At 40.8% G+C, this 144179-nt stretch overlaps 7 protein-coding genes and 4 long non-coding RNA genes across 14 annotated transcripts in view; 4 read left to right on the top strand and 7 right to left on the bottom strand.

The window, feature by feature from the left end:
- The window catches only part of LOC134212145 (protein numb), a 248052-nt gene extending 244922 nt beyond the window's left edge, over positions 1–3130 (bottom strand). Inside the window, exon 1 of the mRNA XM_062689742.1 lies at positions 2211–3130. The gene's annotated coding sequence lies outside the window, so the exon portion shown is untranslated. The remainder of the gene's footprint in view (positions 1–2210) is intronic.
- Positions 3131–35821: 32691 nt separating this feature from the next.
- LOC134216249 (cytoplasmic dynein 2 light intermediate chain 1) lies at positions 35822–37220 on the bottom strand. Its single transcript, XM_062695190.1, has 2 exons — positions 36953–37220; positions 35822–36886 (listed from the first exon to the last, which is right to left on the bottom strand). Exons 1-2 carry the CDS (start codon positions 37109–37111, stop codon positions 36002–36004), a joined length of 1044 nt encoding a protein of 347 aa, XP_062551174.1. The 5' UTR covers positions 37112–37220; the 3' UTR covers positions 35822–36001.
- Positions 37221–39308: 2088 nt separating this feature from the next.
- Positions 39309–42684, bottom strand: LOC134216248 (uncharacterized). Of its 3 annotated transcripts, none has more exons than XM_062695188.1 (3): positions 42285–42684; positions 41566–42064; positions 39309–41454 (listed from the first exon to the last, which is right to left on the bottom strand). In XM_062695188.1, the coding sequence occupies exon 3, from the start codon at positions 41451–41453 to the stop codon at positions 40080–40082; it is 1374 nt and encodes a 457-aa protein (XP_062551172.1). In that variant the 5' UTR covers position 41454; positions 41566–42064; positions 42285–42684; the 3' UTR covers positions 39309–40079. The 3 variants fall into 3 exon arrangements, with proteins under 3 accessions (XP_062551172.1, XP_062551173.1, XP_062551171.1); XM_062695189.1 differs by having other exon boundaries at positions 42356–42684; XM_062695187.1 differs by having other exon boundaries at positions 41566–42684.
- A 17244-nt stretch (positions 42685–59928) lies between these two features.
- On the bottom strand, positions 59929–88104 carry LOC134212144 (vacuolar protein sorting-associated protein 54-like). Its single transcript, XM_062689735.1, has 3 exons — positions 87682–88104; positions 85963–86608; positions 59929–62154 (listed from the first exon to the last, which is right to left on the bottom strand). Exons 1-3 carry the CDS (start codon positions 87894–87896, stop codon positions 60139–60141), a joined length of 2877 nt encoding a protein of 958 aa, XP_062545719.1. The 5' UTR covers positions 87897–88104; the 3' UTR covers positions 59929–60138.
- A 3700-nt stretch (positions 88105–91804) lies between these two features.
- On the top strand, positions 91805–94045 carry LOC134209701 (uncharacterized). Its single transcript, XM_062685709.1, has 2 exons — positions 91805–92108; positions 93168–94045. The coding sequence occupies exons 1-2, from the start codon at positions 92087–92089 to the stop codon at positions 94043–94045; spliced, it is 900 nt and encodes a 299-aa protein (XP_062541693.1). The 5' UTR covers positions 91805–92086.
- Positions 94046–99028: 4983 nt separating this feature from the next.
- LOC134216247 (uncharacterized) lies at positions 99029–102666 on the top strand. Its single transcript, XR_009980574.1, has 3 exons — positions 99029–99345; positions 99420–99737; positions 99893–102666. It is a non-coding gene; the product is annotated as an uncharacterized LOC134216247 (long non-coding RNA).
- Positions 102667–103438: 772 nt separating this feature from the next.
- LOC134216246 (uncharacterized) lies at positions 103439–106248 on the bottom strand. The gene is made up of 3 exons (XR_009980573.1): positions 105975–106248; positions 103678–105911; positions 103439–103613 (listed from the first exon to the last, which is right to left on the bottom strand). It is a non-coding gene; the product is annotated as an uncharacterized LOC134216246 (long non-coding RNA).
- A 133-nt stretch (positions 106249–106381) lies between these two features.
- On the top strand, positions 106382–107353 carry LOC134216245 (uncharacterized). Its single transcript, XR_009980572.1, has 2 exons — positions 106382–106729; positions 106799–107353. It is a non-coding gene; the product is annotated as an uncharacterized LOC134216245 (long non-coding RNA).
- Positions 107354–107421: 68 nt separating this feature from the next.
- LOC134216244 (jerky protein homolog-like) lies at positions 107422–111530 on the bottom strand. The gene is made up of 2 exons (XM_062695185.1): positions 109150–111530; positions 107422–109079 (listed from the first exon to the last, which is right to left on the bottom strand). The coding sequence occupies exon 2, from the start codon at positions 109069–109071 to the stop codon at positions 107422–107424; it is 1650 nt and encodes a 549-aa protein (XP_062551169.1). The 5' UTR covers positions 109072–109079; positions 109150–111530.
- A 4488-nt stretch (positions 111531–116018) lies between these two features.
- On the bottom strand, positions 116019–117499 carry LOC134216242 (DET1 homolog). Of its 2 annotated transcripts, none has more exons than XM_062695183.1 (2): positions 117154–117499; positions 116019–117097 (listed from the first exon to the last, which is right to left on the bottom strand). In XM_062695183.1, the coding sequence occupies exon 2, from the start codon at positions 117049–117051 to the stop codon at positions 116128–116130; it is 924 nt and encodes a 307-aa protein (XP_062551167.1). In that variant the 5' UTR covers positions 117052–117097; positions 117154–117499; the 3' UTR covers positions 116019–116127. The 2 variants fall into 2 exon arrangements, with proteins under 2 accessions (XP_062551167.1, XP_062551168.1); XM_062695184.1 differs by having other exon boundaries at positions 117225–117262.
- Positions 117500–125094: 7595 nt separating this feature from the next.
- On the top strand, positions 125095–126330 carry LOC134212143 (uncharacterized). The gene is made up of 3 exons (XR_009979204.1): positions 125095–125226; positions 125295–125787; positions 126009–126330. It is a non-coding gene; the product is annotated as an uncharacterized LOC134212143 (long non-coding RNA).
- Positions 126331–144179: the final 17849 nt, after the last annotated feature.

Genomic DNA, 144179 nt, shown 5'->3' with positions numbered 1-144179 from the left:
AACGAGAACTCGGAAGTGACCAGTCGAACGAAAAATCAGCCAAGCGATTGAAATGATTTGGGAGGGAGAAGAAATGCCTTCGAGCAGGCTTCTACAAGAAAGGACACAACCTTGATTGTGCTAATTATCGAGGCAAGGAAATCTCCCGAATTATCTTTAGCAAACTGCGTCCGTTCGCGGAGACGATTATCAAAGCGGTTTTTGAGAAGGGCGATCAACACGGACCAGATGTTTACTCTGCAACAAATCCTTGATAAATTCCGATAATACAACTTGCGGACTCATCATCCGATTGTAGATTAAGGTCAGTATACGTCAGGTCAGTATGGTTAGTATGCTAGAAAATGGCTTTCTGGCAAAGCTTATTAGGCTGATTTGTGTGACGCAGGATGGATCCAAGCGTCCAAGCGATCCAGGATGGAAATCAAGCGTCAGGATATATGGTGAGACATCTGATTCGTTCGTGACGTTAGATGGATTGGAGCAGGACGATATGCTCTCTAATCTGCTATTCAACATAGCTCTGGAAGGTGCAGTTCGAAAATCTGGTGTGCAAAAAACGAAAACATTATCAACAAGTCTTACTTGCATATTAGTTCTGCGGATGATCTCGACATCATTGGTGTTGGGAATTGTGATTTTGAGCGCAACCAACCAACTATTTCTAGCAGATTTCATGGTAAGCAGCTTCAATGCTGAAATCAAATTTATTATTCTCTATATATGTACAATCTTATTTTCTAATTAACTTACAATTCGGTATTCAATTCGCGCCCAGAAACGACCTTTCTTCCCAACCAAATTATCTACTTCTGTCTAATAAACTCACATCAGTGCAGTTTTACTAATAACAAACCCTCTCAACAATTGGTATAGATCGCAGAGCAGTGGAACAGGCTTTCGTGCCTTTTAAATGAGAGACCAAAAGAACAGAACTGATCACAAACTCTGTCAAAACTAAATACCTGGTGGCTAACAGAGAACATGGCAGTTTATACGGTGTTAGTCCCGAGGTGAAAATTGGATGGGATGCGATTTGAGGTTGTCGACGAATTCATATATCTTGAAACACTCGTTACATGTGATAATGACGTTAGCCGCGAGGTGCAAAAAAAGTCTTGCGGCTGCAAGTAGCACTTTCTACGGTTTGCGTAGCTCACAGACACGGACAAAACTAGCTCTGTATACATTGTTGATTCATCCAGTCGCCCTGAACGGCCATGAAGCATGGATGTTTCAAGATGCAGACTATAGAATTCTGGAATTGTTTGAGCAGAAAACACTGCGTTCAATACTTGGCGGCGTGGTGGAAAATGGTGAATGGCGCAGACGCATGACCCACGTGTTGTACCAAGTGTACAAAAATGCAGACATCGGCAGACTGATAAAATACGACCGATTACAAAGGGCTGGATATGTAGTGCGTATGTCGGAAGAGACCAGCAGGCTATTTGCAATCAAGGAAGATGTGCGTGCTGCCGATATACTGGCGATAGGCGGGCCAAAAACAAGGTAGGGTTATTTATGCTCCCCCACATTAATATTTTCGAAAAAAAATCGATGCGAGACATATTTTATCGACCTTAGTGAAATAAGTCTAATTTCAAATATTAAATACGTGATACGTCTAACGAATTGCTTTCTAGGAAATGATCAAGTCTCTGTGATAACAATCTTATTTTACTATTAGGAAAAGTTAAATTGTGCCGCTTATTTCCAATTCAAAATTACATGCAAAATTACCATTATTTTAGAATTAACGAAGATATTATCGCGCGACAGAATATGACCATTTCTTATCGGACAAACGCGTTTTCGAAGTGATAGTATCACCTAATCACGATCTTTTCTCCTACATCCTCAAGCACTTGCATATGCCGTTATTGATCCTTTTCAGTTTTGAAACCATGAGAACTTAGCATTTTCTCGTAGGTACTGCCCTCAAACCATTCACACAGTAAATAAATAACAAAATTACTTTTAGTGATTAAAAATCAATTAAAGATATTCTTATCAAAATGGAACAAAACACAGTATAATATGAAGCAATTTGAAATATACAAATTGAATGTTCCTGTGAATGAAATAAACCCAAAATCCCGTACATCGTTCAACAGCTGAAAAGTTAGTAATAGAAATAAGTTTATATCAAACAACTCTATTTTTGCGACTGATGCCTGCATTGGAAATAATCAACAAAAAGCACTTACCGTTAAACTTATCGATTACCCTGATGTGTTGCTTTGTTATCAGTCACTGGTTTTATGAGCAACCGCAATCTGATATAATCCTCAATTATTAATCCTCTTCACAGTGTGTTTTGTTTGTTCCGTGGTTCGACCCCGTCTGGAATGTGCAACTGCTATGATATGCACTGACTGGATTTACTCGGAGTGTGTTTCCACCAATCATAGAACTTACTTCACACTGGATATGTCATACGCGAATGATGACCTTTTATGTAACACCGTCGACTTCTCCGAAAACAAAACACAAAGGTTACAATTTTCCTTTTATCTCTAGGAGCTTTTCTTACACGTTCACTAGCTCTTTAACGTTTAATTCAACGTAACAATCGTGAAACATGAACTACCGATTATATGTCAGCGTAATTACGGGTCTTCTATACGGATTTGTTTTTCGTCGGTGGAAGTCTAACTTTCCACACAAAAAGAAAATCCATGGAACACCACCCGGTTAATTTTGCACTTTACCGCTCATGCACAACGGCTCTCAAGCAGAGCATCTTTCTTCGCTACAGATCGACGCACTTTGGACTTCTCGATGCCTATGATTGCACAACAACAGAGCCCACCCAACGATTGCCTTCTATCAATTTCACTGTTTTTGCGGTAATCAACGCTGCAGTCGGATTTTTCCACACATAACACTTGCACACACGGATTGAATGAGAAAAGCACCGATTCAAAGGCGTACTAGAAAGAAGACGACTTCTCTGCTGGAGAGCTGAAAACGTTTGCCTACATCAGAACCCACATATAAACACTTAAAGCACACATCACGACACTCTACAATAGGTCTAAGGAGTGCACTCTCGGGGCGCAAAATGAGAACCAGTGAAACACCAGAACAGAAAACTGCATTTTCACGGACGTAGTTTTTCGACCATCTTCACTAGTCGCGATTTTCTGAGCCAGTAAGCATGCAGGAAAATCTTATACCTTCGAAGGCATGTTTTATGTTCTCTCGCGGAGAACATCGGACGTCATAGGCGATGTGGCGTATGGATTATGCTCCACTGACGCAAGGGAGCGTGATACTAAATGATCTCGTGTGGTCGAACAACACCCACAAGAAACCCTGTTTAAATCCGTTTAGTACCACTCTCCCCTACGCATTAGTCTCCGTATTGCTCTCCCAGTCTCAATCCGCTCACGGATACTTTTTCTCTCGCCACCTCTCAGTTTTCCACGGTGATGACACTTAGCCGTAGTTTGCTAATGTGGGAGGTGTTGGGAGATTTTCCAGCACTCGGTCGTGTCGGCAGGCAATCACCCTAGAGAAGCAGCAGGCAGGCGTTGCGGTCGACTGGCAATGGGGCAGAAGCGCGCCGCATGGTCATCGATTGCGAATAGTCACGAGAGCAGGCAGCCAGTGTGTGCCATTTTCTCACCACATTCGACAAGCAGTTTGATGGGTGTTGGCATAAATGTCTTAAAAGCCGACGCTCATCGAACAATGCTTGCCGAGTTAGATACTTCGAGTGGTTACTGAGTAGATATGACGGAGGCTTAAAATCTACCTCGTTTGGTAATCTCGTGTTAGGAAATGGTTTATACTAGATAGTTTGAATGAATTAATAACTCTCACTTAATCTTGAAATTAAGTTTTTGGGAAGTTTTCTGTATTTTCACAAACTTAATTTTTTACCAAGAACATTCGCCGAGATGTGCATGTCAAATACTCAACAAACATATTTTTGTCGATGTTTCTGTCAAACCGACTTTTCATTGCTGAAACTCAGCAAACTATTCCTTCGAATCAGCTAATAAACTTCATTTACGCCGGAATATCAGTTCTTTATTTTGCGACGGTACGAATTTTGCCTAGCTGCAGAAATAAAAACTGAGTGTGAAGTAGTTTTATACGAAACAATGAAAGGGAATATGTCCTAGAAAAAACTAATGCTTCCACAGGAAGTGGCTCCACCTCCTGAGACAAAACTATTCAAAATTTCTACTTGAATTGCTTGCGCAATTAAAAAAGTACCAAATACGGGATTCTAATATACGATGAACCATGCGCCTCCACGTGCAAATGTACAAAGCCGACGTCAATTGTTGTTTTATTATACGACTTAACTTAATAGTGTCTTCCAGACATTTCTCGTTTAACTTTTCAAAAGGACCAAAGTATCATTTTTTTCATGAATTAATTTGAATATTGCCATCGACAGACCAGTATGAAAGCTTTTGATTGCAGTACCGTCATATGGGGGGAAGCTGATCATTGGAGCGAGATCATTTGATGTGACAGTCAAATGTGCCTAATATTTTTTATGAAACGGTAGTTTAATAGATCAACCATATTATCCGTTCAAGTAATGTAACCGCTGGGTAGAAAATCCGAGTTTTTCGATTACAATCATGAAAGTATATTTCGGAGTTCAGTGCGTGATCTCTCTTGTTTCGGATAGCAGAACGATCGCGCGGTCAGCCGAATTATTGTGTTCTGCATTGCGCGGCCGGTAATAAAATTAATCAGTTCAGTGCGTGTTCTATCATGTTTCGGACAGCAGAACGATCGCGTGGTCGGGCGAATTATTGTGTTCTGCATTGCGCGGCCGGTAATAAAATTAATCAGTTCAGTGCGTGATCTCTCTTGTTTCGAAGCGGGCTTGGTAGTCATATGGCTACTGCTTCTGCCTCATACGCAGGAGGTCGTGGGTTCAATCCCAGGTCCGTTCCATTCTCCTACTTTGTATCTTTCTCTTTATTTCTCATGTTCTAGCAATCGCTAGAACTGGAAATGGACTTCCATACTATTTCTATACCTTCAACTTGAGTATTCTATCAGTAATCTGCTAGAATTGGAAATGAACTATAGAGCTCGTTTCCTACATCCAATTAGAAATTCCATGAGTTACCTTCTCCTATCTATCACATTGGCAGCTCGTTAACCAAGACGGACCTCTGCCTCTCCAACCTAACCCAGAAATTCCAACAAATTCCGCATGAACTCGTGGCAAGTGCAGAGGTATATTCGGCTTGCAGTGGGCGAGTGATTGCATCATCATTTCCTCCCCTCCCTACATTGACTTGCATTCTGACGTGGCAGGCGCCAGTATGACCTAACAAATGAGATCACCAGTACTTGTACATTGAAGATGTGTGCTAGTCCCAAGCAAACATCTGTTGGTTCCCTGTGCAAGAACAGCTGATCTGGTCATAATGGAGTAGCAACTACGAGCAGTCAATCAAGCTCAAGCTCAAGCTACAATCATGAAAGTATATTTCGTGGATGAAAGAGAGAGATAGTCATAACTGACGCTATTTTCGTTTCAAATATTGACTTCTTAGACTTATTTACGTAGTTAATTCAACATTCATACAAATAACCTAGTGTATTTTGACGGCTAGGTCATAATGCTTTTAGTAGAGTTGTCTTGATCAACTTCACCCCAAACTAGATTACTCAAAAAATGCCTGATAAATTAATTTATTTTAAAAAATGCGAATGCATTTCAGGAAACTAAATTTGTTGATTATTGCAACGTATAGCAGAACATGTTTTGAAAATATTTGTTTCGATTTAAAATGTAAACACACATTGTTATTGCATGTATTGTCTGAAAAATTATCATCTTCCCCCCAGATGAGGGTACTCAAATTAATTCAAATTAATGATTTTATCAGTAAGTTAAAGCGCTTTTCGGAGGAATTCAGTTTATCCTAGCAGAACAATTCGGAATGATTGAATTGCAGCAACTTCAGATTCAACTGGCTAGATTCGGTCTTATATAGATTCGGTCCTATATAAGTTACAGAAACCAGGCAGGTGACTAATTTTCGAAATAAAAATTCCCTGATTTTTCCAGATTTTCCAGACGCGGAATACATTACCTTTAGAAGAAGATTTCATGGTTTTATGTCATACATGGCGTGGACAATGTTATTTATATTTGAATTAAGATATAGGGTAAAAGGTCCTATCGTTGTGGCATGTCCTAATGTTGTGGTAGTGTTTAAATAGTCCATCTTGGATATATTAGCATCAAAACAAATGTGGATCCGCTGAAGATAAAAATCTTACACACTAAACTCATTTCACAGTATTCGGTAAATTTTACCGAAATCTCAACAGCAGATTTGTTCGGTAATTATTTTACAGATTTTTTGTAATTTTCTCCATTGTTCAACTGTCAAAATCACCGAAAATCAGTAAAATTATTTACCGAACAGTTCTGCTGTTGTGATTTCGGTAAAATTTTACCGAATTCGGCAATTTATTTTAAGTGTGTAAGGAATCTTACATCTAGGATAACTTTCCAAAATTTATTCAGAAAATGGGCTGTTTTTTCTTCAGTTGTGAGGAAAACTGTTTGCTAGTCGAAACAAGCGCGATCTTCAATAGTTTGCAGTAGCCATAAGCAAGTAAGTACAGTGAATGTTTTAATTGTCGCGAAGTAGTTAAGACATCGAATCAGTCTTCGGGAAAATACGTTAGACACGCGTTGCTTTTCCGTCTTTTTATTATCATGAATATGGCGTTGTCAAAACAAATAATTAGTCGCTTACCAAGGCGATTTCCAATAGATTTCCTTCCCAACTAACATACTATTCCTTTCCAGTGCGCTCATGGAGATGCAGAGGATTCCTCGGTCTCTTATAGCAATGAGTGTCGAACTAATTTTCCTCCCCTTATCCTAATTGACTGTGAGGACGTGGCCAGCATCGTTATTGGTCTTGAATTAAAAAAAACTCTGAAGCATGTTCAGTTAGAATAAGCTAAGCTAAATTGTGAGGAAAATAGTTTTACAGCTTGATTTTGGCTCATAGTCCTATGACATATGTCCTATTTATTCTTGAATTAGGATGTGTACTTACGACACCTCATTTAAACCTTTGAGCAAACGATATGAATCCGACATGTTCATTTTCTCTTTAGCCGATTTCCCTGATTGCCCCACCCAAGCATTCCCTGATTTTTCCAGGTTGATATTAATTCCCTGATAATTCCAGGTTTTCCAGGTCTATAACAAAATTTAATGTGTTACGTGGTGTTACTCCAGTAAGGATCAATCCCCCTAAAAGTGAGATGAAAAATTTATTTTTACCACTTTACAGCATACACTGGTTTGTGTCTTCACCAAGGAGTGTACTTGTCGCTGAAAAATGCAAAAAAAACAAGCAAAAAAAAAAGAGTAGCGATAACATCTTTCCTCATCTGCAGAGGATTTTTTTTTCTGTTCGCGTGTGCCACTGCGACCAATTATTAGATCTATTGTAGCGTTACCCGTATCCTTAGGATCTGTCTTAATTGGATAATTAAACTGAAATTAAACTTAAAAGTGACATTTCAATAATTATCGAATAACCCTGCTCGCAGAGCAAGATTACTTTTGACAGATATCGAATCATTTTCCATCGATGTCCTATTGGAATTGCTGGGTAGCACCAGCCATTCTTATAACGGGGTGATTTTTTAATTTTCAAACTGTCACTTTTAAGTTTAATTCTCCAAATGAGACAGATCCTTAGTGTTTAAGTGCATGTCGAATTACTCCAGTGCTATTGAGAAGCAATGCAGTATCGGTTTCGAAACAGTTGTTGTTTTGTTTTCTCAAGACCACCATGACAAGGTCCCGCTATTTAGACCCTTCATAGAAAGCAATCCCATTGAAGGCGCGCCCCTTATCAATAGGAAATCAATCCTTTCTTGAGAAAACAGAACAGTAATACCACACATCCTTGTCTTGCTTCTAGAATATCACCAGTGAAACTCTTAAAACCCGGGATTTAGCTCTGTCTACAAGACCATTTCACGCAAGAGAATTTGTTCAGTAATAAGAACTTCCGTGTGTTCCTCTCACTACCATTGTTCACCAGTTCAAGAAGAGTTAGTACGTATTTAAACCCCTAACTCAATTTTTCCAGCAGTCAGTTCAGCCTAGGACCGGGTACCGAGGTTTTTTAAACTAATTGCTTGAAAAGTTGTTTCCGCTGCATACAGTTTAGCCTCAAACAAGAGGAATTCGAGTCTTTCAACTGTCTGCAAGGTAACATTAATTATGTTTTATTTCTGAGACTGCTGTTGGTAGCGAGGACTAAATACGATGAATCCTTAATTACCACAACTTATTGCCCTAGCTAGAAAAATGGATTAGGCTAGGGCTCTGTTTGGTAGATCTTACACCGCAACACACTACGTCAAAGTGATCTACCGTGTTACAGTAAATCTGCAGAGGATAAAAACAATGTACTTTCCATTTTATCTGCAACAAATTTGGCGAGACAATTGTTCGGCCCATCATATAGCAGTGCATTGAACACAGAATGATCATTAAATTTGACTATACTGTTGGGTGGAACCATATGCAAAGCAAAACTCAAGACGGATGGTGGATAACAACATACAACAAATATGGCGAGGTAAATGTCCTTAACTTTTCGAATTGAGATAGTTTGTATATATGAGAAGTACAGCAAAAATCATGTCAACGGATGGATATGTTTATGCCTGAAGATTGATCATTGGTACATTTTCAACCGTAAACATCATCGCAAACCGATCAATTTTTCTAAATGCGCGGCAGGCGATCATTGTCCTATTATGTTGCAGTTTGGTACAAACGCTTGTTGCGAGTTGAATTTGTCACAGCATTTACAAGATAGGACAATGTTGTTGTCATTGGCAATGTGATAATTTTACATTCGCTGGAAAAACTTTGTCAAAGCTCGTAATTTCATTACCGTCAGTGGGGGTGACAATAGGCCGAAATATGATATTTCCAAGGAAATGTTATAATGCTCTGGTAGTTAACCTTGGAATCGAATAATATCATTTTGATGCGATCTTGAATAATAAATTTACCACTGTGTGGAGAAAAAAAATAATAAGTAAGGCAAATTCTTCTAAATGGTACATAGTTCAAAATTGGCCTATTCTCACCCCTCAGAGGGGGTGACATTGAAATTCTCTTGTAGAACACAATAAATTGACAGAAAAATATTCCAAATTTGATTTCTTTATGAAATAAGATTCTAGATGTTATGAAAAAAGTACTACGGAGCATAACGGAGCCATAACTTGGTTGAAATGTTTGTAGGTTAAGGATAAGGATTACAAAAAGGATTACAAAAAATAGGAAGGAAAGGGGCCTAGGATCTATAACGTTGTTCTTGAGCAGCGTTGCTGTGCTATTCTCACTGCTGACAGAGGACGAACTGTAAAGATACAAACAAAGCGTTTTTGACGAGCGGAGTGGGTGTGGGCGAGGTGAACATGTCCCAACGAAAGACAGGGGAATTAAACTGACACATTTATACGTTTCAAAAAGTTATATACCAGGGCCATGTAGTCAAGGTCAAGCTTACCCAGCACAGCTCTAATATTCTCCTTTTCTGATTTGCCTTGGGCCCGGAGGGATACACATAAATCGGACCTGGCAAATCCGTATTCGGGACAGTTCCAGACTACGTGGTTGATGTCTTGATAGCCTACACCGCAGCTGCATTGATTACTGTCTGCGAGCCCTAATCGATAGGAATGCGCGTTTGATGAGTAATGGTTGGACATTAGACGACACACCATTTTAATGAAGTCTCCAAACTTTCTCCAACCCCTTGAACGAGGGTTTCTTCAATACATGCGGGAGAATAAATCCCCAAATCTCCTTCATCCCATTTTTTTCTGCCAATCGAACAAGACCTGTTGACGAACAATTGTGAAATATTCATTAAAGACGATTTGACGCTCGTATATAGCGTCCATAGCGCCCACCTTGGCAAGTAAATCCGCTTTCTCATTACCCGGAATTGGGCAAATGTGAAGGGAGCCATGCAAAGGTGATGGTGTACAAACGATTCGATAGAGCACTCAATGTGGTTCGTATTTCACTCAGGAGATACGGTGAGTGCTGCACCGGCCTCATTAACGAATTGCCTCAAAGGAACTGAGACTATCCGTGAAATTGAAGTATTTAACAGAAGGGAGAGAGAAAAAATTGATGGTATGCACTCCGATCGGTGCGGATCTGGTATCCCATGGATCTCTTGTCTCATGGTCAGATCAAAAACTACAGTAGAACTGGAAGAGTCTAACAAGCAACTACGATTGGGAACATTCGAGGGAGGGCCAATCTCCAGGCTCATGTACTATTGGTACAGTGTCATAAACTTTGATTGGAAGTTCTATTCAATTAGCTTCTCAAAATTCTCAATTACCAATGGATTCGAAACCTCACACCGAATGAGGAACCTATCGACAATTCCGCGAGGCGATCTATTAAAGGAAGTACTCCCGCAAGTACCTCCAAACTAATTGTATAAGTCGAGTTCAAACAGCCCAACGCGATACGGAGACAACGATATTGAACAGGGATGCCAAAAACACAGAATAATCTGTATTTATACAGATTTTCCACTAGTTTTCGAACACAGAATCTGTAATACAGATATACAGATTTTTTCAATCACGATCTGTATGTACAGATATTTTAAATTTGTATTACCAGATCCGTTTAATATCCAAAATAATTTTTGAATGTTTCATAAACGCGATTACATTTTTTTCCTGCACAGTCTGACAGTTCCTTAATTTTAATGTGATGAACTGAAAAGGAGAATGGCGGCCTCGTTTCGTACACATTATGACAGATAGCAATAGCACAGACAAACAGATATAACACTTGTGTTATGTTCACTGATTTACTGACTAATTTAAATAATCATTAGTTGGCCAATCGATCACAAAAAAACAAGTTTTTAAAGATACTTTACCAGTTTAAATGGAATTCCGATGTTGTTTTTGTCTCTATCGTGTTATGACAGGTCAACTAATTGACTAGTGATGTGGGTTACTGCGTTTAGTTTGTTGACTCCCTGCAAATCGTACTACCGCAACTATAGGAACACCTACGACTATCGGAACTTTTACCCTTAGACCATTTTTGGACAAAAACAAACACAACAGGAAACGACATTTGCTTTGTTGTCGTTTTTCATAGCAACGAGCCTTTTCTGGATCTTAAACCCATTTCAACTTTCCTTCCTTTCCTCGATCTCTCCCTACCACGATGGTTCTTAAATATCGAAGTGTGGAGAGGAACTGTAACGCATTACTTACTAACTCTTACTAATTTCAATCAAAGTAAATTACCTATTTTTAAAGTTAATTATCTCCCTTCTCGAAGAACAGGTTTAACTCTCTCCGCACTCGAAATATGCTCTCATTCCACTTATCTTACATAACTCTATTCGGAGAATAAGGCTATTGATGAAGTATCCGGGATATTTGACAAACATTAATTAAAAGAGCTTCTTGGCCCATAGCAAGACCAAAACCATAACATTTGAAGGTGGCAATGCATAATGTGCCCACGGGGCAAATTTCCTAACTCATAAAACAACTCATATAATCTTTTGTGAGAAGGAATGTTATCATTACAATTCAATATTAGTTATTTATTATTGAACTGCAATGGAAATACAATGCAATGCGTTAGAAAGTCATAAAAGCCGCCTCCAAGAATATGACCATCCGCAGCACCTACTTCCAACACAGCCTTCCGTATCGGTACACCTGGAGATCACCAATGCAGGCAGAATCACAAATCGACCTTCTGATTGATGGACGGCACTTCTCCGACATTATGTGACATATTGTGACGCTAATATCGAATCTAACCTCCATCTGGTGATGGTTAAACGGCGCCCAAAACTATCCGTCATCAACAATGTTCGGTACCGACGACCGCCGCGGTACGACCTAGAGCGACTGAAGCAACCTGATGAAATAATCGTGGGTTCTTTGATCAATTTCGCATGAAAGGCAGTCATGAAAGAATGTTGTGCTTTATTTTAAAATTTAAATTTCTAAGTTCTTTTAATAGATATATGGAAAGAATAGTTATTTGTCGATAAATTAATCATATTCCTACAATTCGCCGGGTTGAAAGTGGTAATAAACACAAAAATAAAGCAGATATTGCACACTTTCATGCCCTGTCACGGGACAAATATTGTTTGAGATTTTCGTATCATGCCATTCATCCTTCGCGTGACATGTAAATATCGCGTGACATCTCTCATTGAAAATGAAAAATTCCAGTACTGGCCCTAGCTAAGCAAACACTGCTTTATTGTCTTATTTGTAACGCTATTCATGGGTATTTTTACATTATGCATCAGTTAAACAAGAAAGCTAGTTGATGCCATTTAAAAATTGTCAAAAATCTCAATCATATTTATAATATTCACATTTAAAAAAAGTGGTGATATTCTGTTGCCGGAAAACCTGATATTCTGATATTCTGTTGCCTGAAACTCATTTTAGCTGGCAGCTCCTAGGGAACAAAGCACCACGCGTCGGCGAATCAGCATTCTGGTATGGATAGTGGGTGGAGAAGCAAGTACATTGTAGGTTAGTGCCACTAGGGCGTTTTGCCTCGCCAAAATGTTAGATATTTCTTCAAAATGTGGAAATTTTCGGTTTTACCGACCATCCTATACACTATTTTGAAACTTTTTTCGCCTAACCTACATAATCTTAGATCTAGTTTTGTTACGGACATCATAATGACGATAAACATGAGGGAAACCACAAAAGGCAGAGGGGGGGGGGTTCGGGCCTCTTCCCCTATTCTAATTCGATGCCGAAACGAACTTTTTCGCTCATTTCGAATTCTAACAGTTACCTGCTAGAACTAATCAAGTTGTAGTTATAGGGGGATAATAGAAGATAGAAATGGTATGAAAGCCCATTTCCAGTTCTAGCGATTGCTAGAACATGAGAAATATATGAAAAGATACAAAGTAGGAGAATGGAATGGGCCTGGGATTGAACCCACGACCTCCTGCGTATAAAGCAGAAGCGGTAGCCATATGACCACCAAGCCCGGTAAACAATTATGATTTGAAGCTTAGAAGTAGTAAAATAGTTACTGACACTTGTGACCATGATGATTGAGGTTGGGTTTAATTGTCAGTCCGTCTTAGAAAGTTTTGAAGACTTCCCTGGACATAGTTTTACCGTGCTAGCATGCAAAAATAACAACTTAGCTTTGAAGCATCGCAGTTAACCCTCTAATGCCCAAGACCACCTTTAGACGGGGTTCCTCGATTTTTTTTTGTAATTTTCAATTGTTCTTATTCTTCTTCAATGACTCTACAATCCAACTGAATCTTGGCCTGCTTTTCAACTTAGTATTCTTTCAGCATTTCCTCAGTTATAAATTAAAAGCTTTTCTATGCCCGCCATTGCATTGCATGCGTATGTATTTTGTATGCCAAATACAATGGTTACACCGGATTGACAATCCTACGCCTTTGCTCTCAAGGCTAATAGATATAGCTTATTTGACCGAATAGGTCATTTGGCCGAATAGGTCATTTGGCCGAATATGTTATTTGACCAAATAGGTAATTTGACGTCTCACTTCTCACTATTCAATCATCATTTCTCACTTCTCTTCTCACTACAAAAATGAGAAATAAGGAGTTTCACTTCTCAATTCGCTCTACTCACTTTTCACAGTGAGAAGTGAGAAATGAAAAGTAAGAAGTGAGACGTCTCACTTCTCACTAATCATTACTCACTTCTCTCTTCTCATTGGGAAAAGTGAGTAGTGACACTTCGCATTTCTAACTTTTCACAGTGAGAAGTAATAACTGAGAAATGATGAGTGAGACGTTTCTTTGCAAAATGCATTTCGAAAACAAGTTACAGTCGATAGGAAATAATTTTTCATTGTTTTCTGTGGAAAATGAGCCAAATTGGATTATGGGCTTTTGGCCCAAATTCGATTATATACAGAATACACCTCAAAAACTTACTTATATTACTTTTTCCTTAACTGATTTATTGCATCAAATTGCATTCGATGGTGCTGTGTTATTGTTTTATACAGACAATGTTCTAGATCGGACCACAATCTTAATATTTATGGCCAAAATATTATATTTCAAACTCAAACTTCGGCTTAAAAGCTTGTTCATTTTTCAAGCACGATCAAATAGAGAATGAAAGCAGGCATGTCGCCGATTGAAAATCGCCGATTCTTGCGTGACGTAGTTAGGATATATTTTGTCACAACTCCTTATCTATACCAAGAATGTTTTATTTTCCAAAATGTGATGAAAGTAATCCTGATGCTAATAGTTTGTTTAGATTACGAATTTGGTATTGAAATGATATCCTCAAACATTTTTCTAACATCATGTCTAACAAAAATATCAGATTTGAAGATCTATTATCATAACTAAGGTAAACTTTTATGGTACTAATTATACAATATTTTAACATCTCTTTAAACAGCACTTTGGGTCATAATCAATGAATTTTCCAGTTTATGCTTTTACTCCAGGCTATGATACCCTCCCGTGTATCACGCAAAACCGAAAACACCCATGTGTAAGGAGGTTGCGATGCCTATTTTCGTCCCAATAGGTACGATGTTTTATGGAAAGTATGAACTAAAAATTCATGCTTGCAACTTGGCCCAGCGACCCCCTTGTACATCATGAAAATGAAAATATGCAATTTTTAACATGCTTAAGTGGAAAATAAATACATAGATACTCTCGTAATAGAACTGAGATTTTCCGAATTTGAATAAAATGGTCTAGCAAACCAATATACGATGTACTTTGCAGTATGCACCTCCACAAGCTTCAGAACAAAACCACGTTGTGTGTCTAGAGATGTCGCAAATTAATCGATTACTTTGATTAATCGATTCATCATTTTGAATTAAATTAATTAGTTACTAATCGATTAGTCGGGATTTCACTAATATGCCCAAGGAAGTCGGGGAAATTTCCAACCTGAAAATTGACCGGACCAGGAATCAAACCGAGCCACCGTCAGCATGATCTTGTTTTGTAGCCGCGCATCTTACTGCACGGCAAATGAAGGCCCCGAAAATAACAAAAACATGTATCATACATCATATCAAATAACATATTAATAATATATCAATTACAAGAATTAGAATTGAGAACATTCAAGAAAATGCGTAACTAAATAAGTTTATTTATATTTTTATATATTACCGATTTCTTCAGTGAAACAGCTACTGTATGTAAAGCCTGTTCAATGTAAACACCACCTGCGAATAAAAACACAGCCTGCATGTCTACCATATCGCGGTCACGCTTGTTATCGACAAATGGGCACCATCGCATCGCTAGATAAACAAGTCCATGACAAAAACAACCCCCTGCCAACTTCCGCTGTGGGAGGAAAACTCAACACGCACACGAATACGAGTGGAAAAGCACACACACACCCACCGCAACACAATGAAGCTTTTGATTTGCCGCAATCCTTCACGGTCGGTCGGCTGGTTGCTCTTTGGGAGGTCAAAACGTTTAACTCAAAAGTAACACGCTTTCCATTTCTTGAACTCGACGAATATCACGATTAATCTCAGTGCAATTACATTCCGGCTACAGCGTTTAGGCGGGTCGTGTGAGGTATGACCCTTACTGCGGCACGCTTGACAATGGTCGAAAATTACACTTGCCGCATGAAAACACGTTAATCTCAGATTCACAAGAAAATTGATTCGTCCTTCACTCACTACCCTCTGTATGGTGGTTTGGTTCACAGTTGCTTAAACTTCGCAGAGCAGCAACGACGTACGATGCACCGGAGTCGAATTCGAGCCAAAGACTGATCGAAAGCGAGGTGGCTTGCTGGTTTCTCGCGAGGAAAAGTCACGTACCCTATAGACTGAACCCGGTCGCCGACTTGTTTCTATGTGCACAAGCGTTGAGGTTGAGCTGAGATATGTAGGCACCGCGAACTAAACTGAATTCTGAAGAGAAACCAAAAGGAGAGAATCACCGAGGAAGCTTTTTTTTGGCAAAGTAGATACATACTGCTGAAATTTGCTGCTTGGAATTGGGTGGCTTTCCTTTCTCTCGCAGCTAGTGAGGAACATAAAACCGTATCCAAATACTTAAGTAGCAGACCCAATTAAATTTAACCCACATGAAAAGGAGATAATCGAACTCAGAGGTTTTCATACCGTGTGCACTTCATTCCTATTATACCACTTTAAATATTTACAGATACATAATCATCAATTAACTTTATAATACAGACGTCCTTTCGAATCAGTTTTTTCCCATCCAGATGGCTATAATACACTTGACTGACACACGCATTCAAACTCTAATCAAGATACGGTAACAATAATATGACATCCTAATAAGGCTGATGCTAATACTAATACTCCTTTTTCAAAAATGGAATTTTTATGAACTTCCAAAAAAATCTTCTACTCAAAGTTTTAAAATTTCTTTCTATTTTTTTAATTATCTACCCCATTAATGCATGTTTCCAAGTACACTAACCCCGCAATCGTGGGTCACACACTAATATGAGTCATTTCCGTTTGACAAACATACAAAATGGAGTGGCTAATTATTGTTACAAAGTTATTAATATATGTGAGGTCGATGGGCTGACATAAATCAAGAAATCCAGGTCGACTTCCATATTTCAGACGACGCGACGATGATTTGTTGAACCCAAGGTTGACTGGTCGGTCACGATAATAATAATGCACTTTTGCGAATATCACATCTGCCTCTCACCGAAGACGAAAACAATAGCGAGACATAAGCCAAGCAAATATAATGGTTCTGATAAGACTGATGAAGAACAAAGTATTTTTTAGTTTACTTGATAAAAAAAATATTTACCCACGCAACGACGATGGTGTCTCTGTTGAGCTTAATCAGTTTCGAATTTCCTTATATAGATCTAGGGAAGTAGCACAAAGTAGCTGTTTTAACCTTGTGTTATGTTTCTTCATTTAAGGAAGGAATGTAAAACAAATTCCTAACATGTTTTGTAATTTCAGCATTGATCAGTGCTAATGATAGTAATTAAAATCGGGAAAGTTGATACCTCAGTCTACCTTTTGATTGAATGTTGTCCTATCAAGATCTCATCCGTTTGTTAACCGATTTACACTCTTTTGGCTTCAACTATTTTATTTTTTTTTTCTTTTCTAATTTTATTTGCTAATTATCTAATACATGCATTCATCTCTTAGACTAGGTGTTCCGTGTTTTCTTAACACTATCATCCTTATTTGCTATGTTATATTTTTAGTTATTATTAATACATTTCAATTGCCTCTGGCAGTTAGAATTTTTCCTCTGGTTGAATTGAACCATGTAGGAATTACAATGTTTTCAACTTAAACTAAACTTAACCTATTTTATACTAAGGGTACAAGGAGCTAATCGTTGCAATAGAAGATTGCAACGATTTTGTCTACAATTGGAAATTATTTTGTTGGACATTTGTTGCAATGTCTCAATATTAGAAATTCTATGAAGTTCATTGGTACTATACCACGGAGGAATCAGAATCATTTTCAAAATTTTATTTTGAATCCTCTGGAGTGCCTTCTTTCTGGTATTGCAGCAACTAGTCCATATTGGCACAGCATACAACATAACTGGTCTAAAAATTTGTTTGTAAATCAAAAGTTTGTTCTTAAGACAAAGTTTTGATTTTCTGTTTATAAGTGGATATAGACACTTAATATACTTGTTACATTTGGCTTGAAGGCCTTCAATGTGATTTTTCAAAGTTAATTTTGATCTAGCAGAAGTCCTAAATATTTAGCTTCGCTAGACCAATCAATTGGAACCCCATTCATAGTGACAATATGTCTGCTAGAAGGTTTCAAATAAGAAGCTCTCGGCTTATGTGGGAACATTATAAGCTGAGTTTTGGAAGCATTCGGGGAAATTTTCCATTTTGCAAGTAAGTGGAGAAAATATCCAAACTTTTTGCAATCTACTACAAATGACACGAAGGCTTCGCCCTTTGGCTGAAAGGCCCGTGTCATCTGCAAACAAAGATTTTTGACACCCTGGTGGTAAATCAGGTAAGTCAGAAGTAAAAATGTTATACAATATGGGCCCCAGTATGCTGCCTTGGGGGACACCAGCCCATACATGTAATCTATCAGATTTAGTATTCTGGTAGTTTACCTGCAGTGAGCGATCTGATAAATAATTTTGGATCAGTTTAATGATGTACAGAGGAAAATTAAAATTCATCAATTTTACAATCAAACCTTCATGCCAAACACTGTCAAATGCTTTCTCTATATCAAGAAGAGCAACTCCAGTCGAATATCCTTCAGATTTGTTGAGCCGAATTAAGTTCGTAACTCTTAATAACTGATGAGTGGTTGAATGCCCATGGCGAAAACCAAATTGCTCATCAGCAAAAATAGAATTGTCATTAATATGAACCATCATTCTATTTAAAATAATCTTTTCAAACAGTTTGCATATTGAAGAAAGCAAACTGATTGGGCGATAACTAGAAGCCTCAGCTGGATTTTTGTCCGGCTTCAAAATAGGAACAACTTTGGCGTTTTTCCATTTATCTGGGAAGTATGCCAATTGAAAACATTTGTTAAATAAATTAACCAAAAAGGATAAAGAGCTCTCAGGAAGTTTTTTGATAAGTATGTAGAAAATACCATCATCACCAGGGGCTTTCATATTTTTAAATTTTCTAGTAATAGATCTCACTTCATCCAAATTAGTTCCCAACGAAGGGTCAAAAACATTCTCTTGATTGAGAATGTCTTCGAAGCTCCGTGTAACCTGATCCTCAATTGGACTCGTGAGACCCAGACTAAAATTATGGGCACTCTCGAACTGCTGAGCAAGTTTTTGAGCCTTTTCGCCATTTGTTAATAAAATTTTATTTCCCTCTTTAAGCGCTGGAATTGGCTTTTGAGGTTTTTTAAGAATTTTTGTTAATTTCCAAAAGGGTTTCGAACTGGGATCCAACTTCGAGACATTATTCTCAAAGTTGGTATTTCTCAGAATAGCGAAACGTTTTTTAATTTCATTTTGCAAATCTCGCCAAATAACTTTCAACGCGGGATCGCGAGTTCTTTGGTATTGCCTTCTTCTCACATTTTTAAGACGGATCAGTAGCTGAAGATCGTCGTCAATAATAATGGAGTTGAATTTAATTTCACATTTAGGAATTGCAATGCCTCTGGCTTCGACAAGTAAATTTGTCAAATATACGAGAGCATTATGAATACTTTTGATATCGAGAGGAATATCAACATCAAAATTCCTATCAATATACGTTTTATATAAATCCCAATCAGTTCTATGATAATTAAAAGTAGAGCTGATTGGATTATAAATGGCTTCTTGTGAGATTTCAAATGTCACAGGAAGATGATCAGAGTCAAAGTCAGCATGAGTTACCAATTGGCCACACAGCTGACTTGAATCCGTTAAAACTAAATCAATTGTAGAAGGATTTCGACTGGAGGAAAAACAAGTTGGGCCATTGGGATATTGAATAGTATAATATCCCGCAGAACAATCTTCAAATAAAATTTTACCATTGGAATTGCTTTGAGCATTATTCCATGAACGGTGTTTGGCATTGAAGTCACCAATTACGAAGAATTTTGATTTGTTGCGAGTCAGAATTTGAAGATCAGCTTTCAACAAATTCTTTTGCTGCCCATTGCATTGAAAAGGCAAGTAGGCTGCAATGAAGGAAAATTGTCCAAAATTTGTTTCAACAGAAACTCCCAAGGTTTCAAAACTTTGGTTTCAAACGAAGAAAATAATTTATGTTTGATACGTCTATTAATGACAATGGCGACCCCACCACAGGCGCTGTCAAGACGATCATTTCTGTAGATAAAATAGTTTGGATCTCTTTTAATGGAGAGTCCTGGTTTTAAATATGTTTCAGTTATAATGGCAATATGCACATTATGAACTGAAAGGAAGTTGAATAATTCATCTTCCTTACCCTTTAGAGAGCGGGCATTCCAATTTAGAACTTTCACAAAATTATTTAGATCCATTAAAACGGAGTCCGATAACAATTTTTTGTGTGTACTTTATACCAACCTGAACAGCTTCTGGAATGGTATTTGCTTTGAACATTGCATCAATTATGTGATGCAATTGTTCAGTTAAAAAATCAAAATCGGAAGCAGTCATGCTACCTGAATCGGCAACATGACCGTTATTTTCCGTTGGGACATGGGTATAAACCTCATTTTGAGAAGAGAAATTTTGTCTACCAGCAGCGATGTTTGCATACGTAGGTACATTGGAAAAATTGGAATTTACTGAAGTGCTTGCAACCCGTTGACGTGCGGCAAAATTTGTTTGTGAATTGTGGTGGGTATGAATTGCTCGACCGGTAACCGGTTTCGAAATTTGAGCGTTTGAGAAATTTCTACCCGTCGAATCTGGGATCCGATTGGAATTTCTCGTCATCAATTTTGCACGGGAATTCAAAACTTTTTTGAGTGAAGGGCATTCCCAGAAATTGGATTTATGATTGCCCCCACAATTAGCACATTTAAATTTATTGGAATCTTCTCTCACAGGACATGCGTCCTTGGCGTGAGAGGTTCCACCACAAATCATGCATTTAGCATCCATGTGACAATGTTTGGTTCCATGACCCCACTTTTGGCACTTACGGCACTGGGTGGGGTTTTGGAAATTTCCCCCAGGCCTGCGGAAATGTTCCCATGTAACACGGACATGAGACATAATACAGGCCTTTTCCAAACTTTTCATATTATTTAGTTCACTTTTGTTAAAATGAACTAAATAAAATTCTTGAGAAATGCCCCTCTGGGAAGTACCAGAATGGGATTTTTTTTTCATCTTAATTACTTGGACTGGTGAAAATCCAAGTAATTGAGAAATTTCAATTTTAATCTCATCCAGTGATTTGTCATCACTGGGGAGACCTTTCAAGACGACTTTGAACAATCGCTCAGTTTTGTCGTCGTATGTGAAGAATTTATGGCGCTTCTCAGTTAAATACTGAAGAAGACGTTTGCGATCGTCAAAGGATCCCGGCAAAACGCGGCAGTCACCCTTCCTAGCAATCTGAAATGAAACCTTGATCCCCTGAAGGTTACTCAAAATCTCATTCCTAAAGCCAGAAAACTCGGCAACAGATACCACAATCGGCGGAATCCTTTGCTTTTTCGCATGAATCGAATCACCTGGGCTAGATTCGATTTGCTCAATATCATCATTAATCAAATCAAACTGATTGCTCAGTTCGATAGGAGAAAAATTATTTCCGACATTCCACTATGGGGGATCCCCATACAAGCGAGCGGTCAAAAATAAAATGTGGCTTTTAAAGCAAATTTTAACATAGTTTTAGCTGGATTTGATCAAAATAGCTAGAAAATATCATTTCTAGTACCCCTTCCTCTCTTTTAGGGAGCATCCATCAAATACGTTATATTTTTTTAATGATAATTCGATTAATTGTCACATTAACCAAATAAGGAAGAATTATTTTATTTTTTTCTAAGGAGAAGAAAGGTTGTTGTCCACAAACTAAGGGCCAGCGTGCCCCTCCCTCTATCCTTTTGAAGACTTTTGTATAATAAATATATAGGGGAAATGACGGCTTTGGCAGGTTTTGTTCTATTATTGTCAGGGGGGTTTTTGTCGACCAAATTTTATGAAGTTCGGCCACAATACTCTTAGATATGCAAAGAATGTTTAGACCAAATTTAAGCCTAATTGGTTATAGAAACCCCCTGACAATAATAGAACAAAACCTGACAAAGCCGTCATTTCTAAATACATATTTTTGTCTTTCTTTTGTGGAAAAAAGTAACAAAACGCTTCATAAAAGGGAAAAAACAACAAAAACATACATAAACCATATCGTGGTTGCGAAAGGCCAATGTTCTATGACATTTACGTGTATAGTTTTGAAAAAATATATAAGCTTATATTCCTTATATTTGTTCCGAATATTAGATTTCCTAATTTAAAAAACAACATAATTTTTTCTCAAAACTTTTGGTTTATTTCCATTATTTTCAACATCATCATTCTTCTTCTCTATCAAGGTCTATGTCTTCAACAAAATTTTCTTCAATTTCATCAACGACATCCATTGTTGATCCTGTTTGTTCTATTGAATCTTCAGGAGGAGCGCATAGTTTCTTTGCATCTTTAATGACATCGTAAGGCGGATATCGCGAAGGAGTGTCATAATGAATCGATTCATACTGATATTTACTTAAACCAGTTTCGATTAAAACCCAAATGCTTCTTCTGGCGTCTTAAGCTTATATGAATCTGTTGAATGTATTCTAGAAAAGTGATGCTTGTCTTTCAAAAGTTGACCGATAACTTTGACTATATTGACATCACGTCTCTTGTACGCTGTCCTCCTGGTAAGCAATAATGCCTTTTCCACGGTATCTACATCGGGATTTAAACATTCCTTGTCAATTGTACGACGCTTACTTCTATCACTCAATTCCATAAAAGGCTTACCCGGTCGTCCGCGTTTTAAATACGTTGTAGAACATGTAGCAACATTTTTTCTTCTTCGATGAACTCGTCAATATCAAACTTGGTTTGCAACCATTCTCGGTTGACATACTCAAACCTTTGCGTACATCGAGATGCCTCCTTCCATTTACAAATGAATCTGCTTTCCAATTTGTATAGTTTCTCTTGCAAACGACACTTCATTTCTTCTTTTATTTGAAAACTAGTACAAATATATTCGAAAGCTTTCTTAACATTATCCTTGCGTTGCAGCTTTGGATCGAAATTTGAGAATACCGATTTGTTATCCATTAGGCGCACTTGTCTTTCACTTCTATTTCAATAATAATATAACTCTGCACTCAACTGCCGCTTATGTAGTCTACTTGGGTACCTAATTACTAGCGGTAGGTATTCACTACAGCTCAAGACACTTACCTTTGATATTTCTTGAAGAGAGTACCCGCAAATGTGTCGATAGTGAAAGGGTTGAAGATTTCTTAGATATTCCTTTCAAATTGATTTACCCTGCAAATAGACTATTTTTGCTTGTTAATCATGTCTAATACTGCATATTCATTCACCTTAAAAAAATGGGGAAAATAATAAGGGTAAATTTTTAATCAATATGACACGGTGAAAAATCAAATTGAAAAATAAAATAAAATTGAATTATCTCTGCTAATTGCAAATACTGGTGAAAATTTCTTCGGGATATTGCAGTCGAAGCTTTACTCTTTATGTGTATCATGATTAGACCCGGGGAAAATTGAGGAAAAAAAAGTTCTTCACTATCGAAGTTGAAATTCGCGTTTTTTTAAAGAAATTTTTGTGTATCTGCATTTTTAAAAAAAAATTTCGCGTGTATACATTACTTTTTGCACACCATTTGAAAGCTTAGACAACAACCTTTGTAACGATGTATTAACATCATGGAAAAATATGAAAAAAGGCATTAAAAGAAATAGTTGAAAAGCGAACATTTTTTCAGTAAATTTGTCTAATTTTTCACCAATTTTTGACTTTGGCACCTTGTATCTCTGGAACTAAAGTACGTAGAGACTTCAAATTTTGGATTTTTCCTAATCAGAATATTGGTAATCTATAAAAAATATTTAAAAATGATTTGGGAGACATGACATTTTCGATTAATGACCGCCTGAAATCCTATAGTGCATTCTCCAGCTTCCTTCTATTTTTTCCGCGCTTTGGCAGGACGGTCTTGAAACCTTGTTTCTTAGAAGGAAGTGGAGAATTCAAAGACTCCCCCTTCCTCTTGTTTTTGTTAATACTCATTGCTGAGCGTGGAGACGTGACCTTCTAAGAGGTTTTTTCCCAGAACGGTGTCCCTGCAGGATTACCACCGCTTGTCGGAATTTTACTTCCGCAAACGGGTCCAACGTAAAACGAAGGCACGGGTCCTTGCAAAGATCGTAACGGGATCAGTGGGTACGAATAGCGCTGAGAAGCACTGTTGAAATTAAAATAGCTTCGGGTAGTATTAAAAACTTCCTTCCGCAAAGAGAGAAAGAACCGCACAGCACGAAAGCACGATGCGGTCTGAATTTTATATTGCTTTCACGTTTTGGGAGATGGTGGTGGTGGGTTGCTTTGTTGACTGATTGTGAGATGGTCTGTCTGTGGCGTTATTTTTGGCTCAGCTTTTGTCACTCAACAAAAATGTTGAGTTCTTGTGAAATGAAACAACACCAAGGATTTGGTGAAGGTGGTGGATGTTCCAGGAGACGGAAATTGCTTTTTCTATTCAGTAATACAAGTATACAAGGCAAACGAATGTTCGAAGCAGAGTTCTATGAAGAAGCAATGGAGTTACGAAGAGCCACTGTGAAGTATTTGAGAGATCACAAGATCGAGTTCAAAGATGTATTAATAAATAAAATAGTTACAAGCACGAACGTATCAATGGAAGTTTGACAGTGGAGCAAGTATAGGAAAGATTCGAGTGTCCTCTAAAAAAATTGGAAAAAGATGGAACATAGACAGACAATGACACATTGTTGGCAATTAAAGAAATAATTAAGACAGGCATACGAGTGTATAACCCAAGTTATCAACCCCTGGTGCTAGTACACGAACTGAACAGAACGGTCGAGATATACTTTAAGGGGCTGTCCACAAACCACGTAGACCAAAATTTCACTTTTTCAAACCCCCCCGTCCCCCCTAGTAGACTTTCGTAGACTTTTTCAAAACCGCTCCCCCCCCCCCCTGATGTCTACGTAGACTTTACCAAATTTTACAAAACATCTTATGTGATTGGAAAAATATGGAAATCAACCACGTTTTAAGCAATTCAGCTATTAAATTCCATTTCCATGTAAACATTAGAACAAAATTCGAATTTCAAACTTAACAAAATCACACTGAACAAAATACAACAAAATAAAAGTCAAATAGAAACGGAATCAAATTTAATCCTCTGTCCATCACTCCTGAAATCAAATCTCAAAGCCAATTAATTTAATTACTGTTGAATTCAACTCCTCCTAGAAGTGTGCACCACCATCGCCAACATTTCTGCATCGGCGCGCCACTGATAAAATCTGTCACGCATCTGGCCTAAAATTCTCAACGCCGGTTCACAATTGTGAAAATCGTGAATTTACAGAATTTAGAAAAATTTCGAGTTGAAATTTCGAGAATGTCAAGTCTACATTCCTATAAGTTTTGCGTTGAAATTTCGTAAAATTTCCCAATTGATAACCTTGAAATACTCCAAATAACTCTCCGTGATAATTTCGATGCTTTTCTTGAAAATTCCATGCAATATTCCGCTGAATAATCATCTGTTGAAATCCCAAGATTTTTCTTCTAAATTCCAAAAGTTTCCCCGTTAAAAAACCGAGTAATTTTCCGTGAAAATTTAGAATTATTTCCCAAGGTAATTTTTAGTTTAAACGGACATTCCGAAATATTTCCGGTGGAAATTTAGAATGGTTTCCTACGATATTTTTTAAGTTGTCTTGCAAATTTGGAGCAATTTCTTGAGGAAATTTAAATAAATTTTATGGGCATTCCAAAAAATATTTTCTGAATAATTTTCGGTGGAAATTATGAAGAATTTTCAGTTGAACATTTTGTGAACTTCTCATAAAAAAATCGAATAAATTTTCATGAAAATAGAAGGGCTTTTTTTCAAAAACTTCAATTTTTTTTGTGGAGACTAACTGTTTTTGGTCGGAAATTCAAATAATTTCTCGTGGGAGTTTTCAGTAATTTATTTAGAAATTCCGAAAATTGTCCATCGATAATTCCAAAGAATTTGGAACTGCCGAAGAAATTTACGAATAAGAATTTTCCACGGGCATTTCGAATAATTTTGCTTATATTTGCAAAGAATTCCTCGCGAAAATTCCGAAGAATTTCCGAAATTAAGCAAAAAATTTCGGATACTTCCCAGAAAATCTCCAGTGAATATTCTGAAGGGTTTCTCCGGAAATTTTGGTGAATTCCTTTTCAAGTTCCAAAGAATATATTTTGGGCATTCCAAAGACTTTTTCTTGGATATTCCAAAATGCTTCCTCTGTAAATTAAAAAAAAAATCCGTTGAAGTACGACATAATTTCCATAGTTTGCAAAGTAGAATCTGCAGTAAAATCCAAGTGAAAATTTTGGAAAAAAAAATTGAAAGGTTTTATAGAATACTTGGAGAATTTTATTGCTCAACACAGAAGAATTTCCTGGTGCAATCCATAATAGTTTTAAGCCGTAGCTCAGACTTTTACTATAGTGAAATTCAGTAAATTTTTAAGGAGAAATGCAAAAGATTTTTTCGGTAAAGTCATGCAAAAAAAAACACAACATCCTAAAAAAAATCAAACAAGTGAACTTCAAGCACGAAGCTGTTGTATGAATCGCTTTTAAAAAACATTAAATTAAAAAGTCTACGTAGACTTTTGGTACACCCCTCCGTCCCCCTTCGTAGACTATCGTAGACCTTTTCAAAACCCCTCCCTCCCCCTCAAGAGTCTACGTGGTTTATGGACAGCCCCTAACGGATTAAACTATGGTAGAGCTGAAAATGGAACGGTGATAAAGAATACTAAGATGTAGACAAGAAGATGCACAGGAGATACCACAAAGCAGAACGGTAGAAATGATGAAATTGAGAAACAGGAGGTTGTCAACAGGGTGAAGTGGCTGAATGTCGGCAAATACAAGATCAAAATAAGACAAATTATCAAGGAAAGAGAATGGTTTTTGCTGGCGGTGAGTTTAACAATAAAATTATATGAACATACAGAAATAAACAATCAGCAAATTAAAACAATAGATCCCTCTTAATCCCTGTGGGAAACGTCAGTACTATACGGGACATGACGAGGTTTTATTTAAAATTTTGGTCCATTAGTCAAAATGCCGCAGATGTATTTTAATTATATTGTGCTCTTTATTCACAGCAGGCTGCTGTATGTATAACAAATTAAATTTTTTAGTTTTCATTTATGTAGTTTACATCTTAACAGATAACACTGAATCAACAATTTGACGCCACAATACACATCTCTTCATCCTCAAATGCATCACCAAAGATGGTCCTATAAGCACACGTCTCTCGAATAGTCCGAGTGCTTGCAAGTCCTCCTCGAGCATTGTCCAATTGTCCATGTTTCATGTCCGTAGAGGACAACCGGTCTTATCAGCGTCTTGTACGTGACATATTTCGTGCGGTAGTGATTTTTTTTAACGCAGTTTCTTCTGGAGCCCGTAGTAGGCACAACTTCCACAGATGATGCACCTTCGTATTTCAAGACTAGCTTTGTTATCAGCCGTTAGCAAGGATCCAAGGTAGATGAATTCCTCGACCACCTCGAAGATATCCCCGTCTATTGTAACACTGCTTTCCAGGCGGTCCCTGTCGAGCAAGCATGTACTTTGTCTTCGATGCATTCACCACCAGTTCAACTTTTGTTGCTTCACGTTTCAGGCGGGATTACAGTTCTGCCACCTTTGCAAATGTTCGGCCGACAATGTCCATGTCATCCGCAAAACAAATAAATTGACTGGATCTGTTGAAAATCGTACTCTGGCTGTTACACCCCGGCTCTCCGCATGACGCCTTCTAGCGCAATTTTGAATAACAGGCACGAAAGTTCATCACCTTTTCTTAGTTCGCATCGCGATTTGAACGAATTGGAGTGTTCGCCCGAAATCTTCACACACAATCAGCACACCATCCACTGTTGCTTTGATCAGTCTGGTAAGCTTCCTACGAAGTTTTCACACTCCAGCTTGTCGCCTTTCTTGTAGATGGGGCATATAACCCCTTCCTTCCACTCCTCCGGTAGCTGTTCAGTTTCCCAGATTCTGACTATCAGTTTGTGCAGGCAAGTGGCTAGCTTTTCCGGGCCCATATTGATGAGCTCAGTTCCGATACCATCCTTACCAGCTGCTATATTGGTCTTTAGCTATTGGATGGCATCCTTAACTTCCCTCAAGATGGAGGCTGGTTGGCTTCCATCGTCCGCTGAACTGACGTAGTCATCTCCTCCGCAGCCTTAACTTTCACTGCCTGTACGCTCAGCGCCATTCAAATGTTCCTCGTAGCGCTGCTTCCACCTTTCGATCACTACACATTCGTCCGTCAAGATGTTCCCTTCCTTATCACTGTACATTTCGGCTCGCGGCACGAAGCTTTTGCGAGATGCGTTGAGCTTCTGATAGAACTTGAGTGTTTCTTGAGAACGGCATAGATGTTCTAACTCCTCGCACTCCTCTTCTTCCAGGCGGCGTTTCTTCTCCTGAAAAGCCTGGTCTTCTGTTTCCGCTTTCGTCTATAGCGTTCTACGTTCTGCCGCATACCTTGCTGCAACGCGACCGCCCGCGCTGCGTCCTTCTCCTCCAGAATCTTTCTGCACTCTTCGTCGAACCAATCGTTCCGACGACTTCGTCCCACATACTCGACGTTGTTCTCCGCTGCGTCGTTAAAGGCCGCTTTGATTGTATTCCAGCAGTCCTCAAGAGAAGCCCCATCGAGCTCACCCTCTTCCGGCAACGCTGCCTCGAGATGCTGCACGTATGCAGTGGTGACATCAGCTTGCTTCAATCGCTCTAGGTCGTACCGCGGCGGTCGTCGGTACCGAACATTGTTGATGACGGATAGTTTTGGGCGCAGTTTAACCATCACCAGATAGTGGTCAGAGTCGGTGTTGGCGCCACGATATGTCCTGACGTCGATAATGTCGGAGAAGTGCCGTTCGTGAATCAGAACGTGGGCGATTTGCAATTCTGTCTGCAGTGGTGATCTCCAGGTGTACGGTACCGATTCGGGAGGCTGTGTTGGAAGTAGATGCTGCAAATGGCCATATTCTTGGAGACGACGAAATCAATTAGTCGTAGGCTGTTTTCGTTCGTCAGCCGCAGAACTTTCCAATAGTCGGTCTAGACTCCTCCTCTTGGCCAACCAGAGCGTTCGAATCTCCTATGATGATTTTGACGTCGTGGCTTGGGCAGCTGTCGTACTCACGTTTCAGTTGCACGTAGAATGCGTCCTTATCATCATCAGTGCTTCCGGAGTGTGGGCTATGGACGTTAATTATGCTGAAGCTGAAGATCCGGCCTTTGATCCTCAACCTGCACATTCTCTCGTTGATCAGCCACCACCCGATAACGCGCCTTTGCATATCGCCCATCACTATGAAAGCTGTTCCCAGCTCGTGTGTGTTTCCGAGGCTCTGGTAGATGGTATGATTACCTCTAAACGTTCGCACCATTGATCCCTTCCAACAAACCTCCTGCAACGCTACGATGCCGAAACCACGGTCCTTGAGCACATCGACGAGTATGCGTGTGCTCCCGATGAAGTTGAGAGTTGTTGAGAAGTTTCCAATCGCTAATTCCTTTTCGTCGCAGTGGTCTTCTCCGATAGTTCCTGTCCATACTCTCTTATTGATTGTTCGTTGTGTATGTTTTTTTAAGGCTGACAACAAAGCCCCTCAATTTCCGGAGGACCATTCCTCCTTATTCCCGATGTACCTCGCTGGCACTCGGGCGATGATCAGCCGCCCCTAACATGGAGAACAGACACTATTGTGAGCCGATCCTGACATGAAGAACAGACACTCAGTAAGATTTGCACCTCCGGAGAGGAGCAAACCCACCTTCTCTGTCAGCATGCGACCATAGTTCCCACTAATATGTACTTCAAATGTACTAAACATGTTTGAGAGTGTACGCTATAAAAAGATTTATAGTAAGCGGTTCGATACCGCTTAAATAAACCGATCCGGCGACTGTCGGTCTCTTTCATCTCAAACCACCGAGTAAACAACACGTCTCTAGAACAGCTCCGAAAACCCTTTGTAAATATTCTTCTCTGGTTCTCTAATAGTTCGCCGCGGGTGTTTCGTCTACCTTTTTGCCGTACATATTAATTGGCGATGAGGAAAACTATTATAAAGTTAAAAACGCGTGTGAATTTTTTTTTTCATTTGGAAATTCCCGGTGAAATTGTGTGGAAAAAAAGGCCCCGGGCAGAGGCGCGATTTCTGCAGCAGCAGTGAAAGATCGGTAATTAGAAACGGATCATTTCCGACGTGAACTGACCGGAGAAGCGGTTTAGGTAACAGAAGGTTTGGAAAAAAAGCCATTCTGTGGCAGTGATCATCAAATCGAATCAAAATCGTTACACGGAAAAAAGTGATTTTTTTTAATTAAAAGTGGTTTTTTATATTTTTTTCTTTCAATCAATTGGTGATTTTGGGTGATGAACTTGGGCGGCTGAGACAGTGTTTTTTGTTCACCGTACCGTAACGCCATTTTGTTTTTTGAGGGCGTATGGTTTTTTCAAGTGATTTTACTGGAGTAAAAGTGTGCCAAATTGCCTTATAACACATTAAAGTGAATTTTTCTTTTTATTCAACAAAGGTTTAAAGACCCGTCGGCAGACATCGACGAATTTTTCGCAGCTGTTTGGCCGTCCTGTCGGATAGTTGGCATTATAATAACAATCAGATCACGACAGACTGCTGCCTCCCGTTCAAGAGCAGCCGTATATTTCAATACGTTTGGATTTACTCTGTGTGGAGGTGGACTGGTGCTGACTGGCTTTGACATCGTGACGTTTGTAGCGACAATTTCCGGCCTCTGGCCCGGACGATTTTTGTGGAGATTGCGTTTCGTTTGAGTTTCCGGTAAAGTTACCCAGGTATCGGGAAAAGGTCAAATTGAGATTGGTAAGTCATTTTTGTTCCTTTATTGTCATTGTTTTAAATTTGTTTGTGAATTGTTTTGTTCATAAAATAGTGCATTGTGTGTTAGTACGGAACAATAAGCCGTTTACCGCATAATAAGCGGATGTCCCTTTTTGTCAATTTGAATCGTTTTGATAAATTTTATTTCATTTTTTTTCATTTTTTGGTGATGATTTGTAGAAGTTGCTTTTCATTTTACGTAAAATGTTTATAACAGATTGGAATATTTAAACTGATTCGTTTTTTTTTTTTTGGTGCAACAATTATTGAGTGTATAATTGATTTTATTTTGGGCATTGAAATTAATTTATTAAAAACAATGTCTTATGTAGCTCCGAATATTGATCCGTACCGCAAAGGTCAAACGTTTGCGTCCTGGTTCAAGCGACTAGGATATCATTTTCGCGTCAATAAAGTAGCGGAAGCGGACAGGAAAGATCAAATGTTTCTCCTAGGAGGTGATTTTCTATTCGAAGTAGCTCAGAGCTTGTATTTTAATGATCAATTGCTTGATGCAGCACCTTTTGACGAGTTGATAGAAAAGCTTAAACAAAAGCTGGACAAAATGGATTCAGCCTTGATCCAGCGATTCAAATTTGATTCCCGAGTACAACAACCTGGTGAAACAGCCAGTGAATTTCTTTTTTCGCTTAAACTCCAAGCTGAGTATTGTAACTTTAAAGGTGATAAACAAGATCGTATACTTGATCGAATCCTCATTGGCTTGTCGGATGACGCCTTGAGACAAAAGTTATTAGCGGAAGATGTGGATAAATTGAATCTAGCTCAAATTGAGAAAATTATATCTGCATGGGAGTTAGCTGCTTCTAATGCCAAAACATTAACACAAGACAATTCTTTTGAACAAATCGCTTCTATTGTTGGAAGTCGTGGTAAGTTTGAACGCTTGGCAGATTCAAATCAAAGGTATGTTCCAGTGAAGAGCCGAGTAGGCTTTAGATATTTTTCAGGTGATGACGAGCGCAACGCAAAACCCTACAATAGGTACAATAATCGCGTGAATCATCGTTCGCAGACCAGACGGGTTAGACAAGTGCGGCTCCAGGAAAAAGGAAGGTGGTACCAGGATGCAGTGGTTCACCCGGTGGAACCGAAAAGCGATGAGCAACTAGTAATCGACCAACGAGTGTGCTACTATTGTGGAGTTCGAGGACATGTTCGAAGGAGGTGCCCGAAGCTGGAACAATTCAACAGGAGTCTGATCAACAACATCAACTTTAAAAAAACCTGTGCGAAAACTGACGATAATTTGTCGAATATGATGAGTTGTTGGGAAGACAAGAGTGATGATTCGGATCCAGGTGAATTACAGTGCATGCATGTTTCCTCCACTAACAAAAGTCATCCATGTTTACTAGAACTGGATATTCAAGGCATCAATGTGCAGATGGAGACTGATAGTAATGCTGTCCAATGAGCAGCTCGAAGTAGCTCGAAGTTGTTCCCGTCCTGCTCGTTCTTTTTTGTCAACAAACGGGCATGAGCGTGACAGGAACAACTTCGAGCTACTTCGAGCTGCTCATTGGACAGCACTAGTGGCTCCGACGTTTCCGTGATTGGTAAGAAGCTATTTTTGGCTAATTTCGATGTTCCACTTGAAAAAAGTTCCAATAGTTTGATAGTGGTAAACGGCTCCCGATTGAAAATTGCTGGAGAAGTTATTGCTTCGGTTGTATTTCGGAATATAAAGGCAAAATTGAAACTTCTAGTATTGGATAGTGATCATGATTTTATTCCTTTATTTGGGAGAACCTGGTTGGATATTTTCTTTCCCAACTGGCGTAATAGTTTTGATAAACAAGTAACTGGAAACAGAATAAATGAACGCAAGAACAACGACTTAATGATTTATGTCAAGACTAAATTGTCTGATGTTTTCATTAAAGATTTTTTGACTCCTATTAAAGGTAATGAAACCGAATTGGTTTTAAAAATTGACACCTATTTATAGGAAAGCTTTTGACGTTCCCAATGCAATAAGGGATAATAGTGCTGATATTTGTTTGCGATTCCCATTGGAGCAGTCAGTTGCTGATTTGGAAAAGATTGTTAATGCTTGTGATGCTCCTGCTGTTATGGCAGAGCAACCAAAACAGTTGAATAATACGAAATGGATTACTTCCACAATATATTTTGGTAGAATACAACAGGACTGTGTCTACTTTAAGCATCACGTTAATTTATTAAACGTTGATGGCTTTTCAAATTGGATGGAAATTGAATGGATGAAAAATAGAACAGAATATGATGAATTGATAAAACTGATAAAAATGTTTTTACTTGACCCAAAGTACTTATACGCAGAGGAGGATCTAATTGGACTAGTTTTAATACATTTAAAAAATAATATGACGATGGAAGGATTTATTTCTTCTCAAAATGTTTTATGTTATTATTTTAAATTGTTAATCGATATGATTAATGTAATACTAAACAAAAACGATAAAAATGTACCATTAACTAAATGTGATAACCGCAATGATAAATTGTCGACAAGATATAGTAACGGTATTGACAAAACGCCTAGTAAAGATCCTTTAGGCAGCCTGATGGCTGATGATGTGTTATGGTACAGAAACAGTAACCCTCAGGCTAAATGGTTAAAGGCATATTTTCTAAACCGAGTTTGTAAAAATATCCTACAGATTACAATTGGAAACGGACTAACGACCACGGCGCACCGAAGTCAAGTTAAAATTATCGACGATGCGGGCGGCCGGGTGCGGCGCAGGATGGTGGTGCATGTCGATCGTACTGTCGATGACCCTGGTCCATCACCACCACCACCATTGCAAGAAACGATCCAAGAAGACGAGCCGTGTGAGGAGTCCTTACGGAGTTTCCAGGAGTGTGAGTTGTGCGATGTCGAATCTCATGTGGTTAAGCGGAAACGAAAATGGAAGTCTGATGCAAATTTGGCGCTCGATGGCCTGCCGAGGCGTTCGAAGAAAACGCGGAGTAATCATGAAAATGAATTCAAATATTTTTGATGTTAAATGATCGAATTAATTGTTTCTTGAAATGTTTTTATTTAATTAATAGATAACTATTAACTCGAAAAAAGGAAGGACTAATATGTACTTCAAATGTACTAAACATGTTTGAGAGTGTACGCTATAAAAAGATTTATAGTAAGCGGTCCGATACCGCTTAAATAAACCGATCCGGCGACTGTCGGTCTCTTTCATCTCAAACCACCGAGTAAACAACACGTCTCTAGAACAGCTCCGAAAACCCTTTGTAATTATTCTTCTCTGGTTCTCTAATAGTTCGCCGCGGGTGTTTCGTCTACCTTTTTGCCGTACATATTACCACCAGGGTTGATTACTCGATCTCCCCTAAGGTTGCTCGTATCCCGGCCAGCACCACGAGGAGGTAGGGATAGAAGTTGCTGTGTACCGCGAGGTGGGGTCTGTTTTATTCAGGTACGCGAAGTACCAATCGTACGCTTTACCCAGCATTTGCCGTGCCAAGAATGAGATATAATATGAGGGTAATCTTTTTATTCCTAAACTTACAATTTTCCGCAAGAAGATATAAAATCGCTTACTTTTGCGCAAGGTTGTTGTGCCCTTCTACTGAATTTGTAACTGTGAAGTAAGACTGAACCATTATTGTTAAGTCTCTCCTTAAGCTTTGAAACAACACCTCATAGGAAACTTCTTCCTACAATTCATCTGTAGGATAGAGCTTATCTGCCCAATCAAACAAAAAATTACCTCCCAAAATGAACATCTGGTATTTTTTCATCTCATTACTTGGAAATGGCATGATAAACGTTTAGCATTAGCATTGTTACGGTGTAATTCGTAGATTGGACACTAGTGATACTCATGTTTTATTTTTGAGATCCTTATCTAGAATGCTATCAGAAATCAAGAAGGGGAGTGGTCCTTGATTCCAGTCTCAAACAAAAATAACAAAAGCATGAGGATTACTACTCCTGGCTACGCCCATCTTCACCGTAACTAGGGAGAGGAAGGAAGTGTTGATGTAGTACTTACTTAACGAGAGGCCACAGACTTAGCGACACCCTCATAAGTACCACGAAGTTGGATAATGAGGAAGGTATTCGTTGGGTCAGGATTTGCCTGTAGCTGGCAATGCAACCGTGGTAGATCTTACCCCGTAACACACTACGTAAAGGTGTCTACCCATAGCATTACGGGTCGGAAATAGCATGATGAACGTTTAATCCAAGAAGTGAACGATTGACTCTTACGGAATGGTTCAATATTGGGAGCTACAACGTATATGTCAAAATTTTAGTAAAAACTAAAAAACAAACACTACCTATATAAATTTGTTCAAAGCTGTTAAGCAGCAAAAATTGCAAATGATAAAATGGTTCAATTCATTGAATACGTACGCTAACAAACAATCAAAATAAAAAAATAGTTTTCTTGTTGTGTTCAACTCCTTTTGTTTAAGTAATTTAAACGTGCCAAATTGTACATGCAGTTAAAATTAATAAAACGTCTTGGAAAAGCGAAAAGTAAAATTAATAAAAGGAATATTAAAAAAAATCACTCAACACGCAACTTTACTTGCGCTACTTTATTGTTTCAATCAAATATGACAACGCGCCTTTTCATTGGCAACAGCGAAAAATCATCATATTCCTACAATATAAAACTACTTCATCTCGACTAAAAAGTTCAAGGAACTGCTTTTTTCAATAAGTTATAAATGGTTACCGAGTCATCTAAGGAGTGAGTGCTAGTAATGGACCCCTTAACGACTGAAATTTACTTCAGTCGCTTCGCTAGAGCGAGCCTCTTGATAATTTGTAGTTCTGCTGCACCAGATGACCAGATGACAAGCAACAGGTATCAGCAACGTGTTTCGTACATAAAACCACCCAAAATATTCATTTTTGCTATTAAATCAAGCAAATGATGTAGCTAGCATACCTATTATGGCCTCACCCGAGTCTATAATAGGCCATAATAGGCCCCCTAGTACTAGCACTCACTCCCTACTACGTGTTTTGCGCAATCAAATAAGCAGGTAGAACATTTTTGATCTTAGGAACAATCTTTTATTGCTTCTTTGGGATTTCAAATTGAGAATAAAAGGTTTTCAACCATAGTAAGATTTTTTCATTCATTTTTTAAATTTCGGTGGAGCGCAAGAAAATGACAGGACCCCCGTACAAGCTCTCGCGCAATAAGTGTACGGTCCCTATTAGTATATTGATCATTTACAATATAAAAAGCAAATGTGTTCATTCTACTGCACGGTCTCAAACTTCATCCGTATCTCTGTATCCCTGAGCAGTATCATCAGTTCATCATCTTTCTGAGCCCGGAGCTCATCAATTGCACGTTCCTTAAATCCGATGTCCTTTGCTGGATCGTCTGGGATAGCTACCTTCTCAGTTCCAACCTGAGGAATCTGTGCACTATAATTCATCCCAATGCGCTCCGAGTTCGTGGGCGTTACCCCAATCTTTTCCCAGGAATCACCTCCAAAAGGGATCAGTATTGGACCATTATGATCCACTGCCGTGGTTTTGAATGGGCTTGATGGACTACCGAAACCAAGATGGTTCATCGCATCTCTCATCATCTTTGATAAAGCTGCATTCTTGGAAGTATAAAAAATCAACGCTGCGCCAATCGCATGAGCAATCGATCTCAAACAACGACACACGTGTTTCTTAATTTCAGAATCCACATTCTGGAACGCATCATATTTACCTCCCACAATAATAACCGGAAATGGAAGAATTTCGAGTGTGTTTAAATCCTCATGATCTATTCCCACTTTCTGTTTCATTCGCTCCTGCAGTTCTGCAACCTCCTTAGTCGAACAATGTTTGCTTATTGCTTGCTTCAATCCATTCAAAATAGATTGCAAATCGGTCCACAGTCGATCCGGCTGTGATAAGTCGAGAACAATCACGGCAGCAAACGTTGCAAGTCCATGGGAACGCAGGGGCACTTCTATGAGTTGATTCGAATTGACCAAACTGCCCAGTTCCCATACATTGCAGATGTTTTTCTGTGCACCCTGTCCGGTGGCAGTTCGGCGCCCGAATGAATATTCCAGCGCCAACGTGGGGCGGGTGATATCATCTCGATCCAAGAACCGATTGATGAGAGTTGATTTCCCCTACAAATAGCCCACCAGGAATAAATTAAGCTATGTCCATCGATTTTGATTCGATCAGCTACTTACTGCCCCTTTGCTGCCGAGTACAAAAATAGTGCGTTCACTGGGTCCTGTAGTCAGGCTGGACTCATTTTTCAACTGCTCGGTGACCAGCTTCATGGCAATATCCTGAATCGTTTCGCTACTGTCCGGCTCCATTGAGTTCATTGAATTCAACTCACTCATGGTTTATTGTTTTAGAAAGATTGAATTTTAAAGATTAAATTGAAACATGTAATAACAAAGCGATAGTCAGACACTAATCCACTTAACAGCAATATCCTAGCAGCAAGCTTTGTGTATATACAGTTGTTGCCATAGTTACTGTTCCCGAACCCGTTTGTGCGCATCCACACCTTCCTATCCTTAACTGAAGACTGTTTTTAATGATATACACCCAACTAGCGAATTGCAGATTATAATATAATTTTTGTTGTGTTTTGAGCCGAAGGAAAATAAACAAGATTTTTTAAGAGTAGCAAAGAGGGGCGAAGGCTTCTCAGGTTGGCGAACATTATTAGAATTTTCCCGGAAAGCGAGACATCTTTGGATTTCTCTTTGTGTTGCAAAGAGTAGTGCAGATTTCTCTGAAGTTGGCGTAAATATTAGGTATTTACCCGGTAACGCGAGAATTCTTTGGATTTCTCCGTGTTAATATGCGATGGCGAAGATTGTATGGAATCTTTCCAGGAAAGCGAGATTTTTTGAGTTCTCCTTGTATTTCAAGTAATTGCGACTCCCTGGGCAGACGTTACGGTAGATGATACTTTTGAGATGTTAATACAATATGTGGTTATATATGTCTATATATGTTATATGTGTCTCATGTTAATTTGAAATGGATAAATTGTTCCGAACGAGAAAAATTCTTGCGAGTTGTGGAACTTAGAGAATTCTCCAGCACTGAAGAAGTCGTATAGTTTAAGCTAAGCATTACTCTCTGATTTGGTTGGTTGATATTCGGGCAGAAGTAGCTTATTCAGAAGTAACACTGAAGCATGAAGATTGCAATCTAGTAATGAGACAAATTGTTTCATTTCAGATGGAAGAAATGCGCCCAGTGCCGCCGTTTCGATACAATCAGATCGAAACAAGCAAATTAGCGAAGGAATGGCAAGCATGGAAGGAATCCCTTGAGTGCTACTTCGCCGCTTACGGAATATCCGACCAGAAAGTCATGCGAGCAAAGTTGTTGCATTTCGGCGGGCCGGCCCTGCAAACTGTATTTAGGAACCTCAAAGACCAAACGGTTTTGATGCAGCCATCGAGAAGTTAGATGAGTTTTTCGAACCGAGGCATATGAGCACGTCAAAGCAAAGGAAGTTGCGACAAATGAAGCAAAAGGCAAACGAGCGGTTTGCGGATTACGTCATTCGTTTAAAGCAACAGGCGGCAGAATGCGGTTTCAAGAAATACGGCCCAGAAATATCGAAGGTGCTCACCGAATTCTACCTGACGGACGCCGTGGTCGAAGGTACCTCCAATGAAGTTCGTAGGAGAATCCTGCTGAAGGATCTTCCATTCGAAGAAATTGAGGTGCTTGGCATATCGCAAGAGGTAGTTGATCAACAGGTGGAAGAAATTGTTTCGTCCAAGCCACCGGAGAAGATCTACAAGGTTGAGCGGCTCTCGTCAAATACGAAAAACGTAAAGAAGTCCGAAGTCGGATCCAAGGTCAGATCAGCATCAGGCTGTTACAATCGCGGACGTATAGGGCACATTGCAGCGGCCGTGTGTCCGTGTCCTGCGCATGGTAAACAATGTCGAAATTGCAGAAGCTATGGCCATTTCGAGAAATGTGCCGAAAGCGAAAAAGCGATGCCGTGCAGAAACCGATCGAGACAAAAGTTCGAGCGATAACAAAGAGGGAGGAAACGAGCCCCAAGGATAGAAACGAACGTGATATGACGAATGCACATGAAAAGGTGTATTACGCATTTTACACTATGTGTCGTTGGCGGCGTAAAATTGGACATGCTGGTCGATCCAGGGTCCGACGCAAATCTAATCAGTGATGTCGCTTGGACCGAGTTGAAAGCAAAAAACGTCGCCGTGTGATCGACGAAGGGATCGTCTCGCATCTTGAAGGCTTACGGAAGCGACAGACCTCTGAAAATACTGATCTCATTTGAAGCTATCGTCGCTGTCGAAGATCGTGAGGTGTGTGCCGAGTTTCTAGTCGTTGAGGGAGGACAGCGATGCTTGCTCGGCGATGCCACCGCAAAGGAAGTGGGCATTTTGCGTTTTGGGCTGCAGGTAAATCGCTTGGAAGAAACAGTTGAACCTTTCACTAAGATACTGTTATAACCACTAAATTATCCTTCTGGGCTTGTTCGGTTGAGTAGGCTTCTTTAATGAAGAGTAAAAGGGCAGACACAACTGGTTTGGTTACAAGTCAAAGTAGAACTGTTTATTTCAAATATATACAATTATCTTGAGCTCATGTTTCACTCAGCTCTCTTAATTCTTGCTTACGCTCTGAGCACCCGTATAGTGGGTTTTCCTATTTTACCGGATGGTGGTAGCTTTTCGCCTTGCTACCACAGTACTTTTCCCCTTGAGATAATACTTGAATATTATATAAAAATAAATCAAACTATATAATTAAAATTACAATAAAATCAGAGCTGATATTTCAGATAGTAAACTAGTTTACATGCTTGCAAATTCGAAATATTATCCAATAATAACTTTAAATTCGATAATTCAAAGGAATAACACAAACTAATAATACAGATAGGGTTTTCTCCGCTTCTTCAAATTTCTTCTACTATTTCTATGCACAACTGTATCTGGTATGGTTCGAATGTTCCTTTCCGAAACGGGCTCATGGTTGCCATTAAGTGTATGCTCTTTCGTACTCCTCTTACTCTCGATTCGTTCCGACTGTACATTATCAGGAGAAAAGTCCATTGAAGGAACCTGTTCCCTATCGTACAAAAAGGAGTCGGCCGGGAAACCATAAAAGTCCGAATCCGAATCGGAACCATCCTCCTCTTCCCTTTTTCTTTTGTTGCCACAACTAGGGCCATCGGTGATGTTACTGCCATTGCTATTGCCGCTGGTAGTAGTAATTTGCTGTGCTGAAGGACCTGGATTCTCTCCAATAAAAACAAAACGCTTTGATGATCTTTGGCGAGAGTTCCCAGGGATTTTAAGCTGACGTTTGTGTGCCGAAATTATTCGACCGCCCAGCGAGATATTTAATATCAACAATCGCTTCCTCCCGTACTGTTTCCATCGCCATAGAATTGATCCGTTGACAGGGTTTTGTCAAACCAGAGAAGGTGTTCCTCCATCCCATGTAAAAGAGATCCAGCCAGCTACGACCCATGAGTGGTACGAATTCTTTAGTCCCTTGCAGCACAATCAAATACATTTCGCCTACGATTCCATTCAGCTGCACCGATACTTTCACCTTACCCAAAATGTTCAGTCTATTACCATCGATTACATAGAGTTTTTTGTTACTGTTCTCAATTCGGCAATTCTTAAAATTCCTTAGAAATAGTGACTCTGATATTACGCTCTCGGCTGATCCACAGTCAATCTCCATTGTGACCCTTCTTCGTTCAACCACTGCTTCAACATAACAAGGCTCATTCATTTTGGTTTTTGCCGATATCATCATGCAAGGTATGGCCTCCTCATCGGTATCCGAATTATTGATCTCGTCTTTTAAACGCTTAAAAAGTCCCGAAGAACTAGTAGGCAAAGGTCTGGGAGAATCAATAAATTTTACAGTGTGTCTAGATTTATTTGGACTTTTTCTCTTTAATCTAAAACAAAATTTCTTGGTATGTCCAGTCTTGTGACAAAAGGAGCACGTAAAAACTCTGTCCCTATTACTGCTTCCGTTTCCTCTACCTTCGCCTCTGCCTGAATAAAATGATTGATTTCGGTTTCGGTCAAAACTCCTACTCCTGCTCCGGTAGAATTGTTTATGAGGGCCACGTTCTTCTCTTCTACCTAATCTGGCAACCACGCTAACTCTACTTTCGTCGTCGCGATTTACAAAACGGGTCCGATCGGATGACAGTTCCTGGTTTACAATTAACCTCTCGGCTTTGGAAGCCGTTAAATCATCCTCATCAAATAATTTTTTTTGCAAGCTCCGATCGTAAGTCCTTATGACTAATGCATCCCGAATTGCTCTTTCTTTGAAGTTCCCAAAATTGCACAGTTCAGCCAATTGCTTCACAGCAAGTACGAAATCTTCAGATTTCTCGTACTGGCCTTGTCTACGAGTCCAGAATTTGTATGTATGTATGACGTCAGAGTCTTTTTTGTCATATCTCTTTTTAAGTTCGTCAGTTATTTGTTTATAAGTGAGGTCCTTGACGTTCTGACCCGGAAAAAGAAGCTTGATCTGACTATAAACCTCTACGCCGCATACGGCAAGAAAGGAAATTTTATATTTATCTGCAGTATAATTATTGTGTTCAAATAGAAATTCCAATTGTTCTAAATATTGGGAGAAAGGGATCGTTCCCGGCATGTAAGGTTCGGTGGTCGTTGTCAGAGACATCCTTTTGCCAAAAAATAACAATAAAAAAAAAAACACAAAAAAGCAAAATTCAAAACTAAGGCTATAGCACTAAAATCCAATGCATAAAAAAAAGGAAAAATAAATCACGTACCTGTTTATTTCAAACTGCTGAGACCGTGAGCAATCAAAAACTCACCACGAAAAGGTCTTAAAAGCGGCCAAAATACGACGGCCACCGCTCAGCAACAACAACAACAGCAGCAAAATCCAACAGCACAGCTTCCAAACACACAAGCAATAAAATGCAATTAGCAGAGCAGGCACCAGCAACAACAGCAGCACCAGGAAATCCAACGGCAACGTAAATATAACGGCGATATTCAATCACTGCAAAATACTGCACCAGTTCGCCGTCAATGTCGTCACAATCAAAAAGGTCAATGCACTGACTCGCACGATGCACCTCGATGTTGATAGACGATTATGCACTTTACGGCCGTGTTCACCTCCTGCACCGCAAAACGTTTATACCGCTTTCACTGCGTTACCAAACGACAAGACGATATTGGTTATAAACGCCTCCGATTACCACAGTCGACTCCGATGTAAATTGGTGCTCGTTCGGTATACGTCGTTTCGTCGTTTATTATCTTTGTGGATGAAAAGAAAATGGAATTAGAATAAAAAAATGGAAGAAAAGAAATTCTAAATCAAAAAAAGGAGAACAACAAAAGTTCTCTGATTCTTTTGTTCTACGAATCTAAAAAAAACTCTTTTAAAATAAAATCGTTTAGCACTTCATCAACAAAAGCGATTTGATAACGCCACGCTAAAACGACAAAATGCCGCCTCACTTTAGACGATAATTACATATGCACGCGTTACACTTCAAAAAGCAGTTAATTTGTATATAACTCTGCACTTTTATGAAACCAACTTACTCCGTAAAATCACGCCAAAAGTGCAAGAAAAAACACCGGCGGACGCAAAAAACGGGAAAGGTAGCAAAAATTTCACACTCGTCGCCACTGTTATAACCACTAAATTATCCTTCTGGGCTTGTTCGGTTGAGTAGGCTTCTTTAATGAAGAGTAAAAGGGCAGACACAACTGGTTTGGTTACAAGTCAAAGTAGAACTGTTTATTTCAAATATATACAATTATCTTGAGCTCATGTTTCACTCAGCTCTCTTAATTCTTGCTTACGCTCTGAGCACCCGTATAGTGGGTTTTCCTATTTTACCGGATGGTGGTAGCTTTTTGCCTTGCTACCACAGATACGAGGAATAAAAGCGCATACCCAAGGATCCGGACGCCGTTGCTGTATTCCAGCCGGTGCGTAGAATTCCAGCGCCGCTAGAAGAAGCGGTTAATCGAAAAGTTGACCAGCTACTCCGACGAGACATTATTGAACTGAAATTGGGAGCGACTAGTTGGGTATCCCCGCTGGCTATCGTCGGCAAAGCAGATGGCGAACCGCGTTTGTGCCTCGACCTACGTCGTGTCAACGAGGCCGTGTTAAGGGAGCACCATCCAATGCCTGTCGTTGACGATTACATCATGCGCTTAGGAAAAGGTCGAGTTTGGAGCAAGTTGGACATCCGGGAGTCATTCCTGCAGATTGAGCTTGCTGAGGAATCGCGGGATGCCGCAACATTTATTACAAGTCGAGGTCTCTTCCGATTTAAACGTCTTCCATTCGGCTTGGTGACGGCACCGAAGTTATTCCAGAAGGCCATGGATGAGATCCTGGCGGGATGCCCTGGCACCAGTGGTGCGAATTCTCAATCTCAGTGACTGAAATTTGTTGAAATTGATACCATATCCTCTTCACACTCACTTCCTAACAGTGAAAACTGAAAATGTTTAGTAGCAACAATCAAAGAAAGAGTAAACAAAAGACATCGCTTCTCATTGCACACGCAGCCCGCAGTGACAGTCCATTCAGTTCACTCGCTGCTGCGTGAATGCGACGGCCCTATATAAATGCATGGGTGAATACTATCACTTGAAAGACAATGACAGGAGATTTGTGCCGAATGATCATCAGCTTCAGCCCGCTGTTGGCAAACCGAGTAAGCTAATCTACTCCTGCTTTGTCTTACTGACTGAAAGACACCGTCATAGGCGAAGAGGAGCAGAGAAAAATACAAAACAAAAGAATCACACTCAGCAGGCATTGTTGATAAATTGCACCACTGCCTGGCACTGGTATTTGCACGATGTCATCGTGGAGGGAAGAGACGCGAAGGAGCACGATGAGCGTCTGGAGAAGGTAGCGTGATTTTGATTTCTGTTTTCGGTGAATTTGTTCTTTTTTAAATAAAGCAAAGGTTTGTTGATTCGAGTACTATTGTGTTTGATTCATTAATTTCAGGTTTTGTCGCTACACAAAAACAGATCCGTCGAGCTGAACTGGGACGAATGCAAGTTCAAGGTAATTGAGTTAGACTTTCTGGGGCACCAAATTTGCAATCAAGGAATCAAACCCTCTGAATCGAAAGTACAGGCAGTTGTGTCATTCAGGGAACCACAAAACGAGACGGAAGTTTGCAGTTTTTTGGGGTTGGTGAACTACCTAAACAAGTTTATACCCAATCTTGCAACGATCGACGAACCTCTACGACGACTACTTTTGAAGGACAGCGTATTTGAATGGAAAGATGAACAATCGGTCGCATTCAAAAAGATAAAAGCGGCAATGAGCGATATCGGTTATTTGGGTTTCTACAACGTCGACAATCGGACTACCGTGATAGCAGATGCTAGTCCTACGGACTAGGGGCAATATTCGTGCAGTTTGATGCGGACAACGTCCATCGCATAATCAGTTACGCCTCTAAGTCTCTAACGGAGACAGAACGACGATACTGCCAAACAGAAAAGGAGGCTTTAGCTATTGTGTGGAGCGTCGAGCGGTTTCGATACTATCTCTTGGGTAAGAAGTTCCAGATATTCTCCGACTGCAAGGCATTGAAGTTCTTGTTCTGCATTCGCTCAAAACCATGTGCGCGCATTGAGCGTTGGGTGCTGAGGCTGCAGACTTTCGACTACGAAGTGATTCATGTGGCTGGAAAAGACAACATAGCGGATACTTTGTCGCGACTACCTATGCAAGATGCTGTTCCGTTCGATCCCTCAGAAGAAATTTTGGCTAAGTTGTTTTGTATGCCGCCAACACAACGGCACTATCTTGGGAGCAAATTGAAGACGCATCGAACAATGACATTGAAACTCAGCTGATATTGGACATTGTCAGACGGGATGCTCTACAAGAGTTGCCAGTAGAGTTACGAGTGATTTCAAACGAGCTATGCGAGCTTAACGGTGTACTATTACGTGGCGACCGCATTGTTATCCCGCTTTGTTTGAGATCGAAACGGCTCATGAGGGTCATCCGGGGACCGTTATGATGAAAAATCATCTACGGTCAAACGTGAGGTGGCCTAAAGTGGACTTCATGGTTGAGAAATTCGTGAAGAATTGCAGGGGTTGCACTCTTGTATCGGCAGCAGATCGACCAGAACCAATGGTTCGAAGTAAGCTGTCTTCTGCTCCGTGGGAGACCTTTGCTCTCGATTTCCTCGGCCCGCTCCCAGAAAGACAACACTTGCTGGTTGTTATCGATTGCTACAGCCGCTTTGTTGTAGTCATTGAGATGGAGGGTACAACGACTGCGGATGTCATCAGAGAACTTAGCATCATGTTTAGCAGATATGGCATACCAACTTCGCTAAAAGGCTGACAATGCTCCACAGTTCAGCTCAGATTATGTAGAGTTTCGGGAATTCTGTGATTACAATTCCGTACTGGCCACAAAGTATCGGAGAAGTGGAGCGGCAAAACTGTTCTATCCTGAAACGGCTTCGTATTGCGCAAGAGTTGGGCCAGGACTGGCGGAGAGAGTTGAGACTGTACCTGCTCACGTACCACTCCACCAATCACCCATCAACAGGAAAATCTACTGGAGAAATCATGTTCGGCAGTCGAATCAACTACCGACGGTTCAAAACTTCCTAGAAGATGCTAGTGTAAGGGAAAGGGATCTAGTTTCAAAAGAAAAGGGGAAGAACTATACGGACCGAAAACGACAAGCCAAGGAAAGCGAAATTGAAGGAGGTGATTCGGTGTTACTCAAAAAAATGCATTAATCTAACAAGCTGGATACTGATTTCAGTAATGAAGAGTATGTTGTTCAGTATAAGTCAGGAACCGATACAGTTATCAAATCCAAACGGACAGGAAAGCAGTATAGGCGCAGCGGTGCACATCTTAAGAAGGTTAGTGGTTTGGCTGATGAGTCTGATTCGCATAACGACGACACATAACAGATTGATGATGTTATGGCGAGCGTTGGAGACGATAACAGTAATCCAGTAACTTAGTCTTTTTTTGGATCGAAGCGCATAAGAGTTCAACCAACAAAATACCGTGGACCCCCGGTAATATGACCGTTTTTAATCTGAACACTTTTTAATTTAAACCCCGTTCGTTTGAACATCGTTAAAATTAAAAATGGATCAAACGTCATTTAGCACGTGGAATCGAGGAAAGAAAAATGGAACATCGTGAAATGGAACGCAGAATCAAAACAAACCAGCAAAGAGAGCAGCCAGAAACCAGTTTTTCTGATGCGAATAGAGTAACCAGAAGTTCAAATTAAAAATGAACCCCGTTAATTTGAATGAGATACCGTTCAAATTATCGGGGGTCCACGGTACCGCGATTATGTATTGCAGGTTGCAGTGGAATGTCAAAATGCATGAAATCTGACTAGCAGATGTTGAGGATCGCCTGAAAATCTTGCAACCAGCGTTGTTGGCAATAAAAATAAAAATGTTTTGGTACTTCGCAAAAAAAAAAATGTTTACAGTCTTGGAGGAGTCAAATAAAATCTTTGCTTTTTAGCCAGACTATATTCCAAGAAATATCAAATTTTCAAAACCGTAAAATACTTGGTAAAACACGACAATTTTCACTTCAAAAACATATTTTTTTGTCATTTATATACAATTGAACCGTTTTTTTGAGAAACTGCATATGTAAGATTTTTGGCCAACATGAGATTTTAATGTATTCTGAATCCTCGTCCAAAAATACGTATTCTGGCAAAAAACACGAAAAAAAAATTTTTGTTCAGGAATGTATGAAAAAAATTTCGTTTGTTTGAGAAACTACATATGTCCACGTACTTTAAAGAGCAATTGTGGAGTACTGCTTACATTTTTTGCACTGAAAGTGTCCCAGGGTGTTGATGCGGGCTTGGTAGTCATATGGCTACTGCTTCTGCCTCATACGCAGGAGGTCGTGGGATCAATCCCAGGTCCGTTCCATTCTCCTACTTTGTATCTTTCTCTTTATTTCTCATGTTCTAGCAATCGCTAGAACTGGAAATGGACTTCCATACCGTTTCCATTATTATTCCTATACCTTCAACTTGAGTATTCTATCAGTAATCTGATAGAATTGGAAATGAACTATAGAGCTTGTTTCCTACATCCAATTAGAAATTCCATCAGTTACCTTCTCCTATCTATCACATTGGCAGCTCGTTAACCAAGACGGACCTCTGCCTCTCCAACCTAACCCAGAAATTCCAACAAATTCCGCATGAACTCGTGGCAAGTGCAGAGGTATATTCGGCTTGCAGTGGGCGAGTGATTGCATCATCATTTCCTCCCCTTCCCTACATTGACTTGCATTCTGACGTGGCAGGCGCCAGTATGACCTAACAAATGAGATCACCAGTACTTGTACATTGAAGATGTGTGCTAGTCCCAAGCAAACATCTGTTGGTTCCCTGTGCAAGAACAGCTGATCTGGTCATAATGGAGTAGCAACTACGAGCAGTCAATCAAGCTCAAGCTCAAGCTCAAGCTGATAGTGTCCCAGGGTGTTGAGTTTTGCCAAAAACTATTGATCTGTATCGAAGAAATCGAAAGATTCGATGCAAGTTTGTTCAAAAACAGTTTTTTGTTGTTTTCTCGAAATAGGGTAAAATGGACTTACGCAGTTTCTCAAACAAATGATTCAATTAAAGTCATTCCTGAAAGTCTGGCATCACTGTTTTTGGCGCGCTTCGAAAAAAAGCTCGACGAAAACAAACGGACAGTTTTCAGCTGACGTCTAATCGTCCTTCTCTTTCATGCTCATAGCAATGATAGGATTTGACAACCAAAAGTTGACAGCTCGCTCCTTGCATTTTGGTTGGAAAGTTCTTGCAAGATCTTTGCATTTCGCGTTTTGGAAGAAATTTGCAATACCATATTGAAATTGAAATACGTTGAATAAAGGCTTTGAATTAGTAAAGAAACCACAATTTGCATTTTATTCTTAAGGGTTAAGTGCGGGTTCATTCAAAGTTCTCCCGTTCCAAGATCCGACTTTCCAGTCGTTGTCCTTTATTCGTTGCCGGGTATGTTGCCGTTGAATCAATCCGTTTGCTCTACTTTTGCCTTTCTTTGGAACTGTAGAATCTTCGGTAGGCTACCTTACCAGGGTTGCACTACCTACATCGCGTTAACGTTAACCTACATCGCCTTCTCGATGCTGACACGATGCAGCATGATGTGCACTGCCACTCGGACAATAATCAGCCGCTCGTAACATGCAGAACAGACACTCGATCAGATTTGCTTCCCGGAGAGGAGCAAATCCCCCTACCCTGTCAGCATACGACCATTGTTGCCATCAGGGTTGTTGCTGGGTAACCGTCAACCGTCGTTACATGACGCGTTGGCACGCCATTTCCACCAGCCGATTCCAACTGGCCGGATACACCGGCTGAAGCCACTCGGACAAAGCTTCCCATGACGTCCATCTTCGTCTACTTCTCTGACCAAACTGACAAGACAAGTTTGAACGACTATCCACAGTTCTCTCGGTTTCCCTTTAAAACACACTCACACATCCACACATCATAACTGGACTCATCGCCTTCTACATATCTCTTTCGCTTTCGTTGTAATTAGTATCTGTGTAATGACGAACGATACTATCTGTTTGGTAGTCGACCCTTACCTTCCTTCGATCAGTGGAGCAAAATTGGCTGCCGACTCCAACACTGATGGGACTGTTTGGGTGCTGTTGATTACGGGGAAGGCGAAGTGGGGGAAGCATCCAGCTGACTTGCCAGCGAACACATTGGGTCAAATAGTTCCCGTCTCAGAGTCCTTCAGAAACCATTTAATTCCTTGGGTTTTCTTCCCGTCAAACACAGCACAAAACCGTTTACCGAAACACAATCTTGATTACAAGAAACTACATTTATTTGCACTAAAACACGAATCTTCAAACTACATTTATTGGACTACTTTTACGACTAATCTAACACATAACGAAAAAAAGGGGGTTTGTAATCGGTGATATACCGTCGGCGATTCGGTTGGAACTGAGCTCGCTGCTCATCCTCGAGTCATCAGCTGACCTGCGGTCAGCTCATCGCAGCCGTGTAGAGTATCTCGTAGACTTGCATCGGCTACCTGGATGCGGTGGTTTCGACCAGTTTCCTTCTCTCGTATAGCTCTCTCGGCATCGTAGGCTTCGACGGTGCAGAATACACATCAGTCCACAGCAGCAGACATCCTACCCAGTATTTTCGCGGTACGATCGCGGAGCCAACTAGGTAGTCGTGGTTTGTTTTGGTCATCTATCTCTTCATCTGCAATCGTTCAGGTCCTGTGTTCAGATAGATAGCGATCATCACAGCAGCAATAAGCAAGCCACAGTTATAATCGTCTAGGGGATAGTGTTCCAGCATCGTACACTATCGGTTAAACCGTTTCACCAGTAGCCTTTTTCCCGCCATAAATATGCTGCGTGGTTTTCGTTCAAATTCTACAGGGGTGGAACATGATTTCGAATAGGGTTCTTTAACTTAAATAATCAATACCGTGGACACCCGATAATTTGAACGGTATCTCATTCAAATTAACGGGGTTCATTTTTAATTTCTGGTTACTCTATTCGCATCAGAAAAACTGGTTTCTGGCTGCTCTCTTTGCTGGTTTGTTTTGATTCTGCGTTCCGTTTCACGATGTTCCATTTTTCTTTCCTCGATTCCACGTGCTAAATGACGTTTGATCCATTTTTAATTTGAACGATGTTCAAACGAACGGGGTTCAAATTAAAAAGTGTTCAGATTAAAAACGGTCATATTACCGGGGGTCCACGGTATAATAATTTGAGCATTTTCAATTCTATTTGTCCTCTTTGCTATGATCCCTACAATCCTTATCTCCCCCACTCTCCCTCGCGTCAATCACTGAAAAATGTTGTACAGAATCATATCCTTAAACTTACTAGGCTGTCGTGTCTCTCTTACTGGCCTGACATTAGAATTTTCAGTTTCCCCATCTTCAAAAGCTATGCCTGTTGTTTCCTCACATACTCCGTCGCTGCTGTCTATGTGGGGGGTTACGATTGCTTCTTACCACTCACTTAATTTTTTTCACCGAGATCTCAGCATTTTTGTTTATTTTCCCGAGGTGGGCACCGCCGATTTTCAGCAAACATGATTTTTGCCGAGATCTCAGTAAAAGTGACGTTTCAGTTGCTGAGATATGGTAAATATTTTGCCAAAAATCAGTAATAAATAAAATTTTATGCCGAAGTTCAGTTCTGAAATTTACTGAGCTACAGCGGTGCCCGATTTTGCCGAGCTCGAGAAAGAAAAAGTTAGTGTGTAGTTTTGAATCTTCTCTCGCAATAATGGTATATTTCTCCGCGCCAAACGAAGGATCAGACTTCATGCGCTTGGTTCGAGACAGAACAACCCTATCACCAATAGCCAAATCCGACTGCTTAGCTGCTCTTTCGCAATCAGCATATTTCTTGCTATCCAATTTCGAAGTTGCATCTTTTTCTTTAATATCCTCTCTATCCAACTGCTGTTTCAAACGTGAATCCCAGAGACAAGGAAATGTTCCTCTGTACTTCCATCCTGTTAAGAGCTCAAATGGCGTTACTCCTAGCCTAGACAGAGGTCTTACCTTATCATGACAGTGTACGTATTCCTCCAGAGCCTGCCGCCAATTAACACCCTCAAGTTTTGCAGCAGATAATGCCTTCTTTATTCCAGTATTCTGCCTTTCAACGGCACCGTTGCCTTGAGGACTTAGCGGGATGCTTTTATGGATTTTAATGCCTCGATTCTCCCAAGTGCTAATGAATCTTTCGCTTTGAAATGGAGGCCCATTGTCGCTCTGCATGACCATCGGGTATCCCCAATTTACAAAAATGCTGTTCAGAGCTTTGATTGTAGAATCTGCGTCCATATTCTTCATTTCTACCACATGTAGAAACCGTGAATAGGTGTCTACGACTCTACGGACTCTACGGAGGAACTCTCCTGAACCGAAAGTGTTTTTGCAGTATCTCCCCCGGCCCTCGAGGGAGTATACTATTTGTGAGTGGGAGTGGCGGGTTCTTCTTGGAGAGTAATAAACACGTCTCACAGCGCTTCACATAAAGTTCCACCTCCTTCGCCATACCAGGCCACCAGAAATACTCGCGGAGTATACTCCATACTCGTAAGGTAAACGGAGAAACGCTCCACACCCCAGACCATCGCTAACGCCTCTTTTTGAGTCTGTGGGTATTTTTGCTCCATCGTAGTGAGTGTTCTCGAAGCACATGCGATTACTCGTGGCACCAAATCCTTTGAATTTTGGACGAGGACGGCGCCTAAGCCGTATGGCGATGCGTCCATGTAAAGTTCCGTAACGTCATTTCTATTGAAAAACCCGAGAGTCGTGATGGTTTGCCATGCGCTGTGTTTCAAGAATTCAAATTCACTTTCCAAGTCTTCGTTCCAGTAGAATTGAGTGGATTTTGCGAGCTCTCGTAAGCAGCGCGTTTTGTCCGCTCTGTGTGGGATGAATTTTTCAATAAAGTTGACCAGTCCCAAAAAACTCTTTACCTCCGCGATTGTTTCAGGAGTTCGGAAGTTTTTCAAGGCTGCGATCTTTTCGTCCTCGATTTTCCAACCATCAGCGGACACCACAAACCCCAAAAACGTTACAGAAGACTTTCCAAATTCGCATTTTGCCTCGTTTATCCTGACGTTGTGACTTCGCAAACGAATCATAACATTTTCTAAATTTTTGTCGTGCTCTTCTTTAGTTCGGCCAAACACCATGATATCATCCAAGTAATTTACAACGCCATCGCATCCAGCCAGAATTTCCGTCTAAGCCCGAATGGCAGTCTCCGATATCGGTACATACAATGCCCAGAGAAGAAATTTGTAAGGTGTCTTGATCGTTCTTCCAATTCAACATGGAAGAATGCGTTTGTGAGATCTATCGTGGAAAGGTACTGTGCTCCATGTAGCTCCATTAAGATGGACTCGAAAGTCGGCATTTTGAAAGCAGTTCTGTTAATGCAACGGTTTGGACCTCTAAGATCAATTACAAGACGTATGTTGTCTTTGCCTTTTGGAACTATTAGCATTGAAGAACAAAAAGAACGGTCCATCTCAGAGATGACTTGCTCAATAATACCGGATGATAATAAACCATCCAGTTTTTGCTTTGTCAGTTCTTTGAACGCATCTGGAATGTAGGTATAAACGCAACGAGCTGGAGGCATGTTACGATCCTATGACAAGGACACAGGCGGGATGTTGAATTTTGGAAATTCTTCCGAATAAGAACTGTCCAATCTAACTTGAGAACAATGAAATTCGTTTGGCTGCCATTCTACAGGAGCTTGGCGAACGGGGAGCTCAATTCCAACAGCTAGAACGCTATGTCGGACCGCTGTATTGAATCCAAGAAGGGACCTTATCCCATCTACTACGTAGAATTTTTCGACAGACATTGGTCTGTCGTCCGTAATGCAGAACTCGGCAGAAAAGTGGGCCACTACCTTTATTTCCCCTTCAGTAGCGTACGCCTTCAAAGGTTTATCTAGGGTGTAACGTAAAGCCAATAGATTAGACACTGCTTCCGGATCTGCAGTGATTTTTTGAATGCGGCTTTTGTGATCGTATTTACTTGTGCACCGGAATCAATGAAGAAATCAACAGAAATTCCGGCCACTTCCGCTTTTACCCACGCCTCTTTCTCGTGTTGAATTCTCTCAAAAATTGGATCATGAGTGATACTGGCTACTTTGTTTTCCGAAAAATCATTACTTGGCAACATGACTATTGAGCGGGCAACAGGTTGTGAAGATACCTGCAATTTTGAAATTAGCAATGAAAGGAGAAAAGCATGTAAATAAACACTGTTTTCATAAAATTGTATTTTATTGAGAAAAACCAAAACTATAAATTCATTATGTAACAAGAAGGAAAAAAAAATCGTAAGAACCTGATTTAAGGAGAGAAACAACATATAACCACAGAGAACAGACATGGAGGCTCGAACAAAATTTCTTGCAAAACATGTGTAAACAAACACACCGAACCTCAACGCCATCGACGTCGACATTGCAACTCACAATCTCATTTTGACAACACGATGGCGCTGGTATGCTCTTGCGTGCATAACGACACTAGCGCACAGTGGCATTTTTTGATGACGCTAGCGCTAATTATGCACGGGATAACGGCGACATTCCAAAGTAATTCAAAATGAACAGTAAAAAGTTATCTCAACATGGCGAGTGCAGCTTCAACGTCTGTTCTCTGTGATATAACGCTCAGTTTTCAGTTAGTACCTCTGATTCCTTGCTTCCATCCACTGGTTTCTTTACTGCTGCCACTTTTCCGACAGGAGAATCAATTTCTGAACCTTGTCGTTTAGTCGGTCTGGGTTGATATTGCTGGCTAGACTTACATCTTCGTGACAAGTGGCCAGTATTTCCGCATATATGTCAGATTTGATTGATCGCTGGGCATTGTTCTGCTGGGTGGAAGCTACTGCCGCATCGCCAACAGTTGAAGTTTCCTGAACCCAGCGGCCTTTGAGTGAATGATGATCCACCATAGCTGCCGCGACCTCTGCTGCTGACCCTAAACCCTCTCTGCGCTCCGGTACCGCGCCGTGAAAACTTCCATCCATGCTGTCATCTGTCTTTAAACGGAGTACGAACCAATGCTGCAATTGGTGCTGGATTAATCCTCTCTCGGTTTCTGTCATATTCTTCTTCATTGTGTAATTCGATTTCACGGTCCCTCACAAGATCGATCAAGTCTTTCAGTGAACCCTCCTTGACCCAATTTCGATGGGCCAGAATCCGAATTCTGCTATCGGTTGCTCCTTTGGTTATCACCCGGACCATGGCTTCCATTTCGTCATCCTGTGCGTAATCGCAAATTTTCATCGCCGATGCTACCCGTCTAACAAAATCCATGCTACTCTCGGAAGAAAGTTGACACATATTCATCAACATGCCCCTCTGCGATAAAATGTATGTCCTGGATCCAAAATACCCATTCAAACGGGCGATCGCGTTTGAAAAGGGTGCGGTTATTTCATCCGGCATATCCGATGTAGAAACTGTGGTGTTGAAGATGTCGCGAAGTCTGATTCCAGCTTTTATTTTAAATACACCAAACCTGGTGTGTTCATCCGAAGCATTGATAAGATCGAGTGAGGATATCAAAATATCCTTCCAGTACTCGAAAGCTTTCTTATCTACTTCCATTTCCCCTTCACTAGGAACACACTCCGGAATATTAAGAGTGCCGAGTGTCCAACTGTTCATGGTGGATACGATTGAAGAATCGTTCCGAGTTGGTTCTATCGATTCGCGCATTGTGCTGGAAGTAGGTTGGAACTCTGTGATGCCATCTAATTCGGCTGACACATTTCGCAATTGGTCTCGTAACTCAATATTTTTATCAAGGGCTAATTTGAGCTGTTTTAAAACTTTTTTTCTTGATGGTTTCCTGAAAGAACATCAAAACAATTCTTCGTATAGTGCAACGTTTATACTTTGAAGTGAAAATAGGAATGCAAAGCAATGTGCAAGAGAATTTACAACAAGCATAGTTATATAATATACTGAGCGAACCTGCTCGATCTCGCTCGGGTTTTATTTTTGATAATCATCAAATTAATTGCAGTGCCGCCCTCTAGAACGATTTTAGTTCAAGCTTGATGGCTTTCTTCAGAACTTAGAAACTGCTGCTTTTTGACAATTTTCCAACTTTCCCTGTCAATTGATCAACTCTTAGTATATACAAACACGAATCAATCAGTGAAGAATTCTTGAAAATAGATCCATGAGTTATATTGTCTCGAAGCAAATGCAAACTCGTATAAAATAGAGAAGAAGAGAAGACTAGACAAACCTAGACTAGAGATACTATGAAATACAATTCAGCTGAACCCAATATAAAATGGTTGATATTTCTTAACATTTATAGAGTATTCTTTCTAAAGGAGATTGTTAAGCACATCAATAAGTATTCTTATGCGATAAAAATTCGTAACAGTGACGTCGCCATCGATGTAGAATAAACATTGTTTAAGCAATCACTGCTAATGAACCACACATTTTATTGGCTGAAAATCTGTACGTTTTAGAATTTTTGTTAACGCACACATTACCATTCTCCAAGAGAAGTACAATTAAAATCCATAATCAAATACAATTTCTGTGTGCTTTCAAATGAGCGATAATTGAATTTATATTCGCGTGCGCACTGAAATTTGAACTACATCGTAGTTTGAACGGCGGATATTTCTCATAAAGATTTTACCAGGATTTTTTTCAGTGATAGATTCTGTCAAATAAACCGACTCATAAATTGTGAAACCGCCCAACCAACATCATGACACATAATCCTTTTTCCATTTGGCCTCTTATACATTGCGTACATTTCTTCCGTAATACATATTCGCTTCTAACAAATTAAACTCTGCCTCCATTTTTTTCTTGTAGGATCATCACTTCCGAAATTCTATTCTAGTCATTAACAGTTCTGGATATTTTTTTTGCAGTCCACCATTTTGTTATTCATGTTTTTTTCACCTCTTCACCATGAGGAACCGTCCATCATTCCCGGTATCCGATTTTACCAGCTCCGTCCATAACGCCCGGAATTTTTTCAATAAAAAAAACGTCTTCGTACATTGCATCCGAAGAATTTTTTTATTTATAGCTTGGAAACCGTACATGACTCCCGGAATCCAAGCCCAATAAAAGTCCCGGCTCCGTACATATCTTCCGAAGCCCAACGTATCTTTCCAGATTTTAGAAACCGTCCATTACTCCCGGAATCTAATAATTTTCCTTAAATACTTTTAAGAAATCCGGCTTCGTACATATCTCCCGAAGCCGATTTTATTTTTCGGATCCGTCCATAGCTTCCGGAATCTGTTTCCAAGTTCTTACTTCGTTCATATCTTCCGAAGCAACCTTTTTTTCACTTTCACCATTTTTATTTTTTTATTTTGAATTTAATTTCTTCAAAAACTCTCAGTACTCAGTACATAACTCCCAGGGTTCGACAGTTTTTTTTTTTTAATTTTCTTTTCCATTCACTTTTTTTTATTTCTGCACTGTACTTACTTTGCATTGGGAGCCGCTGCACCATTGCCGTCAACCGTCGTTGCATCACGCGTTGGCACGCCATTTCCACCAGCCGATACAATCGGTTAAACCGTTTCACCAGTAGCCTGTTTCCCGCCATAAATATGCTGCGTGGTTTTCGTTCAAATTCTACAGGGGTGGAACATGATTTCGAATAGGGTTCTTCAACTTAAATAATCAATATAATAATTTGAGCATTTTCAATTTTATTTGTCCTCTCTGCTATGATCCCTACAGCTAAGGACCGCAAAATGGGGACTATTTTATTCCATCAGGTACGCGAAGTACCAATGGTACGCTTTTCCCAGTATTGGCGTGCCATAATAAGACACACACACATACATACACCAACGCAGTTGAAAACTTGGTGAGTGGAGTCAAGCTGCGCTTGCTCACCATAAAACAGAAGTGATGCTGGTCAGCAACTGCCGAAGGATACAGCGGATGCAGATTACCGTAGGAGGGCACACCATACCGTCCGTACGGGCATCTAGGAGTATTGATCGACGACCGGTTGAAAGGATGAATTTCAACACCCATGTCGACTATTCCTGCGAAAATGCGGCTAAAATGGTCAGTGCGTTTGCAAGGATCATGCCGAACGTGGGTGATCCGAAAGGCAGCAGCAAACGTCTTCTGGCAGCAGTATCATCATCGATACTGAGGTACGGAGTTCCAGCCTAGGGAGCTGCGCTCAAGACGAAACGTAACCGCAGGAAGTTGAACAGCGTATTTCGTCTAATGACCATCCGAGTCCGTCGGAGGTAGTTTGCCTTATCGCAGGGATAATTCCAATCTGCATAACCCTAACAGAGGACATCGAGTGCTACCAACGGATAGATACCAGAAATGTAAGTAAGACGGTGAGACTGGATTCTATGGTGAAGCGGCTCATCCTCAATGTGTCGACGTAGGTAAATAGGGAGCAAGGAGAGGTGAACTTTTACCTCACACAGTTCCTGTCCGGACATGGCTGTTTCCGCAAGCCAAGGTTTGCGGAAGTACGTAGAGGAATGCCTGCCCTACGGCCGGACAACATCGCAGAGCGAATGTGCCACGAAGAAGACACGTGAAATGTGGTAGGCAGAGTTGTGACGCAAATACTGTCAAAGCTGCAGCATAGATGGAGAGGGGATCAGCGAATAAGCGTAGTAATAAGGGTCGTCGAGGCGCCGGCGAACCGGAAGTCTTCTGCCAACCGGAATTGTTGGATCGACCTTGTCACTCGATCAGCCAACCTACTGAAGAAAGAAGAAAGCAGAAGGAAGTGCTTCGGGCATGTAGCCAGTGCGGACGTTATCCACCACAGGAACTGTCGAACCACTTCTGCAACCCGAAGACGAAGTCGGCGCAATGCGCGAAAGCGTCCCCTGCGATAGCCGCCGGCAGTCGGGGCACCATAAGTGCGGAAGTTTCCTTCACCGGACCACCCTCGACGCCGGGAGGAGTTGTTGCACGACCGCCGAGGAGAGATCAAGACAAAGTGGCAGTGGATCAGCCAGCCAATCGGCGAAGTATAGCCTAAACTAGGGACTGGAATTTTAAAAAGAAGTACATGAGCAGAAAAACATTCCCACTACATAACTAGCGATCAGAACAGATTGAATGATGGACTTTTTTTTTAGAGAAAATGAAAAACGGTACATGGATGAGATGAATGAAACGTGGATTGCATCGATGGAATGAGCTCATTACCAGAATGTCGAACAAAACCTGGCTCGATAAGATCATAAGTTATAAGAAGACCAACAAGATGGTGAAAGTGATCTAATAATTGATACGATTTTTTTATCTTGACATTCGGATTGTTTAGTTTACTTACTTTCTCTTTTTTATATTGTATACAAGTTCTATATTCATTTCATTTCCTATCAATTGTTTACCTAAGAAACATTGTGGTTATGTTTTCGACAAAAGTTTTACTTTTCTTACATTGCAAAGATGCGTCGCCGATGCATTCCTAGGAAAATAAAATATTAAGCATAGCAAATAAATTTCTATGAACATAAAAAAAAATCAGGAATGGCAATTGGTATTGAGACCTCAGAAAACATGGTAAGCATTCTGTAACAGAAACATATTTTTGGAATAAATCCGTGCAAATAAATTAAATATCAACATGAAATAACAACTCGAACCGCGATGGAGACCTTATAAATATTCGACATCAAATACTAAAAAAAAAACGTAAGCGGAAAGAAAGAGTCGATATTAATGACAATTATAGTACCTTATGTTGACAGAAACGTTTTAATTGCCACCCAATTCTATCATAAGTTTTACTCCATTTGTAGGGACATTACTTGAAAATATTTATTCAACAATGCGTACAAGTACGACGAATGGTGGTGCTAAGCGATTTTTTATTATTTTAATTCAGTGGATGAAATAAAAATCTAAAACAAAACAAAATTAGACGCGTTCAACAATGTTCGTACAATCTAATAATAGAAAAACCTGATTAATCCACCTAGCGGTAATGGTGCCTTTCTCGTGCATTATAAAAATAGTATTTTGGCCATTACTCTTGAGCCCATAGTCCGATCTGCCCAATTTTCAATAGGAAGCAATGGTAGAGTATCTTGCGTCGAATGCAATTTGTTGCGAGTAAATCGGTTAAGGATATGTGCCTGAAAAATGAGTGACATTTTTTTACTCAATTTTTCTATAAAAAAGTGGTATTTTGGCCATAACTTCCGAGCCCATAGTCCGATCTGACCAATTTTCAATAGGAAACAATGGAAGAGTATCCTGCGTCGAATGCAACTTGTTGCGAGTAAATCGGTGAAGGATAAATGCATGAAAAATGAGTGAAATTTTTTTCTGTAAAAATGGTGGTATTTTGGCCATAACTTCCGAGCCCATAGTCCGATCTGACCAATTTTCAATAGGAAACAATGGCAGAGTGTCCTGCGTCGAATGCAACTTGTTGCGAGTAAATCGGTTAAGGATAAGTACCTGAAAAATGAGTGACATTTTTTTGGGTGGGTGCGCACAGACGAACACACATACACACACACATACACACAGACATCACCTCAATTCGTCGAGCTGAGTCGATCGGTATATAACACTATGGGTCTCCGGGCCTTCTATAAAAAGTTTGTTTTTGGAGCGATCATATAGCCTTTACCGTATACTTAGTATACGAGAAAGGCAAAAAGTTAGAATGAAAAATTAATTTTTTAACGTTTTTTTAACGCTCTGAAAACGCTCATTGAAAACTAAAAACTAAGGGTAAGGGAGGTATTTTGGACCACCAGTTCGACGGCTCATATTTTGGACCACTGAGTGCAAATTCCTCTTGGTGGTCCAAAATAAGAGCCTACGTAAAGGTGGTCCAAAATACATCTTTTACCCTACACCCCTATTTTTTTTACCGGGATCTCAACAATTTGTTCAATATTTACCGAGAATTTTATATCAAACTGATGCATCACCCATCAGACAGTATCCTGGCCACATCATTACTACCTACTATTCCCAGATGATGGATGATTAATTAAACGCATATTCATTAGAGTTGCGGAGCCTTTCATTTAACATACTTTCATTTAAACGAGTTGGTATAAATCCATTATAGTAGAGCGTCTCTTCTGAGATCACGCTTTGATACGGATAAGTTATAGCATCGGGAATTAGAACGCAACCGAATATTCCTGCTGTAACCCTATTTGTGTGACTGTGGCAATCATTAAGAATGTCGCAAAAAAAAACTGATCTACTTCTAATCTGTGAAGAACGGTTCTTACTTCTGTTCAGGTCATTCGTTTTTAACGGTGTAATCGAGACTAGGCATTGTTGATTGCTCTTTGCATTATGGAAAATTAAAGTAACATGTATTTGTATTGGGGTTTGTGCAGAATCTTTCATTTACCTATTGTTTTTGGTGCAGAGGTTGTGCTTGATAAGCTCCGCAACTTGTACTGCCACCTTCACTGCAATAGAAATTTATATACCATTCATTTTTAAATCATAGTACCACCATTCTATACCAGATTGTCAAAATAATCGTTGAAAAGCGATCGTTAAATAAAATGTAACAATTTTACAGTCCCGGTAATTATGAAAAACAATTGAATAATAAAAACTTTTTTATCACAAACAGAAGCAGATTGGTACGAATATTAGTATACAAATATGGAACCTAATACAATACACAAAAATAAAAACAAGAACCCGCCGAATTGCCGAAAACACTAAACTTCATCCACTTATAAAATCACCACACGCATGTTCTACTTCAACCAAATATCGTCCAGCGTTTCGTCTCGCAGCTCCTCCGCCGGCATCGCCTTCAAAGTTCTCAGCGTTTCCATGTAAAACGTCAACTCCGACACGACGGTCCCATGCTGAGGCCCCCCGTTGTTTGTGATGTTGTTCCGCAGCAGCTGCTCCCGAAGTTTGTCTTTGAAATTCTTGTGTACCACTCGGTAGATGGTAGCTACCTGCTTCTGGGGTAATATCGGTGCGATCGCTTCGTGCAACTTGACGAACTGCCTGCTGATATTTCGGAATGGTTGCGACGGGACAGGCGGGCGCGCGTCCCAGTTGGCAAGCTGGCTGGTCACAAGATCGCAAACAATTGCCAGCACTTTGTTTTCTATCTCCTTTATGTGGGAAGCGAAATCTTTCTCGATTGAATCGTACCCGGTGAGGATCGTCGTTGAGCCTGTTGAGGTTCCATTTGGTTCTAAGGATTGGAAGTGGCGTTTAACGTGTGGCAGTAGCCACAGGACTAGTTGAAGAGCGCGGGAAACAAGGGCGAGGTTACCGCTGGTAATTGTCTTAAGACCGGCCACGTGTAAAGCACCGGCACCAAGAACCAACTGACATGAGCGAGAATTAAAAGTTCTCAAAAGATCGATCACATTTCGAGCCAGTTGCGATGCGATGACGGGCAGTTGAGAAGCGCAACGGCAATATTCGCTAACGATTTGCACTAGAAGCAGAGCTGCTCCAACCAATGCAAACGGTTGTCCTTCTACCATCAGAACTGCCTGCGGCGGTGTTGATGAAATTGAACTTCCATTCAATTCAGTGTTTTTATTCCATAAGAAAATCCCTTTTGAAATGCTTTCCACCATTTTCTGAAATTCAGCTGGGACTTCAGCTTGTTTCCATCGCTCGCTGTCCAGCAGTAAGGCCATTTTCGCTTTCCTCTCAGAGTGAAACTTTTGAGCATATCTCGTACCTTGTGCTCTTAATGCCATCTTCAGTGAAACGCTCTGAATCCCACAAACTGTTTCACAACCATCACTAAACCGATCAACAATTTCAGTTAGCTTTGCTATTTGATCCGCACTAACAGAACTCTTCTCCAAACTTTGGTTTGACACCAAATTGGCGCATCGTTCATGACAATAATTACAAACACTTTGCAATAAGTTAGCTAATTTCGATTTTGCCACTTCGTAGTCTTCCACGCTTAGGAATGCTTCCGTATCTATAAAGCTTACATCGTCAGTAATTTTTCCGGCGCTTGCATCGGCTGTCTGCTGCATCACATCATGCACAGATCGAACCCGTTTCAGCAACTTTAACAATGTGACAGTTGCAGTTTCCAACAGTACGATCCATTCGGACAGAGATAAACTCTGCGCTTCCTCTCCTGCTCCGGTTAGACAAATTTCCGCATCCCCGGAGGCGATCACCTCAATCACCATTTGCTTCACTATCGCCCGAACCGTTGTAATCGCTTCCTGCTTATAAGTATCTATGAAATCTAAATTCCGCTTTCTCAGCAGCCCCGATATGATACAAATTAACTTATCTTCATCCAAAACCTTCTCAGCCACTTGACTATCTCCGGCGAAAGGGCGATTCAAATCCGATGTCGAATACCGCTCGAAATCCGTGGTCAACATTTTATCAATCAGTCGCTCCATCTCCGTCAACTGCGACGGCAGATGACGGAAGCAATGAATCCCGACCAGTTCCTGACTCAGAATTTCCTGAGTCGTACTGATCAAATCCAGCGCCGCGACGTAATCCTGAGTACTCAGAAGCAACTGAATCATCGGCTGGGTCTGATGTACCGTGGACATTAGCTTCAACCGTTCCAGGACGATGTTATTGTTGGAACGAACCCGCTCCAGGCTGATGATTTGCAGTGACTCGCGGATGATTGTATCGTCGATCAGTTTTAGCCGGGAGCGAAGTCTCGACACATGAGCCGTGGCCTCTCGCATCTGTTCCATGATGGCGTCCTGCGAGGTCATTGCATGGAAGAATGCAGACGACTTTTCGGCAACCTGCAATATAAGAAGGGGTATCATATTATTAGTTTATTGCTTGTATTGTATTGTATTGTTATTTATTGACAACAGGTGAAATGGTCACCCCAATGACCGTTTACTTAAAACTAAATACATTAGTATTGTCAAGATTAACATAAAACACGTCTGAAATTGCACTTATTAGTTTCTCGTGACACATTAAAATTAAACACAGAATAACATCTATTGAATAGGCGAGACATGCTTCGTATGGGCTCGTGTAGCCCATAGTTAGTTCTGGATGCAGGAAGATTGAAGAACGAGTGCGTTCGGAGGTTACGGCGTCGTGTGTTGATGTCCAGCATGCTAAGAAGCATTTGGCAGTCGATGTCTGCTTGTGAAAGGTCACCGATGAAGCAAGCTTTAGCCACATTACGTCTTGCCTCAAGCGAATCGAGATTGATGAGCATGCAACGGTTACTATAGCTGGGAAGGTTGACTGGATCTCTCCATCTCAAATGTCGTAGAGCAAAGCGGACAAATTTGCGTTGGATAGTTTCGATGCGCTGAATTTCGTTCTGATAATACGGGGACCAGACGACCGAGGAATATTCTAATATTGGTCGAACAGTGGCGCAAAACAATGATTTTAGGCAGTACACATCCCGGAATTTCTTAGCAAATCGGAAAAGGAAACCTAGCTGTGAAGATGCCTTCGAAACAATATATGCTACGTGGTCCTTGAATGTCATTTTCGTATCGACCAAAACACCTAGGTCTTTGACTGTTGATTCTCGTTGAAGCTTTTATCTGCCAAAGCGTATTCATGCTGGAGAAGAGAGTGTTTGCGTCCAAAAGATATGACCGAGCATTTAGCAACATTGAGCGTCATTCGGTTGATACGGCACCATTCTGCAAAGGATTCAAACTGTTGTTGCAGAAACATTGCGTCTTGAGTTTGCTTGATACAATAATACAGTTTCAAGTCGTCGGCGTACGATAACTTTAGACATTTCAAAATAAAGTTGACGTCATTCATATAAAGCAGAAACAGAAACGGTCCAAGATGACTACCCTGTGGAACGCCGGATCGGACTACAAACGGTGAGGAAATGTGGTCTCCAATTTTCACCGCCATACTGCGACCTGATAAATAGGATTGAAGCCAGCTGAGCAGAGCGTTATTTATGCCTAATTTGTCAAATTTTGCTACGGCAATCTAGTGATTCATTTTGTCGAATGCAGCAGAAAGATCTGTATAGATTGCATCCACCTGATGGCCATTCTCTATTTGTCTTATTACAAAGGAAGTGAAGCACGCTAGGTTAGTGGTCGTTGAACGTTTGGGCATAAACCCGTGTTGGTCGTTTGAAATGTAATGGGCGTAGCTTGAAGTCAATTCGCCAAGAACAATCAACCCAAATAGCTTGGAAACGGCGCACAGCGCAGCTATTCCCCGGTAGTTTGATACGGTCCTCTTGCAGCCCTTTTTGAAAACTGGAAATACATATGACTGCTTCCAGCACACCGGAAACACCCCGGAAGTCAGCGAGAGGTTGAATACTGCAGTAAGAGGTCTGACAAGCGACTCTGCGCAACGTTTAATAACAACCGATGGGATACCGTCTGGGCCGCATCCCGTGGAGGATTTCAACTTCTTACTGGCAGCTATTATTGAATCGTTTGTGATAACCAATGGCTGTCTAGCGGCAGGAAGACTGGGAACATTCCTAGTGGCAATAACTACATCTTGCGGGTCGAGATACTCATTAGTAAATACACTACTGAATTGAGTACGGAACAAATTAGCAATGTCGTTGGTAGTTTGGGCTTCAGATAAACCATCAGTCATCGTTGAGGGCAATCCAGATTCCTTCCGTTGTTCGTTGACGTACCGCCAAAAGCTTTTGGGATTATTCCTGAGACGACTTTGCAAACGATTTTGAAAGGCGTTATAGAGGTGATCGTTGAGTTGCTGATATTCGGAGTTGGCCTTGATATAGCTAGCTTTTGTAGAGTCCGTACGATACTTGCAGTGTTGTCTGAGGGCCGCGCGTTTGACTCTTTTCAGATTTTTGAGATGAGCGTTAGACCAGGCTGGTTTGACCGGTTCTGGTGTGGATCTCACGGGAACAAACTGGTCGATGGCGTAAAGTAGTATGTTTGACATGGTCGAAGCAGCTAGGTTGACGCCAGAATCTCGAAGAGCCGTATCCCAGTCAACTTGAGCAAGAAAGGCATTCATCCCGTTAAAATTGGCCTTGTAAAAGTCATATGAAATGCTTTCAGACGGCTCGTGGAAGTTATGGAGCGGTTTTATCTTGAGTTGCATCTGGACGGGAGGATGATGTCTGACAATCTTGACGGGCGGCGATGGCGCCTGAATAACCGTTGCTGACGAAGGTCAGGTCAAGTATTCGGTTGTTTTCATTTTCCACATCATTCATCTGGTTCAGTCCAGCTGTGCTATACGCGTCAAGCAGCAAACAAGACGTCTGGCCGATCAGGGAACTCGATGCAATCGGGAAAAGAAATCTCGATTTATGGCGCTGCCAATTGATTGTGCTCAAGTTGAAGTCACCGAGGATAATCATTTTGTCCCTTGGTCCTAATTGCGAGACCACCCAGTTAAGCGAAGCGAGGTGACTGTCGATCAACTCCGCATCATTGATTCGATCGGGAGGGATGTAAAGAACGCAGATGAAGAGAGCGGCATCAGCAGTAGTTACAGCGACCCACAATTGCTCAACCGACGAGTTTCCAGGAGGACTCACTAAGCAAGATTTGAAGCAGGAGCGAACGGCTAACAGAACACCCCCTCCAGTGCTTTTGTTACTGTTAGAAGATGACCTATCTTGCCGATAAACGCAGTATGATTCGTCGAAGAGTTGATTTACGGTGGTATTATTGTTGAGCCAGGTTTCAGTGAAGGCATAGACGTCGTAGCAGCCATCGCTAATGGCCAAATGATAATCGGCAAGAGAACTATTGATCCCGCCCACGTTCTGGTAGTATATCAATACATTCGAAGATTCTTGAACCGCACGCCTATCACTTGAAACATCCGGTAACATGGAGTTGAACTGGCGTGGAGATGGTGTAGCAATACTGGAAATCGGAATGCTTTCAGGTACAGAAGATACTGGTAACTGATTGTACTTGCCGGTTATAGGATTTCGGAAGACCCCGTCTCCCAACTCAGACGCAGGACCGGGACGGCTGCTGGTCGCTGGCAGTGGAAGCTCGACTGCGCTGAGAGGAATAGGGGCTTCCTTACAGCTAGTATCGATTGTGCGTCCCGGTGAACGATTTGACGACTGGGTTGCAGCGGCTTGATGATGAGGTCTGGAAGTACTGTGTGATGCTTGTAGGCACGACATTCGGGTGGATTCGCTGGAAGTCGGGAAACTTTCATACGGAGACTGAGATGAAGGCTGATCATACTTGCCGAAAGTTGGTGTCCGGAAGACCTCGTCTCCCAACTCACACGCAGGGCCGGGACGGCTGCTGGTCGATGGCAGGAATGGCTCGACTGCGTTGAGTGGAATAGAGGCTTCCTCACAGCTGGTGTCAAAAGTGCGTCCCGGATGAGAACTAGATGAATGCATAGCAGAGACTTGACGTTGCGGTGGAGAAATGGTTATTGATTCTTGTGATTGCGGCGATCCTGTACGTTCGATGAAACTCGGACTCAATTCCGAATGGATGTTAGCAGAGATAACAGAAATTTGGCTTGGCACGAATCGGAAGTTTGAAGTAATTGTAGGCGACCAACCAGCAGAGGTTGAGAGTTGATCGATGATGCTGAAATTTGAATCGGCATCAGGCGATGAATGTCGATAAGAGATGTACTTGCCTTGAATAACAAGTTGGGAGTCCCCTAATCCGCCTCTAAACTCAGGGCCAGGACGACTATGGTGAACGCTGGCTGCAGTAGGCGCGACTGAGTAAGAGGAACTGAGGACTCCCAAAATGCTTTTGTCGGTGCGTCCTGGTGGAAAGGTCACGTGTATCGTGGCTGCCGAATTTAGCTCATTGGTTCCGGAGCAGAGGTAGGTGTCGACAACGGGAAGATTCCGCCAACAGGAGAAACCGTGACGGTTGGAGTATTTAGCAGCGGCTTCCACATGTTTTTTGAGCTGATATCCTCGAATTCTCGAAATAGAAGACCCATAGGCCAAGTATTCGCATTAAGTGCGACTTCACGGAACTTGGGGTCAATCCCAACTTTAAAAGATATGAAGCTCATACTTTTAAAGTCAATTCCTTTTTTCACCAGCGGGACCACTTTGACCGAATCTTCACACTGGATGCAGTCCTTCACCAGTTTCTCAATAGACTCCGGTTTGACGCTCGGGTGAATACGGGAGAGGTACAGCCAGAACATCGCTGCGGGCTCAGGTACTGTAATGACCTCAGTCACAATGTCATTATTAGTCACTACCTTGGTACCGACAGCGAGTGGTTTGGATGGTAGCAGTCCATCTGTACGAGGTCGTTTCAGCGGTGGTTGGCGCAGGCGCCCTCCAGACCCAGGATGAATAGGAGTTGAGTGGACGATTCCTCGTGATAAACGAGCAATTAGCTCACCTTGCTTCCCTATCTCCTTTCTAAGTTCCGCGTGGGCCAACTCCTGACTTTGAGTGATCGAATTGATCGCGTCTCCAAACGACAAGACGGTGGTTTTGAACCGAGCACACTTCATCAATTTCACACATTCGTCACACATCCAAAATAGGTTCGGACTGGTCAGAAGCACGTTCACAAGGTTTTTATTCAGCTTTGGGTTTGAGCCAGAGCACTTCAAATGGATCATTCTGTCACAGAAGCCCATGCATGTGACAGATTCCTCATCGGCTTTAACTGGCTTCGCACATTTGTCACAAGCAGAAGACATGATTTTGTGAGAGGCCAAAACTGTTATTAAAACAACGATGGGGATGCTCTAATCTGCGTGACGCTTCAATTGTTATTCGATGCAATGCAAAACTACGGTAGCAAAGTGAAGTGTAGCTAGGGCACAGAAAAACAAACACAAGGCGAAAACGATGCGCCGTCGTTGATAAGCAATACAATTAATACAAAGTTCTCAAATCACAGATTATTTGCGCGCGATTCTCCACTGCATAAAAGTGACACTAGTAACCGAAAGCAATAAATACACAATTACGACGCGATTTAGCCGGTATTACACGGGAATAGTTAAAACAAAAACGGAGTGAATAACGTACACGATCCACCGACAACAACATTCGTTGCTTCGCCCCGCTTGTACTCAATTTCAATAATAATAATAATAAAAAGAATACATATTATATTTTATACATTATATTATATTTAGAATACATATTAGAATACATACAAGCGCTGAAAAGCTCAAAAAACATCTTTCAAATGTAGTTGACTTATACTAGAGAATGTTACCTTTCATATTACGTCGTTGAATGACGAAAAATGCGTTTGGAAATTGTTGGAATGCACTTTTGAAAATGTATTGATTTCAATGTGTGTTCCCGACTATACGGGGCAATATGAGCCACCATTTGGGGCAGTATGGGCCACCCTTCCAAAACCTTTATTCAGGCGAAAAAAGTATCGTAATATGGAATAATATGATATTCCTGATATTCCTACAACAGTTGTGAGTATTCCATACCAAATAAAATGAAAAAAAACTGCACAACAGCGGACTGAACTGATTTGCCACTCTTCACCGTTTGCCACATTTCAATTGGTCAATGGTCATTTTTTCTGTTTCTATCGCAGTAATGCGCTGTTGTAATTTTTCCGTAATGAATCTTACATATATGATAATGTTCTTGTATTTGACTACTGAAATTTGAGCTTGTTCGCATTTTAAGGCCAGATATCTTATTCTATGCAGGTATGCCCATATTGCCCCATAGAGACTGGTTTTGGGAAAAAAAAGTTTTATGATCAATTCAGATTTGTATCAATATAAACATGTGTGCACCATATTCAATTTCAATATATCTTTTGATTGGGGTGTATTTTTGACCTGTATTTTAATCAGTTTTGTGTCAAAACCTTATTTATAAACTTGAAATCTTATAATAATTTTGCCTATGCAGCGAAAATTTACATTTTCAAGTGTATTTTCATGTTTGAATTGAATTTTAATGCGGTTTTCACGTTGATGCATATGTGGAGCATCCTCTTAAAGATCATATAACTTTTACATGATAAAACTTGTCAATAAGCTCAAAATGAGGGTGGCTCATATTGCCCCGTATGTTCATATTGCCCCTACTGCCCCTATATTTTATCTTTTTCCCTGTTCTTCGGTTCAGAAAGGGGAATGGGCGCGTTCTGCCAGGTTGGTCGAGTATTTAAATCTTCGTTTTTCTTCTTCTTCTTCTTCTTCTTCTTCTTCTTATTGGCATTACATCCCACACTACAGTGCACTGGACAAAACCACCTCGCAGCTTAGTGTTCATTAGACTGGCCCAGCTTAGTATTGGCAGAAAAAATGTAGTTGAATTCCACAGCGAAACAGGCATGGGACAACCTCAAGAAAGCTTTCCAGGACGACGGAATGACAAGGCGGATCGGATTACTGCGTAAGTTGACAAGCATTCGGTTGGGAGACTATACCACTGTTGAAGCATACGTGAACGATATGATGTGTACAAGTCATAAGCTGAGCGAAGCAGGATTCAAAGTCGATGATGAGTGGTTAGCCAGTCTATTGCTTATGGGACTCCCCGAGTTGTACGAACCAATGATAATGGGCCTCGAGGCATCTGGCAGGAGAATCACGGCGGACGCAGTGAAAGCCAAGATACTGCAAGATGTGAAGGTTTCTATTAATTCATGCTCAAGCGGGCATGATGGTGCATTCCATTCGCAGCAGAAAAAGGGATCGAAGTCGTCAAACAAGTCCAGTGTGAAATGCTATAAATGCAAACGGTTAGGTCACTATGCTGTGGAATGTGCAATGAAGGAAGAAAAGCAAAGAAGAATCAAGTCTGACAAGCATGCTGCATTCGTTGCTACGCAAGCAGCAGTCAAGCGCGAAGTGTGTTGGATCTTCGATTCCGGTGCAACTTCGCACATGTGTAACGGTGAAGTTGTAATGGACAATATGGAGAAGGTGAAACAGCAAATAAGTGTGGCAAATAATGCTGTGTCTATAGTAGAAGCGGTAGGAAGTGTCAAAATCAAAGCTGATGTCGGAGATGGCACGTGCAACATTACACTGTCCAACGTGTTGAACATTCCGGATTTGGCGCTCAATCTGGTGTCCGTGAAAAAAATTTGTAGCGGTGGCTACTCTGTGACGTTTCGCAAAGGTACATGCGAGGTACGCTCGGCATCCAACGAAGTGGTTGCCATCGGCCAACAAAGTGGTGGTCTCTACAAATTGTGTTTGTCCCATGAACAAGTTTCATGCGCGGCAAAGGAGGAAAATGACATGGAGTTGTGGCATCGACGAATGGGGCATTTGAATATGCATAGCTTGAAGATTCTCCGGTCTATAGCAACAGGAATCAATTTCACTGAAGTAGAGGTACATTCATGCGTTGCATGCTTACAAGGGAAACATTTTCGTCATCCTTTCAAGACAGGTGGAAGCCGTGCAAGTGAGGTACTGGAGCTAATCCATAGTGATCTATGTGGTCCGATGGAAAATATGTCAATCGGTGGAAGCCGATATTTCTTTACATTCGTTGACGATCACAGCCGCAAGATTTTCGTATATTTCTTGAAGTAGAAGAAACAAATGTTGCAGTGTTTTCAAGATTTCAAATCATTAGTAGAAAATCAGACAGGTAAACGAATCAAGCGCATGCGATCCGATAATGGCACTGAGTACGTGAATGGTGAGATGGAGAAATGTCTTCGTTGTTCCGGGATTCATCATGAGCAGGGTTTCGACTTTTCATTTCAATGAGACCAAAGCAAGCGTTTTTCGGGCCAAGGGAAAATCTTGTTTCGTTGTTTATGTTGAGGATCATCTTTCATCCATCAATCTTTTCTCTAGAATTAGCATTGGAAGATAAACGAAAATCTTGCCTATTAGATGAAAATCTTTTTTCGTTTCATTACTTTTACCTCTCACTCACTTTTCGCGAGAATTATCGCAGAACAATTACAAAATTGTATGGCCGCGCCGGGAGATTCGAAACCAGAATAGTAAAAATAATAGCTGTGGAAATGCGCTTAGTTTAGCCACACCACCACGCTATCTGTGTGAAAGCGTTAAGTTATTTGTTCCACATAAGCTACTACCATTTGCATTGATGATGCCTCGAAAAGACTCGAATATGAAAGAAAAAGAGCAAACCAACGTTTAGCAGCAATCGAAGTGAGCGAAAAATTGTTTTCACTCTCCAGGCTGTTTTTCTTTCCCGAAAAGCGATTTCTCCCCGAAAACTTTCGTGAGGGAAAATCATGTGCTCCTGAGATTGAGTGAGCATTACGTGTTGAAGATCAAGTAGGCGACCTATTAGAAAATAATCAAGCAAGCGATGAATTATTACAGTAGCTGTCAATACAGGAGGAGCAAATAAATTATTTCATTCTTTGTTCAGACGTTAAACAGATAACATGTCTTTTAATGCGATCTACGACAACTCTAATATCCAAGAGGTTATGGGCCTATGAACAGTTGAACATTTTTTCAAGAATCACTAAAGCTAACCGGTCGAAACTTTGGGTGAGCTCAAGATGGACGCCAACAAGGTCATTTGGAGCGCCTGAACAACGCCAACTATGAGAGCTGGAGATTCAGAACTGAAATGTTGCTGATTAGAGAATCGTTATGGAAGTTTATTTCGGAACAAGCGCCTGAACCAATAACCACCGACTGGAAGTCTGGGGACGATCGGGCAAGGGCCACTATCGCGTTATTTGTTGAAGATAGTCAACATTCAATCATTTTCAATTGCAAGAGCGCAAAAGAAACCTGGGAAGCTTTGAGAAAGCACCATCAAAACGCGTCGTTAACATCGAAGGTCACTATACTCAAACGAATTTGTCAAATGGAATACCGAAATGGAGACAGTATGGAACAACATATTCAAGCTATGGAATTACTGTTCTCTCGTTTATCAAATGCTGGTCAAAAACTAGATGCACCACTTATGGTAGCCATGGTTTTGAGGAGTTTGCCTGACACGTATGATACTTTGACGACGGCGTTAGAAAGTCGCTCGGTCAATGAGCTCACGATGGAACTTGTGAAAGTAAAACTTATCGACGAATCTTTAAAGCGCTCCAGATGTATTAGCATTGGGGAGTCCATTTTGAAGATTGAAACCGGCAAGAAAAGAATTCTGTGCCATTTTTGCAACAAACCTGGTCATATCAAGAAAGAGTGTCCATTGATACAGCGTCAAGTTCCTAATCGAAACCCTGATATTCGTCAAACCATATCAAGAAACCGAAGCCAAAAGCTCGTGTAGTCCATGCCCAATATGATGGTCAACCGTTCTGTTTTGAAATTGTTAATCAATAAACTGGTAAGAATTTTTGAGTTGTTGATTCCGGAGCTAGTTGCCATGTGTGTAGTGAAATGGATTAAAGACTTTTAAAAAATTACTGGAATGGCCGTTACATTTGGCAAACGGTAATGTAACTGCAGTAGCTGGAAGAGGCAGTGGTACTCTGGTTTGTATGGATGATGCACAAAATCAAAATGAGGTGAAGCTTCATTCATTCATTTATTTAGTCTACATCTATACAGATAACACTGAATCAACAATTTGACGCCACAATACACGGTTCGAGGCCGCATCTCTCCATCCTCAAATACGCCCCACGCTCGCCAAGTCGTTCTGCACCAGGTCTGCCCATCTCGCTCGCTGCGCTCCACGTCGTCTCGTACCTGCCGGATCGGAAGCGAACACCATCTTTGCAGGGTTGCTGTCCGGCATTCTTGCAACATGCCCTGCCCATCGTACCCTTCCGGCTTTAGCTACCTTCTGGATACTGGGTTCGCCGTAGAGCTGGGCGAGCTCATGGTTCATTCTTCGCCGCCACACACCGTCTTCTAGTACACCGCCAAAGATGGTCCTAAGCACCCGTCTCTCGAATACTCCGAGTGCTTGCAAGTCCTCCTCGAGCATTGTCCATGTTTCATGTCCGTAGAGGACTACCGGTCTTATTAACGTCTTGTACATGACACATTTGGTGCGGTGGCGAATCTTTTTCGACCGCAGTTTCTTCTGGAGCCCGTAGTAGGCCCGACTTCCACAGATGATGCGCCTTCGTATTTCACGACTAACGTTGTTGTCAGCCGTTAGCAAGGATCCGAGGTAGACGAATTCCTCGACCACCTCGAAGGTATCCCCGTCTATCGTAACACTGCTTCCCAGGCGGACCCTGTCGCGCTCGGTTCCACCCACAAGCATGTACTTTGTCTTTGACGCATTCACCACCAGTCCAACTTTTGTTGCTTCACGTTTCAGGCGGGTGTACAGTTCTGCCACCTTTGCAAATGTTCGGCCGACAATATCCATGTCATCCGCGAAGCAAATAAATTGACTGGATCTGCTGAAAATCGTTCCCCGGCTGTTACACCCGGCTCTACGCATGACACCTTCTAGCGCAATGTTGAACAACAGGCACGAAAGTCCATCACCTTGTCTTAGTCCCCGGCGCGATTCGAACGAACTGGAGTGTTCGCCCGAGATCTTCACACAGTTTTGCACACCATCCACCGTTGCTTTGATCAGTCTGGTAAGCTTTCCAGGGAAGCTGTTCTCGTCCATAATTTTCCATAGCTCTACGCGGTCTATACTGTCGTATGCCGCCTTGAAATCAACGAACAGATGGTGCGTTGGGACCTGGTATTCACGGCATTTTGAAGGATTTGCCGTACAGTAAAGATCTGGTCCGTTGTCGAGCGGCCGTCAACGAAGCCGGCTTGATAACTTCCCACGAACTCGTTCACTAATGGTGACAGACGACGGAAGATGATCTGGGATATCACTTTGTAGGCGGCATTAAGGATGATGATCGCTCGAAAGTTCTCACACTCAAGTTTGTCGCCTTTCTTGTAGATGGGGCATATAACCCCTTCCTTCCACTCCTCCGGTAGCTGTTCGTTTTCCCAGATTCTGACTATCAGTTTGTGCAGGCAAGTGGCCAGCTTTTCCGGGCCCATCTTGATGAGCTCAGCTCCGATACCATCCTTACCAGCTGCTTTATTGGTCTTTAGCTGTTGAATGGCATCCTTAACTTCCCTCAAGGTGGGGGCTGGTTGGCTTCCATCGTCCGCTGAACTGACGTAGTCATCTCCTCCGCTGCCTTGACTTTCATTGCCTGTACTCTCAGCGCCATTCAGATGTTCCTCGTAGTGCTGCTTCCACCTTTCGATCACCACACGTTCGTCCGTCAAGATGCTCCCATCCTTATCCCGGCACATTTCGGCTCGCGGCACAAAGCCTTTGCGGGATGCGTTGAGCTTTTGATAGAACTTGCGTGTATCTTGAGAACGGCATAGCTGTTCCATCTCCTCGCACTCCGCTTCTTCCAGGCGGCGTTTCTTCTCCTGAAAAAGGCGGGTCTGCTGTCTCCGCTTCCGTCTATAACGTTCCACGTTCTGCCGGGTACCTTGCTGCAGCGCGACCGCCCGCGCTGCGTCCTTCTCCTCCAGAATCTGTCTGCACTCTTCGTCGAACCAATCGTTCCGTCGACTTCGACCCATATACCCGACGTTGTTCTCCGCTGCGTCGTTAATGGCTGCTTTGACTGTATTCCAGCAGTCCTCAAGAGGGGCCCCATCGAGCTCACCCTCTTCCGGCAACGCTGCCTCGAGATGCTGCGCGTATGCAGTGGCGACATCAGGTTGCTTCAGTCGCTCTAGGCCGTACCGCGGCGGTCGTCGGTACCGAACATTGTTGATGACGGAAAGTTTTGGGCGCAGTTTAACCATCACCAGATAGTGGCCAGAGTCGATGTTAGCGCCACGATATGTCCTGACGTCGATAATGTCGGAGAAGTGCCGTCCATCAATCAGAACGTGGTCGATTTGTGATTCTGTCTGCAGTGGCGATCTCCAGGTGTACCGATACGGGAGGCTGTGTTGGAAGTAGGTGCTGCGAATGGCCATATTCTTGGAGGCGGCGAAATCAATTAGTCGTAGGCCGTTTTCGTTCGTCAGCCGGTGAGCGCTGAACTTTCCAATAGTCGGTCTAAACTCCTCCTCTTGGCCAACCTGAGCGTTCAAATCTCCTATGATGATTTTGACGTCGTGGCTTGGGCAGCTGTCGTACTCACGTTCCAGCTGCGCGTAGAATGCGTCCTTATCATCATCAGTGCTTCCGGAGTGTGGGCTATGGACGTTGATTATGCTGAAGTTGAAGAACCGGCCTTTGATCCTCAACCTGCACATTCTCTCGTTGATCGGCCACCACCCGATCACGCGCCTTTGCATATCGCCCATCACTATGAAAGCTGTTCCCAGCTCGTGTGTGCTGCCGCAGCTCTGGTAGATGGTATGATTACCTCTAAACGTTCGCACCATTGATCCCTTCCAACAAACCTCCTGCAGCGCTACGATGCCGAATCCACGGTCATTGAGCACATCGGCGAGTATGCGTGTGCTCCCGATGAAGTTGAGAGATTTGCAGTTCCACGAACCGAGTTTCCAATCGCTAGTCCCTTTCGTCGCAGTGGTCTTCGCCGATGGTTCCGGTCCATACTCTCTTGTTGATTGTTCGTTGCTTATGATTTTTAAAGGCTGGCTTGCAGGGGCCTGACACCAAACCCCTAAATTTCCGGAGGACCATTCCTCCTTATTTCCGGTGGACCATGGTGCACAGTTTCACTTTAGAGTCCCTCGCTGGCACTCGGACGATGATCAGCCGCCCCTAACATGGAGAACAGACGCTGTTGTGAGCCGATCCTGACATGGAGAACAGACGCTCAATAAGATTTGCACCTCCGGAGAGGAGCAAACCCCCCCTTCCCTGTCAGCATACGACCATAGTTCCCACCGGGGTTGGTTACCCGATCTTCCCTAAGGTTGCTCGTATCCCGGCCAGCACCGCGGGAGGTAGGGATAGGAGTTGCTGGGTAAGAGGCTAAGGACCGCGAGATGGGGTCTATTTTATTCCTTCAGGTACGCGAAGTACCAATGGTACGCTTTACCCAGCATTTGCCGTGCCTTACAGAAGTATTACATGTACCTGTGAAGCTTACAGAAGTATTACATGTACCAAAGCTGGATGCACATCTGGTTTCTGTTGGAAGACTTACCGAAAAAGGTGCAGATGTGCTGTTCACTGAAAATACTTGCAAAATTATGAAAAATGGAAGAATCGCTGCTGTTGCAAGTAAGAAAGATGGATTATATCGTTTACATATCCTGGAGAGAAAGGCACTAAGGGCTAATATGGGACACCCTGATAACTGCATTCATGAATGGCACAAGAAATTAGGACATCGGGACTCGGAAGCTATAAAGAAGCTAGTACGAGACAACCTTGCAACTGGAATTCAAATAAGAAAATGTAGTATTGACGAGAAATGTGAATGTTGCTTAGAGGGGAAGCTGTCTAGGTTACCATTTCCAAAAACCGTTGGTGAACAATCAAAGAAAATGCTTGATGTAGTACACACGGATGTTTGTGGTCCCATGAAGACTATTTCGCCTGGCGGAGTTCGATATTTTATGACGATGATAGATGACCACACGAGATTTACGAAAGTATATTTTCTGACGAAAAGATGAAGTACCAGGGAAGATCCAGGAGTACGTGCAGATGACGGCAACACGTTTTGGGAGAATTCCGACCATTATTCGTTCAGATTCAGGAGGAGAGTACAAATCGAAACATCTTGGTCGGTACTATCGTAGCAAAGGGATAACCCCACAGTATACAACAGCATACAGTCCTCAGCAGAATGGAACTGCAGAAAGGAAAAATAGAACTCTCGTCGAAATGGCACGTTGCATGTTAATTCAAGCTAGAGTGAATGTACGTTTCTGGGCTGAAGCTGTCAATACGGCTGCTTATCTACAAAATCTACTACCAACAAGAGCAACCAAGTTAACTCCATACGAAGCATGGTTTGGGAGAAAACCGGATCTGAAGCATGTTCGTGTTTTCGGAAGTCAAGCTTATGTACAGTGTTGTCCTACACTCAAGGCAAAAAATTCTGCTCTTTGATTTTACTCCATCTAAACGATTTTATGGTCTCAACTAAGTAAGTTCAACTAATAGAAGGATATTTGGATTTTCTAAATGTCATGGCAAACTATCAAAAAACTGCACTCCAGAGCCACAGGAGAGCGCGCGCTGAAAATACACTCCAGTGAAAACACTCCAGTGTATTTTCAGTGCGCGCGCTCCTGTGGCTCTGGAGTGCATTTTTTTGACAGTTTGCCATGACATTTAGAAAATTCAAATATCCTTCTATTAGTTGAACTTACTTAGTTGAGAATATAAAATCGTTTAGATGGAGTAAAATCAAAGAGCAGAACTTTTTGCCTTGAGTGTAGGACAACACTGCTTATGTGCATATACCTGACCAGAAAAGGACCAAACTGGACTCCAAAGCTGTGAAACTTACTTTCATGGGTTATGCGGATTCACAGAAAGCATATCGTTTTGTGGATTTATCAACAAACAAACTCACATTCAGCAGAGATGTACGTTTTATTGATGATGGAAAATTACTACAAAATCAAACAGAGAAGATTTCAGAAAATTCAGAAAAGATAGAATTTGAGCTGCTCAAATCTGAAGTGCATGAGGAGCAAAATCCTGAAAATGTATCGTTGAATTCTGAACAAAATATCGATGAGGATGATTGTTTCCTAGATGCTAGTGAGGGAGAGTCAAGCTCTAGCAGTGAAAGCGAAGAGAATGCTCCTGCAATCAATATTTTAAAAAGATCTGAACGAAGTACACAAGGAAAAATTCCTAACCGTTATATGATTGGTATGGCGAAAAGTCAATTCCCAGAGCCTCGTTCCTACAAGGAAGCTGTTGAAGGTCCAGAAGCTGAATTATGGAAATGCGCTATAAATGAAGAGTTACAGTCACTGCAAAAGAATAAAACATGGGAACTAGTATCAATTCCACCTGATCGTAAAACTATAGGTTGTAAGTGGATTTTCAAACGCAAGTTAGATGAAAACGGAAATGTAGCCCGCTACAAAGCACGATTAGTGGCACAAGGGTTTACGCAGAAGTTCGGAACCGCGGAGACGAGCCAGCCTCGGGCTGAAAGTCTCTTTAATAAAGACACAAAAAAAAAAAAAGTTCGGAACCGATTATGACGAAGTTTTTGCTCCTGTCGTGAAGATGATAACATTTCGAACGCTCCTATCAATAGCTGTGCAACGAAATTTGCTAATCAAACATGCAGATGTAAAAACTGCTTATCTCAATGGTCAACTTGAGGAGTCAGTCTACATGCGTCAGCCACCCGGCTGTGTAATTGGTGATAAGAACTATGTATGCCGTCTTCAGAAGAGTCTTTACGGATTGAAACAGTCTGCAAGAATTTGGAACAAAACGCTAGACAAAGTACTCTCAAAAATGAATTTTAAGCCTTCTGTGAATGATTCTTGTTTGTACGTTAGACATCGAAAAGGAAAAACTGAATATTTAGCCGTATACGTAGATGATTTCATTGTAGTATGTGAAACTGAAGACGAATACAAAGAAATAATAGAAACCCTGAATCAAAGTTTTGAAGTGACATCACTTGGAGACATGAAATATTTTCTGGGACTACAAGTTACACGTGAAAACGAACATATTACCTTGCATCAAAAATCATATATTCTGAAGTTGCTGTCACGTTTCGGCATGGACGATGCTAAACAATCAAAGATTCCTTTGGATCCAAGCCACCTACAACCAAAGGAGGAGGAAGAAGAACTGCCGAATAATAATCAATATGCAAGCCTAATTGGAGGATTGTTGTATGTGGCTATCAATACTCGTCCTGATATAGCAGTAGCAGTTTCAATCTTAGGAAGAAAAACCAGTCGACCAACGCAATCCGATTGGGTGGAGGTAAAAAGGATTCTAAGATATTTGAAAGGTACAATTGATTACGAATTGCATCTTGGCGGCAATACATCGCCTGGTGCTCCAGAAAGCAGGACAACGTTACACTAAGCAGCACGGAAGCAGAATATGTGGCTTTGGCAGAAAGTTGTAAGGAGTTAAATTGGATATTACGTCTTTTTGATGATCTTGGAATCACTACCAAACTACCAATAAGAATATATGAAGACAATCAAAGTTGCATCAAGCAAATTGGCGCAGCAAGTATTAATCATAAATCTAAACATGTCGAAACTAAACATCACTTTGTACGACAATTAAAGCAAGAAGGAATAATCGATCCAGTGTATCTTTCAACTGATGAAATCAGTGGCGTTTCCCTAACCTCAATCTACCTGTGCACTGAGTTTAAATTTAAAGAATTGGTGTGCGGAAATGCCTACAATAACTAGATTTTGATTAGTATTAACGACTCTGATAATTTTCTTCTCCATTTGGGCTGTCAAAATATCAAAATTTTCGCTTTTTGGGGGAGTGCACAGGTAAAAAGTGAGGTTACGCGACGCCACTGGATGAAATGATTGCAGATATGCTGACGAAACCTTCGCAGTATATCAAGCTATCACGTTTTAGACAAGCTGCTGGAATACATCCATCGAGGAGGAGTGTTGAAGATCAAGTAGGCGACCTATTAGAAAATAATCAAGCAAGCGATGAATTATTACAGTAGCTGTCAATACAGGAGGAGCAACTAAATTCTTCCCTTCTTTGTTCAGACGTTAAACAGATAACATGTCTTTTAATGCGATCTACGACAACTCTAATGTCCAAGATTACGAACCCTGATCATGAGGTAACAGTGCCGTACAACCCAGAGCAGAACGGTTTGGCTGAGAGGGCTAATCGTACGATCGTCAAACGGGCGCGTTGTCTTTTGTTTAACGCCAATATGGAGAAACGTTTTTAGGCTGAAGCTGTTTCAACTGCTGTTTACCTCATTAATCGTTCTCCGTCGAAAGGATTGCGGGTGACCCCGGAAGAACGATTCACCGGTGTGCGTCCGGATTTATCAGAAATACGAGTGTTTGGAGCAAAAGTCATGTGTCACGTTCCGAAGGCAAACCGGCTACAGTAGGATCCGAAGTCTGAACCTGGTGTGTTCGTTGGTTGTACCGATCGTTTGAAAGGACACCGAGTATTTGTAACCGTTGGTCACAAAATGCAGTTTGTAGCTCCACCACAAACAAATATTCCTCGTTTTCCTGTTTATCCTTGGTGAGTTTTTTCTTGTTTAGTAGTTCGACCCTGTCCTTGTCAAAAGAACTCAAACGTTTATGCTGTTATGCCTGTCACCCAATTGTCGTATTGTTTGTTTGTAGCGGTTTGAACTTTAACTTGTATGCAAGAAAGTGCGCAAAGCTGATAAAAAAGGTAACCCAGAGAGGACGTTATCCGAAAAATCCGTTTTTGTTCGTGTCCGTTTCCCAAATTTTAGAATTTATATGCTTGGCCTAAACCGATGTCGTCCTTTTCTGTCCGTGTCCATCAAAGGAATTAGAAGTGCGCGACGTGATCCTTAAAGTTAAAGTTAGTGTTAATTGTTAAAAAATATTTGGTGTAAATTGTTTAATCATTTGGTGTCATTGTAGGTTGAAAACTTAAAATTACGATAGTAGTAAAACGTTAAAACTATTATCACAGTTCGTTGTAGTACGGTTAGTTGAAAAACAAGAGTGTTTGTTATATTGTTTTAATTGTTCTATTGTTTCCATTATATTAGAATACAATATACAACAATAAGCGTGAACAGCATTGTAAAGTTCACCAATAAGCAGCCACAAAAGGTAATTAGAATTAAGGTAGATGAATTAAGGTAATGGATCTAGTGTGGTACTGGCGGGATGGGCAAACTTATAAGTGATAATGTGCTAATCTGCTTTGGCAGGTCCGTCCAACGGGACTTTTTTGGGATTTTCGCGAGTGCTTGTCCGGATCGTCATCTGGCAAGCCCATCTTCCACATAACCCTCGGAACGTCGTCGAAAAGGCTAAAAAATTGGAATCCGTTACCAAATTCCAATCAGAAATCCCCCCAAGAACGGACAGAAACCTCATCCAGCCCAACGTTCCACTGAGGTTCATCCAGCCGACCGGTTTATGTTACGGCGTAAATTCGGTCCAGCTAAATAGAACCCGTTTTGAAACCGCCATTGCTCGCCATCATCGAAGCCGAGCATCTCAGACCGGTTCATGTTCCGGCGTGAATTCGGTCACCGCAGAAACCGCACAACAGCCCTCGTAATCCACCATCGCATCCCGCACCCCACCAGTTTCCGTACCACATCTGCCAGCCAACGAGCATCGAACGATCCATCTAAAACTAAACCGCAAGTACCACACAAACAGATAGAGTGACGTCACTATTTAGGCCTATCGAATTAGGGTAATAAAAATTTGTTAAATGAGTATAGTGTGTGGCCCAGTTTTATATAGTGATCCCTGGGGTTGAATAATTTACACCTAGTTCTGCCTTGTTTTCGTTTTCCGTGCTCATAAAGGAGTTCCAGGCCTCGTCCTGGTTGGACAGTTCTGAAGGGTCCACAAGTGTGGCTTGTGAGCACTCAGTGTTTGGGAACTTTGGTTTGCCTTTTCCAGCGTTACGTAATTTCTGGCTATTTTCTCTTTTTGTTCCCTTTCGAATGAACGTGGATGATTGTGTGTGTAACCGACTGGCAGCATAAACGACCCTGTCTCAACATACTTATCCCAGTGGAAAATTCCCTACCGTGAGCTGCGGCTAGGCTACATATTTATTCCAAAGTCTGGCAAAGTATATACAGTCGAATTTCGTTTGTTGGGCTATCTTTAAGTGGGCTTCGTTAAAACTGGGCTCCCGTTAGTTGGGCTACAGCCCACTTACATCGAAGTCAAACGTCTTTTTTGACAGTGTCAAATTTCTGTCAAGGGCCTCGGGATGTACAACTGAATAGCCAAATAAAAAATTAAAACAATTTGAAAGCAAGTTTATTTCAATTTCAAAATTCAAGTAAAACAAAGCGTAAATTTCAATAATAAAGCCAAATTCTTCAACATGTTCGTTTTGTTTATTCCACTTCAATGAGTTTTGTGCGTAGAGCGTTCAAACGACAAACTTCTGCTGCATCGTGTTTCATAAACGAATTACGCAATCAAGTGACTTTAATTGCGTCTCCAAATTCTGGATCTTCGGTATTTGTAGCGGAAGTATCAAGAGAGTTGTTACTGTTTCTCTGTCGATTCTTCCAACCATTCCTCGTGCATTTTCGGTTGACCTTTATGAAGGACGGATGACAAGATTCTTCATCTGAAAACACTTCACTGGTGACCCAATCTGGGTTATGGTCAGCATCATACACTTGATCCTTCATCCACAGATCGATGTCTTCGTCAGATGTGCTGTTCCTGAAAGATGGTCGATACTGCAATGAGTGTTTGAAATCGCATCGCCTGCGTTCGTCCCTTCGTCGGTAGGTATCGTTCGGCAAATCATCGATTAATTTGCGCCAAGAATTCCGGATGGTGATAGCGAAATTTCATCCCAAGAAGAAGCCAACCATACGACGCACTGCTGAAGGGTAATCTTTTTCAAACGGTTCGAATGTCAAATGCTCGTTTCCAAGATCAGCTAACATCAGTTTTCTTTGTACTTCCGCTTCATTGCATTGATAACCGATTGGTCCATTGGCTGACACTCAGAGGTGACATTTGGAGGAAGGTAAATAAACCTGAATCAGCCCGTCATCACTTTGCAGAGGATCGTCTAGATCATAATGACTGGTACAATTGTCAAGCACGAGCAATGCCTTTGGTTTCAAAGCCTTGCTCGAGAGAAAATTTCCGCACTGCGGGGGACAAATTCCTCATAGAACCAATGACGGAATAACTGTTTGGTCATCCAAGCTTTTTGGAATGACAATACGATACAGGTAGTGTTGCTGTGTTCAGTCCCGTGGCTTTGCAGCTGTTCCAATAAAAAAGCAACTGAAGCTTAAGCGATCCGTCAATATTAGAACATGGCATGAACGTATACCTGGTTTTATTCTGTTTTCGCCCACTGCCATGGTTTCAGTGTGCGTAACAACAGAACGGGTAGCCAAGAGCTTGATAAAAGTGCAGATTCGTCTGCATTGAAAACCTGAGAGTTCGACAGCTGCATATCACGAATTTTCTTTGTAGAATCGCTTTAAAGTTCAGGTATGCTCCAACATCTGCAGATGCCTTTTCACCCGCTACCGTTTTAACACGCAATCCAAAACCGCTGCTTGAAGCGATGCATCCAGCCGTCTGAGGCCGAAAATTTGTGCACGACGTAGTGCCCTTTATCCTGCAACAGCTTGAACAAAAGCTCCGCCTTTGTTTTCAGAATTTCCACCGTTAACAGAATATGAGACTGTCGCTGCTGGAGAATCCAGACATAGAGACTTCTTCCAGCAAAGGGAACCTCTGCTCCCTCAATGTCTTTCGGTTATCCACCCCATATTCGATAAATTTCTCCGCTGCTGCTCGAATCGTTTCCTTTTTCTGTATAATCCTGGTTACAGACAGTAGAAGATCCTATACCATACTTCTTCCCTAGCGTATCATGCGTTGCGCCTCCAGATTCAAAATCTTCTATTATACGCACCTTTTCCACTAATGTCAACACGATATTTTCGTTTTTGTCCATTTTGCATGGGTGTTATCCATTTTTGTACCTAGTGATCACGTAATCATATGCACATTGAACCCTTCTTAATAAAGTTTACTATGTAAATAAATACTTACCCAAGAACAAATCGAAAAAAAAGTCACGTTCAACAATCAAAATAATAAATTTCGCTTTTTATGAATCGAACAACTTATAAACGTTTCTGCAACGATCCTGACAATAACAAACGATCGATGCGTCCCTCAATGCGTTTTAAGCTTTGACGTCTCAGCCCAACTAATGAAAGCCTTTCACTAAGTGGGCTACGGGTTTAGCCCAACGAACGAAAGTTGACTGTATATATATATCTCGTGATGCCGTTTTCTTGAGTGAAGCCGTTCGAAATACCGCACCGGTTTTGGAAGCTGGACCTGTAAATGAATTAACAGTGGAGTTATTAATCAACGAAGGGATGGATGCAGCTAGTGAAGTTGCCAATATACCAAAAGTAGGTACTCATCGGAACTAATGGAGTAAACCAGTCAACAGAGGATGATGTTGACGATGAAACGGATTACGACAGCGCAAATGACACCATCGAGGCGATTCGAATTGCATCACCTGCGCTCTCCTCGCAACAAGAAGAACAGCTTATTGCTGTCAGGCGCAGCGAGCGGGAGCGCCGAACACCAGGCAAGTATCAACATTTTGATATGACATACAGTGTACTTCCTGAAACGTTTGTTAAGTCGCAGGTATTCAATAAACCCGAGCCGCAATCGGTTCATGATGCAATGGAGACTGATGAACGTGAGCTGTGGCGTGAGGCCATGGAAGCTGAGATGCAGGCATTGAATATCAACAAGACGTGGATTCTAACCGAGTTACCAGAAGGAAGAAAGCCTTTGAAGTGCAAATGGGTCTTCAAGCGTAAACTCAATGCAGATGGGACTGTAGAGCGGTGTAAGGCAAGGGTAATCATAAAAGGGTTTTCACAGGTCAAGCACATCCACATGCAGATACATCCTCAAAATGTATGAACTTGAACAAACAATATTGAAATAGAAGAGCGGTGCTAGTGACAACTCGGCCACGTAATATGCTGAAGACAATGAACTACGTTCAAATAACTATGCTGAACCAAGCTGCTCCCCACGAACTAAGTCAAATATGTACTGTTGTTACTACTGACATCCGTATCATGTGTACACACTTAACTCATTTCACCGTATTCGGTAAAATTTTACCGAAATCTCAACAGCAGAACTGTTCGGTAATTTATTTTACAGATTTTTTGTAATTTTTTCCATTGCTCAACTGTCAAAATCACCGAAAATCAGTTAAATTATTTACCGAACAGTTCTGCTGTTGAGATTTCGGTAAAATTTTACCGAATTCGGCGATTTATTTTAAGTGTGTAGTTTTGTATTCCGCGCATTCCACAGTGCTGTCCAATGAGAGCTTGAAGTAGCTCGAAGTTTCTCCCTGTCCTGCTCATGCCCATTTGTTGACAAAAAAGAACGAGCAGGACGGGAACAACTTCGAGCTACTTCGAGCTGGTCATTGGACAGCACTCATATTAGTTGAAGCGACAGAAGAATCCAGCTTTCCACGCTCGGTAATGGCTGCTTGCCGCTGTGTAAAAATCAATCGGTCACTGTACTGTTTGACACTAGCTGGAGGAAAGCTCACTGGCGTTCCTGGGTGAGGGGAAGGGAAAAAAGGCCTTTTCACCAGTGAGTTTTCCTCCAGCTAGTGTCAGAAAGTACAGTGACTGATTGATTTTTACACACCGAGAAGCCGCCATTACCGAGCGTGGAAAGCTGGATATGTCTTTTGCTCGTTCAAATTTGAAGTTGAACGAGTTGCAACGAAATGTGAGAAGGCGTCGATATTATGCTTGCAGTGTGTTGCAGCGCTTCGTTTCCAAACAGACGAACAGAGAGATTTTCCTCAAAATTCTCTCTCATATTTTCTTCTTCGTTCACGTCGTAAACTTGAACGAACTGCGACGCTGTTTCGTTGCAAGGTTTGTTGCATCGCTTCGTGTTCTACATGTAGGCGGGCAGAGACAAAAAGCACGTGTATGATGCAGGAGTGTCTTTTTGTGCATTGGAATACACCCGATTACACGGGGGATGCGTTCCGTGTAAAAAAAAGTTTGCAGGACCTCCGTCGGCCTTCGCAACCTGGTGGCTACTGAATGAGCTCGAAATTCCCAAATTGGACGCATAAGTGCTGTCCAATGAGCAGCTCGAAGTAGCTCGAAGTTGTTCCTGTCACGCTCATGCCCGTTTGTTGACAAAAAAGAACGAGCAGGACGGGAACAACTTCGAGCTACTTCGAGCTGCTGATTGGACAGCATTATAGTCAAATCACTCGCAATCCATTTCTCAAGCCAACACTTCCAAATGCGTATAGTCCACGGAAATAGGCAATTAACTTTGATTGAACTGAACCTGAGTTGCGTGCCTGGTGGAGTTGGTTGCCAGATCTGCGCTAGTCAGGAATTATCATGTGAGCCTACTCCCACCCAGTTGGCAAAACTGGGTGGCAGCATTGGACGGCGTGGTACAAGGCCCGCTACGGTTTTATGGGACGGAATACAGCCTAGTCGTAGACAGTTTTAGCCATAAATACAGTATTGTCATTAACAATTATTATTTTCTTTACCCATTCTAGTTAAACATGTACTGCATCCACTCTTCCCTATCCCTTGCAAATTGCAGTAAAAATTGGCTTTTGTCTTTTTTGTTTATGATTGGAATCTACTCACCTAAATTTCTGATAATATGCATAGAAATTTGAAAAGAAACATACTGCCGTGATTCGCATATCTGTTTCTTCTTTGCTGAGTTTTCTATTCATATGGGACAAATATGCGATACGTATCACCAATGTCCCATATTGATGCAAGTGCGATATTCCTATTTTTAAAATGTGTCTCTTTGTTTTTAATCCAGCATAATTAGTTCTACCAATTGATTGGAAGACTACACTAGGCGATTATATTGACATTAAGAAAAAGTAAAGCTAACGAAAAAGTCAGAAATTTAATTTACTAATTCGCACATCAGTGTGAAATCATGAGTTGTAATATCACGTTTCATTGAAATTTTAACGAGAATATACCTACCTACATCACATGATCTTACTAACTAATGCGTTGAATACAAAAACTAACCTGTTTTGCTATCAGCACTTCCACGATGTCCAAATAATGGCTAAGCTTTTCCTGGAGCAACCTACTCGATTGCTTGGCCTGTTCGCCATCGTTTCCGATGCCGGGGAAGACCGCCGCAAACGAAGCCGGGCTGTGCAGTTCCAAATTGTGCTTCAGAAACACCTCGGGAATGTCTTTCAGGTTGGCGGTGGCACCGTTCGGAAGACGATCGCTCACGGCCGGCTGCTGATCTTGACTAGAACTACTTGGTAGTGCAGTTTTTGCTATTCGAGTGTGAACGCGGTAACGCTTGCCAATCCGTTTCAGATAGTAATCGAAGTGGTCCCACTTGATGTCAGGCAGTTGCGGTGATGTGCCGATCGATTGGTGTTCCACGAAGGCATCGCCCCATTTTTTGGTGAAGAAGTGTGTCTGCTTGCTCCGGCTGGGATCGTTCAGTACGGCGGGCAAGTTTTGGGCCGCCGAGAACACCGACCACTTTATATGGGATTCCTTCTGCTGTTGGTTTACGTGGCATCGATTGACATGCATTTCGTAATCCCTATCGCTGACTCCGTCCAGTGGAAGCGACGAGCAGACATCGTTGTAGCCATAACGACAAACAAAGGATCCACCCTCCACTGTGCAGTGGTGCTGACGAAGGTGCCTGAAACAGAGAAGGTTGATAAGTTGGAAGTGATCTTTCAGAATCATTTACGGTGATCAAAAGTGATTCAATGATTCAAAATCAAATTCGAAATATTCAAAACGTTCCTCAGGCTCTTTACTAAGATTTGCAAATAGAACGTTTTACAGGAGAAGCACAAAGAACAATACTTGTGTCCTATAAGGTACTATAAGCTACATTATAGCAATTACAGAACGATCACACTGCTATTACCTCCTACAAGGTAATATCCCAATTTTCAAACCGCTGACTAACGATAATCGCCGTTTATAAGATCGATCCAGCTTCAAAGAGATCGTTCATTTGAGAATTTAGAGCATGGGCAGCGGGTGTTCCGGAAGATGGAAGTGTAGAAGAGCATCAAGATTGCCTTTATCGAAACTAGCGACAACATTATGGGTGAGCTGCGTCCTAAGCACAGAGAAGCCAAAGCCGCAATTTGTTTATATATATATATATATATATATATATATATATATATATATATATATATATATATATATATATATATATATATATATATATATATATATATGTCCATGTATGTTTTTTCTAACTAGGCCTGATCAATAGTTTTGTAACTGATAGGTTTATATTCAATCAATGAATTCCAAATACGCAATGCAAATATGGTAACTTGGTTTAGAAACCTCACCGTTAATAACCGTGGAAGTACTTAAGAAGCACTAAGCTGCAAGGCGGCAATGACCCAGTAAGGGATGTAACGCCAATATGAAGAAGTGCAAGTATGAGTATATTTATTTATTTGTTACGACAATCTACCAGTTACAGGACTTTTACTTAGGTCCAAGAAGTAATTTATTCGCCAAACATATGTTGATTTTATCATCATAAGAATCATCCCCAAGACTGAACATAATTACGTTTTGTAATAATTCGTAACAGTACAAACAACGTCTTCTCTCTTATCCTACATTATGCTCTACCGGAAAACAAATGTACTCAGCTTTTCTCCCGGCTATCACCGATAGGCGAAAGCAATTTACATCAATTAAAACTGTTCAAATAGATTTCCAAACATAGGCACATACCTAACGAAATCCGCTGGTGTTTTGAAAGTGAGCAATTGTTGGCTTTGTTGTATCTGGAGCTGCTGCTGCTGCTGCGGTTGACGGGGATTGGATGACGCCGGGACGAAGGTGGAAGCAGCTACGGATGAAGAATTATTACCCGAACCACTACAGTAGCAGCAGTTTTGCCATGGGGGTGGCTCCTTCAAATCAAATGTTCCGCTGAATTTGGCCATTGCCACATGATGGGACGGTGGGTTTCACCTCACTCACTGGAAACTGCACACGTAGCAGCACTTTCCGCGCGACAGAATCGATGAAATCGGAACGCAGAATCCGCCGATAATGGATCAAAAGTACATGCACCCTTGCAAAATCATCCGATAACGATTCCAGAAAATGCACCTGACGACGACAGAACGACACGACTGCGACACGATCCGAAAAAAAAAACTGACATTTCTGTGAAAACGTCAAATTCAATACCCGAGTAAAAATGTGCCGTCGGCTCAATAATGGTCCAATGCACCGAATGAACACAATGACGTTTGAGACGGGCGCTGTTTACTAAAAATGAACACTTGCATGAACTCGATGAATGAAAAAGTATTCATTCTTAGTAAACAGCGCACCGCTCAAACGTCAATGATGAACTCGGTGCATTGGACCATAGTGCAAACAATTAATCTACCATATCATATATAGTCTACACTCAAAATAATCCACACGTTAATGGTACGTGGAAAATCACGTAGATTGCTAGAAATGAACTTCTTGTCAGTTTCATCTGACGAAGGTAGCTGTTATTGATCATCAGATAGCATCTAAACAAACATCCCGTCGCTATTACTCTTATTGCTTCATCACTTCTACATGAAAATCACGTATACATCTGAAGTTCACTTTGACACCAGATGCCATCATTCACTCTAAATATTTAGGCGGAAATAGTTGTTGCTCTATAGAATTTTGGAATTAATAATATTGTTATATATTATAATTTATTGCTAAAAACTTACTATAGTAATTGATATAGCTACTTTTATGTTAAGCATGTTGAGCGTGAAAGAAAATTAATGTTTTTGTTGATGCTGTAGTAGTTAATATCGATTGTGGAAACTCCGGGAACCCGAGATGGCGACGCAAAACAAAATTAGGACGCAAGTGAAAGGAGGTTTTTTTCTAATGTACTTTAAAATGGAATAAATATAAAGCTCTATAAATTAGCTGGAACTTTATTGAATCGCATCGAGAAAATAATTGCCGGGCTACAAACTACACCTTTTTTATTTGCGCTGTTTCAACTATCCAAAGCGCAAGGTTTTTTCAGAACCTAATGGTATTGTAAAAAAAAACAACTTTATGTACAAATATGCTTAACATAGCTCAGCTGCTTATGTTTTATTTTAGTTTATTTTATGTTATTTTAATGATATTTTTCACTCGGAAATTTGGAAATTTGGGTAATAATAGCGAGAATAATAGCCAACGAAAAAACACGTGTCTTTTGCTCAAAATAAATATAAAATCCACTGAAACATCATTTGAAGCCTACCGCATCATACCGTGGATGCCACCTAAAAATCACGTAGCTATCACGTGGCACTCTGGTAAGCAGGGTGTTCATGAGTTCATTTTTGACGTAGGACTTACGTCTTTCTTTACTATACTGGGTGTCATTTAGATTTTTGAAAATCGAGAGCGTTACGCTGGAAGGGAAGATTTTGAACGTTACTAGCGCCCTTATCTTTCGATGGATTTTTAAGATTTATATATCAATCGACTCGGACACTATCCAGCAATTTGCGCATTTCATTGAAACTTAAAATTATTAACGAAGAGCTATTGAAAATTTCAATTCTTGTCAAATCCAGTAAAAATTTCATATGTAACCAATCCCGTGCGTACCTAACACGGACATCATAATGCGGTATGTCACGGGCCTTCGGGTCTATCGGAATATTTTCATTGTGTATAAAAGAAGCAGTGTCTGCCGTGTGCGAGTCATTACAATTTGTGACAGCAGCGCGTACTGACGTATTAGCAGTACCTCCTCTATTTTAGTAGAGTTACTGCTCCTTGACTTGTTTATTACTGTTGTGATTTTTTTCAGCAGTAAGCACGCATGTTAGCAAAAAGAAGCAACGCAATTGGTGCTGTATTTCTTTGTTTGGAAAACGGGACAGTTCCCCTAAAATAGCACATTTTGCCCAGGTCTGAAAATTTCATAAATAGAATTTTTGAACTTCAAATACTATCATTAATAAAGAAATATATGAATGACCTACATTTTCTTGAGTAAATAAGGGCTTAATAGTTAGAAACAAAGCAATTCTAATTATGTATTTAATTATTAGTTTTATTTCCAGAGGTTTTGAATAAACAAATTGCTAATAATTCTACACAGCATGGAAGTTGTCGTTTCCAATATCAATACCTATAATCAATCTCCATAGATGCAAAAGTAAGAAGTTAAATGTAAATACGTTACGTTTATACAAGTCCTACGTCTACTCACGGTTATGTTGAAAACATTACCCATTGCTCGTTTTTGTTTACTTGCGTTTCACGTAGCTGTTACGTGAAAAAGGTGATGGAAAAAAACCACATATGTTTTCACGTAATATTGACGTTTGGATTATTTTGAGTGTACCTATAATCTATCTTCTTCTTCTTATATATAAAAATGAAATGGTCTGTGTTCGTATCCGCATAACTCGAAAACGGCTGGATGGATTTTCTTCATTCCTTCAGCAAATATGTTAGTTATCGTTTCCGACGGGTTTATATGATGTTTCCTCATGCGAAAATTACGAGTAAGGTTGAGTAAATCGTGAAAAACTAAAATTAAGAATCGTATGGAAATTTCGCATGGGCAGTTCACAACGCGCATTTTCGCCTACTATGCAGGACAACGTCTGCTGGGTCGACTAGTCTATAATACAAATGAAATGGTCTGTGTTCGTATCCGCATAACTCGAAAACGGCTGGATGGATTTTCTTCATTCTTTCAACAGATATGTTCATTATTGTTTCCGACGGGTTTATATATAAAGCCTCTAGGTTGCAAAGGCCGACGGAGGTCCTTCGTAGCTTAGTTGGTTAAAGCACCAGTCTAGCGTACTGTAGGGTGGTAGGGTTATGGGTTCGAGTCCCATCGAAGGGAAAGTGGTTACCTCCAATACATTTTCCAAATCAATATCTTCCACATAACGTACATATTCACATATAAGTTTTCATAACATTGTAAATTAACGTCCAAGTCGGGTAGTTTAATCCCCGGAAATAGGCAATCAACTTTGATTGAACTGAACCTAAGTTGCGTGCTCTTGCCTATACGCAATGCGGTCGGGTCTGGGCTTGACAACCGACTGGCAAAAAGCTTACACAACCTCACTTGATCAGTACAGTTGCTGATGAAGAATGTGTATAGCCGCCAGACATTCTAAATACTCACGCTCCTCTAATGTGGACAATGGACATGTACTACCGTGCACCCCCGGTAATATGACCGCTTTTAATCTGAACACTTTTTAATTTGAACCCCGTTGGTTTGAACATCGTTCAAATTAAAAATGGCTCAAACGTCATTTAGCACGTGGAATCGAGAGAAGAAAAATGAAACATCGTGAAACGGAACGCAGAATCAAAACAAACCAGCAAAGAGATCGGCCAGAAACCAGTTTTTCTGATGCAAATAGAGTAACCAGAAGTTCAAATTAAAAATGAACCCCGTTAATTTGAATGAGGTACTGTAAGAGTAAAATCAGTAGTGATTCAGTTTCATTCTAAATTTTCGACCACTATTCTAGTTTGAATCTGGAGCAAAATAGAACAAACTCTCTGGTTTCCCCAGCAGTGTTCCATTCATGTTTTTCAAATTTTCAATTAAATGAAATCATTATGTTGCCGCCAAGAAAGGCGCCATAATTGCAAAGTGGATTGATCCGTAGATAAAATGACGCATTCATACACCAAAACAATTGGAAAATATTTGAATTTCGTGTTTCAATCGTGGTTCAAATCTGCAGAAAATATAACGGAGCGTTATACCAGTTTTATTTTTTTGACATTTGACTGGTATAAAAAATGAATCTAGAACAGCTGCTGGGAAAATGAATATTTCAGATTCATATTCAAACTGACAGTCCCGAATGATTTGAATCACTGCTGATTTTACCCTAACGGGTGTATCGAATGACATGGTGTTTCATTGACGGGTAAGAGAACACGCGAGAGTAACTAGTATTCAGTAGCGGGTGAAAGCTGGACGAATGAGTGAACCTACGAATGGGTGAGAGGTAAACAGGAGATGAACTGGAATAGCAGTGGCAAGCGAGTCAGTCAGTGTTCGGCAACGCAAGGCAACGGTTCATAAGTATAAAGTTACTGTATGATAGGAACCGACGAATAACCGCATTTTACAATGGCGACGAGGATCAAAATAGGTGAGTTTTTTTTTCAACAGGAAAACTAAACTGTGAATTGATGCACAGTTGATGATGAAAATTATGGATTATTTATTAGAATGAAGTAGAGAATGGTGTGGATCAGATTTTTTTTTCGGAAGACGCTAAGAGAAAAACAAAATGGCGGCCCCAAAGGGCGACTACACCGATGCAAAGAAAAACAATGGCTGCAGATATCATGAGCAAATCGAAGATTATGAGATTGCGAAAATAAAAATGTGCTGAAAGATTTTTGCTTCGTGCTGGAGAACTATGCTTCGTGCTGGGGAATCCTATGCTTCGTGCTGGGGAATCCTATGCTTCGTGCTGGGAAACACTATGCTTCGTGCTAAGGAACTATGCTTCGTGCTAAGGAACTATGCTTCGTGCTAAGGAACTATGCTTCGTGCTAAGGAACTATGCTTCGTACAGATGAATTATTTTTCGTACTGAGGATTTAAGCTTCGTGCTGAAGATTTTGCTAGGTTCTAAACAATAATTCGATAAGGCTACGTGCTACAGATGAATGCTTGGGGCAAATAAATTGTGGAAGGAAGGATTCAGGTTGAATACGTGAGAAAATATTTCTTGTGCTCTGGATGGTGTGCTACGTGCTTATATTTGAACCTCTAAAAGACAGTACGTTGATGTGGGTTTGTGTGTTGCGGTGGAATTATGCTTCGTGCTGGAAAAAGGTGTCATATGAAAAACTTTAATGAAATTACTTCGGAAATTGTGGTGACCTACATGGATACATACACATGTTTTTTTGTGGTTTGTATGGATGTTTTTGCAAGAGTGTAGCAACGAGCATCAGACTGTATTTAGAAATAAAGCTGAATAGTGATACACACACATGCATTTTTGGTAAATTTTGAAGAGTGGCTTCGTGCGAATTAAGATGCTGACGTCTATGAGGATTTCTATAAATGATTTGTGAGGTTAGGTTAGGGGGCTGTTAACTAATCGAGTTTTTTTTTTGTGTACAGCGAAATGGAAAACAATTAAGTCGGCGAATATTTTATAATATGAAATGTGTCTGTGTGTGTTTTGTTCCAGATGCGACTGCAATGCCACCTTTCAAGGTGGGCACAGATCCAAGAAATGATTGGATCAAGTGGAAGAGGGCACTGGAACGGTTTTTGCAAGCGAACAAAATCGAGGATGATGAAGAAAAGTGTAATTTGCTGCTAGTGCTGGGCGGTATCGATCTCCAAACATATTACGACAAAGTAGCGAAATGGGAGGTGCACAAAACAGTGGAGGAGGGTGAAGAAATAGTGGTTCTCCAGTATGAGTCAGCTATTTTATCACTTGATGAATACTTTGCACCCCAGTTGAGGAGGAGATTCGAACGACATCTTCTGAGGTCAATGCGACAGAACGACCAAGAGCCATTTGAAGAGTATGTATTCCGACTACGAGAACAGGCAAATCGTTGTTCATTCATTGATTGCGACGATATGATCGTAGATCAAATTATCGAAGGATGTAGATCAGCTGATCTGAGAAGGAAGTTATTGACGGATGATTTGACGTTGCTGGAAGTAATTAATTTGGGAAAAACGTTAGAAGAGGTCCAGAAACAGACGAGAGAATACGACAGACCCTCATCTTCGTTTGACAACGGCTCTTTGGTTCAGAAAGTGGTAGGAAAGACCGTGTCCAGTACTCGATCATGGGAAGGCTCAAGAAAATGCTATAATTGCAATAGACCGGGTCATCTTGCAAGGGAAACAGACAAATGTCCGGCGAGGAATTCGGAATGCTATGGATGTCGAACGAAAGGCCATTTTAAAATTTGCTGCCGGAAGAGGAAGCACAGCGAAGCAACAAACAGTATCAAATACTCCGGAGCTAAGCAAATTCGCGCAATTCTGAATGATGAAACAGAAACACAGAAAGGAGTTTTCTTCGTAAAGTCTCCGAAGATCTGAACGAGATTCTTGAGCTGGATATTGGTGGAATAATTACCAAGATCGTCATTGACTCTGGATCCCCAGAAAATATCATCGACAGCAAGACGTTCAACAGATTGAAAACGAAGGAGCCCAGATCCTGAATGAAAGAAAACCTGAAAGCGGAGAAATGAAATTCAAAGCGTTCGCATCCAACCAGGACATTTACTTCAGTACAGTGTTTGAAACGGAGGTGAAAATTCCTGGTGAAGAAATTGGAATCTGGTCTCATTTCTTGGTTTCCCCTGAAGGGCAAGTTAGTTTGCTCAGCAAAGGTACTGCGTTTGCTCTGGGAATATTGAAAATCGGATACCACGTGAACCAGATCTCAGCAGCAGGCACGGCCACTAAAGACACCAAAATGAATTTCCGAAAATAACAGATGTTCGTTTGTCAATCCAAGTTGACGAAACAGTAACAGCAGTCGTACAACCAGTTTGAAGATTTCCCATGTCCATGGAAGCGGACGTGGAGAGAACCATTCAAGAACTTTTGGAAAAGAGACTCATCGGACGAGCGGAAACTCCTACAACATGGGTATCACCATTAGTCCCAATAAAGAAAGCAGATGGCAGAATCAGATTGTGTGTGGACATGCGAGCGGCCAATAATGCAGTGAAGCTGGAGAACTATCCAATGCCAAACATCGATGATGCAATAACACGAATGAAGAAGGTATGTTAAAGATTTTTATGTATTTGGTTTTCATTATGCGGAATACTAGATATGTCTTTTTTTAGTTAAAACTGTTAGATAGCAAAGTTATCCAAAATTGACCTTGAAGCCGCTTATTACCACTTTGAGATCCACCCTGACAGTAGAAATATTACTACCTTTGTTGCCAGAAGCGGTGTTTACAGGTTCTGTAGACTAATGTTTGGTATTAAGTCAGCCCCAGAACTTTTCCAACGAGAAATGGAAAACTTATTCCGAGGTATTGATGGTCTGATTGTTTATATGGACGATTTCTTAATCCATGGGGAAACAGAGGAAGCACATGACCAGACATTGCAAGAAGTTCTCAGCCGTATCAAAAAGTTAAACTTGAGAATCAACGAAGAAAAGTCTGTTTTTGGGGTATCATCCGTGGCTTTCTTAGGACACATCGTGTCTACCGAAGACATCCGACCTACGGATGACAACATCAAAGGCATATTGAACCTACACGCACCATCATCTGTCTCGGAGCTACGGTCTCTTCTAGGGCTAATAAATTTCATGGGAAAGTTCATTCCAAACCTTTCGACAATGACTGTTAATATGAGCAATTTGCTAAACAAGCAAAGCTCATTCGATTGGACTGCATTACATAACCGAGAACTAGATACTGTCAAGGCTGTGCTTGGCAGAGTCGATTACCTTGGATTTTTTGACCCGAAGGATGACACTGTTCTTGTCACTGACGCTAGTCCTTACGGGTTGGGCGCAATTCTATTTCAAGTTAAGAATGGCATCCAAAGAACAATATCGTGTGTATCAAAAAGCTTGGCAGATTTCGAGAAAAATACTGCCAAACGGAAAAGAATGCTACGCGATTATTTGGGCCATGGAGAAACTATTCGTTTATCTCTATGGGATGCATTTCACGCTCGTAACAGATTGTAAACCTCTGGAATATCTCTTCAACCGGGTTAAGTCGAAACCGTCAGCCCGCATTGAAAGATGGATCCTACGCTTCCAAAGCTTCGATTTCACAGTAAGGTATGAGCCAGGAGAAGGAAATCTGCTGACCCGCTTTCTCGTCTTTCCCAAGGTCCAAAAGACTATGATACAGGGTCAGATGTTATAGGCTGGCTGGCAAAAGAAATAAAGCCCATAATGTTGTCTATTGAAGAGCTGGAAAAGGAAACTTTGAAGGATGACGACTTACAGAAAGTCAAAGAGGCTCTATATTCAGGGGTCTGGGATGAAGTTCCAAGTGAATTTAGAACAGCCACGGTTAAACATGACTTAACACTCTACGACGAACTAATATTACGAGGCGATAGAATTGTTATTCCAACACAATTAAGAGCAAAGGTTATTGATTTGGCTCATTTGGGACACCAAGGCGGAGCGTCTATGAAAGCGTTATTGCGGTCGAAAGTATGGTTTCCATATATGGATAGACAGGTCGATACTATTATCCGGCATTGTAAACCATGTCAGATGACATCATTACCAGATAAGCATAATCCGATGATTCGACGAATCCCGACAACGCCATGGCAAGATTTAGCAATAGATTTTAAGGAAGGTCTCCCAGGGGACGTTTCTTTGTTAGTTGTAGTATGCTACACAACAAGGTTTGTACAGATAGACCCAATGAAACCAGCAACAACTCAAAAGGTTATCGGAGCACTATTGCGTATGTTTAGTTCGTTTGGCATACCGCGATCGATTACTTCGGATAACGGACCACAGTTCAGGGCGATTGAATTCCAAAATTTCTGCGTGAGCTACGGAATCCACTTAAATCTTTCTACGCCATACTGGCCAGAACAAAATGGTGCAGTGGAGAGGCAGATGCGAAATATTGGAAAGCGCATAAAAATCAGTTGCATACAGGATTCGGATTGGAAGGCCGATCTCTATGAGTACTTGGTCCTTTATCACTCGACACCTCAAGAGACAACTGGTGTTTCCCCCGGTCAAATGATGTTTGGCCGGGAAATACGAAATCGTATTCCATCTATTCATCAGGCGCCGAGTCTGAAATGGGAGTCATGCAGGGACAGAGATATGGAAAAGAAGGAACAACATAAGACAAGGGCAGATGCGACACGGCAGGTGAAAAATCATAAATTGGGGAAAGGAGATATGGTATTAATGAAGAACCTGAAAACCGGAGCCTACCAACCAAATTTTGGATCGGAAGAATTCGAAGTAACAGACATCAAAGGAGGAGAGGTTACTGTAAAATCAAAAGAAACAGGAAAATCGTATAAGCGTAACAGCTCACATCTGAAGAAGCTAAGCGAGGTCCAACCGCCCATAACATCGAATAGCGAACACGGAGATTTGAGAATACTCATTAAATGTTTTAAAATCACCCACCTCAAGAATCTATATGAAGCTGTCAAAAAGATGGGTGATTTCCAAATTTGCCAAATGGCTGAAAAAAGCCCATCTTCTATCTGTTTCATCCAGTCAACAAAGTGGGTGATATTCATCCGTTTATGGGTGAAAAAACGGTTAACAGCTTTACGAGAAACTTCTAAATCGTTCGGTTTTAGAAAATTAATTGCCTGCAGTGATATGGAAAATTAAACAATTAATTTGGAAAACGAAGGACACACCCATCCATCCAAGTCTAGCCAACGTAAGTAAAATTTGAGTGTTTTTAATTTAGAGAAATGTATTAGAATATAAAAAATTAGTTGACAAAATCCGTTTCAAAATTGTTCCAACCACTGATCATTTTTTTGTTTTTTTTTTCAGATCACTCCGTGATGGATTGCTCGTGCATAAAACAGTACAGCAGAGGACAATATAAAGTAATTTGGATGCCTGGATTGAGACCTGAACGACCTCGATCGATCAAATTGCATGCTACTAGAACCTCGAATAGAACTTCTTTGGAATTTCCAAAAAATAGCTAACTATTTCATGTGATTTTCAATAAGTTGAGCTGGTTTAGTTAATTAAACTTGTGTCATGTATACAATAAGAGGAGTAATAAATACATACGTTTAATGTTGTACGCCCATTTCTTTAAAATTATTTATTTCGCAACAATCATCAGCGCTGAAATTATTTGACGGCAGATGGGTGTTTTTCACCCATCCAAAAGAATTTTTTTATTCGAGAAGGTGAGTAAAAAATACACATCTGTTTTGACGTACAAGCCTTCTTCCCATTTATGGGTAAAGCCACTTTACCCACCTTATGGGTTAGTCCACTTATCTCGAAGGTGGGTGAAAAAATACCCACTTCTGAGTGTTCCTATTTCTCCGTGAAACAGCAGGAGAACAAGATAATATAACCGAGAAGGCAGGATCACCACGAAAGCGTATCAGCCGACGCCCGACAAAGTTAGCGGATTTTGTGGAATAATAATCAAAATAAAATTCAAGGTAATACATAAATAAAGTTTTATTATAAAATGCTAGCCAATAGGAATACTCTACTGAAGAAAAAACTGAAAGACAAATACTAACCAAAATACTATAAAATTGGAGGGATGTAACGGGTGTATCGAATGACATGGTGTTTCATTGACGGGTAAGAGAACACGCGAGAGTAACTAGTATTCAGTAGCGGGTGAAAGCTGGACGAATGAGTGAACCTACGAATGGGTGAGAGGTAAACAGGAGATGAACTGGAATAGCAGTGGCAAGCGAGTCAGTCAGTGTTCGGCAACGCAAGGCAACGGTTCATAAGTATAAAGTTACTGTATGATAGGAACCGACGAATAACCGCATTTTACAGGTACCGTTCAAATTATCGGGGGTCCACGGTATACACATGTGGAAGTATTGGCTTGAGAAATGGATTGCGAGTGATTTGACTATGCGTCCAATTTGGGAATCTCGAGCTCGTTCAGTAGCCACTAGGTTGCAAAGGCCGACGGAGGTCCTTCGTAGCTTAGTTGGTTAAAGCACCAGTCTAGCGTACTGTAGGGTCATGGGTTCGAGTCCCATCGAAGGGAAAGTGGTTACCTCCAATACATTTTCCAAATCAATATCTTCCACATAACGTACATATTCACATATGAGTTTTCATAACATTGTAAATTAACGTCCAAGTCGGGTGGTTTAGGCCCGATGCCCACGTAGCGTCTTTTCAACGCTGTGTGCACACGGCGTTAAAAGGACGCATGTGTGCATCGGGAAAAAGCGGTAACGCAGCGTCGCCGCACCGCTGCACACCTGCGTTTTTTCAGGGTTTCTGTAGGGTCATGGGTTCAAGTCCCATCGAAAGGAAAGTGGTTACTTACCCCCAATACATTTTCCAAATCCATATCTTCCACATAACGTACACTGGCGTAAATAAAATATCGAAATTCATAAGTTACCCCTTATGAAACACCAAAAGTTCATTTTATAACCGTTTCATACGGCTTCTATGAAATTCACAATCATCCGTATTAATTCCATACCTATGCCTTATGAATCCCAATATTATTTCTTATGAATGAAAATCATAAGGCAATCTTATGGAGCAACATGTTCATGTGTTCATCCACCGGAAAACATTAACGTCATTGTTTTTGTTTTGCATTCCCGCCGACCAAAAAGATTGCAATCGGAACCCTTCGCCGTTATTTCGATGGATTCGCCACAACAGATATCCGACAGGTAAGTGCACATCACGCAAAATAAAATTTCTGATAAGTATGGCTTTGCAGCTGCGAACACATCCCTTTTTCTAGACAAACTTATAGTTACAAAACTCAGCCAAAACAACCAGTTCTGGGGCCATTAGTCGCTTTTACATTGCCATCAAATCGGCTCTCGCGCGGTTGATTACATTAATCAGGAAGCAGCCCTAGCAAAGGAAGGACTGTCCGTGATGGCAAGATTAACGTATATTCGATGGACGAGGCACTGGCATCGGCTGTGGAAAACATTTTGTAGTCAGCCCGCGACGATAGAGTTGTACATCCCGAGGAGCTGCAGAGTGGAGGAGCAGCACGACATTATTAGCGGAGGATCAAGCAGATTGCGGTTAGGCCCATCGCAGTTACTATGTAAGTTTTACGGAAAAATATCCGAAAAAAATATTCCGAACATAATGCTATAATATAAGATAAAACCTAAAAACTTAAATAATTGCAGATAAAGTTATGACCATGACTTATAAAAATTCATAATAAAAAATCTAAATCAAGCACATTTATTCCAGCAATTGCATCATTTTTGAAGAAAATGGAACGTTTTTCGAGCACTCAACCGGCGATGGGTAAACTGACACCAATGAGGATGCCGATGGTATTGGCAACGGACCACCCAGATTCATACGATTCATGGCGAGCTGGATGGTCAAAAACAACGAGGGAACAAAAATGTGTGTGTGCATAAGGAAAATTATATGAGAGACTGCAAGCTCAAGTGACGTCGTACGAATCCAGGAAAAGTTCGCAACAGATGGGCCACGAAAAGGTTATCAAATAATACTCGGATTAGCAGGGTCCATTGGCATTCGGAAAAATTCTTGAAACTGCCGGTGAGTTATTTGCTGTTGAAGATTGTAAATTTGTGAAAAAATGACACAAATTTCAACCGATTGGTTCCATTTTGTGTGAGTCCTGTCCCGCGGCATTCGGAAGAATATAACAAAATAGGAGTTGTGCCCTGTTCGAGTGCGACCGAAGATTCGTCCTTTTTCGACTACCAGATCAACACGGAAAACATACACGAGCATCTCCGCAGTCATTGAAGTACATGCAAATACCATGACCAGGAGGTGAAAAGGATCCGCTCCGCTGTCCGAATAAACCAGAGTTCTGGGCTCATGTGTTGCTGCTGATTTTGAACGATGAAAACTACCTGTGGCTGTGGGAGGTAAATCAGTTAGTTCAACGAATATTACATTCTAAGGAGATCCGATTCGCGATGCAAGTCTATTTTGCAGTCCACCAGTTAAAACTACGCAATATTCTTCCGCTTGGTTCGACAAATTACTTAGAAGAATGCATTCTGTCATGGTACTTCAAATTCTAATCCATATACTTGCCTTGGAAACTATGTTGAGGGTCAACATGTAGCGGACATCTACCAACTTTTTATTGGAGCACCTGACCGGTTTATTAGCCTTCAAAGACACTGAAGCAGGTGGGTGTTATTAGAAATACTACAATAGGGTTATAGGATGGCTAGGTGTTATCCATATCTCGCACAATGAGCTTGTTTTACAGCCAACATTGCGCGATTGGTCCCCACTGACATGCTGCCTTGTTCTTTGATTCGAACGCTCTTTTACTCCCTGGGTTCTCGTTCTTATGAATTCCAAACAAAACAAGCGGCCAGGAATTCCAATTCTTTAGGAATTTAAAAAAGAATCTTTAGAGATTTTAAAAATAATCCTTTAGGGTATCTGAAAAAAAAATCCTTCGGTGATTCAGAAGGGATACAAAGGAAACCTACGAGAATTTTCAAAGGATTTCTTCAGCCATTCCCAAAAGATTCATTTAGGCATTCCCTCGGGCATTCCCAAGGGATTCGTTAAGAGATTCCCAAGGGAATTTATTAGCGAATCTTTTAGAGATTTTGATTCCGAATAACATCCTTTAGGGATTCCAAAAAGGATCTTTTCGGTAATGGGAAAATAATCCTTTAGTGATCCGGGCATTCCCAAAGAGTTCTGATTCCAAAGTAAATCCCTTAGCAATTCCGACGTAAATCTTTTAGGGATACCGATGAGAATTATTAAGACGGGAATACTTTAGGCACCTTTATACAGTATATAGGGATTCCAACGGGAACTCTTTGGAGATTCAGACGGGAATACTTAAGGTATTCCGATGGAAACCCCCTAAAGCATTCCGACGGGTATCTTGAAGCGATATTGACGAGATACTTCTGGAACACTTTAGATATTCTAATGTCAATTCTTTGGGGATTCTGACAGGATTCCCTTAGGGAATTTAACGGAAATACTTTAGAGATTACGGCGGGAATCTTTCAGGTATTCCGACGGAAATCCTTGAGGAATTTTGACGGGAATCCTTTAGGAATTCCGACGGGAATCATTCAGGGACTCCGACGGGAATCCTTTAAGGATTCTGACGGAAATGCTTTAGGGATTCCAACGGAAATTCCTTTAGGATTTACGGCGAGGATAATTTAGGGATTCCGATTTTGACGGGAATCTTTTGGAAATTCCGCCGGGAATCCTTCGGGGATTCCGACGAGAATCCTACAGGAATCCCGACGGGAATTCTTCAGGGACTTCGACGGGAATTTTCAGGGATTCTGATGGGATTTTTCAGGGGTTCCAACGGGAATCCTTCAGGGTTTCTAACGAGAGTAATGTAAGCATCACAACGGAAATCATCTAGGCATTCCGACAGGGGTTTTGACGAAAATTGTTTGGGGATTTCGACAGGAATCCTTTAGAAACTTTGACGGGAATTCTGACGGGAATCCTTTAAGGATTCCGACGAGAATCCTTTAGGGATTCTTCCGTGAAAGTTCAAGGGCTTCCGAGAAAAGGCATGCTTTAGGGATTCCAAAAAGAATATTTTAGGGATTTCTAAAAGAACCCTTTTTTTATTCGAAAAATAATCCTTTAGAGATTCCGAAAGGAATCTTTTAAGAATTCTCAAAGGAACCCATCATGAGTTTCGTTTCGGATTGGATCTTTAGACAAACAGCTGACCCTTATAATCGAATTGCTCAACATCGAAATCGTGCGAGCTACGACTTAAGGTTCGTTGCGTATTATTCAGCATATGCTGACTTCGATATTGGCATCGATGTGATGGACCTTGTTGGAGTCATCCGACACTATATTAAAGATTCCACCAGATGTCTTTTTCGGATAGCATATCCGGTGATTCTATAAATATGTTGTAATATTCTTAAAGTTATTAGAATTCAAATTCAATCTCAACTTTTCAATCTAAACAAAATTATAATGACAATAGAAAGAAGAATAAAGTTCTGAAACCTTATTTTATTCATATAAACAGCTTTGTTTTATTTTCATTGAGGTAAATTTTGAATAAAAATATATATTCATATTATGAAATTCCATTAAAAAAACTTATGAAAATTCATAAGGTTGATTAATGAAACTAGTAAGGTAAACATAAGATAAACATATATGTTTATTATGGATCTGGTTCATCCAAAATTCATGCAGGTTCATAAGGCTGCCTTATGATTTTCAAACTGATTCCTTGTGGCTAATTTTCATAAGGCAAACTAATAAACTTCGGAAGGTATTTTACGTGAGTGTATACTTTCTACTGAAAATCACTAACTCATTTTCTTAATTTTACCAACGATTCTTTTATTTTTACCAACGATTTTTTTGTGTGTGTAATAATGCAATGTGGTTTATACAGACAGGAACGATGTTGATAGATGCTTTTGGTGATATTTTATTTGTTTATTAATACACACAAAAAAAAATCGTTGGTAAAAATGAAAGAATCGTTGGTAAAATTAAGAAAATGAGTTAGTGATTTTCAGTAGAAAGTATAGGATTGTTGAATTTACCAATTCAAAAACTTTTGTTCGACGAGAATCAATTGTTTGTCGAAATAAAAGCTTTCCTCTCAAAATAAAATGTATTTTTCTATTTGAATCAACAAGACACTTTCAAATCAACAAGCTGTGTAAGCTTTCATTTTAATTAATTATTGCTAAAATAAAATGTTTCAGTTAAATGAAATTTTATTTTTATAAAATTATATTTTTTAATTTTATTTGCTTGGTATGAATCCATTTATGTACATAACGGCTCGAAGACCAGAAAATGGCACTAAATTGCGCAAGCGATCCGCACGCAGGGAGTATTTGCTGTCTTGTTTAGAATCTGCTGAATCAAGCATCTGATAGCTGGAATCGTGGTTGGAATTAGGCTGCCACCTCCGAAAATCTCAGGTGGTTGCTGAAATCTAAAACGTATGAAACATAAATATCAATTATTTAAAATATTTACAATTGTAAAGTCAAACTCACCGAACGGTTCGCCAAAACTGACGACGTACGTAACCTGCACTAAGCAGCGCCATCATACTCCTTATTTTCTCCATCGGTTAATCGCACGCAATCCCCCGTTTAGTCGGTGGCATACCGGTGGTGATTTCTGGCCTGTTTCCTCCTTGTAACGGTTTATTTCAGCCTCGATTTCAGCGGCAACGTTGCGTGATCGTTAATCAAGTGAAAGTATCGGTATATTTTTTCGGTTAGCACCTTTGCCGTCGTACTTGATCAAAGCAGTATTTTTCAAGCGGGCTAAATCAGCACGGAAGTACCCCAGTAGGGGATGCTCTTCTCCCGTGTAGAGTTGATTGATTGAAACTTCACAAACATTGTTTGGTCCACACATTTTTAGTTTGTTCATTTATTTGTTCATGACCAACAGGCTCAATTTAGCCCTAATGATCGTAACTTATACTATTACATATATACAAAATACTTCAATTATTATATGACATACTTCAACAACAATGAGGACAACCAGATAGTGATATTCAAATTGAACAAAGCATTACTACACATAAAACATAACTGTAAATTTGTATCACGGCTCCCAGTAACAGTTTTCATTATTCACAAACTCTCTGAAAAGCAGCCCCGTTGGCCATGTTGAGTCCATTGTAGCCATTTCCTTATACGTCCAGTCAACACCAACTTTGAAGGATATGTAACGCAGATTTTCTACGTTGCTCCAGCGTGGCACTAGCTTAATAACATCGGGTTCATGGTTCAGTCGCAGAGAATCACAAACCATTTTTCGCATGGCATCAGTTGAGACATGTTTGGCCACCTTTGTAAAAAATATCCAGAACCTACGGGAACCAGCTTTGTTGGTATCAGATCTAGTACCCCTTAACAATCGAGAAGAATCGTCGTAGTTTAGAGTAGGCTTGGGTTTTTCGTAGATTTTGGCAGGAGTCGAAGTAGAAGGCATCGTTGCAAGACTTTCGTTCCATTGGCGGTTACTGTTCAACGATTGTTGTAAATCAGAGAAACGCTGTTTAATTACAGATATCTCTGATTGGAGTCGATCTACGGTAAGCGCGATCTGGCACTCATACTCCTGTTTATCGCCCTTTCTCTCCATCAAGACCGTTTTGTCCGTTATCGATATCGATCGCTGCTTGCGGAAGCAAGAAAGACATGCATCGCACAACCAGAGCACATTATCAAATTCAACACACACTCGCCACTGATAGGGATTCATATTCGTGCAGCTTAGGTGGTATGCTTTACTGCACCCGTGGCAATCGACACGCTCTTGCAAAGCATTGATAGACAGCGAGCAGTTCGTACAACCAAAACCCATACTGAATAAACGCGTTGTTTTGAAGTAGATGGTAACTCAGGCGGGATACAGCTAGCAAGTTTCGATGAGATGAGACGAAAATAACAACAATGGATGCTTGTTTCACTGTTGCAAACTGAATTCTTTTTCTCCAATTTATACAATTTTAGGCATTACAAGTCGTTGATATTCAATTTCTTTCGAAGTCAGCTACAGGCTTTATCGTCACTGAACGCAATTTCAACAATAACGGGAATAAAATCACGACGATTCGGTACAAAACTCAAGCGCCAATTATACAACAAGCACGCAATATGACGATCAAACAACATTTGTCACGAATAGCACGACAGTTCGACATGTTTCCTTTTGTGAGTGGCCGGACACGACGAACACCAATACTTGATTCCCTCCTGGATACGAACCTGCATCCTTCCTTCAAACGATGTCATTTTAATCTCGATTTTAATATACTGCTGCTTGAGGGCGATTTGACGGAAGCTGATGTCGGCATAAAACAGACCAATCGCCGGGCACGCACGGGCAGTGACGATGTCGTGATAAGTTGGCAGTGACAGAACGTCGTTACATTCTGTTGTAGTTTCAATGTGCGGGCGACATAAAACTCTGGATGCGGCACGGACAAATTTCATCGATGATAATCAAACGCAACAGTTGAGGGTTTAGTTCTCTCGGCTCTTTTTTCCTGATGATAGGAATCACATAGGTATTTCAGCAGCGCGAACATATTACGGCACTTGAAATCAATCTTAATAATTTAGTCGTCGATGAGCTTCCTTCCTGCACCATCAGTAATGTAAGGTTTCTTCAGCAGGATTTCTTGATTTTTCAGAGAACTTTTGCACGGATGATTGGATTTCTTGCTGCTACAACTTGTACTCAAGAATAACCGATAAAAAAAGATCTGAAAAACAATAATCTCTATAGAAAACCAAATTTAAAAATTAAATTGCAAATTGAAACTTACTTGGTAAACATGAAACTTTTTTCGATTTACAATAATGACAGATCCCCGCGCGCTGCCAGTTTCATTATTTTTTTATCGTCTGTGTTGCCAGAAATGCGAAATATGAAAGTTGATTTGAATGTTTTATAAATTTTGTTTTGAGTGCTTTCACTGTAAATGTAACAATTCAACACTGAGAAAAAAACTATCAAATCAAATATTTTTCATTTGAACTAAATATTTTAGCACTCAAAATTACCAAATTTTCCAAGCTTTCAAAATAACATTAGAAAATATTGAAATCACAACTTTTTTTGGCTCTGTGTACTATTTCATTTCAGTTGACTACATAAAGCTCCCGATACGGGAAGTAGGGTGCCACCAATGTTAGAAAAGATGGCGAAGCAGCTGCAGGTATGGTCATCAGTGCTCAGTGCGGGGTTTAGTCAGGAACTAATAACCGGGACATGACACTAGGATTTTTTTCGTGTTGCGCTTGAAGTCTCCATCGGTGTGTAGAGTTCTAGGTATACAGTTGAAAAGACACTAAGTCACACGCTATAATCTGTCAACTTTTGAGCATATCTTTTTCACCGTGCATAACTGACAAATGAATTTGTTTTTGTTTTTCTCGACCTTTGTCAAACAAAAGTTGTTTTTCTTTTCCGTTTTTCATTAATTAAATTATTTTGGTTTGCGTTTTTAATTTTATTGAACACCTACGACAATCTGTTAATTTACACTATGCAAAAGGAAAAAGTGTTGGAAATTTACAGGTACATAGAATAAACAAAAAAATAAGATGGAAAAATAAATTGTATATATCTGGATCACTTGATTTACAGCCATCTCCTCACGGCGTATGTCCGACTTTCCCGCTTCACTTCCATTGGCAGCTTATTCCAACACGATGGTCCATACACTAGCACACTTTTCCTGCTAGATGTACTAGAGATGTTGAAACCTCTTGTGCTTTCCAGCTGCGATCGTATACGGGTAGTGTTCCGTCGATAGGATTTTTCATAAAGCCACAAATCCGGAATCGGTATAGTTGTGCGGTAGATCGTGCCCAAGAATTTCTTTCCGTTATGCTGCAGTCGTGTCTCGATGACGAAGGCGGAGGATGAAACGGATAGCTGACGATGGAGGTGCTCTTTGAGCGCAGCAGACAGACCCGGGTAGTATACATTACATAGCAGCAGGTGAAGAATGGCACTACAGTCGAATTTCGTTTGTTGGGCTATCTTTAAGTGGGCTTCGTTAAAACTGGGCTCCCGTTAGTTGGGCTACAGCCCACTTACATCGAAGTCAAACGTCTTTTTTGACAGTGTCAAATTTCTGTCAAGGGGTTCGGGGATGTACAACTTGAATAGCCAAATAAAAATTAAAACAATTTGAAAGCAAGTTTATTTCAATTTCAAAATTCAAGTAAAACAAAGCGTAAATTTCAATAATAAAGCCAAATTCTTCAACATGTTCGTTTTAGCCATTCCGCTTCAATGAGTTTTGTGCGTAGAGCGTTCAAACGACAAACTTCTGCTGCATCGTGTTTCACAAAACGAATTACGCAATCAAGTGACTTAATTGCGTCTCCAAATTCTGGATCTTCGGTATTTGTAGCGGAAGTATCAAGAGAGTTGTTACTGTTCTCTGTCGATTCTTCCAACCATTCCTCGTGCATTTTCGGTTGACCTTTATGAAGGACGGATGACAAGATCTCTTCATCTGAAAACACTTCACTGGTGACCCAATCTGGGTTATGGTCAGCATCATACACTTGATCCTTCATCCACAGATCGATGTCTTCGTCAGATGTGCTAGTTCCTGAAAGATGGTCGATACTCGCAATGAGTGTTTTGAAATCCGCATCGCCTGCGTTCGTCCCTTCGTCGGTAGTATCGTTCGGCAAATCATCGATTAATTTGCGCCAAGAATTCCGGATGGTATTAGCGGAAATTTCATCCCAAGAAGAAGCCAACCATACGACGCACTGCTGAAGGGTAATCTTTTTCAAACGGTCTTCGAATGTCAAATGCTCGTTTTCCAAGATCAGCTTCAACATCAGTTTTCTTTTGTACTTCCGCTTCATTGCATTGATAACCGATTGGTCCATTGGCTGACACTCAGAGGTGACATTTGGAGGAAGGTAAATAACCTGAATCAGCCCGTCATCACTTTGCAGAGGATCGTCTAGATCATAATGACTGGTACAATTGTCAAGCACGAGCAATGCCTTTGGTTCAAAGCCTTGCTCGAGAGAAAATTTCCGCACTGCGGGGACAAATTCCTCATAGAACCAATGACGGAATAACTGTTTGGTCATCCAAGCTTTTTTGGAATGACAATACGATACGGGTAGTGTTGCTGTGTTCAGTCCCCGTGGCTTTGCAGCTGTTCCAATAAAAAGCAACTGAAGCTTAAGCGATCCGTCAATATTAGAACATGGCATGAACGTATACCTGGTTTTATTCTGCTTTCGCCCACTCGCCATGGTTTCAGTGTGCGTAACAACAGAACGGGTAGCCAAGAGCTTGATAAAAAGTGCAGATTCGTCTGCATTGAAAACCTGAGAGTTCGACAGCTGCATATCACGAATTTTCTTTTGTAGAATCGCTTTAAAGTTCAGGTATGCTCCAACATCTGCAGATGCCTTTTCACCCGCTACCGTTTTAACCCGCAATCCAAACCGCTGCTTGAAGCGATGCATCCAGCCGTCTGAGGCCGAAAATTTGTGCACGACGTAGTGCCCTTTATCCTGCAACAGCTTGAACAAAAGCTCCGCCTTTGTTTTCAGAATTTCCACCGTTAACAGAATATGAGACTGTCGCTGCTGGAGAATCCAGACATAGAGAGCTTCTTCCAGCAAAGGGAACCTCTGCTCCCTCAATGTCTTTCGGTTATCCACCCCATATTCGGTAAATTTCTCCGCTGCTGCTCGAATCGTTTCCTTTTTCTGTATAATCCTGGTTACAGTAGAAGATCCTATACCGTACTTCTTCCCTAGCGTATCATGCGTTGCGCCTCCAGATTCAAAATCTTCTATTATACGCACCTTTTCCACTAATGTCAACACGATATTTTTTCGTTTTTTGTCCATTTTTGCATGGGTGTTATCCATTTTTGTACCTAGTGATCACGTAATCATATGCACATTGAACCCTTCTTAATAAAGCTTACCATGTAAATAAATACTTACCCAAGAACAAATCGAAAACAAGATCAACAACCAAAATAATAAATTTCACTTTTCATAAATCGAAAAAACTTATAAACGTTTCTGCAACGATCCTGACAATAACAAACGATCGATGCGTCCCTCAATGCGTTTTAAGCTTTGACGTCTCAGCCCAACTAATGAAAGCCTTTCACTAAGTGGGCTACGGGTTTAGCCCAACGAACGAAAGTTGACTGTATTACGGCTTGCACTAGCTTTCGTTTTGTTTGTATCGAGGGCACAGAGACAAATCGCCTGAATGTCCTCAGAGTGTTATACATCTTCTTCACCACGTCATTCACCTGCTGTGCCCAACTTAATTTGCAGTCGAGTTGCAAGCCAAGGTTTGTTACACTGTTACTTAGTGGAATCCTTGAACCACTGAAAAAGATGTTCTCATCCGGAACAACTGTTCCTGACTTACAGAAAATAAACGCTTGAGTTTCCTTTGGGTTAGGGAATAGGCGGTTCACCTTTGCCCAACAGACCATAGCTGCAAGATCTTCGTAGATGCGCCGTACAATGTTGTCAACTTCTGCTTTAGGCCCAGACAAGTAGTTGTCGGCGTACAAGTGCCAATTGCACTTAGACTTGCTGGCAGGCTATTAATGCACATGCTAAAGAGCAGCGCACTCAGGCAGGATCATTGTGGTGTACCATCTGGAACCTCTTTTACAGTAGACATTGAATTTCGCAAGCACACGTTCTGAGATCGACCACTAAGGAAAGGTCATATTAGGCCACAATCATCAAGTGAAAACAGGAACTCGTGATTGAGTTTGTTCTCAAGTATCTGATGATCGACGCAGTTGAACGCCAACGAAAAATCGACGAGCACCAAGACAATGCAGCGGTGATTTTCGAAATTACTATATATATGTATAATGGACTACCTTTGTAAGAGCTGTACTGCCGTGAATCGCATCTCTGTCCCATCTTTGCTGGGTTTCCTATTCATATGGGACAAATATGCGATTCACGGCAGTGTAGTCGTGCTAAATCCCTTTCGATAACCAGATTGATTATACACGCAAGCAGTGGCGGGTTAGGATAATTGAGGTACTCGGTAATTTGTACAAGTAGAATCTTCTCAAGAACCTTGGAGATGGCTGGTAAGACGGCGATCTTGCGGAAGTCTTTTGGCTAAGATGGGTTGGATGATTTGGCAATAGGGGTTATGGCTTTTTTTTTCAGATATTCGGGAAGATTTTGAAGTCGATGATGTTATTGAAGAGATGTGATAGTAGCGGAAGGATGAAAGGACATAGTAACTTGATGAAGGAAATTGGGATGTTATCTGAACCATTGATTTGGATTTCATAAAGCTTCAAGCAGACAGCATTAACATCGGTATGGAAAGGAAACATTTCCCGGATTCCGAAGAGAACCCTTCTGGAATTCCGAAGAAACCCATTCTGGAATTACAAACGCAACCCTTATGGGATGGCATCGAGAATCATTATGAGATTCCAAAGAAAATTATTGCTGGAAATCGAGGAGAATCCTTGCTCCATTCCGAAGGGAATGGTTTCAGGATTCCGAAGAAAATCGTTCCGTGATTTCAAAGAAAATTGTCCAAGATTGCGGTGGGAATCCCTAAAGAATTCCCTTTGGTATCCCTGAAGGTTTCCCTTTGAAATCCCAAAAGGATTCACTTTGGAATTACTTAACCTTCCGGGACTCGCACCGTTGTAAAAAGTACAACACATTGAGTAAAAATGAGATAACTTTTTAGTCAGTTGACTAATTTGCACCAAACCATCATGTATTCCTCAAAAAATAGTTCTTCATCAATTGAAAAGATAATGAAAGTGATTCGATAGAAGGCTCGGGTAAATATAACTAAATAAAAGGCTCAGGTGCACTGGTAAAAGTGACCAGTAATGAATTATTTATTTATTTCATTAACAATTTATCCTAAAGTAACGCGATTTTTTCTATATCATTTCTGATAATAACCTTGGAGTTAATTCGCAATTCTCACTCACCTATGACCGCAGGTGGCCACCGGAAATCCCGGAACGTTCGTAAAAATAGTCATTTTGGAAAGTCCGTCCGTGAGCAGCGCAATTTTTTCTAAACCATTTCTGATGGTGATTTTGGAGATATTCCACAGTTCTTATTCTGCTATAACCGTAGGTGGCCACCAGACGGCCTTCCTTATAATTCGGAACGTCCGTAAAAATGATCATTCTGGAAAGTTCGTCCGAGAGCAGCGCAATTTTTTCTAAACCATTTATGATGGGCATGTATAAGCTAAAACACATTTCTCACACTGCTATGACCGCAGGTGGCCACCAGGCGGCCTTCCGGAAAACCCGGAACGTCCGTAAAAATGGTCATTTTGTGAAGTTTGTCCTAGAGCAGCGCATTTTTTTCTAAACCATTTCTGATGGTGATTTTGCAGATATTCCACAGTTCTTATTCTGCTATAATCGTAGGTGGCCATAAGAAGGCCTTCCTTATAATCCGGAACGTCCGTAAAAATTGTCATTTTGGAAAGTTTGTCGTAGAGCAGCGTATTTTTTTTCTAAACCATTTCGTCCGTAAAAATGGTAATTTTGAAAAGTTTATCCTAGTGCAGCGCAATTTTTTGTAAACCATTTCGGACGGCGATATTCGAGTTAATACCCAGCTCCTACAGCTCCGGAAAATCTGGAACATCCGTAAAAATGGTAATTTTGTGAAGTTCGTCCTAGAGCAGCGCAATTTTCTCTAAACCATTTCTGACGGTGATATTAGATGAAATTCTTAGTCATTACTCTGCTATGACCGCAGATGACCACCAGATGGCCTTCTGGATAATCCGGAACGACCGTAGAAATGATGATTTTGGAAAGTTTTTCCTGAAGCAGCTCATTTTTTTTCTAAACCTTTTCTGACGGTGATCTTGTAGATATTTCAAAGACGTGGCCACCAGGCGGCCTTCCGAATAATTTGGAAAACCCGTAAAATGGTCATTTTAGATGGTTCGTCCTAGAGTAGCGCAATTTTTTCTAAGACATTTTGATGGTGATTTTAGTGTTAATTCACAGAACTTACGACCGCAGGTGGCCACCAGACGGCCATTTCCGCAAATCAGGAACGTCCGTGAATGGTCGTATTATACAGTTCGTCCTAGACGATTTTTTCTAAACCATTTCTGATAATGACCAGGAAGTTAGTCAATGCTCTTTACCATCAAATATTGTATATAGTTTTACACCTTCGCCAAAGATATAATAATAGCCCAAAAATATGGTTTAGGGTCATTTGGCCGAATGCCGTTTGGCCGAATGTCGTTTGGCCGAATGCCATTTGGCCGAAAGGGTCATTTGGCCGAACACCATCTGACCGAATGCCGTTTGGCCGAATAGTTGAAATTCTCTGAATGAAGAATAAACGAGTAAGAAGGAAAGAGAAAGAAGAAAGAACCATAGAAGAAGAAAGAATAAAAGAAGAAGAAAGAATCAAGAAAGAGAAAAGAAAAACAAAAGAAGTAGAAAGAATAAAGCAGAAAGAAGGAAGAATGAAGAAAGAAGACGGAAGAAGGAAGAAGAAAGGAGAAAGAAGGAAGAAGGAAGTAGAAAGAAAGAAGACGGAAGAAGGAAGAAGAAGGAAGGAAGAAGAAAGAAGAAAGGAGAAAGAAGGAAGTAGAAAGAAGGAAGAAGGAAAAAGGAAGAAGGAAGAAAAAAGAAGGAAGAAGAATGAAGGAAGAAGGAAGAAGGAAGAAGGAGGAAGGAAGAAGGAAGAAAAAAGAAGGAAAAAGAAAGAAGGAAAGGAAGAAAGAAGAAGGAAGAAGGATGAAGGAAGAAAGAAGAAGGAAGAAGGAAGAAGAAAGAAGAAAGAAGGAAGAAGGAACAAGGAATAAAGAAGAAGGAGGAAGGAAGAAAGAAGGGGGAAGGAAGAAGGAATTAGAAAGAAGAAAGAAGATTGAAAGGGAAATGAAAAAGGAAGAAAAAAAAGGAAGGAAAATGAAAGAAGGAAAAAGTAAGACGGAAGAAGTAAGAAGGAGAAGGGAGAAAGAGAAGGTCAATTTTTATTAACTGTTCGGCCAAATGGCGTTCGGCCAAACAGCGTTCAGCCAAACGGCCGGGCACCCAAAAATATATGTACTACGCAAACAAATGAATAATGAATTCTATCATAATAATACCTAAAAAGTAGTCATTGGTGATAATAACCACACTAGAAATTCGAGAGATATTGGTCTTATTTGGCTAAAAAGAAGCTATTTCAGCTAAAAAACTTTGTTGGGATGTGATAGGAACGCAAAATACGGAATTCTAATTGGATGTAAGAAATAAGATTTTTCTGCATTTCCAATACTAACAGTTACTAAAACAGAACGCTCTCGAGATTACGAAATTTTTGGTTCATTTAGTGCGGTCAGTAATTGAACTAATTAGTGCGCGATAGTTAAACTACACGTTATACACAGCATGTTGTTTACCAAGACGAACCTCGCTACATTCCCTACCCCATATTTTTCAACATCCCAGTGATTTCTCGTGGAAGTGCAGATGACTCGTCGGCTTCCATCAAAGCGAGTATCACGTCAACATTTTCCTACCCATTCCTTAATTGACCTGCATCCGGACACGGCCGGCGCTGGTATTACTTTCTATTGGGTCACCAGTTTTTACACATTGAGGATGAAGCTAGTCCCAAACATCATCTGTTGGTTCTCTGTGTAATTACAGCTGGCCTGGCAATAACGGAGTAGCAACCGTGGGCGGTCAATCATGCATGCATGCATGCATGCATTTCCAATACTAACAGTTACTGTTAGACTAGTCAAGTTGAAGGTACAGGATTGAAATGGAAACGCTACGGAAATCCATTTCCTGTTCTAGCGATTGCTGTAACATGAGAAGTATACAAAAAGATACAAAGTAGGTGAATGAAATGGGCCTGAGATTGAACCCAAGGCATCATATGTATGAGGCAGTAACGATAGTTGTAAGACACACTTTTCTGAACATATTGGTTTTCAAATTCCAAATAACTGTAAATGACGGTACTTTTAAATATCCTGCGACATCTAACAATACCGTTTGATCCATATATCACCACCCACCCAGAATGATTCCTTTGATAAATCTTCCACTCAGTTAATCCAAAATTCAATTACCTACTTATGTCGATATATTTGTTCAAATTTTCTATTGATATCTACCTATCTAGCTAAATTCAAGCGCGTAGCTACTTACTACTCATCAGGGAACGTATGAGAAGAGTAATGCTGAAAAAAGAGATTTCACATCATCCAATCTCCGAGGAACAAGCAAGGCCTGCCATATTGGACTACCGTTCAAGGCTAAAATACACGGTATATATTAGATCACATCCGTAAAATCAGTACCAGATGATATGTGATGCGGCTCTAAACAAAAATAGTCAACATGTGCTACCACCACGACAGGATGTCTTTGGTTGCCATCTCAGTGCTAATGGCGTAAGGAAGCCGATCCATCACGACAACATATCCGAGGGGAGAAAGTGTAGGAATCATTTTGATGTAAGAACTTTACTTTGGGTGTCGGTCGATACTGCATAATTTTATTAATTTTAAATAGCTTGCTAGAATAATGCTACACCGGAGTTCGTGCAACGTAACACTGTGGCAGACATTCGCCCTGAGAAATGTACAAATGGATATTAAAATAAAATACCTACCTATATTTTTCTGTGTTTAACCATTTTGTATGTCACCCAAAAAAATTGGAAACTCTTGAATAAAAAGAGTTTCTGGTAATCTGGTAATATCAACGCACCCTCTGACCGCAGCCTATCTGCGTTGATATAATTACCGCTAAGCGATACGTCTAGGGATCGTTCAAAAATTACGTCCAAGGTTTGAGAGGGGAGGGGGTTCAAGAATTTGTGACAGGGGAAGAGTGGGGGGGTCTAGTAGTGTGCAAAGAAGACGAAACATTATTTATTTTAGAATTGTACGTACAAGGGGAGGTCAGTGATTTGTGACAGGAGGGGGGAGGGGGGTTCAAAATGCCAAATAAACGATGGACGTAATTTTTGAACAATCCCCTACCTGGCAACTAAAAAGTTTGAGTTTGAGATAATATTGTACTTCCAGTTGAAAACCGAAGTGAGCTCTCGCGACAATCGAGTTTTCTCCCGTTTCCTTTTGTCGCAACTACGTGGCGACTAAAGCGCAACATGGCGCACGGCGGTGGCATAGATACGCACTAGTCGCGATGCAGTTGCGACATCAGGAAATAAGGAAAAACTTAATCGTCGCGAGAGCTCACTTCGGTTTTCAACTGGAAGCACAATATTCTTCTACCAGAGAGTGGCCCTAAAATTCGAATCGTTTTTCTGGCCCGAGTTGTTTCATTACGATTAGGGAAGATTCATTAATTACGTAACGCAAAAATTGCCCATTTTCGACCCCCCGCCCTCACACTTTGTATGAAGCATCTGAAATTTTTGTATGGGTTGTCACACTTCGAGCAACCCCCTCTCCCCCTCCAAACGTTACGTAATTTATGGATGCTCCATTAGAGTATTTTAGACGTCTTCCAACTACTTTTTCATCATAAGGCCCAATGTCCACGTAACGTCTACTCAACACTGCGTGTAAGCGGCGTTAGAAGGACGCAAGTGTGCATCGTGAAAAAGCGATAACGCAGCGTCGCCGCGCCGAAGCCACTTGCATTATTTTCATGCTGCTATATATAGTTATGGCGTAAAGTATTTTTGAAAAGGGCCAACTTCCAATAAGAAACTTTTTGGAGTGGACACAAACCTATCTCGTCCCTTAGATAGAAAACAGTGCAGACAACTTACAAAACGAATAGTTGTAAATCTTCTCAAGCCGCAATACAAAAAATAGTTATCCAAAGTTTGATTTTATACTCTTGTCTCTCATTATTGGTAAGTATAAAAAATTCTTATCACCATATTTAATACTAAATACAATCAGTCAACAAATAACTCTCTACCGATAAAATTCTATCATCACCTTATCATCCGTGCCCCCGGATGTGGTATGTGGAAGTTGGCAATGTATTCCGTATTGATCCGCTGCAGGCTGATTGCAAACGGCTCCGTGAGGTGGAACGCGAACGCCACCAGCCGTCGCGATCCAGAGCTCGGCAGTTGAATTTGAACTCCAGCGTAGATTCGGAACTTGAGCAAACCAGAGTCTCTGGCAAAGAATCGTATGGGAAACTCGGCGCACGCTTTAGGTCGCTCCATTGCCGAAACCCATTTGTCGTCGAAGCTGAACAAAATAAGGTGCAGGTATGGAGAGCTGCTGTAGCTTTGTGCACTAATTGGCAGGGTGGCCAGGATCCGTTTGGTGGCCATTTGAACTCCTCCGCCACGTGCCCCGATTATCGTTTGCTTAAAACGCTGATGAAGCAGATTGCTGTAGATGTTGTTCGCTAACGAGCTGATAAATTGCGTTTGATGTGCCAGGTCGGCATTCCTGGAACTGTCACAGAAGTTCTCATACAGATACAAAAGCTCCGGGTATTGATTGCCGTAAATTCCTATTATCGTATTCTTCCAGATGTTGTAGATCACAAACGGGCTGTTGCGAATATTTGGTTCTTGAATCTCCAGCCTAACTTCGTCCTCGCTAGAATATTTGATCAACAGATGATCATCATCCAGTAATTCCATTTTCCACATTCGGAGGTTTCGAAACTCATCGAAGCGACGATAAAATTTTCTCAACGCAAATCTATCTTCGCCAATCGACTGCTGAATATGCGCTTGTCTGAATACCAACCAACATACGGTGCTTAACACTATTGATCGTTCGCTCACGAAGCGCTCGCAAGTTTGAAATGTTCCCCGTTGTTCTACCTCCGGACGTTCACATACTGTACAGCATTCCTTCATCTCGACAACAAAACCTTGGTAAACAGGCTGCATTCGCGGTTCAGTTGATTTTGTTGAATTTCCATGCTGTGTGCCTTAGCTAAAATAAGCAACATTGGTCATTGGTCTGTCTTTACCAGCCTCGCAAAATCTCACCTTTTTTTTCTTTGAGATGTCTGTTGACAGACGGCTGGGACCAATCATGGTCCATCTCGCCAAAATCTCACCTTCAAAGCTAGTCATAAATTTGACTCCGAATCTCGTAGCTTCGGCCTCCGGTTCCATCGTTGAGAAAAACAAAGACTGATGGTAGAAAACGTAAACATAAACAAAAACTGACAGGAATAAAGTCTACACTTCACAAAACACTTTCAAATAAATTTACCATAATATGAGTAAAATACACTAGCGCCTCTGGCGGTGCTGGTCTCGTGAGCTCATCTGGGTTGCACGAATTTTTAATCGGTTCTTCGGGACTCACACGTCCCGGTTATTAGTTCCTGGTTTAGTGTCTACTCGAACAGCTAATAAAATATTAATCTAGTTCTAACCTAAAGAAATTGACTTGCGAAATAGTGCCCGCCCTTTTTTTATTTGATGAAGCGCGCATAACTCCAATGACTTCCAACGTTCCGTCTCTCGTACGTGATGAAGGAAAAAATTCCCAAGTCGTTTTCAAAAGGATTTTCAACGGAATTGAGAATGTGAATAGATATTGTGGATTTACTTGACCAATGGATTCGAAGGTCGGTTCACTTGCCTATTTCAAACGTTCGTTTTTCCAGCAAGGTTTGCCAAACTCAATAAATGTTTGGTAGATTACCTTGTTTTTTGCTCCTTGTCTATCAAAACAGATGTCAAAACATCAGAAAAAGAAAGAGAAGTCCGAGGGAAACAGCAAAAAGCACGTGGCAGACTTGTCAGTTTTGACAGATTTTACTATGAAGATGGGTGTGAAGGTGAAAACGGCGATTTCAACGACCGTTCGACGAGCGACTATTTCGAACGGTCGGGTCCAATAGGGAAATCCACGTACAATACTTCCCGTAAAAATACCATCATATTCTAAGGGAAATTTTGATCAAAGAAGGTTCATTCAAGGGTCCATTAATGTCTAAATGCTAACACTTTTTGTATGAAGTAAATCGAAATATATTTATGTAGAAAATTTTTCGATGTTTTTGTTTTTAAAATTATTTACTTTGAAAAACAAGAAAAAAACAAACAAATAATGCACTAAATTTCGGCATAACGATATACTGAGCTGTTCGGCAAAGCATTACCGAACAGGTCGGTAAATTTTGACAGCTGAAGGTTTCATACAGTTTACGAATTGTCGGTAATTCGAACTTTCACCGAGATTATTGCCGAAATCTCAGCTGTTGGATTCTCGGCAATTTTTTTTGCCGGCCTCGGTGAAATAAATTAAGTGTGTATATCGCTTCCACTTTGGTACGTATGTATATAGCCAATCTGTGCATTATATAGAGTAGAGTGGGGCAAGAGTACGCACTTAGTTTTAAATCGATCATGTGGCCCTTATGAAGCAAGCTTCTGCATATCAAATCTGTGTCGATGATTCATATACTCTTCCTTCATGTTACCCAGTGGAAAAAATATTGAAATTATTGAGATTCGTTTTAGTAGAACCTTTATTGCAAGGCAAGTGAAAAACGCACTCTTACCCCACCAGTGGGGTAAAAGTGCGCATCGGGTGGGGTAAGAGTACGCATTTATCCAATCATGTGCTTTAAGTATATATTTACACAAATAAGAGTTAATAACATTTAATTGATGTTTAATAAGCATATATTAGGAAATGTTTAAAGATTACGTAACTCTTAAAGGGGGAGGGGGTCCTTAAAATGTGCACTCTTATACGAAAAAACATTGTTTTTTATATATACAAAAAACTACAGAGGTAAAAATATATATCAGGTTTCACGTGGCGTATACAAAGGCATTTTTCTTGAAGAAAGTCCACCAATAACGTAAAGTAAAATTTGGCTATTTCATCACCCCTCCCCCCTATCTTACACTATTTGTATGAATCCTCTAAAAATTATATGGATCGTCGCACATCTTGCAACCCCTCCCAGCCAAACGTTGCGTAATTTATGAATGTTTCTTTTGATTAAATGAAATTATCATTTAGATGAAATTGTGTTTTCGTACTATGTTTAGGTGTACAACAAGTCCTAATACAATTTCATTATTTCGCTTCAGTGCTTTGTTCGCTAAGTCCTTTCTAACACCGAATTACTTCAACTTATCCTAAAAACTTGTGATAATTTCGAATTCTGTCCCTTTTTTCTTAGTTGTGGATCTTTACGCTTTGGAAGAAGTCTTATTTCGACCGGAGATACGGGTTTTACATCATAATTTAAAAATTCATATGCGTACTCTTGCCCCACCGGTTCCTGCGTACTTTTACCCCACAGTCCCAAAAATTATGCAAGTAATGGTTTTGACTTCTTGGAAAACCAACCGGATTGGTATTCTGTACCATAAAGTACTCTATACAATAGGTTATCGAAATGGTATAATGTTCACCTGATTGAACGTATATATGGTAATGAAATACTAGTTGCGGGAATCCAATTATTTTTAGCAAAATGACCAAAAAGTTATCTAACTCCATATCTCCCTTGTTGTTTATTCAAATAAAAGATATTTTAGTGACTAGATAAAGATTGTCGCTTCGGTTCCCTTTGTTCTGCTGTCCGAAACATGTGTGGTACATACCTGTCAAATCGTATGGATTTTCCTTCTTTGACATTTAGCTCCCCTATCCTCGCCAGCAAAAGATGTTCCGGACAGCGACGACAGCGACAATCTTTATCTAGTAACTAAAATATCTTTTATTCAAATCGTTTACAATTACACATGATAATAGTTGGCCAGAATACCTGTCAAACTGATGCAGTGCTGCTAGTTTATCTTTTTTTATTACTTCAAAAAATCGAAAACGTACTCTTACCCCACGCGCACTCTTGCCCCACTCTACTCTACGATTAAGTTGATTCATATATAATAACCACAGACAAACAGACATAACACATTGAACATTTACTCATCAAATTCATCGTCGTTCAAACACTAACGACATCTGTTGATTTCAGTTAGTTGGGCAAATCACGAACCAGATGGCGGTAGTAAGCAAACGTCAAACTCGAGCAAAAACGACGCGCGCGCCACGAGTGATCGATTGGCCAACTAATGATTATTTGAATTGAACAGTAAATCAGTGAACGATGGAGATTTGACGAGTGTTATGTCTGTTTGTCTGTGTAATAACCTAGAGTTAAATGTACCTAAATGTTGATTGGGAAGACAAGGTGATGAGCTTTCGTGCCTGTAGTTCAACATTGCGCAAAAATGTGTCATGCGGAGAGCCAGGTGTAACCAGGGGATGACATGGACATTGTCGGTTGAACATTGGCAAAGGTGGCAGAACTGTATACCCACCTGAAACGTGAAGCAACAAAAGTTGGACTGGAACCGAGCGCTACATGGCCCGCCTGGGAAGCAGTGTTACAATAGACGGGGATACCTTCGAGGTAGTCGAGGTGCATCATCTGTGGAAGTCGGGCCTACTACGGGCTCCAGAAGAAACTGCGGTCAAAAAGGATTCACCACCGCACCAAATGTGTCATGTGCAAGACGCTGATAAGACCGGTAGTCCTCTACATACATGAAAAATGGACAATTAATGTTCGAGAAGGACTTGCAATTGCAAGCACTCGGAGTATTTGAGAGACGGGTGCTTTGGATCATCTTTGGCGGTGTGCAAGAAGACGGTGTATGGTGGCGAAGAATGAACCACGAGCTCACCAGCCCTACGGCGAACCCAATATCCGACCAATTATCCAGAAAGTAGCTAAAGCCGGAAGGGTACGATGGGCAGGGCATGTTGCAAGAATGCTGAACAGCAATCCTGCAAAGATGGTGTTCGCTTCCGATTTGGCAGGTACGAGACGGCGTGGAGCGCAGCAAGCGAGGTGGACTGACCAGAACCAGGTACAAAACGATTGGCGAACGAGGGTCACATTCGGGGCAAGCCAGAGTAATGGGTCAAACACAATTGGTACGTTTGCGTGCGTTTTGACAGTTTTTCCATGGGAAAACTGTCAAAACGCACGCAAACGTATCAATTGTGTTTGGCCCATAAACGCGACGAGCGATGCGACGCGACTCACGTAAAAGAATAACAATCATTATCACCAGGCTGTCAAATTGCACTGTCGCGTCGCGTCGCATCGCACGTCGCGTTTACTCTGGCTTGCCCCTTCGAGGATGGAGAGATGCGGCCTCGAACCGTGAATTGTGGCGTGAAATTGTTGATTCAGTGTCATCTGTACGTACTAAATAAATTAAATGAACAATTACACATGACAATAGTTGGTCAGAATTAGAGACCTTGATAAGAGAAACGCGGATAGAAAATATAGGTAACACTGCAGCCAACCTTCTTCATTAGAGAACAACACATGAGAAAGAATAAATGGTTTATCCAGGTAAAATTTTACATGTTACTATTTAATGTGTTTACATCACATGATAATACAATCCAGTAAACAAAGCAATTGCATTTCATAATCTATCATTGATTTGCATTGCATAATAAATGTAAAATGCATTGAAAATTTGATCATTCATAAATGATATTAACTCAAATTGAACCGTTTTCAGTATTTCTAGACCAACATTTGAAAAGGGCGGAATTCCATTAACATGAAACCGAAAAAATTGCTCTCCAAGTTTCGAGCTTGTAAATCAATTCCTATTTAGTGAATATTCAATAGAAATTGAACTTTATGCATATTATAGATGAAAACTACCTTTCTCTTCGATGTGCTATGCCAAAATATGCAGCTGAGTGTATATTAGCTTCAGAAATGGAAATTAGATGCACTACGCCCAAAATCAAAGTCTCACTGGAAATACGCCATGGAAATTAGTCCTGTTAGAGTAAAATCAGCAGTGATTCAAATCGTTCGGGGCTGTCAGTTTGAATATGAATCTGAAACATTCATTTTCCCAGCAGCTGTTCTAGATTCAGTTTTTATACCAGTCAACTGTCAAAAAAATAAAACTGGTATAACCCTCCGTTCTATTTTCTGCAGATTTGAACCACGATTGAATCACGAGATTCAAATATTTTTCAATTGTTTTGGTGTATGGATGCGTCATTTTATCTACGGATAAATCCACTTTGCAATTCCTGCGCCTTTCTTGGCAGTAACATAATGATTTCAATTAATTGAAAATTTGAAAAACATGAATAGAACACTGCTGGGGAAACCAGCGAGTTTGTTCTATTTTGCTCCAGATTCAAACTAGAATAGTGGTCGAAAATTTAGAATGAAACTGAATCACTCCTGATTTCACCCTTACCAACTGCCTGTGTTGTTCCGCCCAACGTTTCATCGATAAATTGCCTACCTTTAGGTTATTTCTGTACAGCTTGAATTGCGTAGCACGTTATTCTCAAGCAATAAACCAATTAAAACATTAATTTCCAAGCTTTTTATCATAGATTAGGAGAAAAACAGGTTTGATTTGAGGCCACGTCTGTATTTTCTATATTGGGGTACACGGATAAATTCAAATAACCTATTTTGCATACTTTTTAATATTTATTTTACTTAATTCTTTTATATGTATTGCGAATATTAAAAAATAAGCACTGGAATATTAGTTTCTAGGCTAGCTAAGATTATCGATAAAATAATCATTTTTTGGTTTATTTCTATGTGTCAAATTTGGACTTGTTCATTTTTTGATTGTAGATTGAAACTGTTGAGCAAATGGTTGTTGAAAATTTGGAGATAAAAATGTTCAGCATAAAGAGTAAGTTTGATTGAAAACGTTTGAACAATAAAATGCGACTTCTTTTATCAATTAACTATTTCTACAGATCATAACATGCAGCAATTTCAACGGCCGATTCCGGACAACATCTGCTCGAACCAGAAAGCGGAAAAAAGTGAAAAAAAACTTAAAAAAAAGACACGGATTGGATCTCAGATATCGGTAATTTGCAGCTTCCGTTCTTGCTTGCTACCCTGGGTTGAAATGGAAGCATGGGAATTTGCAACAAATACCTACATTCGCCTTGGCTTTAGGAGGCGAATCTGCTGCTCAAAAGGAAGCGATGTTTTGCCTGAACCTTTAGCCCACCTATCGGAAACTAAATGTGTTGAAAGCGCATGTTATTTTTCTTGTATTTTGCCAATAAATATGTAATAATACAAATACCAGCGTTTAATTGAATTATCTTCTCAATTCCACTATTTTTTTGTTTATGTTTTCTATCGGATTGAAGAACCTGTCAAAAGAGAAGCCTCGCAAATATTAAAAAGGAAATAAGCATTACGAAGGATTAAACGAAATTTAAGCATGGGAAAGCTTACCCCAAAAATAATCATTAGAATGAGTGGATAGACTGAATATGATTTTAGATTAAAGTATAATCTATTTAGATTATATATTTTTATCCGTGATACATTTCACGATTGCGAAAAATTGAAAAACATCACGAAAATATGATAGACTTGAACGTAAATATCTAAGCCGTTTCTAGATGGATTCTCTATTTTCTTGGACCATTCGATCAAGGAAGAGTCATTTCTTCATATCCAACGTATTAAATAAAATATATCGATAATTATTTACTATTGATAATTTTCTAACAGTTTCACAATGGGTTTCGGTGAATCAACCAAACCTATAAGCATTGACGAATACATAGACGGAGGGGTGGCCATTTTTCCGGGAACCACTACACGGATAAATTCAAATAACCTATTTTGCTTACTTTTTAATATTTATTTTACTTAATTCTTTTATATGTATTGCGAATATTAAAAAATAAGCACTGGAATATTAGTTTCTAGGCTAGCTAAGATTATCGATAAAATAATCATTTTTTGGTTTATCTCTATGTGTCAAATTTGGACTTGTTCATTTTTTGATTGTAGATTGAAACTGTTGAGCAAATGGTTGTTGAAAATTTAGAGATAAAAATGTTTAGCATAAAGAGTAAGTTTGATTGAAAACGTTTGAACAATAAAACGCGACTTCTTTTATCAATTAACTATTTCTACAGATCATAACATGCAGCAATTTCAACGACCGATTCCGGACAACATCTGCTCGAACCAGAAAGCGGAAGAAAGTGAAAAAAAAACTTAAATAAAAAGACACGGATTGGATCTCAGATATCGGTAATTTGCAGCTTCCGTTCTCGCTTGCTACCCTGGGTCGAAATGGAAGCATGGGAATTTGCAACAAATACCTACATTCGCCTTGGCTTTAGGAGGCGAATCTGCTGCTCAAAAGGAAGCGATGTTTTGCCTGAACCTTTAGCCCACCTATCGGAAACTAAATGTGTTGTAAGCGCATGTTATTTTTCTTGTATTTTGCCAATAAATATGTAATAATACAAATACCAGCGTTTAATTGAATTATCCTCTCAATTAAACTATTTTTTTGTTTATGTTTTCTATCGGATTGAAGAACCTGTCAAAAGAGAAGCCTCGCAAATATTAAAAAGGAAATAAGCATTACGAAGGATTAAACGAAATTTAAGCATGGGAAAGCTTACCCCAAAAATAATCATTAGAATGAGTGGATAGACTGAATATGATTTTAGATTAAAGTATAATCTATTTAGATTATATATTTTTATCCGTGATACATTTCACGATTGCGAAAAATTGAAAAACATCACGAAACTACTAGACTTGAACGTAAATATCTAAGCCGTTTCTCGATGGATTCTCTATTTTCTTGGACCATTCGATCAAGGAAGAGTCAATTCTTCATATCCAATGTATTAAATAAAATATATCGATAATTATTTACTATTGATAATTTTCTAACAGTTTCACAATGGGTTTCGGTGAATCAACCAAACCTATAAGCATTGACGAATACATAGACGGAGGGGTGGCCATTTTTCCGGGAACCACTATATACCCCTGGGGAGTGACGGATTACAATTATTACTATCACTCGACCATTGAGAAGCCCCTCAATTCGAATCACGTCAGTTTGACAACAGTTGTCATTTCCATTTTTGTTTACCTCGCATCGCAAGTTTTAGAAAAACAACTTTTATTACCAACAGTCATATTTACCCTCATTACGGCACGGATTATATTTAACTGCCGACGATCCATCATTGTTATCCGATTTCGGGGAAAATCAATGCTTTTGGTGTAGGTATGAGTCGACCAATCGTTTTAGGAAAAGTAAGTATGTAAGTTTATTCTAACATTTTCTTTTTTTAGAAAGGCAAACATAAGCTGCTACGGAAAACACGTCAGGATTGCTCCGATCAGTGAACACAGTGATTTAAATTGGAGCCGTACAGCCGAACGGCACACGGGGTCCGGATATATTCATCTTTGTGAACCATGGACTGGTTGATTCGATCTTGTGGATATTTTATCACGCTGAAGCTCCAATTGGGTGTCCGTGCTTTGCTGAGTTCATTGAGTTGTAGAAAAAACACTGGAGAACAGAGCAAGAAAGATCGGCAAGAGTATTACCTTGAGGTCTACCGATTTTATAAAGCATTCGTCAGCTGATTTGCGTCACTGACAAAAGCAACCAGCTTGTAAACATTCATGAAGTACAGCCTCCAAAGTTACTGCTGCGGATGCAGAAGTAAGCTCGCTGCTCACCAATACCCGGTGATGACCAACACAACACCAACACATCCGATTCAGCTAAAGGCTAGATGCAGAAGCTTAACGGGATCAAGGAAGCAGAGCGTTTTCAGTAAGTTCGTTTTTATTTTATCATCGTTGGTAACTCACTGTACTAGGTAGTCATCGACATACATACTTTTTAAAAACATTCACATTGGGCGAGTCTATGGATCCTATTACTAATTATTATTCCAATTATTCTTTCTAATTTTAACGATGGAAATTCCAAGTGGAACATTCTGTACTTTATTTATCATTATTGTTGTGTATTTTATGTTTTCTTTTTTATAGCTCTCTGTTTTCGGTTCAAGAACCGTTCTCCCGTTAACAAGGTACAAAGTGTCCGATGTCATGAAAAATAAACGCGCCAGAAGATGCACTTTTAATAATCGACTGTTTTGTTTTGGACATTTTTGGAGCGAATGTTTTCTCTTGTCCTAAAGACGAATTACCACTATCCAATTTAATTTCCCGGGAAATGGGAGGGCATTACAAATGAGTTCAAACGTAAAAAAGTAAAGAAGCTTGATACTTTGGTTTTGTTGAATTAAAATTTACGTTTTATTACTTCAATAGAGGAAATCTGCGCCAATTTACAACATAGGGTAAACTGGGGTAAAATGCACCCATATTTTCAGGAATGTTTACTGCTGGACTGGTAGTTCGAGATCCGAACTACACAGGGGGGTAATATGCGGTGCATCGCGCCTCCTCTGCATGTAGTATGAAGCAAATGTAAATAAACAATCCCACATTTTATTCGTTAGTCAGCAGTAGTGTAGGTTAACCAATATCCTACAAGATTCCAGTTCGAAAAATGTTACACTTGCCAAGCGGGGTGGCCCAGGGTGGTCCGCCTTTCCCAAGCGGCGAGGCCCGGATAATACATCTTAGGTAGGCTTGATTTGTTCGTGGATGACAGGCTTACTCCCCCCCTGGAACTACATGCGCTGTAGCAAATACTCTCGAAACATTGCCGAAAATGTCCTCAAAAACGTCAAAGGGTCGTTTTGCCCCGGGGGTGCATATTGCCCCAGTTTCCCCTACAAGTTAACCATTTCTCTGTTAAAGGATTTAAGAGTGATTTTCGTAAAATGGCGTATACGTCACCTTTTCGGGCAGCGTAAGAGCAGGTGCACACTACAAGGATAACAATTGAGGAACCTACCGGTCTGCTCAAGGACATTAAAACCATTAGCCCACGGGTGGAAACACTTTTCACATTGCGAGAAGGTAATGTTAATGACAATTTATTACAACATACGTTTATTACACATAAACTCTTTTGAGTGTGAGTAGAATTCGCTGTAATTTACTTCAAAACATCGGGTTATCAGAAAGACGACAATAAATCGTTAGCTAATAACCGCCATTATGGTAAGCCAGCATGGAAACTCAAAGCCATGTAAAACGGTTGAGAATACGTTACCAAGTGTATCATTCGAAAGAACTAAATTAGTTAATAATGTAATAATGTTAATAATAATGTTCTCCGATTGCTGCACTAGAAAGTATCGGTATTTTAGTGTTACATGCAAGGAATTGTTATGCCTCCTATACTGCCCTTCTACGCATAATTCTCCCATGTTACCCTTGATGAAAAATCTCAAACTCGAGTCAATTTGTCCCACTGAAAAAATTAAGTTGTTGTCTGATGATAATAGAGGCTGAGAACCGTTTAAATAAGTAGGGATTCGTTTTATGCCCTGGAAAAGTTGCTTACGCTCATAACATCCCGAAAATATTTGATAAATTTGAGAATCGAATCGATCCTTAATTTGGTGGGACAAAGTGACTCGAGTTTGAATTTTTTCATACAGAAGTAAAATATGAACGCAATCCATTACCTGGAAAGCCAACAATAGTTCTACTAAGTCCAATCCCTGTTGTGCAAATTGGTTTGAATAATGACATGACAAAAACAGTGTACTAATGGATCACCACAAAAAAAAACGAAGCGGCACTGGCTTGAATTGATTTATTGATTTATTTTCACTAAGGTTTCTCACCATACGATGTAAATGTAGCATGTTTTAATGCATAACTACAATACATAATACATACATTAATACATAACAAAATATATCTGATTATGTGCTATCGTAGCGTACTTTCATCATGTACAGTTTTAATGTTCTCATTGCTTTCTAATATCCATTGCTTGCCAGTGGTCAGTTCATGAGAAATGAAATAGTGGGAAGAATGAATTGAGTGAGTGTTTGGAATCAAATGTAATTCTTATCCTAGTGTCCTTCATTATATAAAATGTTGCCGTACTCATGATCTTGTTAATCTCTATCTAATAATCCCACAATGATGATATGCAGCTTATCCTGTGGACGCGCATTTGCTAAAATGTTTCTCATCATCAATGATGTAGCAATGAATGGTTATCTAGTAATAGGTTCTTGAATGGTAAGCATTTCCGTCATGTTCTTCATTATAACTAATGACATCGTCGTCGCTGTGGTTAACATTGTAATTGTAAACGAGTGCAATGATGTTGATAGCACATTTTTCCTCGTAGCTACCGTTGTTGAGTCAAAGTTTATCGGTGGTTTATTCGTCAAAGTTCAATATCTAAAACAGAAATAAATTTTCTATTAGTTTTGGTTTTATGAATTTTATTTAGAAATAAAAATGAAATGCATTTGAAAGATTTTTTTATAATTTTATTTAATGATGCACAGTTTTATTATAAGAATAAGTGGTATTTGTATTTTAGGTATTATGTAATAGCGATGGATACGTACGATGAATTTGTCGAGTCGGGATATATTTCAATTATGGAATACGTCGACGATAGTGATGAGCTTTTACTATTTGATTTGGAAGGTTGCCGCGACGAATAGGAGCAGACATGTCCTATAAAAAAAGTTTCATCTATTTGCACTTTCTTCTAAATATTTTTCAAAGTTTATATGTACTTTAGTTATGTTCCAACTTTTTCGTATAATCAGTATACGCAAAGGCTATAGAATGCCTCAGAACTTTTGATAGATGACCCGGAGACCTTTTTTCAATGGCTCTACATTCCATCCGGAACTTAGCCTGCTTTTCAACTCAGTATTCTATTAGCATCTCCTCGTGCACGCGGCGTTAAAAAGACGCAGGTGTGAATCGAGAAAAAAGCGGTAACGCAGTGTCGCCGCGTCGATGCACTCATGCGTTATTTTAACGCTGCGTGCACGTGGCGTTGAAATAACGCTACGTGCAGATCGGCCCATAGTATTTGATTATTACGGCTTTAAGGGTCGATGCCCACATAGCGGTTTTTTAAGCTGCGTTAACGCCGCATCCACGCAAGGTATCAAATGGAATCGTGCACACGTAAACGTGTGCATTTACTCCATTTGATGCTGGGTACCTTCCGCGAACGCAGCTTGAAAAACCGCTACGTGGACATTGGCCCAACCCTCGTGGTACATCAAAGGAGTATTTGAATAAAGGCTGTGGATTATTTACGGTGGGGATCAGATGGAAAACGGTACGTGGAGGAGGCTAGTTAATCATGAATAGCAGCAATTGGAGAAACTAGTGATAATACTTTTGATAGTGATCACAAAGCAAGATGCGTATTGACAAAGGTGGATAGATTAGGTAGAAGATGATTAAAGGGCTCTTCGTAGACTGCGTGGCTGGCGACGTGCAGCCATAGACCAAGCGGAATCGAAAAAATGGAGTGGAACTACCGAGCTACCCGCGCCTTGCTCTGAATAAATAAATAATATACCTTACCTTTCTTTGTAATGAATATGGGTTGAGTAATAAATATTCGTAATAAATATTCAATTCGAAAATTCCGGATCGCACAGTTATAAAAATTAAAAATACTATCGACCGCACCACTAGACTGCACGCTGTACTAACAAAATTTAAAATGATTAAAATGGGCGATAAGATCGAAAAATACACCACTACAAACGTAATTATTTTTTAAACATACGGTCTACTCGAGATTCAAATCTGCCAAAAATAAAGTTTTAAGTTTTTGAATCTCAACTGTTATAAAAATGAATCTGAAGGGGACTGCTGGGGTTATGCGTGTTTCAGATTCAGATTCAAAATGACTAAAAATGATAAAATGATAAAAATAAGAATACCCTATGTTTCAACAAAAAGAAAATTTTAGAATGAAATGTATTCAAGTGTTGGTATTTCATATGCGGTAGAAAAATGCGAAACTCGAAAGAAAAGGTTATGAATAAAAGAATGGAAAGAATCAACAATGAAAATAAGGTTAAACATAAATAAATATTAATGTGCGAAACTCGAATGACAAGCCTTTGATTAAAAGAAGGAAAAACTCAATAATAAAATATAATCACACGAATCACAAATAAATATAAATATGTGAATCAAGAAAGAACGGCCTATGACTAAAAGAAGGAAAAATTCAACAATGAAATATCAGGTAAAACATAAATGTTGATCAACACTCGACGTTTGCCCAATTTTTTCGACCTTCGACCTTTTGTCCAACAACCGCAATTCTTTTGTTCTTTCTATCTTTTGTTCTTTCAACTTTTTGTCTTTCGACCTTTTCACTTTCGACCCTTTATCTTTTAACCTTTTTTCTTTCGACCATTTGTCCTTCGACGTTTTTACTTTCAACCTTTTGACCTTTCGACCTTTTGACATTCGACCTTTTGTCCTACGACCTTTTGGCTCAGATTTTTTTTGTTTCGACATTTGACCTTTCGCCCTTTCGAGCTTTTGACCTTTTGGCTCAGATTGGTTTGTTTCGACCTTTTGACCTTTCGACATTTTGACCTTTCGACCTTTTGACCTTCGACCTTTTGACCTTCGACCTTTTGACCTTCGACCTTTTGATCTTCAACCTTTTGACTCAGATTTTTTGTTTCGACCTTTTGTCCCTTCGACCTTTTGACCCTTCGACCTTTTGTCCCTTCGACCTTTTGACCCTTCGACCTTTTGTCCTTTCGACCTTTTGACCTTCGACCTTTTGTCCTTCGACCTTTTGACCTTCGACCTTTTGTCCTACAACCTTCCATTGAGAACCCCTTCCATTTAAAATCATAGAAAGATTTTATTCGCAATCCAAGAAGGATTCGATTGGGAATCCCCTCAATCCTTGCATTTGAAGTCACAGAATAAATTACTTAAGAATTCCAAGAAGCATTCGATTTGGAATCCCCAAAGAACTTCCACTTGAAGTCACAGAATAATTCCATTTGAAATCCTAGAACGTCCTAGAAGTCTTCAGCCTTTCATTTGGAATCAAAGAAGAATTTGATCTGAAATCCCAGAATGCCTTCATTTAGAATCCAAAAGAAAGATTCCATTCAATTCCGTTTAGAGTTTTTCGCCGTCCATTGAAAAACTCAAAGGGTGCCATTCAGAATCCCAGAAGGCTTCCATTTCAAATTCCAGAATGATTTCATTTAGAATTCCAGAAGGATTTCCTTTGGAATCCTAGGAGGATTCTTTTCGGAATCTAGGAGGAGGATTCGATTTGGAACAATTTGGAATTCCAGGTACCTTCCATTTGAAATTCCAAAAGGATTTCATTTGGAATCTCAGGAAGATTCGATTTGGGATTCTAGGACTATAAAGATTTCATTTGGAATCCCAGAAGGCTTTCATTTGGAATTCCAGAAGAATGGAATTTAAAATCCTAGGAGACTCGAATTTCTAATCTCTCAGGAACCCTTCATTAGAAAGCACAGAATAATTATATTTGTAATCTCAGCAGAATGTCATGTTAGATTTGGAATCCAAAGAGAATTAGATTTGGAATTCCAGGAGGTTTTCTTGCGGAATCCCAAGAGGGTTCCATCACTGATTCCATACAAAATTCGTGGAACCTTCCATATGAAATCACCAAGATTCCATCTGGAATCCCATAAGGATCAGATTTGGTATCCTGAGGATTCGATTTGGAATCTCAGGAGGTGAAAAAAATATTTAGATTTTAGTAGAATCTAACCCATTAAAACTACTTGGTTGTATTACATAATAACATTACAGATACGTATTCCTACTTCAAGTCAAGTCAAGAACCAGACACTGATGAAGGCCTTACTTTAAAGATCGTAATACGTATCAGTAAAGTTACAATTAAGTGGTGAAAATAAATGGGATAGTAACTCGTGTATAACTGATCTCAAAATATTTTTTTTTCGTAAGAGAAGATTTTTTTTGTATTCTCCGAAGGTTTTCCTTATAAGGAATCCTCGATGATTCTCATCAGATTTAAACCAAATTTAAACCCGTGATTAATTATTATAGAAGGGATTTCACAGGAATTTCTGAAAGATTTTCATCGCAATCCCAGGAGGACAAAGGGAATGCCCTAAAAGAGTTCTACCTGGAAGGGAGAAAAAGTTTCAGGAAAGTTGTTACCCGCTAGCTACTGTCCGAAGCTAGGGAGGGGAGACAATTACAGGGTCGTTTACCTTAGTAATCACACACCACAGACGCTCACGGTACTACTCACCAGTAGCAGGAGCTACACACGCACGTGTGTCGCGCGACACGTACCCACCTGTGTTACACGATCGAAAACCTGCCAAACAGTGTCGCACCTCGGAGACTCAAAAGCTGCTAGAGGAGAAATTTTACAACCGAAACACCGTAGGCGAGGCTTGACGACTCCGAATTGAGCCCGGAAAAACGATGAAAGGCAAAAAAGGTGGAGAAACCTAAAGGGCTGCGTAATCTTAATAAATTTGCTACCTACACGGCAATATGTTTTACATGCTTATTTATTAAACCTTAATATTTGTCGTTGTGACGTCATAGGGTTTTGGAATGGGTACTTGCGGTTTATGGTGTCGGGCTGGTGTTTAAGCGGCGTAGGTAACCGCTAAGGCTTGCTGACGATGGTTGTTGCTGGCGAGCGACATGCAGAAGGCTCTCGATGATTCTGCATATTCGCCGATGGCTTTTGTCCACGACGTTCTCAGGTATCCCACCGCGAGCACAGATGATGGCTGGTGCACTGGACGATCGCCGGAAGTGTCGGCCTGTTCCCGAGATTTTCTTGGTCGAATCCCACCGTGAATGCTTTGGACGGACCTGCTACAAGTCGACCGACTGCTGACCTGGCGGGCGGGCTTTGGTCGGTCGATGGTTTTGGTCGAACGGTGCTTTGGTCTTGCAGGGCGATGGTTTGGTCGAACGGTACTTGGCGACGAGGAACAAAGTGGCTTTGGTCGAACGGTGCGTTGGTCATGCAGGGCGGGGGCTTTGGTTGAACGGTGCTTGGCGACGAGGAGCGAAGTGGCTTTGGTCGAACGGTGCGTTGGTCATGCAGGGTGGTGGCTTTGGTTGGACGATGGCTTTGGTTGAACGGTGCTTGGCGACGAGGAACGAAGTGGCTGGTCACTGCAGTAATGGCGTCGTGGCCGGGCCCATGCGTGGCTGTATTGATCCCTGGACAATGAATCGAGACGATAATGGGTATCGCACTATGCACAATGGCGAGATGGCTCGAACAATAGTTGTTCGGCCACGTGCGAGGCGATCTCGCGTCCAATTTCCCGTATAAACTTTTGTTCGGCACCGCCTGGCCCTGGGAACTGAAGCACGTCTGCTCTGTGGAAGAAAACACGCCACCTCCGGCACCGCCAAAAGGGCACAAAAAGAAAAAAGGCCCACAATATGGACCTGACCCAATCTTTAACACCTTGTGACGCCACGCTTAACAATAATCACCAACAATAGTACCATTCAATAGCAGTTTTACCTTTTTCCTTATTTCACACACGCACACACTTCTTTTCAGCTGCCCTACTTCACAATAGCCACTATTGCCGACTCAATGCCCTAATGCCGTATCTATTAAAGAGTACACTTATTTTAGAATTCTACACCTAGTAATAATCAACAAGAACTTACAATTAATATTATAAAACCGACGCGCACTACTACTCCGACAGGAGTTTCGGACAGAATAATCCTCCTCAAGACGATAGCTGAGTTTATAAGTATGATTGGTAGCGACAGAACACGAAAAGTTACATATAGTGTATTCTGTATGGCAACCCTTCCATCATACACCACCTGTGGGCCGATGAAAGAAATACGGTGAGCTTTTTATGTTTTGCTCATGCTCAAACCGCTCTAAATGAATATTACCCATGCAGCATGTATGGTGTTGTGATTTTGCGGTACTCACAGTATTCACCACTTATATTAGTGAGATTGTTTGTCTCGCTAATGTAAGATGGATAAATTACACGGTGGGCTTAGTGGACGGGAAAATACCGCTTGCGGAGGAGCCGCAAATAACATTTGTAGCCGCAGGTTACATTACCCCATCACCCTCCTTTGAAAAGAATGTTATCAATTTTCACTACTTGACTACTCTAAGTGTAATCCAATTACAACATAAATCGATAATAAATTTATGTTGAATTATTTTCTGCTTAAGGCCCACTTTGAATCTGCCATTACCCTTCATCGCACTCACGATGAAGCAAAGGCACTCATTTAGCCTGATTAAAGTAGAGAACTGTCAAAACGTCAATGTTTGTTTACTACTCGGCGCGATAACGACGACGCATGCAGATCACGAACTGTGCGAATTTTCGCGAATTTTTACGTTTTCCGCGAGTTTCCCGACCGCTTTCACGAATTTCTGTCCCCGAGAACCGTACCCTCCGCGCGCTTGAATCAGCGACCATATGATCTTGTATCAGTCACACCGTCATTCTATTGTTAAATGGGTCAGCTGATGGAGAGAAACGGCTATCAGAGATTAATTCGAGTTTTGCTAGGTAAGTTACTATCTATTCCTTTGTAGTAGTTTTCATCGACTATGGCTTTAGGCCTTGACAATAGTGATCTCAAGTTTACATTGTTTAATTTTCGATCTATTTTAGCTCCCGGTGATCAATCCGAGGGGCATTTTTGTTGTTGTCGTCCGGACGACTTTATGAATGGTGAGTGTTTCTCAAATAAAACGACCGACCTGAAGAATTGAATGAATAGTGAATGTTTTTTTTTTTTTTAGGATTCTGGCTTGAGATCGCAGACGGAGAACACGCCAATATTCTTTCCCGATTCGTCTGCCAGTTCGTAAGAGCTCGTTCCTACTCGAGCTAGGATGGTGCAGGGAACATACAGGGCGTCTAGTTTGGCGTTGTATGAATCCGCTGCCGACGACTGGCGAAAGTTTCGCCGAAACACCCTCTGGCCCACCGCATAGACTGGTGCAGCTTGTTTTGCGGACCTGAGGTTATAGTTTTTAATACTTTTCTCGTGACTTTTTCTTAGATGTTTTATAACTGTTGAATAAACATGTTCATCAATCCTCCCTCTCCTTTCCAATCTTCCATCCTCCGATAATTCCTCCTTTTCCTGTCCATCCTATGTTCCTCCCCAGTTTCTACCATTTCGTGTCCGAAAAGTATCCGGTAAGGGGAATAGCCGGTAGCTGTATGGGGGGTGCTATTTAAACACTGTTCGATCTGGGATACCCGGGTGTCCCAGACCTTTTGGTTGTCTTTTACATAAGACCTGATGCACGCATTGACCGTCCGGTTAAGGCGTTCCACCGGGTTTGACTGGCTATGGTGCCGAGCATTTTTCCAATGTTGTATTTGATACTTGTCCAGCAGAGTTTTGAACTCTAAAGAGAGGAAAGTGGAAGCATTATCCGTAATTATGAATTCCGGTACTGAATATCTTCTGAACCAGAATTCTTCAAGAATTTTAGTGACCAAAGGAGCAGAAATCTTTCTCACTGGGGTAAGTAGGCACCACTTCGAGAAGAGGTCCATAATGACCAGCAGGTGAGTATTGCCGTTTTTGCTGCGAGGCAAAGACTGAATAAAATCCAATGCAATTATTTGAAAAGGCTTATTTGTTAATCTCTGACGTCCAGGCTCTGGAACTTGCGATCTATTGGCCGGTTTGTTTTGTCGGCATAAGGAACATTTTCTGACGTAATTTCTAACGTATTCTTGCATTTTTGGCCAGAAATACTTCTTTTTAATTAGGGCCAATGTTTTTTCGGCCCCCAGGTGCAATTTGTCATCATGCTCCTCTACGAGAACCTTCTCTCGACGGGATGCAGGGACACAAGCCTTCCACGAGAACCGATAGTCCAAGAGATCGTCTTGTGATGATACCAATCTCTTAAGAACTCCTTGTTCTATCCTGAAGTCTTTAAACTTCTCTGGATTCAATCGAACTTTTTTCATGAGATTACCATACCAGCTATCGTCCTCGTCGGAGATTTGCAATTCTTCGACGGATCTCGATAGAGCATCTGCGACGATGTTGTCCACTCCTCTGCGATGCACAATGGTCATTTCGTACCTTTGTAACTCAATGCTCCAACGGCATAGGCGCGAGGAAGTTCGCCAGCTACTACGCATTATATACGTAAGTGCAGATGCGTCTGTATAGACTATAAATTGGCTGCCCTCCACGTAACACCGGAACTTTTCGATTGAATTAAGGACCGCAAGACCCTCTTTTTCGGTCGCGCAATACCGTTGTTGCGTGGTGGACAACTTCTGAGAGAAATATGCAATTGGTTTTTCGGTGTCCTCCTGCGTTTGCGTCAATACGCCCGCGATTGCCGAATCGCTCGCGTCACAATGTATGGCAAATGGGAGGTCGAAATCCGGATTAGCCAAAATAGGGGCGCTTATCAAAAGTTCCTTGATTTGGTTGAATGAAGCTTCCGCCCGATCATTCCAGGAAATAGTTTTGGGCTTATTTCTAAGCAGATCTGTGAGGGGTTTTGTGTAACCACTATAGTTGGCCTAAAACCTTCTATAGAAGTTACACGTCTTAAAATCTCCTTAGAGACCGTTCTGATGGAGGGCGTTCGAAATTTATTATCGCGGCTACTCGGTCTGGGTTAGGTCTCAGACCGTCACGACCTAAAATGTAACCTAAGTACGTTACTTCCGCCACGCAAAATGTGACTTATCAAGGTTTATAGACAGATTGGCAGCTCTTAGTCTGGATGCAACCTCCTGAAGTATGGCCAGGTGCTCTTAAAATGTCTCGCTAATGACAATGATGTCATCGAATACGTTTGGTCCCAGTTCACCTCTGCCTAGTGTGCCTGTGATAGTGTCGCTGGGCTATTCACTAGACTGAATGGCATCCGGGTGAACTGGAACAATCCCGTCCCAATACAGAGAATGCCGTGTACTTGCGAGACCTAGGATGCAGAGGTACTTGCAAAAAAGCTTTTGATAGGTCTATCGTTGTAATGAAATTAGCATGTCCTAGTCTGCTTAAAATACGGTCTGCATGTGGGAGGGGATAGGAGTCCCTGACCGTACGTTCATTTAGCTTCCGTGCATCCAGACAAAGGCGCACTGTACCGTCCGATTTATCCACAGGGACCAAGCGCAAAGCCCAGTCACTGTAGGATTTTTCGATTATTTTGCATTCCAGCATTTTGTCGAGTGCTTGGTTGATCTGTTCCTGCTTCGTAGGAGAAGAGGGAAACGGATTGACTCTTGCGGGGGCCAGCTTCTTAGCTTCCTCCTGAGTTCAATACGGTGACTAATCCACCCTGTGGTCTCCAGTAACCCGTCTGAAGCAATTTTGAATAAAAACTTGACTTCATCTAAACAAGCCTGTTGCTCTTCGGACAGTTCTACCTCCGACCCACCGGTTGTCAACAAATTATTCGCCTCTGCATCTTCATCAACAGCCACTTCCTCCACCTGAGATTGGCCAACAGTGGGACGAATTTCAAATGCCCGCCAAAAGTTCATCCCGAGAAGGATTCTTCGTTTGAGTGCGGGTGCTATGAGAGTTTCAATTATCTTAGTAGATCCATTAAAGGTAACTGGCAGGTGGACCCGACCCGTGACTTCCAATTCCTGTCCATTCGCGGTGCGAAGACTTACGTCAGACGGAAAAATTTGAAGTCCACATTTACGTATGAGGTTGTTGGCACCAAAGCCGAGAATGCTTAGGTGAGCCCATCCAACAAGCCTATGAGAGGAATTTCAAAGATAGATAGTTCAACGAACGGCCTATTATCATTTTCGACATTGATAATCGCCTCATTAATTTGATAGTTGAAACCTTGGTGCTGTAGAGTATCTGCAACATCGGAGGAGTTAGTAAGGGACGTTAGTTTTGGTTGAACTGCCGGCCCTCTGCGACAGTTTTCAATTCGTTTTTTGAACACTTCGGGCATGAAGCTGTTTCAACATTTTTGAAACCACACTTCTGGCAACACCTTTGCCTTGGACGATCACAGTCTCGAGTATGATGTCCTTTGGCAAAACAGTTTAAACAGTATTTAGGAGGTGGTTGATTGAATTGGGAGGTAGTCGATAAACCACGTTGTTGTTTCAATTGCGCCGTGTTTTCAGTTTGTCTTCGCGACGGATTGTAATCCTCATCCGACCCCCGAGGGTAAGACGATGAGTTATGGAACGTGCGCGATTTCTGTTTCCCGTATTCGATCTTGGGTTTCGGTTTTGGATTCGCGCCCGCGTTGAGCTCATTAACTTGAGAGGGTTTCCCGCGCGTATTAGACGGTTCATTAGATTGAGTCTGGTATTTAAACCAATAGGTAGCGTCTAGACGCCTACCGAATTTTTTGAGATCGGCAAGGTTGTCGATTTCCGAGGACACCGCATGTCCTTTATAATCCGCGCGCATGTTACGGAACACGATTTCGAATTTGCGGCGTTCAGTCATAGGTCAGGTTAACGAATTGAAAATTTTCTGTAATTCCAGAAAATAATCATGAAATGTCTCACGTGGTCCCTGCTTTCTAGAAATAGCTCGTACTTCGGTAGAGTGGTCATGGTCGGGACTCAAGAATTCCTTCTTGAGCTCCTCTTTTAGCTCTTCCCACGAGGTGAAATCCTCGTTATCAAAGCCAGTCATAAACCATGTTTTCGCGGCGCCACTGAACAGATGAATCGCGGACCGAAAGAGCTCTCTGTTCGACATGTTTTCCGATTTCGAATAAAACTCCACTTCCCGTAGGAATTTCATAAGACTTTGACCGTGATCTGACCCGTCGTATTTGAGCTTCCAGTCTGAAACTGGTCGCCGTTTCCCAGATTTGAGGAAACGTTTCTTTTCGCGTGACGAATTTCGCGGTTCGTCTGAAGAACAACCGGCTTCCGTGTCATAGGACTTTTGCGATTCCGAACTCGAACGTTGTAACGAATTTTTCGACCGTCGCGATAATTTGGTCCGAGAATCTTTCGAATGAACTGTTCCCTGCACCACACTATGTGAGTTGGTTCGGCTAGCATTAGCAAAATATTCCGAAGCCTGTTCCCTCACCATCTGCTGAACCCAATTTTGAATCTGCGGATCGCGCATAAACCACTGTTGAAGGGCAAATGGCATGGCATTTGCTCCACCATCCAGCGAATTGGATTGGTTAGGCGTATTGTCTTGGATTGATCTGTCGATTCGCGGTCGCGTGTTCGACGTTTCTCCGAGCGGATTGATTTCTACCTCGGGGTTGGAAATCGAATTTTGTTGTTTACCGTTACTCGACGCGTTTTGATTTGAAATCAGAAGACTCGAAATCGATTGATTTAACTTCTCCATCATATCGCTTGAACCGGCCGATGCGTATATCGAAAAATGATTATTAAATGTTTCGCGAATACATACAATTAAACCATCTATCCCCGCGAGTTCATCGTCGTTATCGGTAATTTCAGCTAAACGTTTAGTTCGCTTGTAATAGTGAGCTAATCTTGTTTTTAGGCTTTCGCGTAAACCGTCGTATTTATTTTTCGGAGCCAGGAAACTCCGGATTTCCTTGACTTTAGCAATAATATGCTTAATATCGGCCTCTGCCGGAACGTCGTACTGCGAAATGTCGATACCGGCGTTGGAATCAGTTCTAATGTGGTCTTTCAAACGTCTCATTAAAGCCGCGCGCGTTTCCGTTTCCGTAAATGGAAGACCACGAATCGCGAGTTCATACACTATCTCCTCTCGCTCGAGGTGATGCAGTAGAAGGTTTTGGTACAGTAGATCAAATTCGACGTCCATCGCGATCAACGAATTGATTCAACAGTTCTCAACTTTGAAAAACAATCTTCGTTTGGAGGACGAAGAAAAATTAAACAGTACACTGTTTTCACTCCTCCTGTGAGGGGAGGGGGGGTGGTAATGTGAAAAAAAACTAATTTTAGCTGGGCGCCAAATTGTTACCCGCTAGCTACTGTCCGAAGCTAGGGAGGGGAGACAATTACAGGGTCGTTTACCTTAGTAATCACACACCACAGACGCTCACGGTACTACTCACCAGTAGCAGGAGCTACACACGCACGTGTGTCGCGCGACACGTACCCACCTGTGTTACACGATCGAAAACCTGCCAAACAGTGTCGCACCTCGGAGACTCAAAAGCTGCTAGAGGAGAAATTTTACAACCGAAACACCGTAGGCGAGGCTTGACGACCTGAATTGAGCCCGGAAAAAACGATGAAAGGCAAAAGGTGGAGAAACCTAAAGGGCTGCGTAATCTTAATAAATTTGCTACCTACACGGCAATATGTTTTACATGCTTATTTATTAAACCTTAATATTTGTCGTTGTGACGTCATAGGGTTTTGGAATGGGTACTTGCGGTTTATGGTGTCGGGCTGGTGTTTAAGCGGCGTAGGTAACCGCTAAGGCTTGCTGACGATGGTTGTTGCTGGCGAGCGACATGCAGAAGGCTCTCGATGATTCTGCATATTCGCCGATGGCTTTTGTCCACGACGTTCTCAGGTATCCCACCGCGAGCACAGATGATGGCTGGTGCACTGGACGATCGCCGGAAGTGTCGGCCTGTTCCCGAGATTTTCTTGGTCGAATCCCACCGTGAATGCTTTGGACGGACCTGCTACAAGTCGACCGACTGCTGACCTGGCGGGCGGGCTTTGGTCGGTCGATGGTTTTGGTCGAACGGTGCTTTGGTCTTGCAGGGCGATGGTTTGGTCGAACGGTACTTGGCGACGAGGAACGAAGTGGCTTTGGTCGAACGGTGCGTTGGTCATGCAGGGTGGTGGCTTTGGTTGAACGGTGCTTGGCGACGAGGAGCGAAGTGGCTTTGGTCGAACGGTGCGTTGGTCATGCAGGGTGGTGGCTTTGGTTGGACGATGGCTTTGGTTGAACGGTGCTTGGCGACGAGGAACGAAGTGGCTGGTCACTGCAGTAATGGCGTCGTGGCCGGGCCCATGCGTGGCTGTATTGATCCCTGGACAATGAATCGAGACGATAATGGGTATCGCACTATGCACAATGGCGAGATGGCTCGAACAATAGTTGTTCGGCCACGTGCGAGGCGATCTCGCGTCCAATTTCCCGTATAAACTTTTGTTCGGCACCGCCTGGCCCTGGGAACTGAAGCACGTCTGCTCTGTGGAAGAAAACACGCCACCTCCGGCACCGCCAAAGGGCACAAAAGAAAAAGGCCCACAATATGGACCTGACCCAATCTTTAACACCTTGTGACGCCACGCTTAACAATAATCACCAACAATAGTACCATTCAATAGCAGTTTTACCTTTTCCTTATTTCACACGCACACACTTCTTTTCAGCTGCCCTACTTCACAATAGCCACTATTGCCGACTCAATGCCCTAATGCCGTATCTATTAAAGAGTACACTTATTTTAGAATTCTACACCTAGTAATAATCAACAAGAACTTACAATTAATATTATAAAACCGACGCGCACTACTACTCCGACAGGAGTTTCGGACAGAATAATCCTCCTCAAGACGATAGCTGAGTTTATAAGTATGATTGGTAGCGACAGAACACGAAAAGTTACATATAGTGTATTCTGTATGGCAACCCTTCCATCATACACCACCTGTGGGCCGATGAAAGAAATACGGTGAGCTTTTTATGTTTTGCTCATGCTCAAACCGCTCTAAATGAATATTACCCATGCAGCATGTATGGTGTTGTGATTTTGCGGTACTCACAGTATTCACCACTTATATTAGTGAGATTGTTTGTCTCGCTAATGTAAGATGGATAAATTACACGGTGGGCTTAGTGGACGGGAAAATACCGCTTGCGGAGGAGCCGCAAATAACATTTGTAGCCGCAGGTTACAAAGTTCACTACAGAATAAAAAGATTTCTTTTGAAATTTTAGACGCGTTGCCTTTCGAATTCCTGAAAGACTCTCATCGAAATCTAAGAAGGAGAGGATAATCCAGAAGGTTTTTTTTTTATTTGCATTTGGAATCCTGCCTAAACCAGATCTAACTAGAACTAACAACGTGTGCGCCTGAACAAAAAACTTAAGCAACTAGCAATATAACTCATACTTGATCCAGACTGTAATGTACCTACATATTCCTAATACACTTTTCTTTCATTTTTTTAGGAGCCTTGAAGCGCCTCTGAATGCTGAAGCCTTCCATGCAGCTTTGTACAACATTACTCCGGCGAAGGTATTTCGGCAAGATAGGGCTACCTTTGTTCTGTGAATCGATACTGGATTCCGGATGGTTTTTCGTGAAATGGAAGGAAATTGTCCAGTGTCAACTCGCCCAATCTGCGAAAAGTTTTGCAGTGGCCACGAACCACCAGGATGATCCAGCACCGGCCGAATATGACGAAAACAAGCGTACCGACATCAGCTCGTGGAACGCTACGGCCTGATAGAGATGAAGCCGTTGACCGGTTTAAGGTGTATCGCCATTGCATGTGATCTCTGAAGGCGACGGGATGCAACGCTTTCGTAAAAATTTGCGTCAAGAAAAAGCTGATATAGTGGACAAAAATTGGTTATATTTAATATATAATATTAATATAATAATATAATAAATATACAAATTATTTAAAAAAAAACTAGGCATACAACTTATTGAAAGAAGAAAACACGAAACAACTCAATGCGGAGCAATGAGCAAATGCCATGTACGTTGGCATATTTTACGTAGCTTTATTCTACATCGCCTTGATTACGTCGAATATTTTTTACATCGGTTGCATCGTTTTCGATGTAATATTCAACAACATTTTTTGCTGTGTAGTTTTATAAATCTGACCAGATTAACACCATGGTCAAGTCATGCCCTGTACCAAAATCTAGACAAGACAACCCCTCTTCTTTGAAAATTTCATGGCAATCAGACATAAATTGAATCCACACGGGTTATTTCTATTTTGATTTATACACCTGTGTTCAGAATAATAGCAGCGGAGGCCGATTTTCATACAAAATAGTCAACTTTGACAAGCTGTAACTTCGTACTCCAATGACCGATTAAGCTTAAATTTTGGCAGTGAACTACAAATATCTACAAATACTACGAATCTTTCGTTCCACTCGTTAGAAAAATACAGTTTTAGCTATTATTTTGAACAATTTGGCCTGGTGTGTAATATTTTAACGAGAGAAATAAGTTTATGTAAAATTCAACATATTTGTAGCTCACGGCCAAAATTTTAGCTCAATCGGTTTTCGGAGTACGACGTTACAGCTTGTCAAAGTTAACCATTTTGTATGAAAATCGGCCTTCGCTTATATTATTCTGAGCACAGGTGTAAGTCAGACCAAAACGGGATAAGCAAATTCTTCAAAAAAAATGTTGATAATTTAATTAACGCCAGTTGTATGCCAGTAGTATCAGCTACATTTAGTATTTCAATTTTAATTTTTCTTTTGCTAGTTTACGGAAAATAATAACATTATTTTTAATCAATCTGTTTAATTACTTGAAGTCAAAAAAAAAGTTGGAACAAATTGGCCACAATAACATTACTTACCCCTAATCAAACATGAATTTTAAAACAAATCGCGTCCTTTTTTGAGCAGGAATTCTTGAATGAACAACGCGTCCAGCAGCCGATTTAAATCCGGTCAAACACCAGCCATCAGCTCAGCCAGTGAGAAAATGGTCTTGTTCTCTGCGTTTCAAGATCCATCCTGGCTCTAGCTTGTGTGAGGCGTACAAAAGTCTCAAGCTGACGGGTCGTCACCTGAATAGAATCCATACCCTGCTGGGCCCGACGCATTTTGGCGTAAAAATGTTTTATTTCTAATGCCGCATCTTTCGTCAACTTGGGATGGACCTTCTTACGTCCATACGGCATGTATTTCTGAATAAGTTCCAGCGGCAATAAATACATTTTTCATTTGCTCTGATTTTCAATCGTTCGTTAACAGGTGCTCCTTATTGTGAATAGTTATCATACCCATTCCGGAGAAACCCGGGGTTGTGGTTGTTGGAGTATCATAGTCGTTGAACGCGAGCGCTAGCTAGTTGTTTAGGTAGGCTAAAGAAAGATTGGCTGCCGCTAAGATACAAGTACCTGCGGATAGTAAACAAATAACTCCTCTAGCCAACTTGCTGCTCCATGGCTTCCAGCAATATCTGATGGTTTCCGGACATTTTAACAAATTCATCAATACTCTAAGCACTCTGATCTGCCAGTACTAAAGCGCGCACTTTCAAGGGTCCCCCTGAGTATTTTTCTGTGCGAACAACCACCATCAGTCCAGCGTTAGAAGTACTATTCC

The sequence above is a fragment of the Armigeres subalbatus genome, chromosome 2 (assembly GCF_024139115.2).
Source record: "Armigeres subalbatus isolate Guangzhou_Male chromosome 2, GZ_Asu_2, whole genome shotgun sequence".
Lineage (NCBI taxonomy): Eukaryota > Metazoa > Arthropoda > Insecta > Diptera > Culicidae > Armigeres > Armigeres subalbatus.
This window is presented reverse-complemented; position numbering and strand designations above follow the sequence as displayed.

Bases quoted from the DNA above. Each gene is read 5' to 3' on its own strand.
- LOC134216249 (XM_062695190.1), bottom strand. From the start codon at position 37,111: ATGAGTGAGTTGAATTCAATGAACTCAATGGAGCCGGACAGTAGCGAA. The intron at 36,887-36,952 runs GTAAGTAGCTGA...GGCTATTTGTAG, and splicing joins TACTCGGCAGCAAAGGGGCA to GGGAAATCAACTCTCATCAA.
- LOC134216248 (XM_062695187.1), bottom strand. From the start codon at position 41,453: ATGTCTCTGACAACGACCACCGAACCTTACATGCCGGGAACGATCCCT.
- LOC134212144 (XM_062689735.1), bottom strand. From the start codon at position 87,896: ATGGCCAAATTCAGCGGAACATTTGATTTGAAGGAGCCACCCCCATGG. The intron at 86,609-87,681 runs GTATGTGCCTAT...TCTCTGTTTCAG, and splicing joins ACACCAGCGGATTTCGTTAG to GCACCTTCGTCAGCACCACT. The intron at 62,155-85,962 runs GTTAGTTTTTGT...CTTATATTGCAG, and splicing joins AAGTGCTGATAGCAAAACAG to GTTGCCGAAAAGTCGTCTGC.
- LOC134209701 (XM_062685709.1), top strand. From the start codon at position 92,087: ATGGCGACGAGGATCAAAATAG. The intron at 92,109-93,167 runs GTGAGTTTTTTT...GTTTTGTTCCAG, and splicing joins GGCGACGAGGATCAAAATAG to ATGCGACTGCAATGCCACCT.
- LOC134216244 (XM_062695185.1), bottom strand. From the start codon at position 109,071: ATGGATAACACCCATGCAAAAATGGACAAAAAACGAAAAAATATCGTG.
- LOC134216242 (XM_062695183.1), bottom strand. From the start codon at position 117,051: ATGCAGCCTGTTTACCAAGGTTTTGTTGTCGAGATGAAGGAATGCTGT.